This window comes from Drosophila santomea, chromosome 2R, assembly GCF_016746245.2.
Source record: "Drosophila santomea strain STO CAGO 1482 chromosome 2R, Prin_Dsan_1.1, whole genome shotgun sequence".
NCBI classification, from domain to species: Eukaryota; Metazoa; Arthropoda; class Insecta; order Diptera; family Drosophilidae; genus Drosophila; species Drosophila santomea.
This window is the reverse complement of record NC_053017.2, coordinates 9,537,931-9,668,977: the sequence shown is the minus strand read 5'-3', so window position 1 is coordinate 9,668,977 and position 131,047 is coordinate 9,537,931. Positions and strand designations below refer to the sequence as shown.

The following is a 131,047-nucleotide window of genomic DNA, read 5'->3' as shown; positions in this document are numbered from 1 at the left end:
TCCTGTGACTGCCTTGCAACTGTGTTGCAACCGTGACTTTGTCCGGGAACAGTGACTTCCCATTTCACTCTTTTCAACCGGATGGACGGGCTTTTTGTGCTTTTTGCGCTATTATACAATGCAACTGGGCAGAGCAGAGTGTGCAGGGGGGGGGAGGGGCGGCTCATACTATTGACTTTCAACGACTTAACGCACAGTTGGCCAACGCACCTCACCTTCGATCGCCGGAGCATGAACAGTTGGTCCAGAAACCCCCCTCCTCCTCCCCCTTCCTCCAGCCATGCTGCTCATGAATTAAAGAAATGAAACAAACGCGCGACATGCTCCCGCTCCATATTCTGTTTTTTTTTTTTATCGTATTTTCCTTTTTTTTTGTTTTGGTCTGTACCCCCGGTGTACGCAACAAATTTATTACTGATCGATGAACCACTAGCCTGGTGGCTTCACTTCCAGTCGCTTGTGGGTCCATTATTTTAGCATAAGAATTCCATAATTCGCGGTAACTGCGCCTTGCCTTCCCTTGAAAGGGGAGGGAAACGGAGGAAGGGGAAAGGGTAAGGGAGGCCATCCACAAGGTGTTCAACAATTCGCCAAATGCGTTTTGCTCTGGGTTTATCGCTTTTTAATAACTTCCCTTCGCAACTCATTGAATTCACCTCTTTTTGCTGGCCCTTCTCCGTTCTTTTTTTTTTGTTTTTGGCCAAACATTGCCGATCCTGCTGCCGTTGTCACTCAAGTTTCGCCATCGGGACAGATGGTTCCGTTTGGCGGCTCCACTTCCTTCCTTTGGCCAACTTTTCACTCTGGTCGGTTGCATTTTTTGTTGTTTATGGCCGCATTGTGTGTTAATGAGCTCAGCTTAATGTTTTCCATCTGAGCGACAAGTTGTACGTTGTAGTCTTGTATCTATTCGGCTGCGGATTGGAAGTACAGAAGTTTACAGATCGAAGCTTAAGTAAATTTATGTTTAAAGGTGCCAATAGAAGTCTACTGTAATGCTGTAATATACATTTGAACCATTTCATATCCCAATAAGTCCTTAAAAAATTACCCCACTAGAATATATGATCAGCTAAATGGTGTGGTAAATTAAGTTATAAATCTGAATAACGAAGAGATCTATATAATGTAGAAAATGGTAATTTTTAATGCAGAACTAGAAAGATGAAAAGTGCTGATGCCATCACTTCCATGATTTATATTTCGTTGAAAGATACAAAAGCATTTCATAGATACGTCCCTGGATATCTGTACTTACCCAGTCATATAACAAGACTTTCGACAATGAAATTGGTAGTAATGGTCTTTATTCAGTCAGCTCCATCAATCCCATTTAGTCGCCCTCAAAAGTGGCACCTCCAACAGAATGAAGGGCCCAATTTCCGCGTGGGTTATTGGACCAAGTGTCAACAAGAGCGTTTGCCACATTAAATGGAAATTAATTTTACCCCAGATAAACAAGAGGCTAGAAGAATTTCCAATTTGGTATTCGGTTAAGTTATGTTAACAAAAGGCGAGCGCAACCAAAGTTGGATAATAAATAAGATGGGAAAACAATAATAAAAGAGCGAAGTGTGGCACGTGGATATTTTTGGAGGCCCCATTTGAAGGAGCAACGATAGGGGAACTTTGACTCCACTCCACTCGGCGACACTTTATGACCAGCGAATGTGCGTGACTGGCCGCAAAATATAAATAAAAACATTTTCCCAGCGTCTTTGGGGAGAAGATATCGCACCGCCTCCGCTGGAGAAATCGCTGTGGAAATGGATGGATGGGTCGACGGATGGATGGATGGATGGAAGACCTCTGTGGCACGTACTCCGGCATCCCGGGTGCAGCTCGTAAATTTGGCCAAATCGTATTGGCTGCTAATTGCTGGATGGAGTGGGGGTAACGAGAAAAGGAGAGGTGGCTGAAGAAGCTGAAGAAGCTGAATAAATAGTGCGAAAGATAGTTAGGACCAAGTTGTATAGTCTTGCGAAAAAGAAATATTTTCGTAGATATCAGATAGTATGAATAACAATGAAGCACAAGGAATGTTTCAATGAAATTTTTATCAACCGTTTTATAAGACTTTTAGGACAAGTTCAAGTTATGCCATGGATTTAGCAGTAGCTGTGCTGTATCCTTGATAAGTAAAGCTGAAATGGACAACACCTGAGATTATTGCTGTAACTATCAATGTTGCCATCGAACCACTTGCATTGGATCAACCGCAATGATGGAACTAAATATGTTTGCCAAATCGAACGGTTTCGCTGCCATGCAGATAATGGTGGGCTTGCATGAGAGCAGAAATCAATTTATAATTAACGCTGTTGTGGATGCAACACATTTTGAGCACATGTTGGGGGTCCGTTGCTCCCCACATGCGGCGCTGCTGATTACGGCACTGGGAGCCAGGCAACGCATTCGGAATCCTTCGGAAGGCGAGTCATCCTCCCGAAAAGCGGGGCTACTGTTCGATGTGATGCGTTCACATAGAGCTCCATGTGGCTCCGGCGATTGCGCAGACAATCAGCGGCGTTAAAAAATCCATACATCATTTTCCTGCCCGCAATCCGGATTCCCCGATTACCCCGCCATCCCCGCCATCCCCGCTATCCCCGACACCCGATTTCCCGTATTTCCCCATGGTTTTCGGGTTCATTTCGGGCTGCCTGCGGTTGCATGTGCATCTGGTTGGTTTCCTTTCCATTTTCCTCCTTTCCATTTGACTGCCTGGTAGGTTGGTAGGTTGGTCCGGTCATGTCAGTTTGTGTGGCGTTTCCACTGTGATTTATTTGTCTGTGCCCAACCAGAGAAAAGAGTCCTGCGTCCCAAAAGTGGTCGGGAACAAGGTGACATTTCCTGTGTATCGGAGACAAAGACATGGAGCCAAATGCTCCATTGATATTCTAATTAATGTGTGTACGATATCTGCTTGCTCCTCCGCCTGGCCGCCTTCCTCACTCGGAGGTATTTTCTAATTTACACGTTTAAGCAAACAGAATGAAAATTATGAAACAACATTTTGCATACAAACGAAATGCTTCAAAGGGAATCGCTGGGAATGCCAAGTGATAGCCCCACTCCTCCTTCTCCTCCCCCACTCGTTTTGGCCTCGAGCGGTTCTACCTTGGCAAACTTTTGAAATTCAGACCGCGTTAAAATACTTTTCCTCCGCTTACCGACCGCCCTTTCGTCTTTCCCCCTTTTTTGTCCTTTCCATCTCAGCACAAGCTCCAGCTTCAGCTACCAAGGACCTCAAAACAAAGCAGGATGTCTGTAAGTGTGTGCGGGTGTGTGTGTGCTGAAGTGAATTTTCCAAAGCAGCTGCCAAGATGTCGGGTTGATTTTGCACACCGCCCACTTCCACGCAGCGCAGATCTAAAAACGGAAAATGCCCCGCGTTGCCAGGACTCTTTCAGGACTCGTTCAGGACTCTGCCAATGGCCGCACAATAAACTTAATCTGCTCATAATGGGAAAATAATTCACAAAAATGCTCGACTTGAAGTTGTCGGCTGCATTTGCACTTCCCCCCCTCGCCGCTCGTTCGCCCCACAGGCCCTTTAAACAGCAATTATATCTATAGGCGGGGCCCCAGGACTCCCAAGACAAAGGACTCCCCCCAGACGAGATGAGGTTTCTGCGGGCCCAAGGATAGCCGGGGAAAAAAGCAAGCAAAGTTTATTAGTTTGACCTGGCAAAGGATGCTCCGGTTCCGGATCCGGGTTAGGCCTCCTGTCTCCTGTCTCCTGTCTACGGAAATTGGATTGGGTGCTGGGGGGCGGTGGATGAACACAAACTGTATTAGGAATATTCCGCGCCATCTAATTTAATTTGCTCCAAGAAAGTCCAGTTAGTTAAGTGGGTGTAGACTTACTTACCCGTAAATACTACGTAATAAAGTTTTATCGCAAAGAAGAGTTAGCACAATGTTATTGGAATTGAAGTACTTGAGAAGTGGTTTTCATTAAAAAGATTTAAAATGAAATGCTAAAAAAATTAAAACAAGTTTATATAATCTTTTTACAATTCGATTTATATATAATAATTATTTGTTTATCATATGATTGATAACGTAGTGTTGTCTATTATTTCATGCAAATATCAAGCTTTTCTGTGGATTATAATAGTTGTAATGGGATCGTATAAGAAAATTGTTTAATAGATTGTAAAATTCGTTACTTTTTTATGCCATACATGCTCTTTGTAAGCTGGAGTTAATGCTTGGGATATTCTCACGGCAAGTTCTTGAAAATGAATTTTGTAGTTAATTTCTGCGGATATTTGTGAATTTCAATTATACTTATGCGAAATGCAAAATATGCATTTCAACACTCAATTGATAAAACCCCAACCAGGGTTCATTTTTATCGATAATGCGTGGTTTTATTTACATTTGCCGGGCAATTATTGCAAATACACAAAAAGAATGCAACTTATTACCACATCACGTCACATCGTTGGAAAGGATATGAAATATGTGCTGAAAAAAAGAAGCGTAGAGGAGAAAATGCCATGAAATTGAGTTAATTAAAAGGGAATCCACTGTGCACCGCCCACACACATTCTCACAGCCACACTCACAAACACATACACAGCCACATACACAAACAGGGGCAGGCAAACGGCATGAAAATGCGGTAAAAAAAAGAAGAAGAGTGCGCAGCAGAGAGATGAATATAAAATATTTGGTTAATAATGCACACACAGAAGCATGTCGTTGCAATTCGTGCACATGTATTGCTGGCGAGATGCACACACACATACAGGCACGCTCATACATACATATGCAGTTCATAACGGCAAATGGACGGGGCATTGTTGAAATTGTTGAAATTTGGTGGAAAAATATGCTATGCTCTCTGCTACGGGCGCTTTAAAATGCATTCAAGTGCAAGTGCCGCAAATGCAGTTCACTTCGCTGAATCGATAGAGAGCGAGGTGGGTGGCGGCGATCCAGCCCCCACATGTTCCGCGCCCTCACGCCCCCACGCCCACACTTTCGTGCTTCACCTAACTACTCCCATGAACAATTGCAACATTTTGGCTAAAGTCAAGGAAGTCGGCCCTCCCGCTCGCACCTTCACCTCGCGCGCCACACCGTCGCCTGCGTCGGAGCGAGACAACTGTAGTGTACTTCAGACCTGGCGTGATGTATAATTCGCACAAGGCACAAACAATTCATTTCAGGCATGAGAGAGAGCGTGCGAGAGAGGTGGAGAGGGGCCGCGGCGAGAGAGAGAGATAAGAGCTAGAGCAAGCTCAAGTCTCCGCCCAATAATGCAAAGAGGTTGAACCCCTTGCTCTCAGGAAACCGGTTTATTTCCACAGTGTACACTGTGCGTGTGTCCGTTTGTGCCTGTGTGCGCTCGTTTGTGTGAGAGTGAGCAGCACAGTGGCTGCGGCAGACATCTTTTGCCAAGGGTTGGACTTTTGCCGCAGGACTCGCTGCTGACCTTAAGCTTACCCCCCTCTGCTGCCCCCTCCCCTACAATTCTACCAACACACACACACACTAACGCACCCTGCCGAAAATATGTGCGTGTACTGCCGTAAAGGGGCGTAATTAAAACCGAAGGGGGAGTGGAGTGGGGGTGTAATGTCGGTGGGGCATGCAACCGCCAGGTCGCTCCTAAATACTTTCACCAACTATGCCATGTTGTCATAATTCTTCATCCACCTATAAGGCACACACCCGAAAAACCACACATAGAAATAAAATAAAAAATAGAAGGGGGGCGACAATGGGGGGCAACGGGGGGAGGGGTGTCAGCGCACTGGCAAAAAGCAAAAAGAGAGTAACGAAAAGTGCACGAAATATGCGCCCTGTTATTGCTAATACGCATTCCAGCTGCAGTTTTCGGCTCAGCCCAGTGGACTCACAATGGAGTGGAATGCCACTGTCGTCGCTGCCGGCATGTCAAAGTGAATAACTCAATAGCCATATTGGGTGTCCACCTGTGCGAGAGCGGGAGAGGAAGAGGGTGAGGGAGAGGCGGCGAGCGGGCGAGTGGCAGCTTCATCCATCAGCACGGCGGAGGAGGGGAGGGGGGCGTTGGGCAGAAGTGGGGTCGCAGGGGCGAGCACTTGCAATTCCACGTAAATCCACTCGATGAGAGCACTTACATGAGCTTGCGTTTGTCACACACTCACACACACGCGCACACGCACTCGATAACTCGCACACACTCACCGAAATGGCCGTTAAAATTCTTGACAACCCGATATGGTAATGATAATTTCGCACATTGAGCCGCAATTTACACTTCTGCGGAATAAAACAAAAGCAAAGTCCGAGGCAATCGCCAATCCACAGCCATTTACAGAGCCACTCGATTTATACGGGTATCCAGTGTCCAGCTATCCAGCTATCCAACTATCCAACTATCCAGCTAGCCAAGTATCCAAGTATCCAAGCTGTACAAGTATCGAAGCATTCAACTATCCAGCGAAGTTCTGCAGCGCGTATTACCACCCAACCAGGTAAACAGCTCGGCCATCAACTTTAGCCATCAGCCATCCGGGGAATCCCATTTGATCCAGGGAATGCATCGGGGACACGCGCAGCGCATAATCTTTAATTAGCAATGACCACAAACGCCCAGCTGAGCAATGCGAAAATGCCAGCTGTGTGGAAAAGAAAAGCAAGTGAAAAACCAGAAAGCACCAGTGGCAGCGACAGCGGCAGCGGCAGCGGCAGCAGTTAACTAACAAATATGCAAACCATTATGACACACGCGGTGCTCCACAGGGAACAATGGGCACTCGAAAGCCAACGTATAAACTTAATCAAAGTGATTAATACAAAACATAGTACCGCATAGATGAGTTAGGTGTGGAAAAGACATAAACTTTGATGATCCATGATTAGTGTATCATGTTCTAAAGAAAGGCCTTCTTAGACATTTTTGCAGAAAGTATTTATCTATTTGCATGCCTAGTGGGGCTCATTTTCCCTCAGTGCAGCACCGTGGGCGCTCTCAAGCAGACAAGCACTTGAAAAACGCATTTAAAATAACTCGCGGGACCTGAGAAACCTCCGCGTGGATGGAAGTGGAGCACCTTGGGAGCTGGGAACCTGGAACCGACTATTGGGAACTGGAAACTGGAAACTGGGAGATGGGATATGGGCACTCTGGACGTTGCGCAGGTCAGTAGCAATTAAGATAAGCCGCTACAAGTGTGCCGATTATGTCCTGTCAATGTGTCGTCGATAACTCTGGCCGGCGCCCCCGGTGGCCAGGTAAATCAGGTAAGCCGTTGGCGGACTGGAAGGTGGAACGTGGAAGGCTGACCGGGAAAGGTGCAGCATAGGGCACTCAAGCGACGGACAGCTAAGGACAGCGGTAGCCGTTTCGGCTGCGATAAGCTGTCCAAATGGAGGGACATCCTGCTCATTCCATATGCATAATGCATTCATTTGACAGCTACGAATGCGCGGACCACCGATCGGCGGATCAGCATCTGGTGATTCTAGACCGCTTCTAATGCCTTTTGTGTGTGCCGCACACATCCTTTTCTCCCCCTCTCTCCCTCTCTCTTGAGCATTCTGGTAACGCGGCTATTAATTAGAATGTATATATGAGTTCAAGTCCCCATTTCATTCCGTTAATTTTTGGCATTTCAAAAGTTAACAGCACGCGACATTTTAAATATGTATGATGCCCGATGTCCTCGTCCTCGTCCCCGTCCTGTTTCTTCCCCTCGAGCTGCGTGAGTAATTTGGGTGGCATTCCACAGATATTATTGTTCAAATATTTGAAACTTGATTTGCATTTTTCAGCACTCGCCTCGTTTGTCGAAGTGGCGAACTGCCGAAGTGGAGGATGTGGACGGACGAGGGAACGGGAACGGGAACGGGAACGGGCTTGGGAATGGGAATGGGAATGGGATTCCCCGGAGCAGCTGTTGAAATTGATGCCTGGTCGCGTTTGGCATTTGCCGTCGAATATGCCAGTAGTCCTTGCTGGGCATGTAAAGATAATGAACACGATAGCTGGCCAGCACGTACGTAGGATATCCTCTTATCCCGCAATTTGGTCGTGCACTTCAGTGGGTTTTTACTTAGCGAGTGACCCCTGTAACGGCGCCTTCGTGAAAGGCGTCTTATTAATGGGAGTTATTTGAAAACATGCCTTTATTATCCAGTAAATAATAACATTCAATTAATTCAAAACAAGCAACTTTGTAATAAGTAGTTTTAAGACGTATCTGGGAATTCACTTTATTTGTAGTCCATATTAATTGTTAATTAGTCTTGTAACAAAAATCCTGATAATGATTTCTTTGATTTAAAATATAGCTAAAAGCAGAATTCTGCTTAAGCCTATCAAAATATCTCTTTTACATTATTAAATCGCAAAATTGTTCTATTGAACTTTGAATAAGTGTTATATTGGTTTCATTAGATTTATTCACGCCACTAGTCAGAATAGACGCTTTGAATAAACTTTACGAATTCCAAGGGAAAATGACACTCAATAAATGGCAAGCGGCAGGTGGGAAACCACTTCCCCTCTCATTTTTCCAGCCGCATTGTTCAGGCTTTTCAGCCTGACCTTCTTGTGTGTGTGTGTGTGTGTGTGTGTGTGTGTGTGTGTGTGTGTGTGTGTGTGTGTGTGTGTGTGTGTATGTGGGGTTTTATGGGGGCTAACAACATCAATTTTTCACCAATAAACCCTATTTGTGGCATTCCGTGCGACACTATATTTTTTGCATGTGCCGCAAGGTCAAATGCCCGGCCAGCCGAAGAGCTTGACAAACTTTCGATTGCACATCCGTGCAAATTGAATGCACAAAAAGTGGTGAAAGGAGCCGGCGGCAAGCGGGCGTCGCTATGATGAACTGGCTGGAAAATCGCTTGCCATGGAAACTACGGGTAATTTGGGGCTCATTACCCGGATAAACACGGGTCTGACTGAACTTCCGCTTCACCTCCCCTCCCGCCGTTGGCCGCGTGCCGCCTGCGATTTTCCGCTCATCCACATCCCGCCGTGAAAGTTATGAACGGCGGACGGGACAATCAAATCAGCCAACGAGGCAGATAAGCAGTCGAGCAGCCAAGCAGCTGAGATGACGACGACAAATTGGAGTAATGAAAATGTTTTCGAAGTATTTGCTTTGAGGTAGACGCGAATGCGCACAGAAGTATGCTAGCTACTAGGCCATCCCACCCACGCCAGCGCCGAAAATCCGCAACCCGACGACTCCTGCCCAATCCTCGTGGCACTCCTGAGGTGAGAAGTGCCTACTTAAGACAGAGTGCTCCTGCACGGAGCGAAAATGTATCTATATATGTACTGCTTCGACATGGGAATAGAAGTGTATTATGCTCTTCTAGCTTAAACATTCAATGCTTATGCTGAGTTATGTTTAAAAGACATAGTTAACTTTCTTCAATGGAACTCTAAAAACTAAAAGTTCTGCTAAAGAAGACTACACAATGCATTCTTCATGTTTAGGGAACTTTTGCCACTTCAACATTATGTTGCATTGCTCAATCTGCTTTCTTCGTACTACAAGCTTTTATTCCAAATATCTTAGCAAAATTAATCTTTATAATGAGCATAAGCTACTATATCAAAACTGCTGGTAAATAAACATTTTAATTATTCATACACACCGATATACTGCTATCAACATTTAGGCCCTTTTTCTCCGTGTAACCAACCACTGGGCCACGCCCCCTTTTTCGCCTCTGCTTATCGCCAGCAATGCCAAATGTTTCAATATGTTTTTATGTTAGTTCAAACAGCGTGTTGAATGCTTCCAAATCGCTGATAAACAGCGAACAACTCGCGAGGTGAGCAGCGGTGGGTGGGGTTGGCTTGCCACGGGGAGGGGAAGGGAAAGGAAAAGGAGGTAGTTTGGGGGCTTGGGGAACCCAAACCGGAGCTACAAATACAATACAAAACGAGACAGACGACGGAAGAGACAAACCCACGAGAGGCAAAAGGGGCAAAAGGGGCAAACGGGGCAGCAAGAGCTGCAAAAGCTACAAAAGCTACAGAGCTACATGGAGCGAAGATGGAGACGATGAATTTCGGTGTCTTTGAACAGCGCCTTGTCCCAGGGAGATGGAGTCATGGGAACCAACTTTTCACATTCCGGGCGCGCTTCTGTTTTGCAGTCTCCGCTTTGGCCCTGATATTCGGTGCGTTTTTGCCGCTCTCCGCCGCCGCCGCCGCCGCCGCCAGCGGCAAAGCCCGTGCAGCGTCCAAGTTCCAAGTTTCTTCGGCGGCACAAAGACAAAGCCATCCGATGGCCAATCTTTGGGGATGTGGACGAGGACGAGGAAGAGGAGCTTCAGGACGAGAATCCTAAGACCCCGTATCGGACACGATCCGGCGGCGACAGCCCGGACTGCAGTGCACTGATAAGGCGCGCTTCCTAACCCGTGGGTTCCCGAGAAGAACCAGAACATGTGGACGAATCAGCCGCATCAAGTGCACTGAGAAAAATCACTCTTTTGACTGCAGTTGTATCTATTCAAGCAGCTATTTAAGTCTGCAAAATCACAGGTTTAGCAAGCTAAGTCAGGTAATGAGGTAGCCTTTCTGCTCCTATAAATGGCACTTTAAATATTTTAAATTTAAACATAAGATGATATTACAATAAGTGCAAAAAATATCCAAATACTTGGAATAATGAATAATCTAGTGTAGATTATTGCTTATCGGGGTTTAAGTTACTAAAAAAAAAGGCCAAGATAAGCCTTGATTATATTTTACCTAGAATTATGAAGCAGCCGTGTTTTTCTCGCAGCGTTGTTAATCAAATTGTTGCTTTTCTAGTTTTCCCCAATTGCCAAGCAAATCGCGAAATTTCTTATCTCCTTGCGTCGGCAAAATGGCAAAATGGCCAAACGAGCCGGGGAGCAAACAACCAACAGCGATCGTCAGCATTAAATTGTTGCCCCCCGGACTCGTTTAACCCACCTCGCATCCTCTTAACCCAACCCCACCCTTCCCCATTTTCCTGCCCCAAAGATGATGAAGTCTTGCGTCGGCTCAACTGCAAAATGCTTTTAAGTTGTTTTTGTGTCTCTCTCTCTCTCTGCTGCTCTTCCACTTGCATCGAATGCAGTTGTTAGCAGTTGTGTCTCTGCCTCTGCCTCTGCCTCGGCTGTTTCCCATCCAATCTCCTCCAGATCCTGCTCCCAAATCAAACGATCGAACGGACGACGAACGAGATCGAGATCGGGAACGGGAACGAGAACGAGTAGCCACCAAATTTGTTTCTTGACATCGGACGAGGAGCTGCAGGAACCAAGAGGCATTCATATGACGCACGATCGCTTCGATTCCCGATTCCAGGCCTGGGAATCGTTTACCCCCGACACATCCCTCCATATCTCAGGGGAAAGGGCTGCACTGAAAGAAATGCCACATCAACCAGACACTAAAAGAGCCAAAGGAAAACATCAAGTTAAACAATTAGTGACTAAACCCCTTTATAATATATTAATATAATACATATATATTTTACTATTATCTATATATTACTATTGGGTGCTTACTTATATAGAAAATATTTGTAGTGTATGTGTGTGTGGAGGGGGAAGATGAGGGGGGATGACTCCTGTGTACGCCGGGGTATGCAACTGCAAGATGCTGATGCCGTTGTTGTTGCCCCTGCTTCTGCTTCTGCGGCAAGTTGCAAAACGCTTTGGACGTCGCGCATTTTTGATGATCAGTTTCGTCTATTCGGAGAAAGAGACCGAAACGATGAAAGAAAGAGAGAGGAACGTAATAAGTAAGAGGTGGAGAATCAGAATTCTTATAACCATTAGAAAAATTGGTCATTCGGGAGTGCTCAAAAAGCATTAGCATTCCATTTCAATGTGACAGATTCCAAACCTAATGAGAACATTTATTTCTTTCGCAACTAATTTGCAAGGGAATATACAAGTTATTTCGAAACTAAGCTCATTTCATTCCGAAAAAGTAGGAGTCCAAAAACTTGTTCATATGTCTTTTAATTTTTGTTCAATTTCACTGCCAAATGACACATTTACTTTAAGCACTAAGCCCCTTGGTTTCCAATATCCCTGAACAAGTAATTTCCTCGCCCATAAACATAAAATCAGAAGATCTCGCGATCTATTCGCCGTACAACTCTATCAAGTCGTTCGGTAGCCGGTAGCTGCCCCTTTGAACCGCGATCCCTCGCAGAAAAACGAGATGCACTTGCGCAACCTTGGGCCCCATCATCCATTTTGTCAACGCCATTGCACTTTTTGCTCGCTCGCCACTTCGCTTATCGACTGCCGCCATCTGTGTCTTCTGGGCCCTTCCTTCTCCAGAAATCCAGAAATCCAGAAGAGCAGGAGGCCGCGGAGGACTCCGAGGAGCTGTGGCAGGATGGTGTGGACCAGGGCAGAGTGGAGCAGAGTGGTTGGGGCAGCAACGTCAATGAGTAGATCAATCAAAAACGCCGTCCGTCGAAGACGAGGCCAACATTAAATGCCAGACGATAATGACCAATCGGAAGAATCTTAAATGCATCATCACGTTTGCCTCAGTATCCGGTGTGGTTGTTGGTTTGCTGCGTTGTTTGGTTGTTTGCTTGTTGGGCCACCTCGATAAGAAAAACTGAATTTCATTTTGCCAAGCTTCATGTTTGGCATTTCATTTGGTCCCGCAGTCAAAATTGTTTAGGTAGCATTATGTAATGTGAAAAAAATCAAATTTCACAATTGTTTGTTCAAAATGGTTTGAAATGGTCATTTAAAACACTATGTATCTACTGCCCTAACAAGTTATTAGAACTATAACTAAAGCCTCAGTTATAGTTTAGCATTGTTGTTAGTTTCTATATCCTTCTAGCCCCATTAAGACAAATGCGACTGTGTTGGCCCGAATTGCCGCCCAACTTGGTCATGTGTTAAGTCCCCCCAGCGAAGGCCTCACTTAAGCGCTAAAAGCAAAGATTATTTGGCCATAAATAGAGGTAATTGGTCATTGCAGCCATATTTCATAAAGCGCCAGACGTTTGTGGTGCTCAATCAATATCGAACTGAGGCTGATCCGCCTCAGTGCGCCCCATTTCATCGGATTTCATGGGATGGATTTGTTTGGGTAAATTTAATTAAAATTTCATTGCCGCCCCCTGAACTGTGCGCCACTGCACCCACTGCCACCCCTTGCGATGCGAGGCCGGGTGTCCATGAGCTCCTGATGCCATGACGATTAGATTTTATTAAAAAGCCAAATATGCACAATTATTATGCTACGCCAACCACTTGACAGTCCGCAAGAACGGCATAGCTGCGAGGGGTGAAGGAGGGCGAGTACTCTCGCTCATCTAGGACATGCAGCCACCACCGCCATCCACATCCCCATCCCCAGCCTCATCCTCATCAGCATCATCCACATCATCCGACTATTAACAATGCCTCAGACGCAGTGCCCTCTGCTGTCTGCGGTGGTCCTTTTCCTTCCTTCCCCCACCACTCGAAATTCTCTTATTTGCTTTTTAATAAAACAGGTGCTCGACCTTCAGCCACTGGGTTGTTGTGTGTGTTGTGTATGTGTGTAGTGTGTTGTGCGTGTGTCACTGCTTGCTTTTATCATTTAATTTCGCATTCAAACGTTTCGCACCCTCGGCATCAAAAGGATATGCAGTGAAAGGATCACGGGGACGGCACACAGCGAGTCCTGATTCCGCTCCTGCTGCCAAAAGTGCGTGCGGTCTTCACTCCACTCGACATTTGAACGGCGGACGAAGGACGCAGGACGAAGGACAGACGACCCTGCGTTGTCATTTTTCATTTCGCTCACAGCCCCGTCCCTCAGTCGCATTGCCGAAATTTGTATATGTCGAAAAGTCCAACATTCCAGTCGGAAAACAGAGCGTGCGTGGCCACGGGGTGGGGGGCGGTGAGGTCCTGGAGGAGGGGTGGGGGTAAGGACAGGCAGCTTCATCCGGATCCGGCAATTAGGCCAAGCGTAAAGCGTGCTGAAACTATTGAAAAGGACAAGAGAGATATATAGAGTCAGCAGTCAGCTCTGCGAATATTGGAAGTTCCGTGGGAGTTACGGGGGCATTCGGGGTGTACGGGGAGATTCGGGGTGTACGGGGTGTACGGGCTCTGTGCGTGTACGCCAAATCGTTTTGTGATTGCCGAAAGCTGTCTTCGGACTTTATTGGTTTTTTGGAACGAGATTTCATCAGCACTGCCAGAAAAATTCTAGTGGTCCTACTTTCAATTAATATTTTCAGCTATGTGTAAGTCCACTATAGAGTTATCGAAATAATCGAAAATAAATCGATAATAAACCCTGTAAATCGATTCAATTGGCCTTAAGTGCATAAACGATGAATAACTTTAAACTATTTGAAACAGGGGAGTACCATGTAAACTACTCTCTCTACTTCTGATTGATTTTCAATCTTAAATTATACAATAATATGTTAAATACCGCACATTCAGTTCTCTCTGTTAATTTGACCAACTGTCTCTATAACTTCCCTATAAATTCCTTTTATAAATGCCTGCTGACAATATTCTCCCAAAAAGCATACACAATTTGCCTACAAGTTTTCCTTGCAGTGCATTCGCAACGAATATTATATTATCTGAGCATTTTTGGACAATCATTCCTATTATCAAAAGTCATTGACACCCTTTTATTTATTTTTACATTTATTGTTTTTCCCCGCATCTCACCCCAGCGATATCCTGTGATATCCTGCGATATCCTTGCGATAATCGCTTACATGCCACTTGTCCTTGTGCGAGGGGATGCTCAAGGATGCTGGACGTGCGCGGAGATGGCGAAGATGGCGGGGCGAAGGACGATACAATGCCGTGAAATAAGGATTAATGGTGTACACGATTATTTGTGCCGGGTGACTGAGAGACAGACAGACGGTCGTTCGGTCGGTCGGTCGGATGAGCAAACATATTAAAAAATACAATACGAAAACTGTCGCGAGGGCGAGGGCGCAAGGATATTCATGGGGTGGCGTAGGTCGAATTTAATAAAACTCAGCTCCTCAAGTGTTTATCCTGCGGATGCGAGGGGCTGCCGGGTGCCCGATGCTGGGTGCTGGTTGCGATTTCGCCACGCTTCTGGTTGGCTGGCCGAGTTCACTTGCCATCCTGTCGGCTTTTCCTTTGCCGAGGGGTGCTCACTGCTCAGTGCTCACTGTTCGCTGCTAACTGTTTAGTGCCTGGCAATTGTGTTCCCCCCTCCCCTCCCCTCCCCGGTCGTGCTTTTCCCTTTTTCTCGTATGATGAAGAATTTATTTGAAAATTAAGAAGACAAATTATTTAATTTCGACTTTATGAGCTTTTGCGACGCCCCCTTCCTTTCCCCTTCCCCTTCCCCATCCCCCTCCCCCTCCCCCTCCCCCTCCCCCTCCCCTTCATCGGGTGCTTTAATTTTCAATGCGAAACGGACGATAGGGATTGCGATTTCCGGGAAAAGGGTTTGCTGTCGGCCATTTTGAGCGCGGAAAAGGCTCTTTGCATTTTATGCCCGACGCGGTAATAAACACGCAGCCAGGGCTTAGAATACAAAGTGGAGTGGGCCAACGGACTTGGCACGAGCACGCCACAAACTTAATTTCATTTAGTTTTATGTACATTTCATTAAGCAAAAAATGTCCAGGCATCGCGACGGCGACCAACATTCAAGTGTCCGGACTTTGGACACGGGACTTTGGACTAGGTCCTGCACATAAACCCGACTATGGGACTATATAGCTATGGCGATAGCGATAGCGATGGCGATGGCGATGGCGACTTGGGGACAATCAAGATAAATAGCAAACGGAATTTTTATTGCCGAAAGGATACGACGAAGGGCGAAACAAAAGGCAGCCCAAAGAGTTGAAAGTGTTGACGTGACTACTGTGTCCTGTGGCCTTTGTCCTCGATGTGTGCAGCCAGCCAGGATAGTCTCACAAACTTACTACACACACACACACACACTTGGGCCACGGAAAATTGTCAGAATGTTTTGTATTTTCCAAATTTATTGCCGGTGGCCGCATTTTGTTGTCGCTGCGACCATAGATTATCTCATCGTTTAGGAGGCCCTAATATGCGCCGGAGTCAGTCGCAATATGATTTATAGCCAACCTACCGATATATGATCGTTGCTGCCTTGTTTACCTACGAATCCTTTACCTTTGCCTTTGCCATCGTGTCCTTATCCTTTTACCTTGACGCTTCCAGCAGCTCCAGCTGCGAGGCGAACATTTTTAATTACGCTTTTTACAAGAAAATTAAATGGCAACATGTCATCACTAATTAAATTGTTCTTCTGTTCGGTTTCCCAGTTCTTCATGGTTATCCTGCGAATGCGACTGTGTGTGTGTGTGCGTGCGTGTGTGTGTGAAAAACAAGCAACGAGTTGGGGGAAAAAGGGTTGTAGATGGCTGCGTTGATAATGCCAGGGAAATACATACATCAAACGGGCGATAGTGCGGCCTAGGGCACGGACTACAATGTTGATGTGTGCCGCAATATTTAAACTATATCTGTCACTGGTTGTTAACGATCGGTCATTTCAATTAAATAAAACTATACCCTCTGTAAACGCTGACGAAAACCATTTGAAATTCGGGGAAGCAAAATGATGTCTTTGTTTGTGGGCCTTGTAATTAGTTATAATTAACAAGTTTATACTCACAAGATCGAGTTCTAGATTAGTCCGAGCATTGTATTGTATGGGCGTAGATACTCGAATTTATATCTAACCGACTATAAAATTAATTCATTAAATCCTTAAAAACGAGACCAAGATTTTACAATACACTTTGCTCTGTATTCTATAGCACCATAATATATGGCCATGTTGCAACCTAATCGAAAAAATATTTGCATGATCAATAAACAATATATATAATATACATACATATATGTATATATATATATTTTATAATACAATTGATATCATTCTAATGTCTTTGGTTATACCGAGAAAGTAGCATTTTTACCAATAATGTGTTTTAAATAGTGGCCTTATAAGTTAAACAGTATAAAATAATTTGTTTTTTTATTTTTATTGGCTTTAATTTTACTTTGTTTCATTCGCATGTTTCTCTAAATATTTTTATAAAGACTGGGAAAATATCCTCAATTCTTTAAAGAATAATAAAAATGCTTAATGAAATATTTGTGTCGTTAGAATGTTTTCAGTAATGACAGTAACACCAAATAAAAACTAGATATGCAAATAAAGTTTAAATTAAACTCGTTTTATTTTGAATTCTAAAACCGTTTGTAACTGTTTAAATATCAATTTAAATTTGGCGGACTCTAAATTAAAAAATCCTTTTACAGCACTGTTTTGTTGTCGCGCTGGTTCGATAGCTTTTCAAGTCATCGATGTTTTCCTAAGTTTCCCACCTTGGATTGAGAACTAACTACTAAGCTAATTTCCTAGCTAAGTTACCTACCAAGCGCAATGAATATAATCGATTGCTGCAATCGGAAATCGATATTACCAACATCTAGCTACACCGATAGTACCACACAAACATCGATTTTTGTTCCATCTCTATTTCGTGGAACCTTTGCGTGATTTGCTATACGAAATTACTCAAGAAAAGGTTAGTAAAAATAATTTAAAAAGTACACTTAGCAAGGGCTATTTCGCTGTCCCAAGAAGGAAAACGGAAAGTCTACTGAGTTGCAAGTGGAATTTCCGCATTTTAGCCTATAAATTTTCCACGATGTGCCAGAGAAAACCGATTCAATTGTGTGTGTATAAGTGTGTGAACGTCCTATGTGAACGTCCTCGTTTCTTCACGGCGAAAAGTCAAGCAACGAAATCAATAAAAGTGCGAAAGCAACCTACATTCCATCGTCACTCAAACGGCGGTAATAATTTTCAAGAGCAAGCAGGGTCGAAATTCGTCAATCAAAACGTTAATTTGTATGAATCACCTCGAGAGAAAAAAACACAAAGAAAGTTTTGTTCGTACGACTGTGTGTGTAGGTACACATATTTGCGCCACAAAATGGCGGCGGCACGTCGGAAAATCTCAAATGCTGTGTTGACGTTGCCCGTTGCCGCTGCTTGAGTTATCTGCAGTGCCCCCTCCCTCCCCCTGGAAGACAGCCCTCTCTTGGCGTTGGAGTTTTTTCTTCCATTCCATTTCCACAGCTTCACTTTTGGCGTGTGCCTTCCAGCTGCTCTCTGATCTCCCGCACACACACTCTGCCGTACTCAGTGCATGTGTGAGTGCTTTTGTCACTATCGGGGGGATAAAGAACAATGCCTTTTCATGGGTTTTACTGAAGATATTTGCTCTTGAAGCCCCCGAAAAAGTGATAAAATAAATACAATTTGCAATGTGGGTGTGCCACTTGGCCAGTTAAATATGCAGACAGGGACAAACACTTGTGCACAAGAGCCGAGCCGAACGCTCGAATTGAGGTCAAAATCATCCACAACTGGGTCTGGGCGGAAAAAGGGGGTCTCATTCCTCAGGTCGGGGTCGACGCCTCATTGCAGCAGAGGGTGGGTTTTCGCATTGGGGGTGTTTAGTTTGGCTTATCCTTTCCCCGAACGGAACTTAACTTATTGCAGGCCCAAAGTTTGTATATATATATATGTATGTATGTGGTACTCGCACAAAGACAAATCGCAGGGTTGTTTGGGACGTCGTTGTTCTATGGCCAATCAATTAAACTAAACAAATTGAGCGGAATGGAGAAGTGACTCAGCTAATCAGCAATTGCAACCCCTGCTTGCTGTGCCACTGCTTATTTCCCGGGGTCAAGAGACTTTAATTCCGTGGCGCAGAAGACCAGCATCGTGTGCGAGCGGGATGGCCAGCTGACTGGAAAGCGGGAGAGAGGGAGAAAAAGAGGAGATCCCCAAAGCTGAGGCCATAAACCCCAACACAAAGAAAGGACACTGACACACGGACGCAGCTTCTAGTTCTTTTCAGTGCATTCGTGTTGGTGTTGTTTGAGTTTGTGGGGGAGAAGAGGGACAGAGAGGCCGCCAAACAAAGAAAGCGGGAACAAAGAACGGCAGGTCATAGCAAATGAGTCAATTAAGCGAAAGTAACTTGGCAAAAATAAAACTTAACAACGGCAAAAAGCTGGTTGGCATTGTATAAACCTGTGATTAATTAGAATCTTCCCAGCACTTGATGCTCAAATGGCAATGCCACCAACACTTACACACATGTAATTGAGGAGAATGCGGCAGTGCCGTTTCAATTGGCGGGAGAGAGTGGAAGTGGAATAGACTTGAAGGTGCTCACCCGAGGTTATTTCCATTAAATGCATGTTTTCCAGTTTGGCTGGCATGTGATGTTATTGTTATTGTGCTTGCTTGCAGTGAAATCGAGTGTAAACAAAAACAATCGTACGAGATTTGCAAGTAACGTCCATTTAAATAATCCCCACACGCACACCACTGGCATCAGTTTTCTTTTGTATTTTTGTCACAATTGTACGTAATATAGTTGATTCGTCTGATCGTATATTTATTTTTCGTGTACCCTGTATATTTTAGCCTTTCATATTCTTATCACTTTTTTATTAACTTGCCACGGTTCCGGCTTTTCCTGTTTCCCCATCCGATTTCTCCACAGGATTCCCTAAACGCAAGGCCATACCCAGTGTGACGTAACGAAACGGAGAGACCAATCCCAGGTGTTACCACGCAGGACTTGTTACTTCTAGCCTAAAGGAACCGACCAGGAAGAACCGAAATCGGAAGGAACCATAGCAGACCAACCTTAAACAGGATAACCAGTCACCCATTACCACTTGTCTCTGTGTGCGTACGCGTGTGTGTGTTTGATTTGTGTGCGTTTCGTCGAGTGTCCCCAAGGATCATCAGAAAGACAGAGCTGACAAGGATCTAAGGCCCTTAGCTAGGATCCAGATCCCCAGAAAACGGGGAAAGCAACCAAGACGCCAAGAGTAGCCCACTCCGTGCCACCCAAGCACGCACCCATTTCGCCCCCGAGTCGATCCAGAAAAGCATCCACCATTCCTCTATCAACGTACGACGCCGCTCCCCTTTTGCACTCTTACGACGACAGTCCGCAGCGTTGGTCCGGAGTCACCAACGGGCACCAGGCAGGCGTCATCATAGATCAGTTCCGGGGCGGTAAAGCGATCATCATTGAGGGAGGCACCAGCACCGGTGATACGACGAGCATCGGCGGCGGCAGCGATTTACGACTGGTAATAACGGCCAATCCCAGCGAGATCGAGCGCAATTACGAGCAGCCAACCAATCGCGGTGGTGGCGGAGGCGGCGGCGTTATCGGCGTCAGCTGCGGTGGCCAAACCCCACCGACACCCTCGGTCGGCAAAACCCTGCTCAACACCAGTCCCAATCTTCTGCCGATCACCACAGCGACCGATACGTTCAACAACCTCAAGAATCTGGTGAAGATCGACAAGGGCTCCTCGCCATCGTCGGGATCGAATTCGCAGGGCGGCAATTACCGCAAGGGCGGCTCTAACGGCTCAGGATACAAGAGCGCCGGCGGCAACGGAGGATCTCCGGCCATAAGCGGCAACAGCGAAGGCGGCAGGAACGGCAGCCGATCATCTGGTGGACCGACCGGACACTTTTCCACTGGCTATAGCAAGAATTCCGCCAAAATTCGCCAACACGACAGTGAGGTGAGCCCAAGACCTCGACGATCTTACCAGGGTGACTCGTCGTCGTCGCGTTACTATCCAAAGAATAGTGACATTTTGGGTCAAGGCTTAAGCGGCAACTCCGACAGCTACAACGGCAGTTCCTCCTCTGGGAGATACCAGCAGCAGGATCAGCAAGGCGGAGCGCATCGTGGTAGTCGCAACAACTATCACTCAAACTCCGATGGCAGCTACAATCGATCACTAAACTCAAACTCCGTGGGAGGAGGATCTGGGGCAGTCGGCTCTGGAAGCGGTGGCAGCAATTATCGCTCCGCCCGCAACTACGAGAACGGCAATGGGAGCAACGGCCCACAGCCACGTTACGGCAGCGGCAACGGGAACGGCAACAGCAGCAACTCCAACTCCTCATCCGGCTACAACGGATCTGCAGCGAGCTCAACCAACAGCAAGTCGTCGTATGGGGCTTCGCGCGGTGGCAACGATGGAGGCGTGAGTAGCGGATACAGCAGCAACTACCGCGACAGCTACGAGGATTCACCATCGCACCAGCGGTACAACAACACCAACAGCTTAGAGCGGAACGGAGGAGGCGGATCAGGGGCAGGAGCCAGCGGAGGACCTCGCAGCTACGGCAGGTCTGAGGCAGATCGTTACGGGGGAACCCCATCCAGTCGCACGCCGACTCTTCGTAACGGCAATGCGTCTGCTCAGATCTCTGGCTCTACTTCCAACTCTTCGTACATTTCTCTGAACTCCGGATCTGCGTCGGCAGGGGGAGGAGCCACTCCTCATTCTCAACAGCATCAGGAACGATCCCAGGCGGGCAAGGCAAGCACTCCGCCACCAATCACCGGACGCTGGATACCACCATCGCTGCGTCCACAGCATGGACTTACCCAAAGCGAAAAGAACGACGCCGTCTTTCGGCGTGTGAGGGGTATTTTGAACAAGCTAACGCCCGAGAAGTTCCAGGAACTGAGCGATGAACTTCTGAAGCTGGATCTTAACTCGATTGTCATTTTGAACGGCGTTATATTGCTGATATTCGACAAGGCATTGGACGAGCCGAAGTACTCGTCTATGTACGCGCAGCTGTGCAAGCGACTTTCCGAGGAAGCCCCGTCATTCGAGAAGGAACCGAACAATTCGTGCACTTTCTTACGCCTGCTGATCGCGGTCTGCCGCGACAAGTTCAACAACCGACTAAAGCGCGACGAGAACGACAACCGACCTCCGCCCGAAAATGAGGCCGACGAGGAGGAGCGCCGCCATCTGGCCAAACAGCGCATGCTCGGCAACGTCAAGTTCATTGGAGAGCTCAACAAGCTGGACATGCTGGCGAAGAACGTACTGCATCAGTGCATCATGGAGCTATTGGACAAGAAGAAGAAGCGTACGGCCGGTACGCAGGAAATGTGCGAGGACATGGAATGCCTGGCTCAACTGCTCAAGACTTGCGGCAAGAATCTGGATTCAGAACAGGGCAAAGAGCTGATGAACCAGTACTTCGAGACGCTTGAACGTCGGTCTAAATCTTCTGAATATCCACCGCGGATACGTTTCATGCTAAAGGACGTCATTGAGCTACGCCAGAACAATTGGGTGCCGCGCAAGCTGGGCACCACCGAAGGACCCGTCCCCATAAAGCAAATACGCTCGGACGATGACTCAATCATACGCACACCGTTCCCCAATCGCAATCGGGATATGCGCAACAATGATCGCGACTCGGACAGCTGGATGAATCGATTTCATCTGAATATCCAGCCCGGCGGCTACAATGACATGTTTAGTGGACTGAGTGTTACGGGAGCATCTCCGATTGTCTCGCCGTAAGTATTCTGAACGTCATCGGACTACAGTTTGTTTTGTCTATGCGGGTATCGATCTTCTCCGAAGCCTTTTCAACAACATACAACATACATATATTTAATTACAAAGTGAATACAGAATTTCATATGATTTATTTGTTGTATTTCAGGTTCGCTACCAGCAATCGTGACCGAGACCGCGACAATCGCCAGTACAACAATCGCGGCGATCGCAACAGGGATCGCGACCAAGGCGGTAGCGGCGGAGCTAACTATGGCAACCGCTACAACAAGCACAACCAGAATGGAGGAAGCAGTGGCGGAGGATCCTCCAACAACCGGGATCGCGATGACTCACGTAGGAATAACGATCGCGACAGGGATCGCAATGACGGACAGTATGGGGGCAATCAGCTGCTGGGTAGTAAGGAATTGGCACCGAGGTTCAAACGCAACTTGATCACCACGAACCAAGATGCGGTGGAGAACTTGCAAATGCGCCCGGCAGCCAACTCCTTGCTCTTCCGAGCGGCCTCCCAGAACCAGAAGTTGCCGGCCACGTTGCCCATGTCAACACCGCCCAATAGCAGCAGCAACAACAACCAAGGCAGCTCGCAGGGCAAAGATCAAGGCCAGCTCTCAAACTCCCACTATCCTATGCTGGGCACGCCCACATCCCATCTGATTAATCCAACGCGTCCCTCGTCAACACCTTCCGCTGAATATGCTGATAATCGAAACCTTCTCGGAGTGCAACAGGAGAGGGGCTTGAAGGCCACCTCTTCATCGCCGAACTTTGCATCAGGAGCGGAGAAGTTGGATACAGATGGTCAGACGGGCAGAAAGGGCTCGCACGACGGCAAAGATCAGGGCAAGAATGGCTCCGTGGAGAGGCCAAGTACTCCGGCCGGCGGTGCTGGCTCGGCCAAGCAGCAAAAGAAAGATAAGGGTCCCAACAAGGAGGAACTGTCCAAGAAGGCCAGCCAGTACTTCAAGGATAAGTTCTACTACGACGAGGAGGAAGAGGCCGGCCCCGATGCTGAGATCAAGGATATTGAAGAGACAAAGACAGAGGCCGATGCTGCTCCTGTTGAAGATTCGGAGGTGAAGGAAGATACCGCTTCACCTGTGGCCACTCCAGATCGCTTCGCTGAGCTTGTAGATGGATTCCTCGAGCTAAAGCTGCCAGAGAAGGCGCTGAAGGATGTGTGCATCAATCTGCTGATGGATGTCTTGGACCGTGTAAACGATGTCTTCCTGGAACGTGCTGTGCGACTTTTGCAAACATTGCGCAAGCAGTCCAATATCAAGCCAAACATCGTGGTTGAGGTTTTCAAACAGCTGGTCAACAAGATGAACGAGCGTGAGGCACTCAATCCCCGTATCGCTAGTCTTGTAGCCAGTGTGCTGGCAAAGACAATTTGCGAGCCTGCATTGCTGAAGCTAACCGATATTGCCAACTTCACGGACAACGGCCAGCACTATCCGCTGTTCCTGCTCGTGCTGCAGCAACTGGTCAAGGTCATCGGCAAGGATGCGTTGGAGGAGAAATTCCGGGCGAGCAAAGTGGATCTTATTAACAGCCTGCCGGAGTCGGACCGCAACAAGGAACGACTGGCCGAGATACTCGAGGATCGACAGCTGTCTTTCCTTTATCCGCTGCTTAAGGTGCAGGCCGAGATGCTGAAGCAGCTGCAAAGCGACCCGAACCCCAACAACTTCTATAAGTGGATTAAGGCCAACGTTGACAACAAGTACTACAAGGACCCGGGCTTCATCCAAGCCCTAATGACCGTGGTGGTCAAATACGTGACCAAGGAGACGACGCTGGCGGCTAACCTCGACCCTAAGGAGCACCCAGAGAAATCTGTGACCCAGAAGGAGCAACAGCTGCTGGAGAACTACAGCCAGATGCTACAGACCTTCCTGGGACAGAACGAGCTTCAGTTGATGGCTCTCTACGCTCTGCAGACGTTCTGCTACAATGAAAATTTCCCCAAGGGTAAGAGCTAATCTTTCTAAATCAATATGTTCAAGGTTACTCATATTTATTTTTTTTGTTTTGCGTTAGGCATGCTGTGTCGTTGGTTCAAGTATCTTTACGAATCTGAAATAATCGAGGAGGAGGCATTCGTCCTGTGGAAGGAGGAGATTTCCGACAAATATCCAGGCAAAGGATCCGCTTTGTTCCAAGTAAACGCCTGGTTGACTTGGCTACAGGAGGCCGAATCTGAGGACGATGAGGATTAGGAAGCACCAGTCCCCCATAATAACGCTATATGTTTATCACTTCCAATATTTATTCACAAATCGATAATGATTACATAAGGAAAAACAGCAAAACTAACAAAACACGCAAAATAAGAAAGAAAATACCATCAGGATGGAAGTTAGAAATCGCGGTTGCAAATCTTAGTCAAATTATAGTAAAAAGGAAAAACAAAAAAAAAATTAATCAAAATTATTTGATATCCAACAAATTCAAAGATCTTTAAAAATCAATTATCAATAAATAAAGCGCAATAGACGTCAAATATAACCGATATTTAATCCATACATCATCATAACTGCAAGCGAAATTAGTAAATTACCATTCACATTTCAAACATAACGACTAATTAGTGAATGTCATCTTTTTTTTTTTTTATAACAACCGGAACTGATCTTTAAATCGAATAACGTTGATTTCAATTGCCTTTTTTTGGTACTCTCGACGATTTCCCTTTTGTGTATTTAAATAAGTAGGTCAAATATAAGCGACAACATAAACATAAAAAAGGAAATACCAATCGACGCGCGCCGAAGAGAGCAAAACAAAATCTGAATGTAATTGTGAACAAAATATCGTATATATGTATTAAACTCAACAAACGTAAACATTAAAAACTCGCCCACATTAAATAGAGCCTTAATAAATGCAACCAACACTGCGAACGGCGAAATCGAACTGATTTTCATTGAGTATTAAGGGAGCGCAAATTTAAATTTCGCGCCTTGGCTCATTATAACTGCCTATCGATAATACTTTCGATTATTTTAAAAAGCAATGATCGTTTCATTGTCTGGCAACACTGCGCTGGTCAAATTTGCAATTTCATTGTTTTCTTTTTAAATATTGCTAGTTTGTATATAACATTCGCTATTAATGGAGAGGGCGACTGATGATGTTGTGCCTGCGAAGGAATCCGGTGGATTTACCTCACATTGCGTCCACTTGGAGGCGGGTCCCTCGCAATTTACCGTGCGCGCCCTGAAAATGCAGGGCAGCACCATGCTGATTATAAACCCCAAGGAATCGGAGGTTTTCGAGGAGCTAGCGGTGGGCATGCCCTCTCGTAACTCCGCCAGCAGCGAGTCCATATCCTCCACCATCCTGGGCGGACATGGTCAGACCGACTCATCCGTTCTGGCCGCCAAACTGAGTAAACGCTACTTCCGGCAGTTCTATGTGAGCCTCAATCTCAAACTGGATCGCTTGGTGTTCCCTCTGTTCGAGAAGGCGCTAGTCACCTACATGCAAGACCATCTGGAGCACTTCGCTTGAGTGAGTACCACAACTTAGTGTGGCATAAATTTAAACCTCTATCGCTGACTTATTTCTGGTTCACGTGCACACAGGGCTCGCCTGCGATACCGATGACACGGCGCCGCGTGGGGGTCAACGTCTATTTCGGGGACCGGCGGCTACCCCACGGACACAGCTCCAAGTACTCTACGCACTCCATCAGCTTACTATCTGGGATCTGTGATCTCCGATTCCCGATCTCCGCTCAGACGTCATGCGGCGGCCGAGTGAGCGCGAACTTTAAACGTGTATCGGTGAAACGAATTTTGTACAATAAATTTATTGCCCTAAGTAAGTTTACAGACGTACGTACGCTTTATCAATTGTGTCGCGATAGTGGTGCTCAATGTAAGAAGAGGTCACCCGCTGTGGGAGTGATCGCGTGCCACCCGCATGCTCTTCATGCTGCTTCACCACCACCCAATGATTTGAAGGTCAGTTTGGCTGCACTGATCGCTTGATAGGTGATTTCCCCGCCATCGTATCAAATTCGAATATACATACGTTTGCTCGTATTGCGTCGTTCCGGTTTCCCTTTCGTATAAATGTTTGGAGTTTAGAGTTTGATTGCAAAAGCCATCTGGAAGTTTTGTAACTGGGTGCCATTTTAGTTTGATCCCTGAATACCATCATCAATACCAATCAATTTTGTCTCAATGAACAATTTAACAATTAAGCTTTTAAAAAATGGATGTTAGAAAGACATTCGCATTTGGATTGGCAAGTATTTAAACTTAAATACCTAAACGACTGTGGTTGTGTGTGAATATATTTACTAAGTGGGATTACAATTCTCAATCTGATTTGCCAATTTAAATGGATGAAAAGAATATTTATGGATATTGTATTTATGATTTGCGTTATTAAAAATAGTTTCTTTGGTTAAAGTTTTAATAAAATGAAATATTTAAGGACTGCTTTTAAAGTGAAGCTATAGGAATTCCCAACTTTGCTATTTACTCACGAGCAAAAGGTTGAAGTCACTTCCTGCACGTGTGCCCAATTATAATGATTGCGATATCTAAAATATCCAAGTCATTTCAGTATTTTCGAATGTCACAGAGAGTGTGCAAATTGAAAAGTTTGAAGCCCAGGTAAAGATAGTTGAAGGACCAACATCATACCTTCATAATGCCCTTTATCTATCGGCATTCTCAGACCTAAAGGTGGCTACACTTCCTGCCCGCCAATCGTAAATATAAATCGGTTGATAAGACGCCTATATTACCCCCGCCAAGAATGCCAGTCATGTACAAGGGAGCAGCCCCCAGCAGCGTTGTGCAATGGTTGTTGGTTGGATCACACCGCCTGGAGGTGTCGTTGAAACTTTTCCGCTAAACTTCCCACTGGGGGAACAGCAACAAAAACGAAGAACACCAATTTACGAAACAACAACAAATTTCGCCTCTCATAATAAGGCCCAGTCTAGACGAGATATTGTCAGGCGTATCAGTGGTGGTAACAGCGACAATAGCATATCGCTCCCAAATAGCAGCACCCATTGAACGGGTATAAAAATAGAGCCCCAGCCGGAAGGTCTGCGCTCCGGGGTCTGTGGGCTCCCACGAATGTCTGGAATGCTTTTTCTTTTTTCTGCTTTTGGTTCCCCCTGTTGGCGTTCCCTAATAACTTTTCCTTTTTGGCCATATCAGAGCTGTCTGGCGATAAGCGCCCTATAAATAATAGATCCCAGTCGGCCATCTGTAATAAACGATTTGGGATTGGCCCGGGATGTGAGTACTAGTATGTAGGTTCCATGCCTCGGTTGCATGTCCCTGGTTTGGATGACTGGCTGGCGGGCTGGCGGTACATGGACTTTGGAAGTCTGTCGGTGGCGGCGGCAACAAAGTAATTAGCCTTCCGCGGGACTACCATAGTCATATCAGCGCCCCCAGTGGGTTCCCACTGCGGCGATAAGCCGGCTGGACTTCCAGTGGACCCTTCTCCGCGGCGGCTGCTGCTGCAAATGTGCATCTTGGCTGATAAACCCGTAGGTTCAGGCGCACGCCCACCGGTCAAGCTGGAGCGGCTCGGATTGCTACGGAACACAGCTCTGTTCGGAGAGGAGATCCCAATGCGAATCTGCTGCGAGGGCTTATCGGACCACCAGGCCACCTTTGCCAGCCATCCAGACCCCGCCGGTTATCGGTCGAGTGTTGTTAATTTGATAGAAATATTGAACATCATTGCGCCCGACGGACTGCACCCTGCCAATCCGGTTCGATCCGGATCGCCGGATCGAGTGTCTACCCGCCTAGTTGGGTGCGGATTTGTTTTTATTTACGCCAAGATTGGGACCACGGAAAATTAATAAGCGCACACGCTTAGCTCCCAGCTCCCCAACGGAAATTCGCAAATGTTCCTTTCAGCATGCTGACACTGATAAGCTGAGAAGCCGAGTAGCCGAGAAGCGAGAAGCCAAGAATGCGAGAAGCGTCTGGACTTTGGGAATGTCCAAGGGGGAAATGCGATTTGGGATCCAATCTCGGGGGGATTGGTGCGGTAGTTCTGGTGACAATGGGAGCTCGCTTATCGACAGCCGCTCGCGCCATACAAAGTTCACACTGTCAGCCAGAAAATCTGGATTTTTTTTTGTACTCATTTCTTGCGCGGACTTAATTGCCGGCAAGTGCCGTTGGCAAAACATAAAAATTAGGTTGCGCCTGGGGTCCTTCATCGCCTGTCTTCGATTTGGGCAGGCGATACGGCCGTGGCCAAGGCCGTGCTTTTGGAAGATTCCGCTGAACTGACCTCGCCATGCGCGACTGTACTGCGACTCGATTGGTTGGGCGAGCAGTCGTGCTCCGATTAGGCCCCCTATCTATTTATAAATCATGATTCGCCATCTGGTGGGGGGAACTGGGACTGGAATGGGGATGGGGATGGGGATGGGGATGGGAACTGCGAAGTGGAAATGGCAATGAGTCCGCTTACACGACCACGACCACAACCACGTTCGCCTCCACCTGTCGCACTGCTGATAGAGGGCAAGGGCTTATCAAAGTCCCTGATGTCAGGTTGTCTCCTTACGTAAGCCAGGGACCCCACTCGTTGGCCCGTGCACAGGGACGGATTACGTCGTGGGGATTGGTCGATTGGCCGCAGTTTGTGGGCTCTGCAGCGCTGGGGCTTGGAGCGAAGGTTGCTCCCCCAGTGATTCACGGGCCCAGACAGCGCCTCCGCCGCCTGATAACGCCGATAGCTTTAGCTGGCTGATAGCTGATAGCCATAGCCATAGCCATAGCCATAGCCACCACCCAGCAGAGCGCAACTCCGCAACTCTGCGTCCCGCCATTCCACGAGCCATTCGCGTCATGGCGCACCATGGCAAGTTTTGGGCCAAAAGATATGGAACCGTGGCGGCATGTGGCGGCGTCTGTTGACTTGGCGTGAGATAACCACCTTATCGCCGCCCCACACACTGAGGTGAAGACGGCGGCCAAACCCAAGAATGAATTTCTGCGTTCCGGATTGTACGCTTTCATATCATGCAAATGTGGGGGTTTACTATTTCTGATAGTGTGATAAAATTATAAACGAGAATGACGGGTTTCGCATAGCTTACGACATATAGAATATATCACTTTTATTTGCAGTGTACTGATGGACTCTCTAATGTGCTCTTTTTAATGCACAGTTGGAGTTTATATCCTTTATGGTGTTCAGAATTGAACTTTAACTTTTTATAGCTTATGCTTAATTTTAACTTTGTAATCATAAAATAATACAGAAATGAGTTACAATTTCCTAATTTTATGACTAGCTTTCAAAAAGCTTATCCACTTATTACTCTTATTACTTAAACTTTTGATCTATAACTATTTACTGTTTATTCATATGCGCCAGTGAGGAAAACACTTAATTGTTTCCAGGCTTTGTTTTAATAATAAATCTATTTGTGGAAATGATGCAAAGCGATCTTATAGTGGACTGCTTGATGATTCTAGAACCAGCCATCCTGAGGCACAAGACCTAGATGGGTTTGCAGACCCGTTTTCGCTGAGTGCACTAGTTCAACTCCAAGAGTTGACGTACCTGTTCAAGTGAAGGGGTGGCATGGGAGTGGGGCTCGGTTCGGTTCGCAGGGGGGTGGGGGGTACATGCAGGGAATTCGCTACGCGGTACGAAGTGCAAGTCAGGCAGGCGGGTAGGCAGACGGCACCGGGCGATAAGGCTTGCCCCCCAAAGAGCGATCATCGGGCGCACACATGTGCATGTGTACATATGTGGGCTGGCTGACTGGCTGACTGACTGGCTCTCCACTTGTGCGTTGTTGATAAGGGGGCGCAGACCGTACCCTGGTCGTCCCCCAGTCAACCATCCACGTCGCAGTCCATCCAGCACGGAGTTACACTCACGTAGTGTGTGCTTTTGCCCCAGATCCACTTGCCCCAGCGGACTTTTTTCCACCGCTCCGCTACGCACCTGCTCTTTGGCGCTCCAGTGTTTTGGTTCCGTCTGCCGCCCTCCCCTCTGCCGCCACTCCCCCGCCGGACCCGTCTGCAGCCTTCGGCGCTGATAAGCGTACCCTGTCCGTCTGGGCGACCTCTTATCGCCGGCCGAGTTTCGCATATTACCCGAACCTCTGCATTCGAGCGGCTCATTCGATCGGCAGGCGCGTTAGCGAAAGCAACCAATTTCTCGATCAGCACCCACCACAGACCACAAACATGGATATAGTACAAAAGTCAATCTTCAACAGCGGCCCAACCAGAGGAATCTACGAGCCGCCCGTCGGCTACTTTACGCCGTACAACACTCCGCCGTACATAGCTGCCTACTCGGATTCCGGCAGCTGGTTGGTGGATCACCATCACCACCAGCAGCAGATGCAGCACATCAGGTTTCCCACGCCGCCCATCACACCGCCGCGTCCCATCGCCGGATACGGATACCGCCAGCGCACCCAGTCCGTCATAATGAAGGCTCGCGGCCAGCAGGACGACCTCTGCCGCAGTCCAGTGGAGTTCCCCGACGACAGCAAATCCTGCAGCAGCAGCAGCGAGTGCGGCACCGCCAGCGATTTCATCTGCAACTGGACAGATTGCGATAGGTAAGAGTCAACATCATCAAAAACTCCTGGAAAAATGAAAGCAATTTGCTAAGGGGGCCAGCACTTTCGCAATGTTTTTAACTTAACCGTAAAAATTGGGGAAAATTAAAAAATTTAAAGGATACAGCACACAGTGTCCAATTCAACCAATGGATTTTTTTTACAACAAGTTCTGATGGAAGAAATTAATTTAAAACGATTATTATGGAGATTATTAGTTCTTATAACAAAAAGTAATATAGTGTTAGAATAATGGTTATAAAAGGTTAAAATTCACATTCCCCTGCTAAGTCAATTTTTGTTGTTTAAATTAGAACTTGAAATAGACCTGAACACAATCAACAACTTAGTTCTTTCGAATTTTGAGTCGCTGAAACAAAGCATTGAGAAATTCTAGAAAAATATAAAACACAGTTTTCTTACCATTAAAACTGATTACGCATTCGACAGAAAAAAAACCCAGCAGAATGGAATTGTTTGAACTGTTGGACTCGACTTTCTGATAAACCAGGCAATATTGATAATATGATTTTGGGTCAAATTGATAGAGATGAATTGTATTTATGGCCAGCAAATGCAATTATTTTGGATAAGCAATCGAACCACAATATATCAGTGTACTAACCAACGAAATCCCCTTGATCCTTGCAGAGTTTTCGACACCTTGGATGCCCTGGCACAGCACGTGACCCAGCGACATGCGATCGCCAGCCTCACAGACGGACTCTACTACTGCCGCTGGAGGGGATGCCAGCGCAGCGAGCGGGGATTCAATGCCCGCTACAAGATGCTCGTCCACACCCGCACCCACACCAAGGAGAAGCCGCACCGCTGCCACCTGTGCGAGAAGTCCTTCTCGCGGGCGGAGAACCTCAAGATCCACATCAGGTCGCACTCGGGCGAGAAGCCCTACAAGTGCAGCTTCGAGGGCTGCCAGAAGGCGTACTCGAACTCCTCGGATCGGTTCAAGCACACGCGCACCCACTCGATGGAGAAGCCGTACATGTGCAAGGTGGCCGGCTGCCAGAAGCGCTACACGGATCCCTCCTCGCTGCGAAAGCACGTGAAAACCTTCAAGCACAGCATCCACCTGATCGCCAGCCAGCCGCTCACCCTGCCCAGCGTACCCTGTCTGCTGGAGGCCAGCAGCGAATCAGCGTTCACGTGTCTTCCCGCTGCCGGCAGTGTGGAGTCCACCAGCTCCTCCTCCTCCGCCCGCTATTACGATGACTCCAACAATGAGCCCAGCGATTACTCGCTAAAACCCAAACAGGATGCGGAATTCTCGCCCAGCTATTGGCTAGGCGAACGACAGCATAGCTACCTCCATGGCGAGGACTTCTTCGTTAAGATGGACGTGGAGTCGCCGCTGGACCTGCGCATCCATCGAATCTGAACTGGCCAACCGGTTCGCCTCTCGTCTCTCTTCCCCTTCTAGTCATTGTGCTGTTTCCCAGCTCTTGTCACCACACCTAGATTACTATTTAACGTGATTAAAGACTGTTGTAATTGAACTGCTCTAGTTTGGCATTGGGGTTACCTTTGGGATTGTTCTATGTTCCTTCATAGTGATTCTGGGCAAAAAGATTACTGGTCATGGTAGTAAACCGAATTTATCAAAATAAACCTCAAGGTATTGGAAAATCCCCAGTTACAGACAGATCTGTCGCAAAAATAGTGAACCATCCTAATCGACTTTGATAAGACTTTATGATCCAGACGTACCTTCAACTTTGTTTGGGGGAAAATCCCCAATTCGAATGGCTAGGCCGACAGAACGCTGGATATTGGAAAATATTTATTGTTTAAATGCGCATCTAGACGAGTTTTTCACAACTGTTAATAACAGATTTAATCTTTTTTTGCGGTTTATAGGAATGTTAGTTGATCTAGATAACCTCTCGTTTTTATACAAACAACACGAACGAACAAAATAAATAGCAAAAGTATTTCACATTTGAAATAGATGAATACACTTTGAAAGCGATATCAGGGTGTACACTATATATAGGCATATATACTGGCAACATACTACATAGTAGAACCAAATAATCAAATTAATATTATTGTTGCACTCGCGTCAATTAAGGAAACATATACGTTGTAGTCCCATCATCAGGATCTGCTGTACACTTGTACACCTGGGCTGGATGCGGCTTGTGGTGGCCAGTTACCATTAGCCATATCATTACGCTCTAAAAAATCTTACAACTCGTACAATATATTGTCGGCAAATTGGGCACTCGTTCAACACTTTTCCACAGCTCGTGCATGTGGCCATGTGCCCGCACTCTAGAAAAACGCACTCAATCGGCGCGTCCATGCAGATCTTGCAGAGCTCATCAGTGGCGAGTTTTTCAACAGCTGCGTAAATGGTTCAATGATTACTAGGTCAAAATTACAGTGCAAAGTCCAAAGCTCACCTGGACACTCGCGCATGGTTTTCCACAGCCTGCTGACGCGATCGAGAAGCTCCTGCTTCTCGCAACAGCCTTTGTAGTCGACGCGGTGCAGCATGAGCACCTCCTTTAACTGCTTCACTGTCAAACCCTCCAAGTCTTTTCTATAAATCAATAAAGAGGCATTAATCATGCAACGATTTTTAAGAGAACAGAGCACTTACAAATCCTCAAAGTCTTCCAAATTGACGAATCGTGAGTCAATGCCGGCTGTCGGTTCGAAGTCCGACGGAGCGGCGTAAACATGAATGCCCTCGTCATCGTCCCAGCGAATATCTTCGTCTTGCGTTGGCGAGAACTCAATTGTCGGCGTGATTGGCATGTCTGGTGACCTTCCGCCAGCAGCCACACTGATGGCATCCACACTGAGAGGTGACACCGCGTGGCTATCGGCATCGGAGACGTCCACCGACTTGGTGCGCTGCTCCAGGTACGTGAGGAACTCCTGGAGCTCCCGTTTGATGTCCTCTTCGGACATTTGCGAGTTCTCCAGATGGCGTCGCATTTTCTCAACATGCCGACGAATGTTTGTCTTGTTTTTACCGCAGCGCTGGCAGCTCTGGCGATGGGAGTGCGGATGCAGGCCGTGCTCTGGGTGTTCACTCAGCGTAGAAAGCCCCAGGCTTAGACCAGGTCCACCTGGCGTCACAGGTGACTCGTCATCGCTTGAATGGTAGCGACGATTCAAGTAACCATCGGATCGTCTTCGGGTGACCTTCTTTGTGCGCTGCGGTACGGCGGGAATGAACGCCGGACTTGGGTTTGCCGGGCGCTGTTCTATGTTCAGTGTCTGAGTGCTTTCGCCCATCTGACTTTCGTCGCCCTCGACCGCCGGTCTGTTGCGCAATGTCACCTCCAAAATCTCCTCAGCGGCACTCGTGGTCGGCGTCTCTTCCACGGCGTCGATCCGATTTACCTCCAGCACCTGCCATTGATCGAGGTGACTGCTGTTGGTGTCTGTGGTGGCCTTGCTCTCGTCGGAGATGCCGCCAATGGCTCCCAGTTCCTCAAAACTTGATTGCGAGGAGGCATCCGCCTTGGAGCTGCTTGAGCCCGGCTTGGAGCAGCCCGGACTAGGTGCTGTGTTTCCTGTAGGTCCATTTTCTCCGGTCGCCAGACCAACAGGACTGGGCTCTGTGGCAGCATTAGCTCTCCGGCCACTGGTGTCAGTTTTGAGCGACAACGAAACGCGCTCACTGAACGTGGCCATAATCTCTTCGTCTGAGCACTCACAGTCGGACTTGCTTTCTGCGTCTTCCTGCTCCTCATGGTTTGCTTCCGGATGGGCCACCTGGGCCTGGCTGCTACTGCTGGCAACTCGATTATTCGAGGCCTGCGTGGAAGTTGAAGGACTGCTGCTGCTTTGACTGCCACCATTGGTGGTTGTGGCCGGCTGTTGGACATGCACGCGTTGTGGTCCGCCGTTAACGGCACTGGCATAAGTGGGAATCTCACGCGTAGATACTCGCGGCTGCTCGAAAATGTGGGTGGGCACACCCTCCGGCTGCCTGCTCTCCGGCGGCTTTGTGGTAACTTTGGAATCAAACGAGGCTAGCGAATCACTGATGTTATCGCTTAGGTTGGAGAAGAAGTTTTGGCACGACTGTTTAAGGCTGTCAATGGGATTGGCCTGGCCGCGACCCGGACTGTTGGAGGAGGCGTTTGAGCCTCGGCTCCTGTCAACCTGGGCCACATGGGTGAGGACCAGTCCCACAAGCTCCTCTTTCTCTGTGGAAAAAGTTGTGTTAAGTAGTTTGTGCTGGAAGTTTCCCTAACCAGGGGACCCCCGGATGTGTAACTTACCTAGACAGCCTTCAGTGGAGATGTGTTTGGACTGCAGATAGAAAATCAGGTCCTTGGGCTTGAGCTTTAATAGATCTGTCCTTGACAGAGGACGCTGGGCGAATACGGAGCATCGTTTGCAACGCCTGGATGCGATGCAGTTGGCACAGTAGTAGCGTCTAGTGGGGGATTAGCAAATGTCGGTGATTCCCCGAAATCTAAGACAACAATATGCACTGTGCATTACTCACTTGCAGTCGAAGCAAGCGCGCTTGCGACGGAACACCGTGAATTCCACGCCGCAACTTTCGCAGGGCATCGTGGACGTTGGACACTGGCCAGCTGCTCCTATCGACCGCGTCCTTGCGCTGAATCCTTGCCCTTCCTGGCGATTACACCCCTTCCGCCTGCTCACGCCCACTGTGCTGGCATTGCGTTTGTTTTTCAATGTCAACGCCGTGAATCACTGGATAGAGAATGCACTGCAGACGGCTATCATTTCCACCTGGCGGGGCTTCGGTCAAGTGGGGTGCGCGGAGGTGCGGTGCACTCAACACTTAATCATAGCCAGCTGCCTGCGTTCGCGATGATTTTTATAATTTTATCAGGCCAACCAAAATAGCAATTTAATGTACTTGTGTCACGGTTGCATTATCAACGTATTTCTATCGGTCCAACCTGCCGATATGGATATCGATAAACTTGGCAATTGGCGGTTGATTTGAACGCAACCCCATTAGTAACCAACTATTATGTTGGAATATCTATCTAATGCGCCTCGCTATAATAAACAAATCCAATAAGCCAATTTAATTACTCTTTTAGTTGGTTTTATTTAATTCACATCCACTACTTACAATTAAGTATGTAATTGTATGCATTTAAATAGTTAAGTGCCATAAAATGTTGCAATCTTGTTTAAAATAATACATCAATTAATTGCTAAATATTATACGGTCTGCCTTCTGCTCCGCCTACAAGTCAATTAGTTATATACACATGTGGTTTCCGATGATTGAGCTTTTCCAAAATTCTTGTCGATAAGTCTTTAATTACATAAACAAATGCGTCCGTTGTTGCTCTGGCCAGAATGTTGGCCAGCCATAATAAGAGCGGGCTATTGATGGCAGTTGGAGAGTCCGTCCTCAAGCAGCGCCAGCACCGCATCGTTCGTTTTCAGTGGCCACGGGTGTTTTAAGGTTGTTCGTTCACAGGGGATCTTAAGCAGCAGCAAGAGAGAGCGAGTCGTCAGTGAAGATGAAAATGTACATTCTTTAATTTCTATTGGCGAGTTGAACGTTGCTTGGCCCTGAAGAGACTGGAGACTGGCTACTATGACACGAGACCCGGATCCTCGGCTTTCACGTGGCTCTGCAGGGGATCGTCGTTGTTGTTGTCATCGTCGTGGATGCCCGAGGAAACCAGCGCCCGATTTTTCTCGTAGTCGACAAAGTCGTCGAAGAGACTGGGCCACGCTTCGGTATCATCGTAATTTTGTATATCACATTGTTCCGTAAAATTGAGGTACATGTTCCATGTATCCTTCGGTATGCGGCGAATATTCGGGTGCTTTTCGAGGAAGTGTATCCAGTTGGAGAAGAGATCAGGTGTTTGTACAGTGAACACGAGTTTCCACAGGTCGATAGCCATCTCGAGTGAGAGGACGCGCTGATCGGGCTCCAGACCAAAGCTGTAATAGATGTAATAGAGATGCAATTTAGATACTGAATGTTGTCGGCAGTGAGAACAGAGTACCGGAATGTGAAGCGGTACAACTGCTTGAACATCTCGGCGTCCGCCTTGAGCATCTCGATTGTCTGTTCCAGACGCACACGGATGCTGGCTATTGTGTCCGCCCTCATCTTGTGCAGACCCTCAATGAACTCCACCTTGGTGAAGCGGCACATCTGCGAGGCATCCAGGCACCAGGCCAGGACGAGAATTGCGAACTCATCGGGCTGATAGTTGAGGTCATTGCACAGTCGCTCGATGCCGTCCGTGAGTATCATGTCCTCGTCGTCCGGATCTTTGTACGCGTCGAATAGTTTGCACAGCGTCTGGTGCGACACCTCCATTGATTCCTTGACAGCTATTAGAATATACAACATCCAATGAGTATTCCGCCAAGGCACTCGGATGAACGCTGACTTACCAGTTGTTATGATATCGCTCATGGTGGGCGCACTGCCATTAAGCAAACCTAAAGACTTAAAACTATTACGCTTAGTATCACAATTGTTTGCTTTTGCTGGCTTGAGTGGAGTTCGGCTAGAGAGCAGTTCATCGGTTTCTAAAAAGCGTAGGGCGGAATAAAGGAGGGTTCTTAGATTTTGGATCACAATGCGGCTATGAACATTTAGAATACCCACCTAAGGCGCAGCGCTCGTTGGCATTGGGATTAATGCCCACCGATTCGTAGCAATTTGCAAGGCTGGTTGCCGTCTGGCAGGCGTTGGAATTGGAATTGTGTGAATTGGGGGACGAGGCGTTCGTTGGCATCGATTGTTCGGCGGCAGACTGGAAGCATTTCAGGCAATTGCCCATAGTGCGGGCGTGCTTGGTGCACCACCAGGTCTTTCTCCTCCCCCGTGCTCCGCCTGCAGTTGCTTGCTTGCTTAACAGGAGCACTTGATGGCTTCCAGTTTTGTTTTGGCTGAGACACTGTGATTTGTCGAGGGCGTGCAATTGCAAGTGAGGTCGCTGGTCGTATAGCTCCTTGGGAATTTATTAACTATGCATTGGCACTGCGATTCCCTCCTCTGGCATATGGTGGTGACTATTCCGAATCCAATTCCGATTCCAAGTACTTTTTTTACGAGTACAAACAAGTACGATTCCGATTCCGATTCTTTGTTGTCACTGCGATTGCTGTTGTTATTTTGGTGCCTCCTACGCAAACGCACACTCACGCGTATACACATACATGTGCAGGTTGCAACTGCAGCAGTTGGTGCCACCAAATCGCGCTCGTCTCTCTTAGCTGATGGTTCTCATTCACATTTTCAGTTCACCGTGTTCCAGCGCTTGTTTAACTACAATTTTGTACGATATTTTTAATTTGATTTATCTCGCTTTTTCACTTGTCTTGTTTTTTTCTGGCAATCGGACCAGGGCGGCACTAGTCAACCAGGGCTGCACTGCTCTACGTTGCTTGTATGCGATAGTCGTCACGAATTCGGTCTGGCAACGCCCTATCGTTAGAGAGAGTCACAGTGGGCACAGTAGTTCGCATTTAAAAAAATTCCAAAATAGATATATTAAAGGTGTTTAAGTACGACTAATGTTGATCTTTGCTTAACACTATTTTCTTAAGAAATTTAAATGTTTATTAGATGCAATTATATTTTTACAAAGTTATTGATAGTTAAGAATTTGATGTTTTTTAAACAAAAGAGGAGCATAAATAAATTTTCTCATTAAAATATTTACTTGCCATCTCAGCAGTGGATATGCACTTTTCTCGACCACTGTGCGTAATGTGAGCGCCGAAGTTTGAGCCAAGTTAACCATTTCATTCAACAGCATGCAGTCGGAGCGGTAGAAAGTGCTTCCGGGTAACGGCTTTCGGAACGTGCATATTCTACCGATCGCAGAGGAAAGCTTGCGGATCGGATTGCTAAAAAGAAAAGTGTCAGGCTGACCGAGTGGGAAAATCCAAATTGAAATCCTGCATTTGAAAAGTGGTCTTGAATCGGGACAACTAACTGGTAATAAGTGAGTGTGTGTACCGTGTACCCGTGGTATACCAGTGGTAAATAAGTAAATGGTTGACTGCCTCGATTTTCGGTTGTTTTGGGCAATTCGAAAACCAGCCAGCAAGGTTGAGTGAACTTGGTAGTTGCCCGTTGGTATGTAAGCCAAATTCAAACTCCGTCGTGTGCAGTAAATGGGTAATGTTTTCCTTGTGTGCGTGTGTGTGTGTGTGTGTGTGTGTGTGCTGGGCCTGTGATTCTTCGCGGCGGCTACACTTTTCTTTTTCTTTTTTGGATTATTAATTCGAAACGTGTGAACGTTAGTACAAGTGCTGGGAAAAAGGGCAGTTTGCTCAACGGGGAATTTGGATCATCTTCGGGCTCCTTTTAATTGGCCAACCACGCGATAAACACATTAAAAAGCTGAATGTAAAAATAAGTTGTGAGATATATGTATAAATTTAATACAAGCAACATTCGTTCTGATGTATATTTGTATTATGGATCCTCAACATCACCCGACATTGAAATGCATAAGCCTTACTTTGAGCATCTACCCTAATAACAAATTTCATGACTCTAAAATGTAGTACAAAATAGGCAAGCTTTTTATTCCTTCAAATCTAACAATTTACACTTCCTGTTACCAATATCAGGTGTACATCATTTCGGCACTGAGCGATAGACTCTTGGGTATGTTGGCCATATTTTCGAAGTAGCAGGCCAGCTCGTCGACATTAACTTCGTCGGGACTTTGGGTCTGAGCATCTGTGCCTCCATAAGGGAAGATATCATCTACTTTGCCACATTCCCAGGTCGTGGAGGCCGTTTCAGGAACCTTTGGGACCAGATTAAACTGTTCCTGTGGCATGTCCACCTCTGGGATTGCCAAGTCTATGGCTTTTCCGGAACCAACAATATTTTCGCACTCGCTCATCATGGCTTTAAGGTCGTAGGTACTGCCATAACCCTTCTTTCTAGCCGAGACCGTTGCCCAGTTAGATTCCGCCTCTTGCTCGATGTCTGGAATCCTGTGAGCCCAATCCAGTCCTTCGGCACGGCTTATTTTAAAGGGGTGTTGAATCCTTGGTGTTCGAAGCAGCACCTTTTGCTTCATTGTTTGCTTTACAGTTCCTGAATCTTTGCATTTGCTGTAGGAACCCAAAGTTGTGTCTATTGCTGATTTATGGGAAGTTGATCCTTCGATTCGAAAGTCTGAGATTATCATCTTATGCAGCTCGGAGGACAACTTTTCTAAAGACATCGTTTTTTTAGTTGAACCAAACAAGGATTGTGTGTGAATGTGTCTGGTGTTGTAGGTGTGGCTTATGTGACCCCTACTTTTCAGAATCTTAGATGTGTGATGTGAAGAAATAGAATGAAAAGCCTATTCATCTGGCCTTGGATTCCTTTCAGATCGATTCGAGAATTTTCAGCGCCAACCTGATTGAAAGATAACACAGACGAGTATGTCATCGGATCGCTTTCACAAGTAAGTACATGCAATTAATTTGGCTCTATCTTATCGCCAACGGAATGCACAAGACTCATTAACTTACTGGATCAATCTTTGGTGTTTAGAGCCGCCAAAGATGGGCTGTTGGATGTGCTGGCAGCAGCCACCCGGAAGGATACGAATGCCAAGGACAGTGATTCCATGACGCCGGTCATGTGGGCAGCCTTCGAGGGCCGTCTGGATGCACTGCGTCTGCTGTGCGGCAGGGGGTGCGTAATTGATAAATTTATGTTTCTTCATTTACCTAATCATCTTCTATTCTCACATCAGTGGCGACCCCGACAAATGCGATCAGTTCGGAAACACAGCCTTGCACTTGGCCTCCGCCAAGGGTCATTTGCACTGCGTGGACTTTTTGGTGAAATTTGGCGTAAACATCTATGCCTTGGATATCGATAAGCACAGCGCCAAGGATCTGGCGGCTATTAATGGCAGGGACGAGATCCTGCGCTACTTGGATGTGGCCTTCACAAACTTTGAGGCCACCGAAAAGTAAGCTTATGAAATGTCTTTCACTTGTTTGCAAGAATTTATAGACTAATATACTGCTTTAATTCACAGGAAAAAATGTAAGGCCCTGAAAGAATTGGCCGAGAAGAACTGCGAGAAACGTGTGCGGGAGTACATGAAACGGCAGAATCAGCAACAGCAGCGCCAGGATCCGGAGTATTCAGACCTAAGCCCACCCAGTGGCTCCAGCAAGACCGGCAACATGCTCTCCACTCTCAAGCAGAAGATCTGGTCCAGCCAGGGCAATCTAAACAAGACATCAAGGGATACACCGCCACCCACAAAGTTCAGCGATCTGGTTGGGAGCGGTAGCAGCAGCAGCGGCGGCTCCACGATAGCCAGTCGAGCGGGAACGGTGCAAAAGAGACCATCGCAGCTGCAAAAGCAGCACAGCAGCACATGTCCACACTCCAAGGTGTCCAGCGACACAGACGGTGGCTTCAAGGTGCGCGAGGTGGAGCCGGATGGCAAGCGGACCATTACTTCGCTGACGGGTCTGCAGCGAGACTCCGAAGTGCTGTACGTGGGCACATTCAGTTCCAACGAGGACAGTGTCGGCAAGCGCGGCAAGATCAGCGATGTGTTTGAGTGCATGGAGGCCGATGAGCTGGACCACAGCGATAGCCGCAGTGGCTACAGCTCGGCTTTGGCGCGTTCCTTCTCTCAGCCGGACATTCTGGGCGATGGAGAGTTAACGCAGGCACTCAGCGAGGAAGTGACACTCCAGAGGCCTGTTGGACTCTTTGACAGACCCACCATGCTGGGCAGCATTGCCTTCCGTCGATCCGTAACTGCGGCTTTGAGTCAGCTCCAACTACACACGGACACCAGTTCCACATCCACGATGCGGAATGCGGGCAGCAATCCACCAAAGTCACGAAATGGCGGGGGAAAGGGTCGCTTGTACCTGAACCTTTCGGATGATACGGACTCGGAGGGCGGCGGTCACGATGTCTATAGCGATGATGACGACGACGACCGAGAGGGCGGAGGAAGTGCCTTGCAGCGATTCCTGGCCGTCTGGGCTCTGGAGGAATACCTGCCAGTGTGAGTTTGCTGCTCACAAAATGTGACTGGAATGCAATGTATATTAAACTCGCGTGCATCTTCCATTACTGTTTCAGATTTCAGAAGCAAGAGATCGACTTGGAGACCCTGATGCTGCTCACAGAGTCGGACCTCAAGTCACTTGGCTTGCCGCTGGGTCCATTCCGTAAACTCACCTTCGCCATCCAGGAGAGACGCAACGCCCTGGCCAATCCCGGACCCCTGGTAGACAGTCGACTGTAGTCGACAGTAGTTGGCCTAATCATTCTATTTTTTCGTAATACTTCAACATGTTCAATTAGCCTAGTGTACATACTAAATTAAAGCCTAATTAATTATCATCACCCCCTCGCTGTGTTAGCCCGACACCTGTTGCATCAGGTAGAGATTGGCGTAGATTTTGTTCAGTGCCATCAACTCCTCGTGGGTGCCGTGTTCCACAACCACACCGCGTTTAAGCACACAGATGAGATCCGCATTCCGCACGGTGGTCAAACGATGCGCGATAGTCAGACATGTGCGGCCGGATCTGGCCTCATCCAGCGCCTGCTGCACAACCTTCTCGCTCTCCAGGTCCAGCGCAGAGGTGGCCTCGTCCAGGATGAGTATCTTTGGGTTTCTGACCAGCGCTCGAGCGATGGCGATGCGTTGCTTCTGACCACCAGAGAGCTGCGAGGTCTTGCCCAGCCGGGTCTCGTAGCCTTGGGGCAAAGCGGTAATAAAGTTGTGGATATTGGACTTCTTGGCCGCCTCAATGATCTCCTGCATGGACACATCGTCCCGGAAGTTGTTGCCATAGGCTATGTTCTCGGCTATGGTGCGATCGAAGAGCACTGGTTCCTGGGAGACCAGGCCCAGCTTGGAGCGCAGTGTGTCCAACGGGAAATCCGTGCTCGGCACTCCGCTCAAATTCACGGATCCCGATACGGGATCGTAGTAGCGGAGCAGCAGTTGCACGCAGGTGGACTTGCCGGAGCCAGATGGACCCACTAGAGCCACCGTCGTCGACTTCTTGATGGTGAGATTTAGGCCCTGCAGAATGGGAGTGCCCTTCCTCGTCGGATACTCGAAGCCCACGTTTTCATAGACAATGTCTCCCTCGGATTTCTGAAAAGACAATGAAAGTTGAGTTTCCATAACATAATGTCCGGTTTCGATGGGGGTCAAGGGTCTGGAATAGTCTGGAATGGTCTGGAATGTTGACTCACCTCAACGGTATTGTAGGGACTCTGTGGCGGATCGGGCTGCGTGGAGGTGCGCTTGAAGAGATCCATCAGGCGTCCAGCGGACAGAATGGCATCGTTTACATTCGGCGCGTAGGCCAGGGCCTGTCCCAACATCCAGGAGCCAAAGATCAGAGCCTCGGCCACCTTGATGATGTCCTCGTAGTTCATTCGCTCCTCGGCCACCAGCACACCACCATAGTACATGGAGATGCCGTAAGCCAGGAAGGGAGCCGCCTGTCCCAGAGCGAAGACCAGACCACGGAAGCGAACTTTGCGCCTGCAGGCGACATCCACACGATCGATCTGCTGAACGTACTGATCCAACACCTGACGCTCTAGGCAAAGACCATTGACCGTTCGGATATTGGTAATAGCTTCGACAGCCACTTGGGAAGCCTCCTCGATCGATGCCTTGGCCTTTTGGGCGCTCTTCATGATGAAGCGGCCCTCCAAGTAGACGGACAAACAGACCAGTGGCAGGGTGACCAGTGTGAGGAGCGTCTGTTGCCAGGAGAACACGAATCCGACGACCATTCCAACCACCAGAGTGGCCACAGCCTGCAGCATGGTGCCCACACGAGCTCCGGTGGCCTGGAATATGGAGAAACGTTAGTGGTTCCGTCTGTGGCACCAGACTTTTAATGTTGAAACTTACCCCCTGAACGTTGGAGCAATCGCTGGCCAGGCGGGAGCACAGTGCTCCCACCGAATTCCGCTCGTCATCGAAGTAGGCAATTTCCTGACCAATAATCGTTCCAAAGGCCCGTTTGCGCAATCGCGTTGTCATCTTCACGCCGGCCGCCGTGAACATGTAGGTCTGCAGCATGTTGCCCAATCCGGCCATCAAGCCGATGCCAACGAAGATCATGGAGATCTTCAGGACCTCGGCTCGCACAACGTCATCGTCGCCGTCGGAGAGGATGCCAAAGAAGTCGCCGAAGAAGAGACCCCAAAGCGGGAATGTGGCGCCGTGCATCACGGATGCAATGGCTCCGACCACTATGAAACGCCACTCCGGGGAATTAAGCTTCATCAGTTGCATGAAGGACACCTTGGACACCACTTCCTTGTCCTTCTTCTTCTTGCGGCGCTGCGAGCGACCTGTAAATTATATGAATATTGATTTATGAATATTAGTACGACTTTCTTTTAATATTTAATTTCTTCTATTTAAATAGGGAATTTATCATACTTAATGAGTTAAAAGAAATACTTCCTTAACAATTCAAGATAACTAAGCTTATAAGATAAGGACCAAGATATGTTTTAACTGATCACTTTATCCTAAAACTGGAAACATTGGCTAGTAAACCATTATTTACCCTGGCTTCTGGTACTTACGCTTGCGTCGCGTGCTGGCTCTAAATCCGCTGTTCCTGGAGCTGCCCGATGTCTGCAGCTCCGGCTCCTCGTCCTCCTCCTCCTCGTCCTCCTCGTCGTCGTCGGTTTCCTCGTCAGACAGGTTCTGCGACTTCTGCAGAGGCCGCCCGGCCACCGCTCCCTCGTCCGCCTCCGTGGCCTCCTTGCGCTGGGTGATGCTCACCAGCTCGCAGTAGAGTCCCCTTCGCTCCATGAGCTCCTCGTGCGTGCCCTGCTCCGCCACCACGCCGTCCTTGAGGAAGACAATCTTGTCGGCATTGGTGATGGTGGACAGTCGGTGGGCCACAACCAGAGTGGTTGGTCCCTGGCTGGCCAGTTCCAGGGCACTTTGCACCCGCTTCTCAGAGGTGGGATCCAGGGCTGAGGTGGCCTCGTCGAGGAGCAGCACTTGGGGCTGGCGAACCAAAGCCCGGGCAATGGCAATGCGCTGCTTCTGGCCACCAGAGATCTGGGCGCCCTTCTCGCCCACCTGGGTGTCGTAGCCCTTGGGTAGACGAGTGATGAAGTCGTGACAGTTGGCCGCTCGCGCCGCCTTCTCTATATCCGCCTGAGTGGCCGATGGTCTTCCGTATCGGATATTCTCGCCAATGGTGGTGGCGAAGAGAACCGGTTCCTGGCCCACCACACCGATCTGCGATCGCAACCAGCCCACATTCAGTGTGCGAAGATCCCGTCCATCCAGTTTGACGCTGCCCGCCTCGGGGTCGTAGAACCGCTGCATCAGCTGGATGAGGGTGCTCTTGCCACACCCAGATGCGCCCACGAAGGCCACCGTCTGACCCGGAAGCACATCGACGGTCAGACCCTTGAGGATCTCCACATCTGGCCGGGCGGGGTAACGGAAGCGGATGCCCTCGAAACGAATGTGTCCAGCGGTGTTTTCCGGCCTGTTCCCCTTCTCATCCATGGGATCCACCTGCGACGGACGATCGATGATGTTGAACAGCGTCTGGCCAGCGGCCGTGGCCACAGCAATGGCTTCCACGTGTGGCGAGGCGAAACCGAGATTCTGGGCACCCATGATCACGGCGAACAGGACAATGACCAGCACGGCAGGAGTATAAACGCGATCGGGAAGATCACGCTCGTCCAGGATGAGCGTCACTCCATACCAGATGGCAAGGGCCATGCACAGGTAGATGATCAACCAGGAAAGGGCATTTCCCATGCCCGAGTAGAGACCCTTCTTGCGACCCGTATTCTCTGCGGGAATGAGCAGCTTTGCAAAGCGTTCCTTCTCCTTCTCCTGGCCACTGAAGGCGAACACTGTGCGAATTCCACTGAACACCTCCTCGACCACGTTGGCCGCATCGGAGTAGGACTTCAGCTCCTTCTCGGCCAGCGATCCCTGGAGTCGCGCCACCACACTGGTGGCCGCAATGATGAAGGGCACACAACTGAGAATGACTAGGGTCAGCTTCCATCCGTAGACAAAAGCGGACACTATTCCAATCACAAAGGTCATGATCAGGAAAACCACAATCACCACTTTCTCGCCAATGCCCTCCTTCAGTTTGTCCAGGTCTCTGCAAATTCGGAAAAAATCGAGATGTTTCAGAAATCAAAATGACCAAAAAAACTCTTAAAGATGAGAATATGTATGATGAGCAACAGATTTAGTTTTTAGTTTAACATTCTACAAATGAAAGAAATTTGAATGAATGAATTGTATTATAAATTGTGCATTTCACATGATATATTCAATGAACTTAAAAATTGGCTGGGAATCGCGATAGTCATAAATTGGTTCAATCATTTTAAGCCATATTGATGATAAGAAGTCGGATTGCTACTTTGATTGCCTAACTTTCTAGTTCTGCTAATCAATATTCAATTGCTGACTTGTTTAATTTGTATATTGTAATAAGATCATTAGTTAGATGTTGAGCCGAAACTCAAACTCACTCTGTCATTTTGCTGGCGAAGTTGGAGCCCGAACTGGTGTCGTACCAGGCGATGTCCTGGCGCAGCATGGCCTCCAGGAAGAGCTTTCGGATGCGGTCGATCTGGTTGAGGGCTATCCGGTTGGCCAAGTCGATGGCCAGTGTGATGAGCAGGAACATGGCCACAGATCCCACCAGACTGCCAATTCCAAAGGCCTTCGCATCATCAATGATCGCCTGGTTGTTCTCCTCTTTGCTGGCATTTGTTCTGCAGGGCATATGGTGTTATAAGCCTATCCTGGATACCCATCTAATCATCAAGGACTTACAGTTGCTTGCCGCCACCAAACATGGGCAGTGCAAAGGCTGGTGAGGATGTGCCCACGAGCACTGTTCGGTCCACCAGCAGGGACGTGAACTCGCCATAGATGATCATGAAGTAGGGAATGAATGCGGACGCAGCGGTGGCCACCACCATGCTGAATACCATCAGGCAACGCTCGCATATGGTTGAGTATCTAAACTGTGGAATCGAGAACAAAAAGGATATAGAACGTGTATCGATCCTGACAAGGAGGCACCACTTACCAGATCAAAGTAGCTGTACTTCCGTGGCTCATCACTGCCTGATCTTTCCTTCAGCTGAAAGTCACCAGCTTGGGGCAACTGTGAGTCCTCCTTCTTCGCCATTGTGTCTATGAGGCGATACTGCAGTAAAGGCAGTAAAGTATCTCTCTACTCGCTATAGCAATCGAGCCTAAGAACAAAGTTAACAATCAGTAAAGAGCACTTTGCGCTGGCCTGATATGTAAGCTCTAAATTGGGGTCTATAATTTAGACTCCATCAATTAAAGAACTTAACCACGCGAACCTCAAACACGCCCAGTTGTCGAGGCTTTTTATCTGCAAACTGAGCTATAGACGTCTGATTACTATCTCAAATTCAAATTCGCAAATAAGAGTTCAATGCTCTTAAAATAAACTTGTTATCCCAGGAAAGTTACTGGGTAGATTTGCAACAGAAAGATTGCATTTGTAAAAATATTGCAACTATTTGCCCATTAAAACGAATACTGGCTCAGATTTTAAAGTATGTTATGATCTAAATCTATCCTTATTTCAAGCTATTTTTCATTAATTTCTTGTACTTGCACTTTTCTTGCACTTAATTAAATGGAAATCAATGTATCGCAACATCTTGGGAATACGTAATTATAATACCATTAACATAAGTAATGTTGATAAAAATGGGAGCAATTATCACGCTTAAGTGTGTGATAATTAATGTATCTTAACGTGTTACATAAAATATCGCAGAGATTATTAGATGCGGAGCAAAGGGCTGATTAATCAGCAAAAACAATTTTCCCAAGTCAATTTAAGGAAATTAGCTCTATTGCGCGAATGAAAAAGCGTCCATAAATTAATAAATTAAGCGCAATTGGAAAGCGAGATATTTTTGTGTCGATTGCGATTGTCAATTGCGAACGGCTTGCACTCAAGATCCCAAGGAACTGGGCATAGCCCACTCCTCAGCTCCACTCAGCTGCACTCGGCTGGCTACTCAGACTCGTTTCAATCTTATTCACTTTTATTCGGAAACGCACTAATCAAATGTATTGCGAAACTGATTGAAATTTCATGGAAATTCACTTGCTACTTGGCACTTACGGAGCACGTGCCGATCTTCCGTGGACACTTAACCAACTGATGAAACTCGCGTTCGCCCAAAGACTTTATATTTGTATTTCCTCTGGCTCTCTATGGGCAAAAAGACGTCTGGAGCCGACGAGTGCGCGATCTGAACTGGACTAACCCAAGATCGAATGGTTGCGACGACAGCTCGGTTCCAGAATCTCGGATCTTCGGTCTTCGGTCTTCGGTCTCGGTTCTCGGGTGGCAATAAAGACGATCGTATAACTAATCGGGATTCCCATTCCCCCGGCAACCACTTGCCACTCACTCGTCCACTCACTTGTTCCTGGCCGCTGTCCTGTAACCAAAACAGAGCCATTATGGCCGATAAAGCTGATGCAGATTAGATAGTTTGGCCAGGCACCATCAATACGGCGTTACGCCAGTCTGTTATCACTCGCGTAACCGGTATTTGTTTACTCTACAGCGCCGAGTAAAAGTCCATAAATCTATGGACAGTGCAGTCGGGTTTTGGCCAAAACAAAAGAGACTAAGCGTAATCCATTTGCGCGCATGGTTTTCCCCTTTCGAACGGTTTTAAGCTGAATTCGTAAGATCGGGGGACTAACCGAGAAGAAATCTGTATCTGTATCTACATTTGTATCTGTATCGCGTGCGAAAACCGTGATTCATACCGCCGCTCAGGTGTGCAGTGAAATACCTGGATGCTTAAGCGTGGTAGCGGCATTCTCACGCTGCCCAGCGACTTCCCCAATCCAAATATAAAACACTACTTAGTCTGATAAAATACAAATAATTTTGTTTTGTGATTCAGTACGGCGCATGGCGCATGGTCCAATTCTTTCGCGTCAATCTTGTTGTTTATGGTTCGTATTTCGCCATTTCAGTACGGAAACTGCCTCAATGGGTATCAAAGGGTATCTCCAAGCAATACGATTTGCAAAACAAAAATATTCCAAGAGGAACTCGCTTGCAATCTAATCGACAGTTGTAAGCACTCCTATTGTGCATAACAGCACTAAAATAAAGTATATATACAATGTGCTATTAAAACACTAACACATCTGGTACTGTGTTCTTTAGCAAGTCAGATAAGCCGAATTGTGGCCAATTTAGACAAGGTTCTTTAAATAGATAATTGAGGCCTGGTCTCTCGTTTTCGTCCATTTGGCATCAGATGGCGAAATTATTTGGCAGGCGATTGAAATCGCTTCCATTCACATGTTCAAATGTTCTCTTGGTTACGGACCTAGTCCAATGCGACTATATTACCTGTGTTATCTATGGCAAACCAGATTAGTATTCTTAAAACTCGTGCATATTTATAGACGTGGGAAAGAAATTGGACAAAGGTGTATATCAAGTATTGGCGAAAGTATTTGTCGCTGTACTCAGAAGCAAATTGCTTATATGCGCAATCTTCAATCTGACTTATGGCTTTATTTTTTTAACAATTTCGTATTGTTCGTATCAACAATGCATTTTCATTTGGCAATATTTGTTATCGTTAAAATTACATTATTTATGATAAGTTAAATTTTTTTGATTTCGAGCATTTAATGATTAACCTAAATGAATTTCAATAGTTTAAACTACAAGTATAATAAAACAAATGAGAAACTGTATGCTCAATCTCAACTTTCTAGCTTCTATAGTTCCTGAGATCTTGATGTTCATACGGACAGACAGGCAACCAAACGGACGGACAAACGGACGGACAAACGGACGGACAAACGGACGGACAGACGGACATGGCCATTTATTCGGCTATTGATACTGATCAAGAATATATATACTTTTTATGGTTGAAAACGACTCCTTTTGCCTGTTACATACTTTACAACGAATCTAGTCAACCCTTTTAATCTACGAGTAACGGGTATAATACGTAGACAATTAGATAAGAATATTTTTGAATATAAAAAGGATCATCAACTAAATGATTAAGTTTTAAGGTCGAGAAATGGTTTCATTTTTGACGGTGTATTTCTAGAGTACGATTATGACGCATTCGCTCATATTTACTCTTACCTGTTTCGCCTTTCTCTTTCTTCTCTTTAATCTCTTTCATCTTGTGCCGAGTTGACGTCGAAAAACCAGAACCGCTTAAGGAAATCTGGTGTTGGCCAATAACGGGTAGTTGTGGGAAATGCCAGTTTGGCTAATAGTAAGCCCCATGTGGGTTCAAGGAGGTTTCGAGCATATGGAGTTCTTTGCTGGGAATACAGCGTTTTTAATTCCGCACATTAAGTTTAGTTTTATATTCTACGTGATACAATTTTAGTTTGACCTTAAACTCTCGTGCCCTCAAATCGTTGAGCTATCATCTGCTAGTTGTGATTTCTGGGTTAAGGCGGAAGAAGTTCGGACTTTATGATTTTGCATATACGCTTTGGAAAAAAGTTAAAGAGTTTTTTATGACATAATTACTTGCCCAAGAAATATACTTTACGCGTGGTAGAACCCACATAATAACAAACCCAACCAAAACAAACAAGTCATTTAATAAATAAAACATTTATTTCAAAACGAACTTTAAAAGTGAGTCAATATAATTAGTGCATAAGTTCTCAGCTCGTAAATAAACAATAGATTTATTTACCAAAACAGTTTGCATATTGGGCAATCTTTATATGGTATTTTCAGAGGTAGTTTCACTTTATGGTGTTTGTGTATATGCAAATATAGTTGCATTTAACATTCAGTGCGTGTATAAATATGACTAATTAATAGTTGAAATGCATTAACTTTTAAGTGCACATTTATTCACGTTAAACAAGATGTGCATGAATTTATAGAAATAATCTAGTTTTTTATAATACACAAAGATTGCATGGATTTATAGGAATAAATAATTTTCACATTACTCAAAGATATGTATAAGATATTATCAGGAATAAGTAATCTTTATATAGCTGCTCTCGGACTTCTCAGATTGAACGTGACTTCAGTAAACCAGGCGAATGGCCTGCTGTCCGTGGTAGATATCGCTCCTGACCAGAACTTCGTAGCTGCTCAGCCGGATCTCCTGGCCACCGAACGGGATCTGGAGGCATCGGTTGTAGGTCTCAATGACGCCGGGGGTCAGGCTGCCGCAGTAGTGACCCCGTCCAATGTAGAGTGGTGCTCCGCCAGGTGTTGTGCCGGCCACAACAGCTCCGGGCGGAACGTTTCCGCCGTAGGATGGCACCCAGTGGTACTTGCCCCTGCCCACCAGCATTTGGTAGGAGGGCTCAATGATTTCGCGACCCCCGTGGGCTATGTAGCCACATCCCTGGCTGGGAATGGCCTTGCCCGGAACATGGACACCGCGGTAGTGGGCCCTGCACACCAGCAATTGCTCCATGTTGCTGTCATGACCTCCGATTACGGCATCGGGGGAGTAGTAATAGCCCGGTTCGGCGGTTACCCAAACGTCATAGTTGTTGCCATAGCCGTAGGCGTCATATGCCGATGGAGCAGCACATTCGGCCGGAGTGTAGGACGAGCATCCGGCCTCGTAGGGATTATAGGTGGCAGCGGGTGTAAACGATGGCCCCGCGGGAACGGACACTGCAGTGACCTCGGCAGGAACAAATGAAGGTGGTGGCGCCGCGGTGACCTCAGCAGGAGTGAACGATGGAGGAGGAGGCGGCATGACCAGCACTCCACCTGCTGGCGGTGGTGGTCGTGGCATGACCAGCACTCCCCCCGCTGGCGGCGGTGGAGTTGGACTCGGCAGCACCGCCACACCTCCAACGGGCGGCAGTGGATGCGGAGTGGGTGTGTAAGCCGGAGGCCTGTCGGGAAATGGCATGGCAGCCAAGTGCGGATAGGGATATGGTTTGGCTGGCAGTGGCGGCGCCATTGCCGGTGGAGATGGGGGTGGCGGCGGTGTGAGCGGGCACTTTTCCGGCTCCTCCAGTGGAGGAGGTGGTGGTGGCAGCTGCCAGCCGGGCACTACTCTGCGCTCCTCCACCAAAATCTCGTAGGAGTCCAGGCGACGTTCGGCGCCGCGAAATGCGATGAACAGCGCCCGATGGACGGAGGAGATTTTGCCGATAATCAGGTGACCCTCGTAGTGGCCACGACCAATGTACACCGGCTGGTCCAGCGACGTGCGTCCACAGAGCACAGCGTTCCCCGGAATCACGTGGTCGTAGCACTTGATCCACACCAGATTCTGGCCGCACAGCACCTCGAAGATGTCCTTGGGCAGGGCCTCTCCTCGCTGCGAAATGAATCCCAGTTGCTTGCTGGGCACCACCTTGCAGACCAACATGTCGCCCTCGTGCTCCGCCCTGCCCACGTAAATCATGGCGCCGTCCTCATCGTTGCCGCCCACCACTGCCTCCTCGGGAAGGGAGGAGTAGGCCGAGGACTGAACCCACTTGTAGGCTGGAAGAAAGAGGGGAAGGTTTAGTTATAAGCTTAAAAATGTGGTAGGTATGAATATAAAAATGAATAAAAGTGAATGAAAATATGAATTAAATACAGAGAAACCTAAAGGGTTTACAGTATAATTTGCTATTATTAAAAATGCAACTTAAATTTCTATTGGTTTATATTCAATCTCAATGAATGAAAAGTATTTCCTATAATATTTGTTATCATCTATATGATATGGACACAATTGTCATTCACACTTTTTAAAAGGAGTTAACCTTCTCTGAATAGATAATTTCAACTACTTCAATTCTTCTGGAATTCAAACAAGTAAGTTCCAAATGACCACTATGATAAGGAAATGACATTCATTGAAAGCCACTATCTTAGCTCATAAATTTTGTAATACCAGTCCAATGCCACAATCCATATGGAACCAGGTTTAATCTAATGCCATATCAGTATAATAAATTTGAACCGAAATGCAAACAGATTCTTGGGTATTAACAGTCGGTTTATTGGGTGCGATTACATTTTGATCGTGGCTAAATGCATGTGGTATCTGTAGGATTCCGTTCCCTTGGCTTATTGTCTGCAGAGAATCTCGTAGGAGTTGACGCGAATCTCCCGTCCGCCGTAGGGAATGTAGAGGCATCGCTGGCTGGCCGAGATCAGACCCGGAGTCAAGCTGCCCTGGTAGTGTCCGCGCCCAAAGTACAGCAGCTCGCCATTGCGAGCGCGACCCGTGGTCACGGCGTTGGGCGGAATGCGGTGGCCGCAATTGGTCCACACATAACCGTAGCCGGTGAGCACCTCGTAGCTGGGCTTCTGGAACTCGTATCCGCCGAAGCAGACGTAGGCGGTGCCCTTGCTCGGCACCACCTTGGCGGGCAGCATCTCGCCCTCGTGCAGCGCCCTTCCGGCGTAGATGGGAGTGCGGTCGGAGTCGTGTCCGGCGATCACTGCACCCGGAGGAGTGTAACTGGGCGAGGCCGGCACCCAGACGTCGTGCTGCTGCTTGATGAGCACCTCGTAGGTGTTGATGCGCACCTCCTGGTCGCCAAACGGAATGTACAGGCAGCCGTGCGAGGGATGCACTTTGCCCACAGTCAAGCTTCCGGCATGATGTCCGCGTCCCACGTACAGCGGCTCACCGGTGCGCGTGGTGCCACTCCTCACCGCGTTCGGTGGCACGCCACCACTGGCACTGGGCACCCAGGCGAATCCCTGACCCACCAGCACCTCGTAGTGCGTCTTCCTGTGCTCCGCACCACCGTAGGCCACGTAGGCGCATCCCTTGCTCGGAATCACCTTCGCCGGAAGATTCTCGCCCTCGTGAAAGGATCGACCCACATAGATGGGCGTGCGGTCCGAGTCATGGCCACCGATCACCGCGTAAGGGGGCAGGGGGCTGTGTGGAGACGAGTGCACCCAGGTGTTGTCTGCAAGGAGCCGGAAGAGAGAGAGAGAGAGAGCCAGAAAGGCGATAAGTTCGATACCTCGCGATAAGATAACCTATCCGTACACTGAGAGAAACCTGGGGAGCACTTTTTTATTTATTTACTAATCACGATATTATTTGATTACTTTTCATAACTTTTGTTTTGATAGAGGGTAACCATATCAGCACTACTCTAATGTAATTGAACAATTTAAGATTATTTTACTTTATACCTTTTCAAAGGGTAAACAATAATCACCTGCATTAAGTGCATTAACAAATTGAGTACCTATTGGATACGAATCAGTAACCAGATAATACCTTAGTGATTCATTCCTTACTCTCATAGCTTTCTCTCTGTGTACGTATTTCATTTGCTGTACGGTTTGTGGGTTTGGGTGGTCTAGGTGGTCTAGGTGGTCTGGGGGCGGGGATCAAGTGGGATTGGGGGTTTCACAGAGGCGTAGGGATGTCAGCCTGGGCTCACTGCACTCGTCCTACCAACGGTCACAACTCCTCCTGGCTGCACGGCGCCTGGAAAGAGCAAAGAAAGGCGGAGAACCGTAGAAGTCACTCAATGCTCTTTGCTGTTTTTCCGGCTAGTGTGCACAGAGAAAAAATCACAATGCCAAATCAGCGAATCACCGAATTGGCCCGTAAATGGGGATTTATCTGCCACACACCAGTGTGATATTATTATATCTAATTTGCAATGTATAGCACACAAATAATAAAATCAAAAGAATTTAATAAAAATATATTGAAGTCTTAAGCGTATCAACAATATATTTTTTGATTTGGTTGAATTAGTTTAGGTCCTTGAGGCGATATTGTTTTAAATCTTTCAGGTCAAATTACAATTTTGACCTTTAGACGGTGGCCTTGCAAAAATACTTTCTTTACACTTATCTGCGGTTACTCATTCTACTTACCCATTGTGTGTCAATTGATGATAAGAGTTATTCCTTTGGAAAGTTGTATCTTATGTTTACTTATTTTCCCGACTCCAAAAAGCGTCTGAACAGACTGATGTTTGCGTTTTCACTAAACCATTGGTTCGCAAAAGCCTGACGTTTAAAAACCGAACGAGACCGATTTGTCACTGCCCCTTATCAGCGAGCTTTTATCTATCAGTTCGCATGTGTATAGCAAAAAAGGGAATTTGATAAGGCGACCATTGATATCACTACACTTAACTTCCAGTCTCGAAAGCTCCATTTCCAGAAAAGCATTCCCTTAATCGATCGGGAATGAATCATTGCCCCAAACAGGCGGTACTTTTTGGAGTAAGAAAGCAAAGCATGTGGACATTGTTTTTAATCATGTTGTTGCGCCCTCTCAACAGGTGGAACCCCAATTTAATGAACCCATAAATATTATGACGCCTTCTTGAAGCGCCCATGCTCAAAAAAACCCCCCCGATGAAGAGGCGATAAGGCAAACTCAATTTTATCTTTTTGAAAAAGGATCATTCGCATTTTATTCTCCATTACCTACGGATTAAGAAATGTTTATATTAAACCCTTGTTGTTATTTACATATGTGTTGATATTATTTCTTTCAATTATTTCGCGGACAATAACCCTTTTATAAAAACAATCAAACTGATTTCGAAAAACATATGTTAGGCATAGAGCTGTTTGTAAAAAGTATAATTAAATGTGACTCAGCTAGGCGGTAACGATATCAATAAATACGTTTATATCGCCATTGACTCATATTTACACTTTACAACATATGCACAACATAACTTTAAAATCTGAATAATTCACACCAAGGCTAAGGTAACTGCTTATATGCAAGGCATTATTTTTGTTCTAGAAAAGCATTCCTGAGCTCATAGTTGATCCATGGACAGCCACATACATACATACATACGTGTACCTATACTCTTTTACGAACTTATTGATCAAGTTTATTTTTGACTACCGGCGATAAGATTCGTAGGCAACTGCTTGTAGATAAAACCCGTAAAAACTAAAACAAAAACAAAAACACACACTCATGCAAAAGATCGATGGAGTAATTGTCGCCGCCCTTCCTGTTTAACACAAAATTTAAATCGCTATTTCCAAACAAAATCATCCAAAAGGCCATTCTGACACACCTGACAGTTGGTCGCAATGACGAACACACTGCATGACATGAGGATACATTTGTGGAACACACACACAAACACACACACACACACACACAATCGAACAGTTCAAGCCGCTGTGACTAAGATATCTTATCACTGCCGGCTAACTTGGCCGACTGATAAGAGGGAACAACAGCTTTTAAGGCGCAACCGATGTGCGGGTAGAGAACAGTCGTTGAAGTCAGCCCCAACATAGCGGAGCCAGCGAGTATATAGCACCACGTTCCAGACCTAAATCAACAACACACAAAACTCACACACACACACACAACATGGGAGGTGAGAACTGAAGTGCAAAGTTTGTGACTAAGATAATTCCGGCGAAAAGGAAAGCATTGTGTCGCAATTAGTCGTGACAAGTGGCCAAGTGTCATCGATACTCCGCGCACCTGACAGCCGAAATCCCCCGGAGCTTTGGTAGCTTTCCATAGATCCGGCGATTTTGCACCCGGACAGATAAAAAAACACCGTGTGTGTCGTCGTGTCTACTGTGCCTGATTAATGGGGTACAGTTGGCCCACGTAGCAACGTTAACTTATCGCCTCTGACCTTACTCTATATATACACTTTATTTGCTTTCAGACTACACCTGGATTAGCACCAACGTTTACGGAGCCCTGCCCCCAGGTGCCATCATTGCCGGCCACGATTCCGACCAGGATCCCATCTATGTGGGCCGCGCCTACCACAATGGCGAGATGCTGCCGGCGAAGGTGGTGCCCGGCAAGCAGCAGGCCTATGTGCCATGGGGCGGACAGGAGATCAGCAAGCACGACTTCGAGGTGCTCGTCGGTGATCACTTCTCGTGGATCCCGGCCAGCGGCGGATCTGTACCGCCCTTCGCCATCCAAGTGGGCCAGACTGGCGAGGGTGAGCCCCTGTACGTGGGTCGTGGTTACTTCCAGGGCAGCCTCACCCCCGGCAAGATCCATCCCTCGCACCAGTGCCTGTACATCCCCTACGGCGGACAGGAGGTAGGTCTAACCCTCACTTTGCTCTTACGTTGATCGATTCCCTTCATCCCCTCAAGAATAACGCTCAAAGTCCACGTGGTGACGAATCGCACCGCATACCGAACACTTTAATCTGTGACCTAACGAATGCACATGTCTTTTCAGCACCGTCTGGAGGCCTATGAAGTGTTGGTCCAGCCGGAAACCTGGATAGCCTCTAGCGGACGCGGCATTGTTCCTGGAACAGTGGTGGGCGGACACGACTCCGATGGCGACCAGATCTTTGTGGGTCGCGCCTACCACGAGGGCGATTTGCTGCCGGCCAAGGTGAGGACCTCACATTGTATAGCTCCTGCTATATTCTTGGAGCTGTACACTTGGAGCTTACCAGCTTGCAGTCGTTGTGTGGCATCTTACTAAATTTCTGCACTTATCCACCAGGTGATCCCCAGCAAGGGCTGCGCCTATGTGCCCTACGGAGGCGGTGAGGTGGTCAAGCACGACTACGAACTGCTGGCCGGATACGGATACGGATGGGTGCACGACAGCCATGGCAACGTGCCCGGCAATGCCGTTCTCTGTGGCCGCACTGCCGACGGAGAGCCCCTGTTCATCGGCCGTGCCCACCACCACGGCAGCCTCACTCCCGGCAAGATCCATCAGTCGCACCACTGCCTCTACATCCCATTCGGCGGCGAGGAGGTCCGCATCGACCACTACGAGGTCCTGGTCAAGGGCTAAGCTCCTACTGCTACTAGACTACTTAATTTATAAATCATCTTGCATCATTAAAACTGTCTACCGCTAAACCAAATGTCCGCAATTTGAATGGGAAATGGGAAGACAACTTCGTGCTTTTGCTTGCTAAGCACAAGTAATTTGCGTAAACATATTTGAGAAAATAATATTTGCCTGCCATGTACGACACATTTATCCAACAATGATGTCTTTCGGAATGAAGTCTGGCATTGGCATTGTCACTTTGAAACATCTGCATATAGACATTAATACCGCAATCGTTGCCCCTAGAGTGCATCACGAGTCCTTGCCACAATGTTTGCTTGCAACTTTCCGATGTGTACACTCGTAATCAGAGCTGTGGCTTTGATCGATGACCACATATACGGGTCCAATGGAAGCAACTGTTTCGGCCAGTTTCCTCAGTCACAATTTGCACAGGATTTTCGCAAGCCCTGTTCTAGAGATTCCTCATAGGGATATGTGCCAGCATTGTCCTTTTTCAAAGAAAAGGAACATATAATGGGACCTACGCTACTTCCCTGATTTTCGTAGCTGCCAAAGTCTGTTAGCAGCTGCCCCACGTGAGTTGATGATGAACCGAGGTCACTACGTCTTTCGACTTCCAGTTGACCAATTTCGAAGGTCCAATTATCAAGAGGGAGGACAATTCCAGGTCCATTCTATATAACATGACAGCAATGAAGAATCTGCTTACCGAATCTTGTAGATCGATCATTGTATGATTAGGTTCAAAGTTAAGGAAGTCAGTGGACTGGTCCTCTGCTAGTTTAAAGGACTCCAGACCTTTGGAATATCACAAAAGCTTTTCGCACTCATGGCGATTGAGAAATGAGAAATTAGATTTGAGGGTTGAGCAGGACTTAGCTGTAAACATTGAAAGGGGTTGCAATAAAATATGCTTCTAATCAATGGGTTATTCCAGCAATAACTTGAGTTTCATGTAGTTTCACTTAGTGTTAAGCCAGTCGGTAAACTGGTTTGCAGACAACTTTAAGGTCTCTAGATCTAGATTGGTTGTGCTGGTTAACGTGCATCTTAGCCTTTCTTTAGCTCGATATATTTTACTTAGATTTTATATTCAGGCTCTTCTGATTTCCATTTCCTATAAGTACGACCTAAAGGATGTCGGCATTAAAGGCCACCGCTTTCGTACAAGCAGAAATTCGTTACACCTTAAGTTATGCTTTGTTTTGCAAGCTTTTCCAGAGCTTTCGATTGACTCTCTACATGGTGTGTAGACTTAATGTAAAGATACACCCCCAGGGTCGCATATCTTATTCTTTTTTCCTCCCAGGCGCACTCGCTTGCTCTCGCTCGCGCTCGCCGTCACTGCTTGCTTGCCATTGGTCGTTTGTTTCCGTCGTCGGCAGCGCTCTGTTCTCATTGGCTAACTGGAAATAAAGCCGCTCCCGACAGCGAACTCCATTGGTCTTCTGTGGCAAAATTCTCAGGCTGTGGACGTGGCCAACTGAAAGTGGCAGGTGGCCAAGACAAGGCGTTTCCTATCGCATTTCATTTACCAATTAACTTTCACCAGAGGCCTCAAGGACTTGATAATTTCGGCATTGTCCAAGGTGTATTTTAGATTTAAAAGTACTATTTTGCTGATATTCATGTGAAAGATTCTCGAAGAGGAATCTTGCCGCTCCAAACTGGTTTTGGTAGGCCGCTGACCAAAATGCCGTCGCTTCTTACACACTGGCGTCTAAACGAAAGACAAAACAGTATAGACAGAATATTTGTAAACAAATTTTGCTTTTGCACTCGGAAGTCTAATAATCACAATGATCTCAAGTAGTGACGAGATATTCCACTAGATATGAGGATTTTAGTATTAAATACACTTCATGTCTAGATGAGTTTAGTTTAGCTCAACCTACACTATATATGATTAAAGAACGAATTTGATTTGAAGCTGAGTAACATCAAGAGTTTCACGTTAAAGAATGTCCAGTCAAATACTAAGTTAAAAACATTATTTTTTCGCATTTTTTAATAGCAATTATTTTGAAGTTACACAAGTTAAACAAGTGATTAAGGGCTGTCCCCAGTGGAGCATAAGCCAAACGCCGTAAAATCCATTTATGTTATTTTGTTTAGTGGCAAACCTTTAGTGCATTAACTGCATTTAACAAACATAAGTAGCTTAAAGTTTGAAATTTTGTTTGGTTCTAATGCATTTCTGGTTTCTGTACCAGCAGATCCCACCTTTTACGAAACATCTCCATAGCAAATATCACGACAGCAACGAGAAATGCAATAACCCCAGAGATGACATCTTAAATAACTTTGCAGATTAGACAAAGCAATCCAATTTAATAATTTTACCTGACCATGTATGTATGTACATTACCCCTTTTATTAAACCCCTTTTTTCATTTGAATATCAGACACCCCAAAGTGTAAGCACCAGCCTTGCAGGCGACTGTCAATTTCAGACGACTCTGCAACGGCAGAGTCATAACTTTAAGGCCATACAAGGAGCATGGGTAGTGGGACATGGGAGGAGGACCCACCCCCTGGCACTGGCGATGGCGAATAACCCTCGGCCAATATAAATTCTTGTAATTTAATTTCGCTATTGCAAAGGAAGCGCACTCACATACTCGTAATCCGTACGAACATACAGCGGCAGCAGTGCCACGTGAAATCTCGCATTTATTTGAACGGAGAAGAGATATTAAAAGGCAACTCTGATGCTATCGGAGACCAGAGACCAGAGACCACATCCCATTGACGCAGCTTCCTCCTTTGCTTTTTTACCGCCAACCCTCGGAATAACTGTGAAAATGCTCGACATTCCGGGGCCCAAGCAACAATAACAAACGGCAACGGGACGGCATGGGGACGACTATCAGTTTCTACAGACGAGTGGAATGACAAAATTTCGCCTCTGGGCTGTCACAGTATCTGCGCCTCGTCTTCTATGCGTGTATCCGTATCCGTGCCCGTATATGTGTATCCGTATCTCGGTATCTGTATCTTTTCGCAGGGCACAGCGGTTAGCTGGCAACGAATGAAGCCGTTTTGGAGACGGGCACTGCCAACCTATGTACATTGGTTTTCATATGCCGTGTGGTACATACATAGGTGGAAACTCCTATATACAACAAAGGCGATACAATTAGTTGAAAAGCCCAAGTGCGATTCGATGTCGTTATATCTGTGTGTGGTGCGTGTTGTGTGGTGTGTGTGTGTTCGATGTGAAAGGGAGGGTTGCTCTGCCGACGTCGCTGCCGGGAAGGTATTACTTTTTGGACCAGCAGTGCGGGTCTTCATCCTGTTTCGTTAGCGGACAACGGGGCAAAACGAAAAACTGAAAAATGTACATAAAATGGAAATGAGAGGCTTTTGTTGAACGCACGGCGATGGGCGTTTCGGTATATAAATCGACACCGAAACCCAAACCGAAAACCTTTCTCGAATTTAAAACCCCGCCACTCGACGCCTACGTCGATCCGAGCGGCGACGCCAGCGCAGGCAGCGCAGGCAGCGCTTGAAACTGTACACTCAGACAAATTGCTAGACTTATTCCAAGGCATGTTATGCAAAAAATATAAATACTCCTCTGTATTTTTAGCTGGCGAGTGTATATCTTTTTTTAAAGTGAGTCCTATTACATTTGTTATGATACCATGTACATGTAATTTTTGGCAGTGCATCGCTGGCAATTATGAAAATTAATCTGGAATCCTTTCAGAAATTGTCTTCTTTGAGATGTGATCTACTCAAAATGAAAGCTGTATCTCGGCCATGCAAGATCCAAGTTTGAAATAGCTATCTAATTGCGGCAAGTGTAGGCGACTAGCGAAGACTTTGACTGCGCTTCTTCTAATTAGTTTTCGGAGTCTAAAAATAGGTTTTAGTGGAGCTGCGGGGCAGCGGGTGCGTATGAGGGAGGGTTAGAGTGATATGGTACATGTTTCTCATCTGCTGCGTGATAATTCAATTAGGAATGTGTGAATCGGCAACAACAACAAACAGATCTGCAGCAGCGTTGCAGCGGAAGTGCATGCGAAAGAGGGAGGAAAACAAGTGGGTGAGGGGAGGGAGGGGGTACGAAGAGAGGGGAAGAGGGAAGAAGTGTCTTTGCTCAATAGAAAGGCCAGCGCAAAGCGGAATATGCGTGAAAAGAGGGACAGAGAACGAGAGAGAGAGAGGGAAAGAGACAAGGAGAGAAAGAGTGGGAAGACGGAAAGAAAAAAACCATCCATGTCCATGTCCATTCCATGTTGCATGCAACCCTGCTTTGCTTTTTTTCCAACCTGGATGTGGCAGGAACAGAAAGTTGTTGTTGCCTGTGCTGTGCTGTGCTGCTGCTGCTGCTTTTGCTGCTGCTGCCTTCGCCACGGCAACAATTTATGTGCATGTATTTGTGCTGGTACATAAAAATAGCGGTCGAGGCAGCCACGACGCCAGCAGAGCAGCAGCAGCGCCACCGCCAGCAGCAGAAGCAGAGCAAAAGCAGAGGCGGAGAGGCAGACGCAAATACCCTGTGCCTGTGCTGTGGCAAGGGGCCAGGGGCAGGGGGTGGGGGTGCTGCAGAGTGGAACGCACAGAGGCTGTGGGCAAGAGGGAGCAGGGCGAGCGGGGGTCGGGGGCACTATGTGCGCAGCTTGTGCGCCTCGAAAATACATATTTCAGCATGAAGCATGGGCATGGGACAGTGAGTGCGGCACAGGGGCGCCGACCAGGGGGGATCACTTTGGAGGTGGTTCTTAATCCCTTGAAATGTGATTCACCATGCTCTACCTATTTTGAATACATTTGCCTAACCAAAAGCAAAATAATTACTGTTAAATTTGCTGTTAACATTTTTTTTTATTTTATTTCGTTAATGTAAAAGCGAATCCATGTGATTTGTTAGGTGTATATAATTAATTCACTTGAAATATATATTAAGAGGTATTTAAATTATTCTATTTTTTTGCCAAACCGCGAGTTCCAATTAAAACCCAATTTGAAGGTGATACTATCGTACATCGAATCTCCTTCCCGCACCCTGTTAACCTCGAAACCCCTTGCCACCGCGCCCCTGGCCGAGTATCTTGTATCTTGCAGTTTGCTGTGCATACACAGCCACATGCGACTTTGTATGTACAAAGTGCCATGTACAGCATTTGGTAGGTAGGTAGGTATGTTGTATGTGCATATGCGGCTGCATGTACGCTGTGTATGCTATGTACTCAAGTGTGCGGCGATAGTGTCGAGGACAACGTTAACGTTGGAAAATGCCAGCAACAACAACGACAATAGCAACAACAACAACAACAACAAGAGCCAAGAGCCAAGAGTTCGGCAACGGTCGCATTACCAATTTAAATTCCCATCCAATGTCCGCACGTAACGTAACGAAATCGGCGGCCGAAAGAGTATTTAATGAGCGCGTTGCCAGAACAACGTGATATATTCGTGGCCTTTGCTGTTGCCTTGTATATACACACACATGCAAGCACACACACACACACGTACTTAGGTACAGCTGGCTGTGTGCGCTATCAAATTAGGTTCATTTGCTGCCTTTGGCAGTACCGCTGCTGCCGCTGCTACACTTTCAATCGCTCCTGTGGCCAAAAGCACCCTTCGTGCAACTGCTCAGCGATTTCCTTTCCCCTTCCCCTCCCCAGTTGTTGTTCTTGGACGTCAAGTGGGCGGGCGAATGTGTGCGTGAGTGTGTGTGTGTGTGTATATGAGCGCACTTATCGCCTATGTAAACCGCACGGCTCACTGGCTCACTGGCGCGTTGCTTTCGTTACTGCCTTCGTCACTGCGGTTTCTGGCTTTTTTGTACATACGGAGTACATAGAACGGCATCGCCTGAGTGGTTCACATAGTCGTCAATGAAGAACCCCCCCGCACCTCTCCCCTGCAGCCCACAAAAACAGCCCTTCAAAACGCTGCGGCATGCTGATAATTCAATAAGCAGGGCCCACCAAAAAAAAAAAAAAAACTGAGGCCCAAGTTGATGAGTCGCTCCTGCGTAGCTACAGTCCTACTTCCAAAGTTGGCTACAAAATGAGGACCTTTTTCATTTTTTTCGTTACTCAATAAAAAAAAAAGAAAGACAAGAACAACTTTTTTAAAGACAAAAAAAAGGATTGGCATAGGGTGACCATTCCTGCTGTCGCTTTTATTATATGAAAAACAAGGTGAAAAAATTTAACAATAAGTAGCAAAACGTGTTCTGTTAAGCCTTCACTTATTAAGGACAATATATGTACAAAAAGACAAAAAAAATAAAATTTGCGTGCGGGAAAGCATTTTTAAGGATTAAGGATTGTTTATTTACGGCATTGTCCAGGGTTCAATTCGAATTTTACAAATACTTTTCATTTTTTAGACTGCATACCATTTTTTTAAACCTTTTTTTTAACCTCTGATATAAGGCTTGTAAGGCTTAAGCTTTTATTATTGGTAAGACTGTGGACTGAATAAATTAAGCCATGAAAAGCAAGTCCTGAACAAATGTTTAACAATGACCAAATTTCGTATTTCTTCTCTCATAATTTGAATTTGAAAACTTTCAAAATGGAACAACTTCAGAACCCAAATCTTTGAAGTGCAGCCTACCTTACCTTCGGATAAAGTTCGGGTTATATAGATTGTAAGGTAAAACATAACCACAAGAAAAAGCCCAAGTACTTTGAGTGTTCGTTTGGCGTATTCCTTGCGCTTGTGTGGACTCTCGACCCAACCGACACTCGACATCATTATGGTCAGGGAACGGGAAAAAGAAAAAAAACACTCACTCGTTCAGTCGGCTGAGCAGCCTGCAAATAGCAATGTCATGCAGCTGTCTCAGCATCAGCTTCTGCACCACTCCACACAGATCCACACAACAGCACACCGCACCATGCCACACCACAAGGCGCACCACAAGCCACCCATCCATCTGCCACCCAGAACCCCTCGACCCACAGAGAGCGCCACCCGGACGACGGACGACGGACTACGGAACGGTGGCAACTTCATTTGCAATGCAAACAGAAAAAGCCATCGGAGAGAGGAGCAGGAGCTGGAGCTGGAGCTTCGCTTCAGTTCAGTTGTGTAATCAACTAATTACAACAGCCACCGATGCTGGCGCCATTAGGCATCATCAGCAGTTCAGCAGCCAGCAGCCAACAGCCAACAACCCTGCCCCATGACAAAAACCCACTCATTTGTCTTGGCCAAGTGACTTTTAAGCATTGGCGAGCATTTTGGCAAACGAAAGCGAAAGCGAAAGCCAAATCTCCAACAGTTTGAGACAATTGAGTGGCCCTGCCACTCGAATCAATCAATTCTCGGCAGTGCTCAGATCCACTCAATGGTAAACCCCCTCCTAAGACTAATACTTATTGCGCGCGCCGTTCCCCGAACTGCAACACTGCGAGAAATTGGCACTGAAAAGCTGCCAAAATTAAGTCATAGGGTATCTGCTGTCAATGTAGCAAAAACATCATATTTTACCATTTATAATACATTTTTTTGGATTTATAGCATCAGACTAGGTGGTTTTATATTAAACAGCTTTCTTATATATTTTGTACAGTGGAGCTATCAATCAGCATTAAGAATGTAGCAAATGTGGGGGAGATATGACATCTTCTAGTCCAGCAAAGCACCTTATATCTAATGACTTCCAATGAGGCACCGCTGCAGTAAAACTCATAAAAGAAGTGAGCAAGTTCTTGAGATTGAGATTATTAAGATGCAAAGTGCGAGTTTGGAGAACAACCGTTTTGATTAAGGTTTCAAAAGAATGAATCCCTCAATCAAGAGCTTCATTTTCGGCAGCCTTCTTATTCCCACAGTGCACTCTCGAAGTTATTATTCCTGTTTCCGGTTCAGGATTCTCGATGATTGCGACTCGTCTTGGTCTTGAGTCCGTCGAAGAGCTGCGGCGTCTCCTTGACGCAACGCTCCTTCTGCCCTCCGCCGTTGGTAAATTGATACTTTTTTCGAGTCTTTGGGACTCGCATTTTTTGCCCAGGCACGCAAAAAAAAATAAGACCAAGGGGAAGCGGGATGAGGAAAGCGGACCAACTTGAGACTCGAGCTGCGCAGTGCGAATGCCATCCATATTCATAATGGCACACTAATTGGATCTTAATTCTCGCATTTTATTTGATTACACGACCGAATTATGTCTGATGAATTCAATTAGACCGCGAAAAGTGGGAAAAGTGTTACCGACATTGACACTTGCTAAACAAATTTGCGAATTTAGGGAAGGGAAATGCGAAACGGGGCAAGTTCGGGATTATCATCTGGTAATTGATATCTTTGTGTTCCTGACGCCTGAGCTCTCTCAACCGGAAGCGGCCAACTGTCGCGTAAATTAATACCAATCTAAACTAACAATTGACTCGTTCCGATAATTTTCCCATTCTCATAACCATTTGCCGCAGTTGCTTTGATCAGATGCATATGCTCTGTTCAACTGTTCAACTGTTGGTGATTAATGAATTCAGATTGAATTACGCGGAACAACCTGTGCCACACAGTTAGGCACACATGGAAATTGGAGGAGGGGAAAACTTGGCCATAACTGCCTTTGATTGGAGGCAAAAGTTTCCACTTGGCAGAAGTTTAGCCCGGCAGGTCGAAAAGCTGGGCACGTCCTTCGGGCAATTTGTTTCGGGTGCTCTTAAACAGCCATTTACGTGCTTACCATTTGTTACATAATAACAATAAATTAGCCCACCAACAACGACAAGTTTAAGTGCCCGCCAGATGAAATTTAATTAGCAATCACACGGCTGTCCGTCCATGGCGAATGCTACAAGTGACTGATGGATGAACGATGTGCCACTTAACAAGTTGATTGAGTTCCTAGGTTCCTAAGTCAAGTTCTATAGTGGAGCAGCTATAGTTATACAAACTCATTTGGATATTTGGAGACTTATTTGAATTCAGCTCAAGTTTCTAGTCATTTTTTCCAATTTTACAGACACAAGTTGATTGAGATCCTAGTTCCTAAGTCGAGTTCTATAGTGGAGCAGCTATAGTTATACAAACTCATTTGGATATTTGGAGACTTATTTGAATTTAGCTCAAGTTTCTAATCATATTTTCGAATTTTACAGACACAAGTTGATTGAGATCCTAGTTCCTAAGTCGAGTTTTATAGTAAAGTCTTTCTATTCGCAGAGCTGTAGTTATACAAACTCATTACCATGAATATTCTACAAATTCAGCTCAAGTTTCTAGTCATATTTTGAAATATTACGGACACAAATTAGGTGAATTTGAAAATTATGCAAACGATTTAAAGAGACTGCTTTTCAAGAGGCTGGAGAATGCATGTTAGCTTCTACCATTTGTAACTTAAACTAATTAACAGATAAAGACACACCATTAATAAGATACTTAGTTTTCATAAGCAGCACTTACAGTATTAGTTGGTTATTCATGCTTTTCTTACCAGTTAGAGAATAGTTCTTCAACTGAACTTATAATCAGTTTTACTCTTACTTACCTACATGTATTAAAAGTGAGACTCATTAGGCAAAAGTTCATACTAACCTATTTAGTGTTTGCAATAACCTCGGCGCAGTAGTTGGGAATATCCTTTGAGCATAAAATCAATATTCTGCCACCGCTTAAAGTACCCTATGCTATTAATCTATCCAAGTGTAAATTTAATTATGCCCCTGGGCCAGGAAAAACATTCAGGAACCACAAAGTGAAGTGAGGCAGGGCTGTCAATGAATTGCGCCACTTTTTCGATGTCAACGACAAATTGCCGGTGAGACACTTTAGATGCAGCCGACTGAACTGGATTAATTCATTCAAATACACCAGCAAAAGATTCAAGATTCAAGCTTCAACAAGTTGAAATGTTGAAGGGAGTGGAATTCGGTGGTGTGAGACCTTCCATGTGTCCGCTAGATTTATTGGCTTCGTTTAATTCTAAAGCTTTTATTTATCGCAAATGAATCGCATTTTTTCCAGCGCAAATTGGTTGGAAATCGACAGACTGTGGATGGCTTTTGAGACTCGAGAATTTGAATGCAAACACCAGGCGAGTCACGAGATATATTTTGATTCACTTTAAATATTTTGTTTTTATTCATATACTTTATACAGTTTTTAGGGGTTGTCAATGAACGAAAAGTGTAGACGAAGCTCATAATTTAATCGTTTTTAAACAGACCAAAGAGCATGTCAGTAAGATAAAGTTTCTTCAAGTTTTTTTGAGAAAGGATCTCGAAGATCCAATGCAGCACTGAATTAAGAACATTTCACTTTCCTAAGCATAATTTAGGCTAATCCAAGAAAGAAAGCATTATAAAATTGTAAATGGCATTTAAACCAACTTTATTAATAAGAGGCTACTTTAGTTTCCAAATAATTTCCTAATGATTGCTCCCAAATAAACACTTAAACCTAAACCAACAATTGCATTGTTATAATATTCCGACGAAACGGTAGATTGTTTTATATTCCCAATATCATCATTTTATTAGTTTCAAGTGAATAAAAAAAGGTTTTGTAGGACATCCCTGCCAACGTTTTTATGCCAAGCGAGTGCTGAATTATTTATAAGAAAATGATGTGCTAAGCTAGATATTGTCCTACTGCTGCATAATAATCATACATTGGGGAACCATCTCGTAAAATTGGTAAATATTGTGTTGTGTCTCTTTTATTTGTTCACCCGCTCGTTGAGGAAGTTGTAACTTGCGCAGCACTTGAAATGTAATATTCATTGTTATTGTTTCGAACAGCATATGGGAAGTATCCCACGTGGGGGGGGGACTTTCTACCTGAGGGACATGCTGCATGTCTAATTGCCACTGAGCTGCCCACTTTCGCAACTCCAATGATTTATAAATGCTCATTTAACGCGCTAAAAGCCAGGCGTATTAAGTTGGTGCTCGTATTCATATGGGCCCCGCCCACTTTGGGGCGGAAAAACGAGCATGGAGCTGGTGGAAATCGGAGGGGGAAATGGGGGGCACATGCGTGCGGTTTGCACCTTTTTTGCGAGGCAAGATAAGGTAAACGCTGCGCCAAGGGGCTTTAATTATTGTAATTGGAGTTTTTGGCTCAAACCGCACAATCGTATAAATTATGGAGCCCAGATGATGATCCCCCAGATAGCTTTTCTTTTCGGAATCATATGTTAATTGTTTTCGTAGCCAAGTGGAGCCCCCGCCTGCGAACGTTACCACATACCGCATGTGCAACATAAATCTCTGAAGGCGGCGAGCAATTTTCACCTAATCGCAACCCCTCTGGAAAGATCTTTGGTTCATCCCTTTCAACCCAATGCCTCTTATCATATCACATTCATTATACGAATTAGGTTCGAGACGTCGGATTGGTTTTCTTTTGGGACACATTCGTGAAAATTGCCCATTTCTGAAATCGGAAACTTTGCAAAAACCGGCAGAAAAGCAGGAAAAGAATAAGATAAAGGTAAAAAGGCGAAGGGCGAAGGGCGAAGCAACAACAAAGGCCACAGAATTTCCAATCGTTTTTATTGAATTTTTCGAAACGGCGACAAGAAAATCTGCCGTCCCTCTGCCCGGTTTCACGGTGTCCGCATCCGTGCTGTCGAGAAACCCAATATAATCTTTACTCCCAACTCCCTTTGTGTCCGTCCGATGGTCGAATGTTCAAAATGCTCGGACATTTTTCATTTTAAAGACATTTCGACATTTTTTTCCCCGTCGACCAGACGTTCACTGGGAATTGGCAGATTAGAAACGCTCGAAACGCTCGAAACGCAGCGGTCGGTCTGCGGGGAAGGTCGACCTCTGACCTTGGCCAGTTGATTAGCATTGGGATTGGACCAGTCCATTGTCCATCTCCATCTCTGCGTGTGTGTGTGTGTGTGTGTTTAAGTGTGCGAGAGCTAAAGTCATTGGGAATTAGGAAGTGGCAGTAAAAGACGTCAACGATTTTCGCATAAATTAGATTTCTATTTTTCCGCTTGATTTTACATAGAAAAGATTATACAAATGCTATCTTACGGCTGCTATGTACACTTAGGCTTAACTTCGCTTACGGCTATGAATAAATATAATTCGTATTCGTATATCTGCATACATATCGATTCTGAATCGCTGTCTTATCCTCCGTTTATTTTTAATACAACTCTCTTACATCTAGAAATATGTTTATATCTTTATATATTTACAGAGCGTTGGCTTACTACCAGGGGCAGCATACACTCGGCTGGACTGTGTAACATTTTTTTTGGGTGAGGAGAATCCACCCCCAGGTGCAGGGGTTGGATTCCGTGCCACCGTAATTAGGGCGAGGAATTGGTTCTGGTCGTGGACTCTGCCATAGCGCCAACGAACAAACGGGTAACGTAAATGAATAACTAAAACAAGGTCTTTAAAAATTAATTAGAGCTACAAGCTACGAGGGACTGGGACTGGGACTGAAACTGCGACGACTCCTTGCTTCACTTGCTTTTGGTGGCCGGTGGCAAGGAGGCGGCGGATACTGGTGCTCCGTTGTTGCCGGTGGCCGCCGTCTGCTGCCGTGCATTTGCTCCACTGCTGTTGTTTGCCTTGCTTTGGGGTGCCGTGGCCGCTGCCGTAAGCTTTCCGGCGGGCAGTGGTGATGTTTTGGGGCTGGCTGCCGGCGGAGTGGCTCCTGGACTGGGCAACGTGACGGTGGGCAGCATGGGTTTAAGCTCCCCTTCTGCCGGACCACCTCCACCTGCAGCAGTGGCGGTCTTTAACTTTTGCAGGTAATCGTTGAATACCTCGTTTCCGGCGCGCTGCATCCGCGACAACTGCTCCATGAAGTATGCCTGCTGGTAGTTGTACATCGCTGGTGTCATGTGACCCATTTGGGCCAGGTTGTACATCATATTCGACTGGTTGGCAGCGGCCGCCGCCTGGGCAGCCTGCGCCGCTTGCGCCGCATGCACCCGCCTCAGGTTCTCCTTGAGGAAGTTGCTCAGGTCCAATTGTCCCGAGGCGACTGCCGCAGCACTGGCGCTGGAGGCGATGCTTAGCGGAGCATTCTGGCTGTGCATGACGGGATGGGGCATCATTTTACCGACTGCCGGCAAGGATGGAGGCGGTGGCGTAGGATTCTTGGTCGCCTTCTTGACCTGCTGTTGATTCTTCTGTGGCGGACTGGTTTTCTGCTGCGCCTGCTGCTGTTGTCCACCATTGGCTAGCTTTTGCTGGCCGGTCTGATGGACAGTGGCTCCGGCATTAGGTGACTTCTTGCTGGGCGGCACCTTCTTGCCAGCGGCTGCATTTTGCAGTGGATTGAAACCGACGAAGGGAGCCAGAGTGGGCAGCTTCGGTGCCAACTCAGGCATGCCATTCTGGCGGGGCAGGATGGGTCGGAACTTCTTGGCCGCTGGATCTCCATTCTGGGCGCCCGCAGCCGAATTTGCCACTCCAGCTGCTCCTCCCTTGGGCGATTTGTTTTCACTGGCAGTTGGCGAATGACTGCCCATCTGGGCGGCGGTTCGCTTCTCCGGGCTGGGCGTCTTCTTATCCGCCTGCGTAGGCGTGAGCACTGGCTTCAAAGGCGTTACCTTTGCGGCATTGGCAGGAGGTGATGTTTTTGGTGGCGTAATCACACGAGGAGCACTTGGAGGCGGGGGAGTGGCCACTTTGGGTAACTGTGGCGGCGTCATGCGCGACACCAAATGTTGCGGCGAAGGAATAGCTTTGGATGGTGGCGGCGGCGGCAACTTTGCGGCCAGAGGTCCTGGACCGGCAGCAGGTGGTGACTGCCGTTTCTGAGCCTCCTTGGCAGCCTGGACCTGATCCTGTGGCTGATCGGGCAGCTTAACGATCTCAATGTAATTGTTGACCGGGCTTTTGTGTTTCGGATGCTGGCCATTACTGGGTGACGAGGAATCTCCGTTGTCCCGAGAGATGGTGATCGAAAGCGAGGAGGGGATATTGATGTTGCACGAGTTCAGCAGAGACTTGACCTTCACCTGCTGCTTTTCGGGTGCATCTTCATTGGGCATATAGATATTGTTATTCGCCATTCCATTGCTTCCAGATTGCGAAGCTGAAGAAGCGCCTCCATGAGCTGGATTGGTATTCTGATCCGACTTGGTGGGCGGTGATGGGAACAATCCACCAAGCGATCCACTTCCATTTCCGCCACCCAACATATTCTGCAGGTAGCTGCCAGTGCCTCCGTTTCCGCTTCCAGAATTGGCCGCTGGCTTTGGGGTGTACTTATAGGTGGGCATTGTGGGAATATTGTAGCTGGGCACATACTGCGGCGAACTGGGCGAGTAAATGGGCGAATTTGGCGTGTACATGGGCGTGCGGCAGCCAGGTGGCGCCTCCTTGCCCTTGCACTTGCTGGAGTTGAACAGCGCCAGATTGAGATAGTTGTTGGAACTGTTACCCTTGTTGGGCGCTGACATCGGCAAGTTGCCTCCCTGCTTTCCAAGGTTTTTGTTACCCTGAGTTGGGGTGGTTGCAGGCAACGGTGGTGGTCCCATCTTAGCGTCTCCCTTGAGTCCATACAGATGTGGCTTTTGGGCTGAGTTACTGCTGTTCTCCACCGATCCTCCACCAATGGACTTGATTTCGGTACCAGCGTCTTTGAGCAATCGATTGACATCGTTTGGAATATTGGCAAAGGGATTTGGACGCGAAGCTTTGGGTAAAATAGGCTGATAGCGTTTGGCGATGGGTGTCCGGTTACCAGGAGCTGACATCTGCACGCCGGCATGATGATGCATGGGCGATGGAGGCGGCGCAAGCTGGGTGGAGGGCTGCAGTTTCCGGGGAGCCAACATTGGCGGCTTTGCCGGCGGTGGCATCAGCGGTTTTTCTATCTTGGGAGACGCGGAGCCTGGAGAACTGCCATTGGTGGCGGGCAGGCGTATCTTAAAGTCCACCGTTGGAAGGGGCGGCGATAGTTTCGGCTTCTTGGACACAGCCTTAACTGGTTCTTTGCTCTTTCTCTTCGAAGATGCAATGGATTTGGGAGGCATGCAGCTGGGCGGCTTCATGAGAATGCTGTCGTCCAAGTTACCCTTCGTTTTGGGTGAGGGGGACTGTTGCACCGAAGGCGAAGGCGGGGTGATGGCTCTGTTGTTCAACGACCTCTCCGGTGATTCTACTTTCACCTTGATGGGTTTCAGAGCGAACGACTTAAGGAACTCCGACTTGGGATCCTCTGAGAACGCTCCGCTGGTCACTCTTGGACTCAGAGTGCTCACCCCACTTGGACTCATGATGCGTTCTGTGCGAATGGTCAATGGAGGAACCGTCAGCGGGCTGGGACTCTTACGCTTGCGCTCTCCACTGGAAGAGGAACTGGAGCTGCTTGACGACTTGGGACTTCCGTCCTTGTCCTTCTTCTTCGACCTGGACTCCTTCTCGGGCTTGAGGGGTTTCACTATCTCTCTGCGCTCAGGATCGGACATATTGATAATGGTGACGCTGTTCTGCTTGGAGAGATCGATCTTCAGCTTGATATTGGGCTCCGAGGGAGACGAAACGGGAGTGGAGGGCGAACTCTTCGAGGACGATTTCGAGTTCATCTGTGGAGAGTGACTCTTCTCACGCTTGTCCAGCATATTTCGATTGATCACCAGCTTCAGTGTCTCCGTCGTGGGTGCGGTTGCCGCATCCTTAACCACTTCTTTCACGACTTCCTTGTTGGTCTCCTGCTCCTCCACTTTAATGGAAGCTTTAACTGCTTGCTCCACTGGCAGGGGCAAAGGTTCCACCGTCGTAGAAGAGGCTTCCACTGGCAGCTGTTGCTCTGGATTCTCCTTCTCCTGCTTCTCCAGGGGCAGTGGCAGCAATCGACGAGGAGCCGGCTTCACCAGCGGCTGCGGCGACTCATAAACACGGTAGTAAAACCGCATGGGTGCATCCCGCTTCCACGTGTAGATGTAGGCGATGTCCATAAGCGTGTAGTAGTCGAGCAGCACGATGGTCTTGACTTTGTACATAATGTCGATACTAAAACGCTGGGCATCAATCTCAAATTTGTCGTAGACGAACTTCTTCAAGTGGCTCACACGGCACATGGCCGGACATTGAAGGTACCGCGGACGCAATGTGTCCACCAACTCAGACTCGGAATCGGTTTTCAGTTCCCTGGGGACGAAAGCAAAGGGTAGAAAGAAAAGAGTCTCAGATTAATATAGTGCAAAGGAATGATGACTAGCGCGTATGCAGGGTTCGTTTTCGGATATGTTTTATAAAGTATATTAGCTACATGATACATACCCCAATTCGGCGTACTCCAGCGACAACGACATGTCATCCGAGGGACTGAAGATCAGATGCTCCGTATCATCGCCTCGCTGCTCGGGCGTGGCCAAGGCTGCCTCCTCGGGACGATCCTTGTAGAAGGCCCTTTTGCGCATCAGCTCCCGCTCGTAAAGACCCGGCACGAGCTTGTACACTATCGCCTGGAGCGTGGTGTCCGATCTGCAAAAGAAGATGACGAGCGATGGATTAGGTTTTGCTATATATATAACTAAGGATTGGGGTTGGAGTTCGGGATGGGGTAGCTGCGTGCATGCTTAGTGAAATGGAACGCAGACAAAGGCGAGCGGGAAATGGGAAAAGTCACCGTGGATGAGGACACACAGAAGCCAAAGAGTCGGGACAGGACTTGCAACTTCCTTGGCGCGGAAATGAGGCACACAAAGCGCACGAGGAAAAGAGACAGGGACAGCGAGTGAACAGTCTGTACAAATTAGGCGGCAGATGCAATTTTCTATTGCTTCAATGGCACGCAACAAACACAAAAAGCGAACAAAAAATAAGGGAAGTGATGGGAAGGGAAGGGACGGGAAGGGAAGGGACGGTACTATGTATTCCTTGGCATGCGCTGGTGACGACGGTAGATGGTAGATGGTCGTTGTAGTGATAGTGGTGGTGCTGTGGTGGTGGTTTCCCCCCAGATACTCACACACCACTCTCTTACACACACACACACACAAACAGAGAGACACACAGAGACAAACTAAGACAGGAACCGAGCAACTCTGGCCCTAAGACGTCTTTAAAAACATCTACGGCCCCGGGCAGCCAGGCGCTCACTTCAATCATTTCAACCAAAATAACGCAAGACGCAGACCGAAAAAGGTCTTGAATAGAACCGAGAAAGATGAAAGGCTATGGGAACTGGCGGAGGGGGGGATGGGGTGAGGACCAAGGCATCGGAGACTCGGGATCTGGATCTGGGATCTGGATGTGGAAATGGCACGACGGCGACTGCTCCGGGTCCCATTTACATAACCCAGGGCCATAAATTTATCGATCAGTGCCGAGTGGCAAGGGGTTATCTCCTCCAATCGATCTATTCAGGCGTATGCTCTCACATACTATAATATTAATTTAACTATCAAATGAGGGATGAGCGATAAGGAGGAGATCCTAACTCCAGTAACTTTCAGTTTCGAAAACGTATTTATCTAGTTAATTAGTTAGTGCTTGTAAAATATGTGCGTTTACATAATATCGCAGTTTAGGTAAGATCATTAGAGATATTTTATCACAGTGATGATTATATTAACGTAAGGCATTGAATGAATTTAATAAGATACAAATAAAGATAGTTCTGCTAGCGCAATAAGGTTATAAAGAACTTCAGAACTATTATCTTGGAGCAATTATTGGGTAAACCACCTTGAACACGTTTCCGTTTATTGTTTAAGAACACTGTTTATAACAATCCGATTATTCTAAGTAGACATTCGTTCGCTTCTTTCTTTCTATCTTTTTTGGCTGCCAGTTGCAAGGATGGCAGGAAGAAAAGGAGTCCTGTGTAAGGAAAGGAATTCAACAGGAGCCAGACTGTTTGGCATTCGCTCTTTCTCCCTCGCTCGCGCGCCTGTCACTCAGCACAGTTGTTGTTGTTGCTGTTATATCTGCTATTATCATGGTAGTTCCTGGTTTTTTTTTTCTGTTTCTGTTTTTTTTTGTGTTTTTGTTGCCTTTTGTTGTTGTCAGCTGCTGCCAGTCGTCGTCGTCGTCTCTTTTGGCCGTCGGCAAATTCAAGCCATCGCCAGGCAAGACACGCCCGTTAATTATCTCGGCCGCACTTGGATTTGTTTTCGGTTTTCTTGGAACTGCGTGTCGCTGCAGTTTCGTGTTGTTCTTTTCTCTTGGCTTTTGCAGGGTATATATACGAACGAGTAGAGTATCAGTTGATTTGGGGGCCGTAGAAGCAATAAGAACATGGCCGGCCGGCCCCTGCCACACATACAAGAGAGCTGTTGAAACTTTCAGTTCAGCTTCGCTTCGTTCAGTTTAGCGGACTTCATTTCATTTTATTCCATTTCATTTTGTTTTTCTTTTACTTAGTTTTTTTCGCAGCGCTTTTATTTTGTGTTTACCTTTGTAAAGACAAACTGAGCCCAGTTTTCTTTTGTGATCCCGCTGCTGTGCCCTCATCTCCTTCTACATCTCCATCTCCTTTCATGTCCCCTCGACTCCCCCTCGTTCGGCGGGTTAAACAATAAACTTTTGCAATAAATTTAATTGGAGACTCGAGACTTCCACTACAATACTACTAAAAATTCATGGAAAACATGGCCAGCGGCGTACAAAGGGCACTTGTTTATAGAACCCACCGAAATCCCCGCTATATCTTCACAACTATATCTACACGGCGAGAAACAAAGACCGATTGCAAAGGGGCCAACAGGTAAACGCGATCCCCAAATCGAACTTTGTTGATTCTTATAATTCTCGGTATGCGTTTGTTTATCTAACTTCTATTTAAAGAGCTTCGAACAATGAAGAGCACTTTGGCAGAAGAAATAATCTTACAAATTGAATGAGACTTTTTTTTTAAGAAAAAATACAACATATTGATTTAATCAGGACACGAAAGGTAAAAAGAAAAATACGTTTTCATTCCAAATCTTTCGCTTTGGGAAAGTTGTTCCTCAACTTTAATTTGAGTTATTATGCAAGTTCGGTTTCGGGGCTATATTGTACATGGCTCATTATTTTATCTCCGTGTAACCAGCTCCAGTCCATAGGGCACCACTTCACACCATTTGGCCAGCAGTGGCAGCAATGCCACCAGTGGCAGTGGCAGAAGTGGCAGCAGCAGCCGAAAAAGGTTCGTTCATTCATTCATTCACCTGCTCTTCATTTACTCAGCCCTCTGCCCACGATATCGCCGCTCTTTGAATTTGTATTCATTATCTCTTTGTGTGTGCCAGCGATTACAACGTGCCACTTGAACTGTGGATGGGGTAAACCAGGAAGGGAGGGCAAAGGGGGTCTGCGGGGGTAGCGCCAGCGGGTGGTTTTCTATACAGATTCCCATTAAAGTTGTCCGGGGGCCACAAGGCTTAAATAGATATATTCGCTGGTTCAGCTCTCGGCTCGGAACATGAAACGTGTTTTTCATTACGCCCAGCGAAATGGAATGGAATGGAATGAATTGAAACGTGCCAGACGAGACAGTTGGAGATTCCCGAAAATGCTTGGACTGGCTGCCTCAAATAAAGTTAACCACAGGCGAAAAGTTTACTGCAAAAAGGTGGAATAGGAGCGCACAGGCCCAATCAGCCATCAGCCACCAGCACCCGGCACACTTAGGCCAAAGGTTTTTGATCAAGTTTTTCCCCCACTCGCAATTTTGGCAGAGGGAAAACCACTGATACCGTACGTCACCGCTCGCTCACCCACCGCAAAATGCCAAAAGTTGTGGCGTCCGAGAAGAAACATTTAAGAAGAAACTACTCCGGTCCAAAAGTTCCTTTCCCCCTGGGGAAAATCAATCTCACAGCGAACTAAAACCAAATTGCTATAAGCTACAGCGAGTCTCCACAGCCCGTGACACTGGCGGTGGGCGGGAAAATCGGCGGAAAAGCGAGAAAATGAAAGGAACTAATCTTGTACTGATTTTCTGATTATATTAGTCAGCACAGCAGACATCATCTCACACACAATGCTTTTCGCAGAGACGAGACACCTTCTCAATAAAGACGTCATTCACAATTGGCCCTTTGACACCGCACAAAAGTGGGATTAAGTGGACCTTAGGACCAGCAGCTTAAATCCTCTTCTATTTGCCATGGAAGTGAAATTACCTCGCGAAGTTTACCTGCACATAATGCGCAACTAACCGAGTACTTCCGGGTTTAATTTATTACCATTTTTGTCAACTGGTTATGAAAACAGGCAAATTGATTAATGAGAGTAGCAAAAACCCATTTCGTCCTTTGACATCATCATCCTTGCAACGCATAAAATATTGAGCAGACGACTTTCGCTAAGAACTTGAAAAATTTACTTAGCCCTCCTTTATCAGCCATCGCTGCTGTGCCCATTAAAGATCCATCTGGGCCTGTCAGAATGGTTGGAGCAGCTACCACTTACTTTTAGCCAGACAGCGACGAATCGCAATCTCAAGCACCTTGTGCCCCCCCGCAGCCCACGACCTTGCATTATGTATCTATCATCTAATCGCCTGTTGTCAAAGACAGACGATTGCGAGGAGCATTCATTCAGATTCAGATACATCGACAAAGCTACAGCTACAGGCACATAGCTGTAGCTACTACATATACAGATTCAGATTCAGATACATAAGAGCACTTGCATATACTCACTTGATGTTCGGCTTGGCGTTGTTGATGACCATCTCGCAGCGCGGGCAGAAGCGCTCCTTTCGCAGGTGATTAATGAGGCAACTGTGGCAGACTGAAAAGAGTGCGGAAAAGACGAGTATAAATTAGAGGGCTTTTGGTACGCGAAATAGGTAAATGGGCAAATAACGATGCACACGGCATTCGAAATAAGTAAACTCAACAGATTTCGATGATTCGATTGATGTAAAACCATTGCTGTTATCCATACACCCACCCAGCCAGCCAACCACCCAGCACCACCCCACAAAATGGAACGGAAACGCAATCAAAGCCAAAAGAAGGGGAAAAAAAAACACAAACAGCCGAAAGACTAAGGACGAAGGACGAAGGATGAAACAAGGGGCAGAGCATTAAGCATGGAAACACAACCTTCAAGGCAAAGTGAGTGCCGCGTGCAGCAAAAAAGTTGTTTTGACTTTAATGTCAATGGCAGGGCAGTGTCTCTCCCTCCGTGTCTGCGTAGCTGCTCCCCCGCCACGTCCCCCCGCCACATTGCTGGCCACTTTTCCCCAGTTTTCCCCTGAATATCCTGCCCGCTACAACTGTCACCCAGCAGCAGACCATGGCGATTCCCAGTGGGTGGGGTCTGCATAAAGCAGGCGGCGAAGGACAGTCCACTGGGGGTCGGCAGCACCGTCAGCCAGTCAGTCCAAGCTGGCCCGCCGCCTGTTACGCTTGTCCGTCAGTTTTGGTCCAATGCCGAAATAATAATAATGAAAAAAACACGCACACACCGAGCGAAATACAAGCAAAAATTCGCACTGAGCTGGCAAAAAAAAAAAAAACAAAGAGCAGGCGGTTTAGTGGGGCGGCAGTTGGGCGCTTTTGGGGCGGTGGCGTGTGCAAGCCAGCAAAAAGAAAAAATGGTTTTACTGCCCGCCAAATGGCCTCGAATGGGGAGAGCAACAGCAGCCAGCATTCTGCAAGAGTTGCAGCAGCATCGGGGCACTGAGAGAAATACCATAGGCTTATGGTAAGTGCGAACATACATACGTCGAACTTCGAACTACAAGTTTGTCTCGATCACAATTATTCTTATATAGTTTTAACGAGTTCATGAACTATTTAATAAGCATTTTTAATATTTAATATATAAAATATTTGACTAAATACATCATACTCATCTAGCAGTTACTGTTTAGGATAATGAGTAATATATGCTGAGTTTAAATTTCTGAGCCTAGTATCTTGTTTATAAACTAAATATTACATATTTATATTATTTATTCAACGTCTTTTCTTTCACATCTCAAGTAGTTCTACAATCATGTTGGAAACAGTTTCCCAATTTCTCGCAGTGCCCCCTGCGAAGGCAGCTGTTGCTACTACAGTCCGGTTTTCGGTTCGGTTTGGTTTGGTTTGCTCTGCGTCGCCTTTGCTTTGCTTTTGGTTTCGGCGTTGGTTTGCTTTTGCTTTTGCCTGGGTCCCAGTGCCAGGTCCGGTCAGCAGTAAACAGTCCACCGACAGTCCACTATGTCCAGTGTCCACTGTCCACCGTCCACCGTCCAGTGTCCGGCGTCCCCACTCCGCCCAGGTTTGTTTTGGTTCGGTTCGTTTGACAGTTAGATGGGACTCCCGGGTGCTCTACATACGTAAGCATGTATTTCTCTGCGTCCCTGCCGACCCAACAGATTTAAATGAGCCTGACCAAATGTATCCAGTGTCCATTATCAACACATTGGTTGCCAGATTTACGGACGGACGGACGTACGGACAACAGAGTTTGGAAAAATAAAAACAAGAATGAAGCGGCTGAATGGGAAATTAACCTTACGCTGCAAAAAGGGGAAAACTTTTAATATCTAAACGAACCGAGAACCGAATGAATGGCTGTTGATGCATGGCCGCATTCGCTAGTTTTATGGCGTTTAGTCCCCCGCCTGAATGCTAATGTTGTGTTAATATCTGTGTCGTTGATAACGCAACCGGGGTTTCTACCAACGGAGCTCTGGGATAGGATAGGATCATCTCTCGCCCAACCGCCTCAACAGTTTCTCAATCAATCGAGCTAAGTACTTTCGAGGCCGGGACCATTAATGTGCCCACAAACTTATCGCCCGGCAACATCTGCGTGTCGTCTGTGTTCCTGCCCCGAGCCGCCCAACCCTCGTGCTCCTGCTCCTCCTCCTCCTCCACCTCCTCCTCCTGCTTCTCCTTCTGCTTAACTTTCTGCTGCCACACCATGCAGCTCCTGCTCCGCGCCCTGGCGTAATCCTCCGCCCCCCGAAGCGAACATAACTCATCGCGTCTAGGCAATTTTGCAGAACATCTAGACATTTGAGTATGGGTATTGGAAATGGAATTTGGCGGGGATGGTGGCCTTAGTCGGCAGTCGGCAGTTGGCATTATAATTAAGGCGCAGCGATTACTAGCTGCTACTTTTCCCAATCCCTGGACATTGGGCGATGGTTTTATGGGATAAAATCTAAATACCCCTAAAATACCAATTCTAATTACTCTGAGCTGCAAATGTACCGACAAAACCGCTTTACATATTCTTGTAGCTCTCGCTTTTAATATCTTGATGAAAAAAGTTGTGTCTTAATTTATCTAAACTTGTTGGGGAACTTTGTAAAATTAGATTTCAACGAAAAGCAATTATTTTCGTATTAGTCGGTAAGCATTTAAAGTGAATCCAAACGTATTTAAGCAGTTATAAATTTTATTAAACTCATAGATTAACTTGTAATAGTTTAAATCAAGCTGAATTGGACAAGTTGTTAAAAGTTCGTCTGTACAAGTTCTTAAAGTTTCCATTTGAAACTGCTCAAGTGAAATGAATGCGAGGCTAAGAATAACGAACGCATTCATTCAATTCCATTAACAGGGTAGTTTGAATTAGAACCATTAGGAGTTCGAAATAAAGTGCAAAAAATCTATATATATATGTATGTATGTATATGTATCTGTATCTCGTGGCCACTCAAAGGTTATTGACTTGTGCAAGTCCACGTCACAGCTAGAATACAATTTGATGAACTTCATCGGCGGAAGGATACTTACAGGAGTGCAGACACTCGACGATGGTGGTGGCATTGATCAGATATCCCTGGCACAGGTGACAGATGATGTGCGGATTGACGGCCGTTAGAAGGACGGGGCGTGGCCTTGAAGTTGTGGCCAAATCGGAAGTCGTTGTCGCCGTTGAAGACGCTGTTGCCACCGCCCCCGTTTGGTCCTCCTCCATCTTCTCCTCCTCGGCGGAGGCGCCACCATTGCTGCTGGCGTCCTCCGAAGTGGCTCTCCTTGCCGTCGACCACGAGGACGATGATGAGGAGGACGAGGAGGATGACGATGAGGAGGAGGCCTCAACGGATTCGACAGCCGGAGGCGTGGATTCCTTCTTGATGCCGTTTTCTAATATTATTTTTGCCGCTTTGCCTGTGGCAAGTTGTGTTGCTGTTGCTGTTGTTGCTGCTGCTGCATTTGCAGTAGTTGCTAATGTGTTTTCACTTTTTACTTTAATGCTGCAGGCGGCAAAAAGTTGCTGCTTCAGTTGCTGTTGCTTTTGCATTTTATCAGCATTAGTTGTTGCCTCTGCTGTTTCTGCAGCTGCTGGTGTTGTTGTTGTCGTCGTCGCAGTTATTGTTGTTGTTTTCTGGGACTGATACAAAGCCAGCTTTTTGCTTGAATTGTTGCCACTGCTATTTGCATTGCTGACAACGCTTTTGGCCGCCTTATTCGTTGTCGTTGTCGATGTTGTTGTTGATGTTGTTGTTGCTTTCGCCAACGTTGACAACTGCGACTTTTGTTGTGTGTGAGCCATTGTTGTTGTTGCTGTTGCTTCTGGTGTTGCCTCCGCTGTTTGCTTTGTTGTTGCTGCTGCCGGCTGTATTGCTTTCGACTCTGGCGTCATCATAGTAATAATAATACACTCTCGCCGCTAAAAATTCGCTTTTGTTTTTCGCACAAGCGTCAATCTGCAAAATAGATAATGCCAGAAGTTGGAATTAAATGCGAATAAAGGAGCGAGAGCATAGAAAATGGAAAATGGAAAACGAAAATCGACTTGAGACGAGAGCGTGCTGAAGATTATAAATAAATCAGCGGCTGAGCCGCAGAAAGCAATAAGCTGAAGCTATATCTGTGTAGCTTCGTTGATGTGGAGAAGCTTAAAGCTCCAATCGCCCCTCGCTGTTTACGAAAGAATAATGGAGCAAGGGAAATATACATTTTCTGGGAAAACTCGCAGAGTTAATGAACTCGGTGGGATCGTATTTTTCCTCGCTGCAATCTTCTCTTGTCCATCATTCTTCGTGAATCAGCTTTAATATGCATGCATAGTTGGAATGGTGATAAAGTTTCTACAATGATCGTTATAACAAACAGATTTGCTTAGAAAATATTTTATTTTTGTTATTTAATACCGCTGACTGACTCAATATGAATAATGAAACTAAAGAACTTTCTATCTTTTAAATAAGCAACATATTAATTGAACTTAAAGATCATTTAACTTCTATAGTATGGTGAATGCTTTGACTGATTTTTATCATTTAATGAAGTATGTATAGAAAGTTTCATTCGCTAGAGGACCCAAAGAAATCAAAATGCATTTATACCCAGACATGATGTCCCAAATTAAAGCTTGTGGGACTTGAGCAGTAGACAGAAAGGAGTCGCAATCTGGCAGCTATTATTTGCAATCAGTCGATGGATGTGGGGCCCTCGATAATGGATGTTGTAGTTGCCATGGGAATGCCTACGTCGAATATATTGAAATGCACAGCACTCGGGGGAGCGAAAGGGGGGAACTGAGCTGCACAGGGGTGCTTTGTTTTATTACGGATGGATGGAGTGCAGGGGGGAGAGTGAAGAGTGCCGAGTGGAGTTTTAACCAGATGCCAAGTACATCGAAAGTGGAGGGAAGTGGGGCGGCGGTTGATGTGGGGGCGTCGAACAAAATGTATATTTCAAACAACTTCAAGTTGTTTTTGCATCAACGCGCCAGTAAAAAGTCAAGGTACGTACGGTAAACTTTTCGGAACAACTTTTTCAACTCCGGGGGCACACAAAATATGGAAAAGTATATTTTGTGCACAGAATATGGCAATGGAATATGAATGACTGTATATGCGAGAGGGCGCAAGGAAATTGCCAGCAGGCCTCTTTAAATCCTTTTTACATCACTTTTAAGTGCTATGCCAAAAGAGGGAACCCTTCTGTTGGCCCTTTCCCTTCTTATTTTCTTTTTTCGAACCCATTCCATTGCCGTGTTTAAAGTCTCAGGGATTCTCGCGCGCGCAAAAAATGTGAGTGAGTACCACATGAAAAGGATAATAAAAAAAAAACCAGCGGAATTTCTCATTTGTGTATGGTGTGCGTGTGTTTATGTGCTCGCGTATGTTTGTGTATGTGTGTGTGGGTAGGGATGCGAAGGGAAGTTGAAAGAAGGGAAACGCGAGACTGTGACAGTGAATAAAAGCAAAAACAACAAGCCAGCGAAAATTCGGAGAATGCAGAACCGAGACTGCGGCTTTATCTCCTCTTTCACAAGCACGCACACACACACACATTGGCATATTACTTTCATTCAAAGAAAGAAGTATATAAGCATAAAACAAAAACGTTGCTAAATGAAATAGCAGTAAAAAAAATATCAGTCACACACACTCGAATTCTCATGCTCCCCTTTTTCAATTACCGTGTGTCCAATCGAAATTCTCACAAAAACAGAGAAAGAGAGAGGGGGTCATAAGGGAGAAGGGAAAACAGAGAGCGGGGCTGCGTTGGGTGGGGGGCAGAGCGCAACAGCTGCCGGTCGAGACAAGTGTTGGTTAACGCCAATCATGTACCTTTGTATCCAATCTTTAATCCACTAATAATCCAGCCAGTTAATTGGCATCGTGGTGGTCGCCTTGTAAACATATATAATCCAATGGCAAGAGGAATAATCCAAGTAAATAATCCACAATTGAGTTTTGAGTCAGCGTTTCTGCTTCTCTTTCTTCACTATGCTCCACTCCACTCCACTTTTATTTTATTTTATTTTCTTTCTACTTTGCCTGCACAGGCAAACCACACCAACACGCGCTGGCACTTTCGGCTGCTCTGCTTTCGCGGGCACCTTTATTGTGTATTATGCTTTGCCCTATGTTTTCTGCCCACACACACACACACTCTTAAACGCGCGCGTCGTACATAAGCCAACAGACGTAGTTGTGCTTGTTGTTGTCGCTGCTACGGCATTTGTCACACAAAGGAAATTGGCTTCAGATTGCTTATTTATTATAAATATTATTTTGTAACTGAAGCTTTGAGCTCTGGTTGTCATATAAACACATGTTTCTTGTTTCGTTATTTATATTGGTCGCTTCACTCTGTTTGGATAGCGATAAAGCAAGAGTATCGGAACAACCGACCGCGTACGTCCGTTCACTTTGAGAAGTTTTGTTCGACTAACGACCACGCTGCTTTTCGTTTATGTACTGCTGCGTTGCCCGCTATTTACTCTCTCTCGCATACACACACTTATATACCAGGCCAAAGACAGGTAGCCAACTGCTCTGGGCGAGTATCTTTGTTTTCTTTTTCGTCGCTCGCACACTGATTGGCCGTCTCGCTCTAGCCGGCCTCTCACTGGACAACTCGTTAGCTATCTCTTTCGCACGCGCACTCGGCTCTTGTGTTGTTCTCGTTGCGGGGCGTCGTCGCTCTCGCTCGGACTCTCTCGTTCGCTCTGAAATCTTTCCGCAAAGCGTCGGCGAACCGCTCTCGATGAATGTTGGTGTTGCACTGAAGCAAACGCTCTTCGCTGACTCTGTTTTTCGGTCGCCACATCGTCGCTCGCTGCCGCTGCCTGCGTCGACGCCGACTGCGACGTTGTCATTTGGCTCTTTTTCTTTTGCTTTGCCAGCCGTTTCTTTGTTCGTTGCTCTATGTACAAACGGAAAATTGTAGTGGGAGGGGGACAGAGAACAAAGGGCTGCACATAAATGGCAGAGGTTTTATGACTCTTACGGGCTTCTTATCCATCTGCAAACACTTTGGAATATATAAGACCATGTGCAATCAAGGTAGAATGAGTGGCTATGTAATCGCAACTTGCAATTTCCGTCAGCAGAAATCGCATATTTGCACGTAGGCGTACATACGTCTATATCTGCACCCCTCTCGCTCTCACGCTCTTTATTGCCTCCAAATTGGAAATGCTTTTTGCTTCTTTTCCCTTTGCCTTTTCCTTTTTGCCCCCCACTGAAGCGGCAGCAACAGCAACAACCACAATGAGAGCGCGAAAGAGCTCTCCAATCAGTGGCAGCCAACAACAATAAAAGCAGCAACTTCGTTTCACTCTTGGCGAATTAACCGTTAGACTGCTCTACGAACGTAACAATACAGATCCAACGGATAATTTGCAAGCGAAGGAACCGTACCATGACGATACTTTCCATGCAAAGTAACACCATTAATATCATTGCCGTGGGAGTAAAGAGTTCGTTATGCATATTTTTATTTATAATGATCCTATCCTCTTCATAGTAGTTTTCTCACCAAATATTAATCTCAAATCTTCGAAGCTCGCAGATAAAGCGTCTAGTATAGGGATTTGCTCTTCGTCTTATTGCAGTAAAAATCACGTACGTAGATCTTGAATTGTTTTAAAACGGCAACTATTTTGTTTACTTATCATTCTGTTATAATACTTTTATTGATTGGTTATGGTCTAAGCCTCTTACACAAGCTATGTCATACCTTATAAAGGATCCAAATTTATAAATACATATACATATACACATATCGCGGCACCAAATCGGAGATGTACGGCAAGTTTAAACCTATTTTAAAGATATTTTGTTACAGACAAAGCCTATTTTTAAGTTTTTTTTATTTTAAACACTGCCTCTGCTTCAACCAGTCTTATAGTATTCAAAAATGGAGAATGTGGAGAAACTCTAGAGCCGTTTGGAAATTTAAAATGTAAAAGTTTGATGAAAACATATATGTACATAGTTACATTTGTAGAATTACTTTGCAGTAATATACGGCAAGCAAAAAACTATTTTTATGCATTAATATAAAAATTTGTTTGAATTTAACCACCAAGACAGTAAAAATTGTGCGAATTGAATTGAGATATCTGTATGTTCCGTAAAGGTTTAGGACAAGTTGGTTTTTCAATCAATAAATATTTTCTTCTAACTTCGTTTTCTTCCACCTTTTTTAAGGATTCGAAAGTATACATAAGTATACAATCTTAACCTGCCAACCGTGTAATGTCGACAACTTGTGAATTATGGAATAACATGATATTATTGTTATATTATCTTATATTATTATATAGTAATTTATAATATTATGTTATGGTATATTTAAAATTCTTTAGGGAAAAAAATTTAACTAAGTATGCACAAAAGAATTGGCGTGAATAAACCAACTTTAACATAATAGTATTGTGATTTGTATAGCATTTTTTACAGTAGTGATGGACTAAGTAAGTAGCGTTTTAAACGGGTATTAATTTGATTCTTTTTCGGTAGCCTCAGTTACTTCATATCTACACGTATTGTAACATATATGTAAATGTACGTATATATTGTTAAAATCCACTTGGTTTTACCACTTAATGCGCTATATGCTGGACCCAAGTAATGAAACAATCGCAATATGTACATATACATATGTACATATAGTAATCAGTCAATGTTACTTATCACCGCTGAAACAAAATATTTTAAAAAGATTTGAGTGCAAGTTTTTAAATACAATACTTAAATTCTACTTATATATTATATACATAATTTTATATAAATATATTTATTTTAAATAATTGCCGAAACCTTCTAATATTTGATTCAATATTACTCGTTTATATTGAAAATAGTATTTCTTACGTTTTATATTACTAAATATTCATTAGCGACTTAAATAAAGACCACTACACATATTTGTTTTACCAAAATAACGGTTTCAATTAAATGTGTCAACCATTTATCTTTTAGTAATTAATTTAAGGCGTACTTTTTTTTGGGGTTTTTTGGGCTTAATAAATATTATCTAAAAAAAAAATTTTTTTTTTCCAGGAGCTTTGATTATATTATATGAGTCATTCTAAATGATAAGTTAGTAAGCTTATGAATCAGAAACAGTGAAATATTTTTATTGGATGAGTAATACTTTTAGAGGACGAAATGCGCGTGCGAAGATCGAAAAGAGAATGACTATAACGAAATACGCGATTATAAAGATGTTATAAATATTTGTGACTTAATAAAATGTGTTTACAACAGCAATTAGTTAAAATTATGAGTTGTGAGGTAATGAGTTAAAATTACAGGACCTAAGCCAACTGATTCAGAAACAATTTAAACATGAATTAAACTGTGATTTTTCCCAAAATGTACTATAGTTTTTCGTTAAGAAGTATGTTTTGACCACATTGCAGTTAATTTAAAGTGTAATTAGGAAGTAAATTACAATTTGTGCTAGCTAAAACCATGGAATATCCATTTTAGGATCGATATTATGTAATTAAAAGGTACTTTTTCCTCCAACACTGGTCGTTAAATCCAATTAAGCGATCCTTTAGCATTGGGAGGGTGAAGCATTCGGACTCCCCGTTGAGTTTTATTACGTGTATTGAATATCACGCGTTTTTGCCCAATTTCTCCGCTTCCATCCGCATCAGGAGTATGGAGTATCAATTCCATTCGCCAGCGATTGCCCGTCTCTCTGGGCAATTAGAACCACTCGAACTGACGCTAATCCCTGGTTGCAATCTTCCAGCGTGTGCCGGACATCGGGCCACTGTGGGTATAAGCATATCCGAGCACTGGGGATACCCGGAGAAGATTGGCCTCCCATACGGACGCCATCTTAAGTCGGCCGTCATCAGCGGCTGATTGAGCTCATCCTGTCCGCTGGACACTGGTCTGTGCCACTAAAGCAGGCAGGGACGTAAATTATTGATTGGCTTTAATGCCCGGCAATAGATTGCCCCAACTGGTTTTAACAGCTTAATTGAGACCCCATGAAGCAATAAATGCGATAAAGCGACGGACTTGCACTCGGATTCCGACTTGGAGTCGAAGTCGTGGCAGCTAGGGAAAGAGAAACTACAGTCCAGCTCGCAAGTGGCAAACTGTTTGTTGTCCGCAAGAGAAAAGTTATGCAAATGAGATTTTCAAGTCTCTGTATTAAACCACTGGGGGATAACCAAGGGGTTTAACACAAAATATGGCTATAACCCATTTTAAAGAATTCGAAATCATAGGAATGAAAAAAACGATTAAACCAACGTTAATTCAATGTTTCATATTATATATGCTTTTAAAATTGGTGACAGTAACGTACATATGTTCCAGAGAAGAACATAACTAATTATGCACATCCCCGATTTGATACATACATACATATATTCACATGTCTTAAATTTCGAAAATTATGAAATTATGCAGAGAAATAATGTTACAGTCAATCCCCTACCCAATAAGGTTATAAAACATGTACATATGTACATACATATGATGTCCTTTAAGTGTTTGTGTTACTATACGACCAAATCAATATTTAATTCTTCTTCAGAAGAGTAATTACATCTCTGTCTGCCATTATCAGCATTTCTTATTACGTAATATGCGAAGTTCTATTGTCAAGAGACGGATTCCAGCTTAGAATCCAGGATAACAAATATATTTCCAGTAGTGTGGACCTATCGAGGCATCACTGTAGTTTTGAGCCGCTCAGTGAAAAGACGATGGAGCCAAGCCAAAGTCGTGTCCGCAGCGGCAATAACAACAACAACTTAAACGTAGTGAATGCAAGAGAGACTACAACAACAATAGGATTGGGGCAACAACAGTAACTCCGGTAGCAGCATCCCAAGTGAATGGGGGGCATTTAAGTTTAATTTGTGTGCCGCCGACGTCGCCACTCGTTCGTTTCCCTCTCTCTCACTCGCGCTCACTCCCTCTCTCTGCTTTAGGTCCTCCTTCCCTCCTCTTTCTTAAACGAACCGCACATAGCAGAAATCCCAATCCCCACAAGCATTTGAGATTCGTATTCGTTGTTGTTGTCGTGCATTCAGGGCGCATGCCGAAAGCAAAAGCAACAAAGTACATACATATGTACATCCAAATATACATGCGTTTGTATGTACCAGTTGAGTTTTCCCAATACGCACTGCTCTGACGTCACGAGCATCAACAGCAGGAGCAACAGCAACAGCATCGTCATAATCACCATGTTCATCATCGCATCGCAATCGCCACAAAAGCAAAAGCAACGCAACAGCAGATGTTTATGTGCCAACGGTAGAGTGCGCGTGTGTGTGTTTCGGAGAGTATGTGTGTGAAAAGGTGCAACTGTGTGTGCTAGCAAGCAGCAAATAGTGCGAGCAGGGTTGTCAGCTCGCTGGGGTCTTATGTAGAAAAGTAGGTTTCCTACTGAATTGGAACTTATTTATATATTTTATTCAAAATTATTAAATAAACTTAAATTGATTTTACAATTACATGTTAGCAATTATAGTAATATTTGATAATTTAATTGAACATTTTTATTTTGTAGTTAACAATTATTCGAGCCCTTCGACAGCCCTGGAATCTGTTATTGCCTCGCTCTGCTTTTATCTACGAGCACACAGGCCAACAGTCGAGTCAGAATTTCTGCTGCTTTCGTCGCAGCGAGCATAATAATGAGTTTTCTCGCCTCCGCTTTGCCACCACTTTCCACGCACACCGAGTTTTCCCGGTCGGAAAACGGGGGATGGGATAGGATGAGATGGGATGGCATGGTATGGCATGGTAATGCATGGGTGTAATAAGCAGAAGGGAAGAATGAATTGGGACAGCATAATGCGAAATAATGTTGAAAATTATAAAGCGAGCTTGCCAGCGATGCCAGATAGAAATACAAACGGAACAAGCCACATCCAGTACATACACACACCACGAACATACATACATATGTACATACTTACGTTCAATAGCAAACTGGTTGCCAGCGAGGGCACGAAGATGAGTGGAATGGAGAAGGGCGAAATAACGCCGGCAGAGCGAAGCCATATGCGAACGAGAGAGAGGCGAAGAGAGAGGGAGCAAAACCAAGCATAAGGCAAAAGGCGAAAAGCAAGCAAAGCAAAACTCCGAAATAAATGTATGTATGTCGCTGGCGCCTGCGAAGAGTGGATGAGGGAGAAAGCGCAAGAGCGGAGAGGGAGAGCAGCAACGAATGCGGGCAGCAAAGAGGAAACAAGCACAAAGCGGAGCGGCCGATACATAAGACATAAACATTCGAGAAAACTGGGAGGCCAAAAGGTTGGGTAACGCCAGCAGCGACGCCAACTGCGACGCCGCCAACGGCAGCGACGTTTCCATGCTGAGCGCAGCATGAAAACAAAAGGTAGCCGCCGCTTGTTTTGTTGTTGTCGGTCGTCCCGGCTCTCAATTAATCAAAAATATTTAGGTTCATATTTAATTATTTGATTAACTGCCACCAAATGCCATTCATTCCAGCTGTCCTCTTACCTTTACATTCTTCATTAAAGAAGTCAAAGTATACAGTTTTCACTCACACAGGTCGATCTTAGAGTCCAATGAGATGTAATGAATATCGTTCAGATAAAATGGATGAATTTCTATTGGAATATGTGTGTTATATTATATACTTTCCATATATGTTACATCATTTAATGGAAAATAGTTGTGTAGATTCAAGTTGGCGGTAAATATAACAATTATGTAATTTTTTAACGGTTATTTAAAGACATTTTACTACATTTTATGTTTTTTCATTTCATTTAATTTGATTTCGAAAAACTAAATATTCGGAACCTATTTTGAAAAACTTGGAGTCAATAACCGAATGGAAGTTCTGATAAAGTTAGAAACCTATCAAAATGCATGAATTTATCAAAGTTTTATAAAAACATTTTATTCAGCGTCAGCGACTGCATTTTTCTAATATTGGCGATTGCTCCTATAGAACACTGCTTATTTATGATTTCAACTACATATATGTTTTTTAGAAACTGTGTATTGCACCTCCTGCGTGTAAAATGTAATCCTCTTTATTATGGAATTATGCTTTAAATTATGTAGGGAACAAATCAAGTTAATTACTTTTCCAATCATGAAGAAGCTCTACTGTATTTACCCTGCCCCGACCATAAGCTCCCACTCCATGCCTCACCATTTATAAGTCGCAAAAGTTTAACAGAAAAAGTTGCCTAAAAACTTGAACAAGCAGAGCCAAAGTTCACTCCAAGTCGTGCAACTTTTTTATGTTCACGCCGATTTTATGCGATGTCTTTGCCCCAAAAGGAAACGGCTCGATGGGGCAAGTAGGGGGATGGGAGGTCGGGCCGTTTCGGGGATGCGACGCAACACGTAAGGGAAATCCGGCAGCGGATCAATGAGAACGGGTCCCGGTCTCAAAAGTTCGAAGATGGCAGGCTGGCTGGCTGGCAGGCGAAGTAGAATCAGCCCATTTCACAGTTGAAAGCGGATTTGAACGCACTTAAAGATGCAAAATCAATTTGCCGGATTTGACAGCGGCATGTTAACCTTCTCGGGAACTTAAATCGAAATCTCGACGAGAAATAAGAGGACGATGCTGGGCTCCCTGGCCAAAAGCTTATTGAATTACAGGTAATACTTCCTGCGATGGATTCACATGTTCATGCGGGCTGCAACATCAAAGCGAGTGTAAAGTGTATCGGAATAAACAAATCGAAGCGTTGCTACTTCAGTCGGATTTCGAAAAACTTGGGGGGTAGCATTTAAAAGATATCCGGTTTAAAACTAACATCGTTTGTCATTTGCTTGTTTGTATTTTCGATTTTTCCATATTCATGGTTTCTGTTTACCATCCATTAACTGTTTCTGTTTGTTATTTCTGGCAATTTTTGCTTACTGAAAAGTATTCAAGTTGCCTAAAGCATATTGCAATAATATTTGTAAGTGTGAACACATTGAAAGTAAAGTAGTTTTGCAATTTCAGTTTATTTAAAAAAAAACGTATCGCTTATGTTTGATTGTTAAAAAAACAACACCAAAACACCTTTTTATGTACGATTTTATAAATAGATAGATAGAAGACAACTTCATTCAGACAATGAAAACACACCCGAGTTGGATAATCAAACTCTCTGACAACTACAGATTTCCGTTCTAAACCAGAACCGTAAGACTTGGAAAATAAGAGGATTATTTCAATTACATGCTTTGAATATTTGCCTCGGGGTTACACATTGAATGTCAGGGAGTTTTGGGAAAGAGGGTGGTTAGAACCTTTCAAATACAAATGCCAATTCTTTAAACCATTCAAGACCGAGCGCAAACTTTTCAAAATGAACCCTTTGAGTCGATGATGAATGAATGTATTATTTTCTATGTCTAAATAATAATTTCTAGAGAAATGCACACGTACACTTTTTTCTAATTTCAGTGGTAAATAATCTTATATGGCATTTTGAGATATAATTTACTTGTATTATACTACTGCAACTAGGTTAAACTTATATTATCACTGTTGCTCGTAGATTAAAAGGTATAGGTTTTTTTTAAAAAGAGTAACATTTAGAACCGAGATAGCGTTTATTTTTAATAGGTCTCACTAGCCGAATCGATCTATTCAGGTCCGTCTATCTCTCCGATCGACTAGCTATCCGGCTCTGTGTCCGTTTATTAGTACGTCTATCTGTCCGTCTGCCTGTCCGTATACTTTCCGTCCGTCGGTAAGTCTTAAATGCTATAAGTTGAGATTAAGTTACGTTCAAACCGCGCAAGTTTGATTTAAAAGATTACAATGCCCATTAGCAGCGATTGTCAAGCTATGAATATGCCATATATGAATTTTCATTTATTAATTGGAATATAATAATCTCGCTATTACCAACTTATATACTAAAATCATATACTCAAATGTGTCACATTATATACGAGATTGTGTTCCTCTTATCAATAGTCATCTACATTTACCTTCATCTACCAAAAATTCGGAACGTTCATCAATAATCGGTGAGCAATTCAGTGGGAGTACTGTGCACTCTAAATATAACAACAAAAATGTGTATTAATTTTTGGTATTGCAGTAAAACAATGTTTTATTTCTGATTACCATTCCATTAATATGTACAATCAAATGATATCAATTCACCGATTAAAAAGGCTTCCATTCTTTTAAGCAAAAGTTGTATGGTCGCATCCGTCTTCTTATGCTACATAAAAAACAATAATTTTAATAATCAATTATAATTTTAATTTTAATTAAAGGACAAGGAATTACAAGTATAGTTCCACTCAAAACATTTAGAAGTTTGTGTGCACTGTCTTTCAGTTGCTTAAAAAACTGACAGCTAATATCAAGGGCAGAAAATTCACAAATGGAATAAAAAAAATGAAATCATTTTAAAAAATTGTGGGCGTTACCGCTTTGGCTTATTCTGAGCGGTAGGCAAAATGTTCTTCGCTTCTCGATAGAAGAAATTAAGGCAATTGATAGAATTCCTGAGATCACAGCGTTTATACGGACGGATAAACGGACATGGCCAGATCGAATCGCCTTGTGATATAGATCAAGAATATATGTATTTAATCGAAATAGTATCCGAGTAACGGGTATAAATATCCAGAAAACTTAACGTAAAAGTCAAAATAAACATAGAATGTTCAACCGTTGCGACTTAATGGTGTTCAGTTGTTTTTAAACTATCAGAGAACTCCACTTTATTGGTAAGGAATGGTTTTATGTGCGCCATTATATGAAAACAAGTCCGTGAGCCGCACCCACTTTGTAAACTTATCATTAGCTGGCGAAAAGCCACTTTGGACTGAAGCTGAATGCTGATCAAGGCAGAAAACCGAGTCGAGTCACCACTGGGCATTTTATATTGAAAGTTTGGGCCATAATTATGCAAATTTGCGACGACGGGTATTGGCAAAAAGCCCGACAGAAGGCCTGTTCCTCGAGCAATTTAAATCCACTTTAATTGGAATTTTAAAGTTAACAGCGTCAGAGATTAAGCTGCAGCAACAAACAACAATTTAAGCCCTTAAATTGCAAATTTCGCAATATCCCCGGGGAAAGCAAAGGGCCCAGTCAAAAGGTGGGTGGAGAAGTCGGCCTGACTCTCTTTCTCGTCCTGCCTCGTCCTTGGCGGCATATTTCAATTTCCACCCGCCAAACCCTCTTTAAAGTTCTTCCGAACATCGCTGGCATAAACTAATTAGTGACATAATTTCAAAAGTCGCGACTGGTTTTCGAGCGCGGTCCCCCAAGTTGAGGGGTGTGACAAATCCCGCAGGTTGTCAAAGGCGCACCGAGTTATATTACACAATGATTATGAAAAATTGCTTTGTCATTACACGGATCTACAAGTTCAGTCTGATAATGGCTGGAACAAGACCCATTGCCTTGGAAGATAATTTCTTAGTTAAATTATAACAAATAAGTACTTTAAGTAGGGTATTTGTACTTTTAAAAATTTGCAGGATTTCAGGGTGCTTCTATTCAATTTTAGGATGCTTCGAAAAAAGGTTTAAGCCTCACGATTAACGAGAGTGTTTTTCAAATTAAGATTGACAGATGTCGGACGACGGACGACGGAGAAAATAAATAAACGTTTATTTCTGATGGTTGGTTGGTCAACTGTTAAAGCTTTCCGTTTAAGTAGTTAGCCATCTGGCATTCGTCAAATTAAAAATATAGGCCTATACTCAAAAAGTTATTTTGAAAGGTCAAAAAACCTTTGATTATATGGTATCGAATTTGTAAACAAGATGAACAAAACAATGTTTAAAACGTTTTTATATTCAATTCATTAAAAAGAATAGCACTAATACGGAGAATTGGTAAAAATAGAAAGAACTGCATTGAAATATTTCGTTTTTACCAAAATAACATTAAACTAGGATCCTTTTAAAGGACTTTGACTTGCTATTCATGGTAACAAAACTCGCTGAAAGATTCAAGTTTTTTCGAATATTCTACGGATGTTTGAAAACAAGCTGTAAAACATCAAGATCCTTAAAAAAAAGTAGTAACGGTATATTGGTAAAGGATGCGTTTTCAAAACATGCAAATAATTTTAGGATAAACTTGAAAAGGAGTAAATGATAAAGCACTTATTAGAGAGTGAAACCTAAACATAGATACATATAAAAAGTGATTGCAAAGGCCATTAAAAAAGCATAGAAAAATGAGAAATGCCAACCCAACTTTGAATGGTTACGTAAGCTCCATTTGCCCCAAAGCGGCTTATCCACTTGGAAAATATTTGGAATAGCTCAATTCGATATAATAAATAGATGGCCGATTGTCATAAGATTATCGCATTTTTTGGCTCTCGCCGATTAATTAATCATTCGCCGGGCATCTCGTTGCTCTCTTTGTTGTTGCTGGCGTGTCTCAATAAAACATCGTGTGATAAATCGAAACAAATTATAATTGGACAAAAGCGGATAGCGCTCGCACATACACACATGCGGGCCACAGACACACGTGAACGAAACGAATCGAAACGGAAAAGGAGAACAAGAAAAAAACAACGACAACGACAAGAGCTGAATGCTAAACTACACCCACGCACACACAAGTGTAGCCGTAAAATGAGCCTCAGCAGTTTCCCAATCAAAATGTAAATATTTCCCGACAGTTGCTCGCTCGCCGTGTGGATGCAGGGGATGCGGGGGGCTGGGCGAGGGGGTTGGCCGGCCTGCAATCCGAAAGTAAATATTGTTCGTGTGCGCCTCTGTGTAAGTGATTGTGTGTTTATGTGTGTGTGTGGAAGCGCACTTTTGGCCAGGCAAATGCAAAAAACAGAATAAGCAACAGCAAAAGCAACGCCATGTTTGCGCACGACGCGACGCCTCTGCCGACGTCGGCAGAAAATATGCCAATACCAAAGCCATGCCCCTCGCCCCTCTAGCACACAACACCCTTCCCATCCCCCCGTCCCCCGCTCGAACCCAGCGCCGAGTCACGCAAGGCGAAATGAGGAAAACAAAGTGCCCGGTTGGAAATGGCAGAGGAAAGTTGACAATTTACTTTATACTATTTAGTGTTTACATTTGGTCTGCTAAGAAAACCACTTGTTCGGTTTTTCTTTCTTTTGCTTTCAACCAAGTGAGGTAAAAATAAATATTTGCACTGGATAAAAACCAAGCACGCTTATAAATTAGTTTTGTATGATTAAAAAATATTATTGGAACATAAAAATAGTATTAACGTTTGATAATAATAATAACTTAGGCTCCATAAATTAATGTTACGATTGATTGATATAAATTATTAAAGTAATATTCAGTTTGTACCTCGAGCAAGCACGCACATATATCCACCACCGAATTGGACACGGGGCACTTCGTGCTTGTGCTGTGCTTGTGCTATGCTGTGCTGTGCTGTGTGGATGGCATGCTGGCGTCGTAGTCGTAAATGGAACGATGAACGGGCGGCAAGAGCCAGGGCAAAGCAACAAAAACAGCAAACACAGCGAACAGTGTGACGTTTGCGTGTGTGTGTTGTGTATGTGTGAGCGAGAGGCGAGTTTCTGTGTGAGCGACGGCTGTTGTTGCTGCCTCTCGGTATCTTGCACTAGAGCGTCGAGACTCGGATTCGAAATCGGAATAGGCACAAGCACTATACTATACCCCGCATTATCGTGTACCGCAAGTGCTCATTACGAATGCACGGCGAGCGGAGAGAAGAGGAGAGGAGAGAAGAGAAGAAATGTGCGCGTTTTTTCGAGGGTTAATATGAAAAATATATATTTGAGTTCGCTTCACAGATTTGCTAGCAATTCAGATCTTTCATCTTTCATACCCTTAACGGAATCCCCTTTTTTCGGCTTCAGTTTCGCTTGCTCTCGTTCACTCTCCCGCTCGCACACATGAGCGGCCGCATAAATTATGCTCCCTTTTATTTTTTTTTTCATAAATGTCACTTCGAGCATACATTTGCCGACTAATTGCGGCAGGGTGGGTCGCCAAGTGGGCGGGCAAAAAGTAATTGCCATAGAGCTGCGTAATAAGTACACCTGTCAAAATTATTTCGTTCGCAACATGGGTTATGTGAGGTGATTCTGCACGCTGTGGCAAGGCAATAGGTCATAGAAAAGGCATTTTTCGGGATTTTTCGGGCACTCTCTTTACTCGGGTTGGCTCTGAAAAATTAGAAGCTTTGCGACCTTGGAAATTGACTAGTTCAAGTACGTCTATGGATCTCTATCCTAAAAACTTCTTTATCGGTCTGGAATTTTAAGTTTAATTATCAAAAATTCACCTCGACATCCAAAATTGAAAGCAACTTTAGAGCACCTTTTTATAAAGAAAGAGTATCACAACGAAAATGAATATGAGTATAATATATGTATGTATATTATTTCTGGCTAGTCGTTACTCATTCGCCAAACAAATATCCTATCTCACTAGCATATTTATGAACTGGTCGCTGTCCGACACTCCTCACTCAATTATCATAGTATCAGGACTCGATGAAAACCCATTCGGTGTTTATTTCCGATTGTAAATTACTTTCTAAGCTCGCGCAAGGTCAATGTATCACCCAAAACCCCCTTTTTAGGGCCCATGCAAGCGTAAATGTAATTAGGCTCTGGCCACCCAATGCCCACCCATCAAAGTGTATTTCAGTGTATTTGCTGCGTTCGTACTTGTGCTAACCGCACGTACAAAACCACAGAGCAGTTGCAACATTAATTATTCATTTTGCCAGAGGATTTCAAGGGATTCACCCGCAGCAACATCGTGTGCCAGCCTTTCCACGTGGCTAGGTGCAAGTGCAGTTCACATTTTTGGGACAGCATACATAATCACTTTCCACACACACATTGCAGTGGGGTGCTTAACTGAGTTTACCAAAATTATGATACCGTCTACAGTGGAGGGGTCAAACAGTGTCAAACGGACTTAAAAAGGTCGGAAACGCCTAATTTATTTCATACGCAGAACTCATAGCTGTTGACCTCTTTAAAATTATCCAAATGTGTGAGTAAGCTCATATAATAATGATGTTTGTTTACTGTATTTAATTTTTTAACTAATTCCCAATCAACAGGCTATGTTTTCCTTGCACAATTACGTAATTTGTAGCACAACTTATTTTGTTTAAATTTAATGCCAATAACGGTGGCTATTAGTTTACATTATAGAAGCTCTACTGTTATTTTATATATTAAGATATACATATATATATTTATATATTTGTCCTAAGTCGTAGAATGAAATTGTACCTCATATGTATATCAAGTAGATAAAGGCAATTACACCATCTTGTATCTGAACATATTAATCTACACCATTTAATCGGTAATCGGTTTTCAATGGTTAATTGCTCTTTTAGGTAATTGCCGAAAAATAGTGTAATTTGGTTTTGGATGTTTATAGCTTGATAGCATTCAGTTTAAACTTTAAAGCTAAGTTTTAAAGTTTCGATCAGTTGTCGATATACCTTCCCGCTTTAAAGTGCGTAGAAAAATGCATTTTTCCGTGGCGTTCCTAGTGATTATGTATCTGATCGAAGGGGTAAAGCTTCAATTAAACTGTTCGATAAATACGACTGCAGCTTCTTCATTGTAGGTGCATTCTCTAGTTGAATTCACGAATTTCCAGTGTGAGGCATTGGATAGAAACTTTTGCGGGATCGAGTACTGTCACATAAAATCCGTGAACCGGACGTACAAATACATTTCCCTTAAAGTTAATCTCTTAAAAACTCCTGTGCGCTCAGTCAAGGTAGGTTGTACAACACATACTTCCTAGCTTATTAACATTTCTACGTCCTATGTACACAGGTGAATACGGCCATTTACAAACGCTTGAGTGGCTATAAGCCATTTCTCTACAATGTAACTGTAGATGGCTGCAAATTTCTTGAAAATCAGAACTCGAATCCCATTTTTAAGTTCATTTTCAGTGTTTTCGAAGACGCCTCCAATATGAACCATACCTGCCCCTTCGACGTACGTAATGCGAAAAAAACTGTATATTTTGTTTGTGATATAGATGTATTTTCCTTTTCAGCATGACATATTGGTTGAAAAGCTATCAACAGAGAAATTTAACCATTACGTAACCAAAATTCTTCCTTTTCCTGAGGGAGTATATATGGTAAAAATGAACTGGATCGCTTATGGCATTAACCGAGCTATAATTCGACTACACTTTACAATCACATAAAACCCAAAATCCCAATGTAGGCATACACAGAGAGAAATAAACAGAAACAGAACCGCTCAAGCTCAAACTTAAATATGTTCCCCAAAAAGCAAAGATCTGATCGGCAAGCTACATAAATGGAAATAAATTGCTGTGCAATTATTGGATTCGTATAAACATTCAAAATTTACAGACCAGAACGCTTAAAATTCGGTAATATCTACACTGAGACGTATTTCAAATGATAATAATGTAATTATGACTACTAATTATCATAAAAATTGTATTCGTATAAAACATATTGGTATATTGTCTGAAAACTATAAAACTATGGGTATTTAAACGCGGCAATTCAACAAATGAATATATGTATTCAGTCGATTCGACAAGGTTGATAGGATCATTAAATATCTATATCAGTAGAGAGAGGTATAAACTCTATTAAATAACTGTTTCTTGTAACATTTGTATATATATAAGCGTTGTTTTAGAAAATAATGGGTATGAAGAACGAACTTTAAAATCTTTATTTGTAATTCTAAACAGTTATCGTTAAAGATGAATGGAAACTACACTTTCTCGCTGCCTTCCAAGTTTTTGATCAGAAGAGAAATTCTTTATATAAAAAAAGAAAACCTTTCCTCTTCAACAAAAATTGGAGTGTAAGTTCTGGTTAATTTCGTGGATCTCTGCAATCAATGGTAAATTCATTTGCATTTGCATGCAATGAATTCATAGACAAGTAAGGCTTGCATCGGATTAGAATGCCAGATCACTTTAATAATGCTATCAAAAGCACACGAGATACTCTAAATGGAATTACTCGACTAGCAGATACCCATTACCAATCAATACAAAACATTTCAATAGATAAGAGAAGCAAAAGAAATAATAAAAAAATTGACGATACTTTTGACTAAAAGATAGAAATTTGCAGGACCAATACGAGCAAAAATGAGCAAAAACTGCATAACGTAGGTCTAGTTCTATACGGACGGACAAACGGACGTGACCAGATCAGTTTTGCAAGTGATCCTGATCAAGAATATATTCATAAGCGCTTGGTTCTACTTATTACATACTTTTCACCGCATCTAGTGTACCTTTTTCTTAATTGGTATAGGTTTTAACACTTTGTATGTGTTTCATGTAATGTGTTTTCCACATTTTCTCATTAACGTATTAAAAAGTTAACTTCAAATGTGTGAAATTTATTTGAAAGATGAGCAATGTGCAGCTCGTGTATTTTTTTACTGCCATACTACTTGAGTAACGATTATCTAATGGTCGAGTGCGAGTGCCCATCGGTTTTTAAAATTGTTAAAATGGATACGACCAGCACTTTTCTGTAGCAAATGTGAGCTAGCTCATCTTTTCAAAGGATCTGTAATAATTGCTGAAACAAAATGCACAATATCTGATCCCTGCTCCCAGTACTGGGAGCGATTGAATTTAGGCGTATTAAAACAATTATCTTAAAATACAAGATATAGAAGGTGTTACCCTTAAAATATGTGTGTAAAACAGGCAGTTTTTTGCGGAATTGTCATCGTTTATTTTCATCACTCGATGAATCGCGATACTTTTTTCTATCCCCTCTATACTGTAAGCTAAGTCGTGCATAAAAGCACTCTGTGTGGAAAGTGTGAAAAATTATTCAAGGACAATGCCTAAATCCTTTGAAATGCAAATTTTGTTTTACCGTTTCCGCCTTTTCGGCATCGGAAATCAAGAGGCGGCAAATGATGCGAGAAAACGCACTTTGCATATGGCCAAAAACAGGTTCGTCGCGGATTTCAACAAAATGAAATGCGAACGACAGACCAACAAAAAAAAAGGAGAAAAAATCTGCGAAAACGGGCATTTTTGTGTTAATTATAAACGCCAAGGCCAATACACGGGCACACTGCACGCACATACATACGAATATGTGCGTTAATCTCTCTCATTTGACAGTTGGATTCAATTAGAAACGACGCCACCCACACAGTCACAGCGTAAGCTCAATTTGTGCGAGTGCGACGCAGATAGCCTGCTGTTGCCGAGCGCCCCTCACTTGTCATCTCGCTCGCGCAGCGATGCGGTAGGCCAGTGGTTGTTGTTCTTGCTCTCTCGTGTTTCACTCGTGCGGCTCTCTCGTGAATCTCTCGTTTCGCTTCTCTCTTGCTCTTTCGCGTAAACGTAAACGCAGAGCGATTTTGGGCAGCGACAGCGCCAGCAGGTCTAATCAGAATCAGTCTGTGGAAACTTTTCGTGCCGTGCACTTTGTGAAACGGAACGGAGAATATATTTTTGTCGTGGCGCGAGCTCAAACGAGTGCGAGAGGGAGAGAGCGCGAGAGTGTGCGACAAAGAGGCAGCGAAAATCTGTGCGTGTACGAGAAATCGATAACAGCAGCTGAAGTGACAGAAGAAGAAGACGTGAAGGCAGTGGAGTAATCGAAAGCGCGTGTGTGTCGGTGTCGGCGAATGGATTTAGTTTAATGGAAAATCCAAAGGAAAAATGCTACAGAGGAAAACTCTTGAAGTAACAACGCAATTGCTTTGAGTACGTATGCGGGAAATAAAAACCAAAAAAGGAAAGGGAGTATGAAATTTTCCCTCTCACATGTATGGGTGAAAATTTTGTAAACACAAATGCTCTAGTGTGCGTGCGTGTTATTCTCGCCGCGTATTGGAATTTTCGTCGTGCGGCGAAAACGTCGTCTGTCGGCGAAAATGCGCCCGCGCAAAAGTAGAAAGTTTGTTTGTCGTCTCTCTCGCCGCGGCGAATAGATACAATTTTGTGTGTGTCGTGCGCTCTCGCTTAACGGCGAATTGAGCGCGCAAGTGGCAGTCGGGATTTCTCGAATTGGATTTCAGTTGAACTCTGGACGCGGCCGCGGAAAAATCGTATTCCCAGTGTTGTTGCGATTTTACGTAGATTTTCGTCCATGTTTTCGACTTTTTTTGTGAGTTCATTTTTCGAACAGCCAGCTTGTTGCGTGTGTGTGTGTGTGTGCGAACGTTGTTGAGATAGAGAGTGGGAGAGAAATGGGCAAAGTGTATGTGTGTAGCCACCCTGCGGGCGCCCGTGCCGGTCTAACTGTTATTGTTGTTATTGCATTGCCGACACTTTCAAGCTGTGACCATGTGTGTGTGGGTGTGTGTGTGTTGGTGTGAGAGTGCGCGCCTTTTACGAAATTGCGGCGTATAAACAGAAAGCGGGCTAAGGAAAATCAAAAAATCAAGAAAAGCGCTCGCCAGCGACGTCATCAATTTAACAGCGTCATCAAACATTGGACTGTCATTTTCCAGCTGAGTGGGCGTAGGCACACGAACGCAAACCACCCACTTTTCTGCCCAACTTTAGTTCAAGCCGTTCGGCCTTTTGTTTTTGTTTTGTTTGCTTTTTTGTTTTGCTAGCACAGCCTCCGTTCTTCTGCCTCCCGCTCTCCCCACCATTGCACCCTCCTCTTTGCGTGCCATTTTCGCGTGAGCGGCAAACGAAAATAATCAAAAGGCAACGACGGAGACAAAAAATGGGCGAAGCGATGCGACTTTTGGTTGCGCTATGCGATTCGATGGGCGCCTTTGCTGGGGTGGCTGTGGATTAGGAAGTGCTTCCATTTGAAGAATACTTAGTTGAATAATGAATAATGCAGTGCCGAATTCAGTCACAATTCAACAATCTTCAACTTACATGCCGTACTATCAGTTAGCTGAGGCGAATAAAGATGGCCTATTTCAGAAACAAATTATCGTTTCTCGCAATTTCGTTTTTAATTATGCAAATGCTGGAATCTCTAATGCAAATTAAGAAAAAGCATTCGGCCAAAACAAATTGCTTGGCGCACAATTCTTTATCATACTGATAATAATTGTATTGTTTTGCTGTACTTTCTATAGATTAACCGTTTTATAAGTTTCATAATAAAATGTATTTAACAAATAACGTAGGACTTGAGAAAGTATTTATTTTTGTAAAGCAGGTTTTGTAGATCCATTTAAAGTTTATTTTTTATTAATTATGTTAGTAGTACCATTCATGGTAAAAAATATGGAATTATGTGCATTTAAACAAAAAATATGGTTTAGAGTTATACAAGTTAATCGAACTTTTCAGAAGCTGTTGGCGAAAATGGACTTACATATTCCATGTCCTTTGTTATATCTAACACAAGGCGTTCCTCAATAGACCCAAGAGTATCTTGAAGTGTTCCCAGTTGCCAGTTTCCTAGGAGGTAACCGAACAACCTGCTGATCCACTATGCCCTGAACTTTGCCCTGAACTCTCGGCTGCCTGCGCCATCAACTCGCAATCATCGTCAGGGCATCGCCATAATGATGAAAATTCAGTTTCCACTGGTGAGCAGGGCACAAAAGCGTAATTTTCGTAGTTTTACTGGCGATGGGTGGGGTGGGGGCAAGGGGGGGGGCAGAGAAGGAGGCAGGGGGGGGGGCGCCAAGCTAAAACTAGCTTCAAGTACACCGTCGAGTGCACATCGCTTTCGGTGCGCTTCTCTCGGCTCTTCTCGGCTTCTCTCGGTAGGTGCCCTCTGTGGCACGAAGGGCGTACGAAAGACCAAAGACCCCACCTCCCAGAGACCCCCCCCCCCCCTCCCCGCTTTACTTTTCACCCGCCCACAAAGTTGCTACTTTTGTGTTCTTTTGCTTTTTATTCTATTTGTTTTATTCATATTTTTGTGAGCTGCAAGCACATTGTTCCGATTCATGGATATGGATGGCTGCCTTACTAGTCTAAAGTTTTCTGTATTGTGCGAGTGTGCTGACGTTGCCGTATCTTTTGGGACAAGATACAGATACACGGCTGATATATCTGGCTCTGTGGCTTTTTTGTTGACGAGCGACGACCACAAATGTCGACAACAATGATGATTATGATTATGATGACGATGACGACGATGATGGTGATGGTGATGGTGATGGTGATGGTGATGTTGCTGTTGATGGGATTGTGTGCTGGCTGTTGGTTCTCACAGTTGTGGTGTCTTTTTGCTACTTTTCGCTTGGCCATTGTTACCCCGTTCCCTCCCCGTGCCTTCGTCATAATTATGAAAAAGACCCCAACAACAGTTGATTAGCCATCATCAGTTGTCACACTTGTGTCACTTGTTGAGCACATGCCAAACATGGATATGCCAAGTCCTAACGCCAATCCCCTTGTCCTCCCCCCTTCCAGGACCCCATTGAAAGAGGCTGCTACGAGTAAGGATTGAGGCAGACAGAATTGGCAGGAAGATGCACCTGCAAAACACGCACAACGCAGTGAAACCAGTGGAACCACACGTCGCTATGGAGTCCACAACCCCAGCATGCCCAGCATCCCCAGCATCCCGGGATGTTCGGCAGTTCCATGATCTGATAACGTGCCGACTTTGTCGCGGCTACATGATCGAACCAACCACAGTGGACTACTGCTATCACACCTGTAAGTTGTCTACTTTCATCTTAATTTGATGGAGAAGTAACCCATTTACTTACCACTCACTTACTTTATATTATTAGTTTACATTTATGTACATTCAAGTTAAGTATCTGAGCGGATCTTTAGCATTACTTGGGCATTAAGTATTGATGGTACTTAACACAAAATGCACTAATTTCTCAACAGATTGCCGGAGTTGCATACTAAAGCACCTGCTGCGAGCGGTTTACTGTCCGGATTGCAAAGCCAGCGGAGGCAAGGAAATCAATGAATTGAATCTGAAATCGGATGATACGTTGCGATCGCTGATCTATAAACTGGTGCCGGGACTCTATCAAAGGGAGTGCAAGGAGCTGGCTGATTTCAAGGAGCAGCACGAGGATTTGATGGATGAACCGACGACTGATGAGCAGGAGTTCTTCACCACCACGGAACTCATAAGGTATGTGTCAGCCGAAGGAATGTAGTGGTTACAATGGTAAAACTAATCAACTTCTTGCCTCATTTTGTTTGTCTATATTCAACAGCTTGTCCCTGGAATACCATCCCGCCATGCTGCATCAGTGTGGTCCTGGCGAGGTGCCTCCCACCATTTACCTGCAATGTGCCGCCGGACTGCCTGTGGAGCTACTGAAAAGGTTCCTCTGCTCCAAGTACAACATAGAGGCGGACAACAGTTTGGTGGAAGTGGAGGTCACCTACAAGGATGAGGTACTGCCCTCCAAGTTCACGCTGATGGACGTGGCCTACTGTTACAACTGGAGTCGGGTAAGTGATGTTTCACCCATAATTATGCCTCACAAAGAGAAAGATGCTCCTGGGATACTAATAGAACTATCTTGGGAATCTTCTTAAGTTGATAATGGGTTAAAAATTTAAGTTAAGTCCACCTAAAGGGATCCAGCCAAGGGACAATGCATTTGTAAAAACTTTAAGTTCATTTTTAGAAAGCAAAGTATTCTTCATTGCATATTCAATGCATTGAAACAAATTTTATTTTCATTCAGTAAATCACAAAAACTACGTAACAGTAAGGGGGAGAAAACAGGGTTGAAAATTCTGACACGATCTGCGGTCATCCCGCTGCCAAATTGGACCTTGAAAGTATAAAGCATATCCATCTTATCATTATCGGTCAGTTTTAAGTGTTAAATACGCCCTTTTTTCTTCTGTTTGGGGGGCGGTGGTGTATTGTCCCTTTTTGCGGTTCATCCCAATAATCCAATAGATTTGCGGAAGGGGAAACAACCCAATCCAATTGTGCCGGCAGTTTAGCGTTCAATGTCCACTTTCAATTTTCCACCCTTGTCAACCTGCCCTTTTCCCATCTATTTCTCCCCTCTCCGCGCATCCGTATTTAGGAATCGCCCATGGCCTTCTGCTACCGGATTCTGCTTTACGACAACGAGCAAGCAAAAAACGATGAGAACAACCTATCCAGGATTAACCAGGACATTGAACCAGAGCATTCGGTACGTCGCCCCAAGTCGGCCAAATCGGTGACCTTTGCCGAGGACCTGGAATCGGAAATGGACTCCGGCTCTCCGCGTTCCAAGGTACGGTGCAAGACTCCGCCAAAAGTTTCTCCCTCGTCGAAAAACAAACGATTGACGACGAGCAAACGGGAAACGGAACCTGAAAGTCCGGTGAGCAACTTCAAAAGTCTGCGTAGCAACGACATGCGGTACAGTGATTACGCCGTGTCCAAAGTTAAAAGCGAGCCGGAACAGGAGCAGTTCCTTCTGCCAAGGGAACGGGAACAACAGCCTCTGGAGGCCAACACCAATATCGTGGTTAGCATTCCACCCTCGCAACTCGGAAAATCCTACGTAGATGCCGAGAACTTCGAGCTGAAGACGGCAAATCGAAAGGGAGTGGGCCATTTGCCCAAATTGAAGATCGAGCTGAACAGCATGAAGAGCAAGCTGAGTATGCCATTGTCGGCGGGTCCGCGACTGGAGGATACCTCCTGCTCCTCACCTTCCTCAGCTCAGCAGCTCGACCTGGAGACCTATGCCAAGAACATTGGCCTGAAGCCCATTGAGCAGCCTTTACCGCACAGTGCATCCAATCCCGATAGCAAATACAGTCCCAATGCCTCGCCCATGTCCTCGTGCTCCAGCTCGACCAATGGATCCAGCGGCAGTCTGGGCACCGCCGATGCCTGTACATCGACCAGCACGTCCAGTTCCCATCGCAAGCGCAAGAAGAAGCACTCCAAGGAGCCGAAGGATGCGAATGGCAAGCGAAAGAAGTTGCACGCGGAGATCAGCTCGCAAACCGATGGCAAAATGAAGGTGAAGATTACGGCCAAACCCAATCATAAATTGGACTTTAAGCGCTCCCATTCGCTGGCCAGCGGAGAGTTGGACCTGCAGAAGCTGAAACTGGACAGTGGTAGCACTTCAGAGGCTCTGAATCGCACACTCGGCGAGGAGGCGAGGAGTATCAACAGCCTGGTGGTGGGTGGGGCACCCACACCACCGCCCACGCCCACCGCCGAACCAGAACAGCAGCAGCAGCAACAACAGCAGCAGCAACAACAGCAACAACAGCAGCAGCCACAGCAGCAGTTTGTGGTGCTGCCCAAAATGAAAGAGCTAACCTTGCCCACATCGCCACCGCTGCCGCCCAGTTTATTCAAAGCGTATACACCCAGCACAACGCCAACTGCGCCACTCACAGTGCCCGGAAAATCGAAGCAACAGCAAATGCCACATCAACCTCAGACTGTACTACAGCAGAGCCTGGCTAAAACCAATACCGCCAAACCGCCGCTGAGCAGCAACAACAATCGCAAGCCGAACAGCGGACACTTTGCGGTGCCACAAGCTCCAACCCACCGGAACATGTACCACATGCAGCGCTACCAGTCCACACCCAGCTCCATTGCCAGTGCGGCCAACAAGATGCCAAAGCGATCCTTGTCCCTGGACGAATCGCATCCGGCCAAGCAGGCGCGATTGAGCCAGGCCCAGGCGATGGCCAGCAGTTATGCGGCCAAGCTGCACATGCAGACGAGCAACCAGGCCAAAAGTCAGGCGGCCGCCTTTCTGCCCAATCCCCAGATGCGATCCTATGGCCTGCCCGAGCTGGGCGGCAAGCCAACGCTGCCACTGCTGTGTCCGGCCAACAGTTCGAGCCAAGTGACGATTACGCCGCGGCCCAGAGCCACACCGTCGTCGGTTTATGCCTTCTCGGAGCCAAATAGCCATGTGCCTGCGCTGGAAATAGTGCGATTGCCGGTGAGCAAGCAGAGCGCAGGAGGCAAGGGTCTAACGATGCCACCACTCAGCCCGCCGGCATCGTCCAGTGCCCGCCTGATGGGACCACCAGCGGCTCTGCCCAAACAGGCTGGCGGACATGGTGCGGCCAAGCGGAGCTGCCAAATGCCGACAATGCCAATGCCGTTGCCGTTGCCGTTGCCACTGCCGCTGCCGCTGCCCATGCCGATGACCACGATTCCGGCGATTGTCAAGTCGCCGCCGCTGTCAGTTGCGCTCAGTGGCCAGAGGAACAGCAAGGGCAGCTCCTCGAACTCGAATGCTTATCGCACATCACCGCCTGCATTAATAAATCTGCGCAACACGGCCGCTCCACAGCCGCACTCGTTTCCATCAAAGTCGAGCCCAAAGGTGGAAGCCAATTCAAAGAAATCCCCGCCAGCAGCTGGCTGCCAAGGCAAAACCAATGGCACTGCCGCATTGGACAAGTCCAAAACGAGTTTGCGCGAGTTTCGGCCAGCAGTGCAAGCGGCTCTAACAGCAACGGCCACAGCAACCACATCGGCCACCAGTGCAGCGGGAGGAGCAGGAGCAGGAGCAGGAGCGGGAGCTGGAACAGCGTTAGCCAAGGATGCCGATATACTTGATTTATCAGCTAACCCGGGCAGGAGCAACAATGACGCCAAATTGGCGCCCAACTCACCGCCCGCTGGCAACAACAATAACAACAATAATAATAATAATAATAATAACAACACGAATAATAATAATAACAATAACAACAGCACAAGCAACAGCTTGGAGGCAGCCTTAAACAAAATCAAACAGAATATATCGGCGAACAGCAATGGTGGACCATCGACCACCACTGCTGGCGGTGGCAACCCGAATGGCACTACCAACGGCGATGATCTGCAGAATCTGCATATGCTCTCGGAATCGGCAACGGCCAGGGAGAAGATCTCCATAAAGGCGGCCAGCGGTGGTAGCAGCAGTGCCAGCTCCAGTAGTACCGCCAAACCCAAGAATGCCAATGCGCTGGTGAGGCCACAGAATGCCTCGGTCAGGAGCATACCCAATCCATCGGCTTTGGCTTTCCGCAATCAGCCAGCAGCGGCCAGCGCGGCAGCGAGCATCAGCAAACCGTTGACGGTTCGTGCCGATGAAAAGCTAAAGGTCTCCACCAGCAATCCGGGATCTCTAAGTCCCAACACCACGGGCTGCAGTGCCAGCAGCAGTGGCAGCAGCAGTGGCAGCAGCTCAACCGGCAGCTCTGGATGCAGTGCAGCCACGTCGCCGCGGGCAATGACCAAGAAACCCACGACCATCGATCAAGTGGCCGCCAATTTGAATATTCGAGCCGAGGCCAAGGCCGCCGCTCTCGCCGAGGAGGCACCGCCCGTTCTCAGCTCCAATGCGGCCAAATCTCCGGAGTTGGCCAAAACGACCACAACGCTGGCGTCGCGGCCAGAGCCCAAGGAGACGCCCATCACTGTGTCGGCGGCCAGCACACTGCTGACCATCCCAGCCGCGGTCACCGGTGTGTCCGCAGTCCCGGAATCCATGGCCAAGCCACCCGTACAGATTGCCAATGCCCCGGTGGCGAGTTCCGCTTAGTCACAAGGTGAGTGTTGCACTGATTTCTATTGGGTAAGGGTATCTGGTAACCATACTATACTATGGAGTCATCCTCATTCCATGAATAACTAGCATGACCTGTTGGTGAATAACTTAAGTTTAAGTCACTTAACTCGAACTTCCCGTTTTGGGTATTTTCTTCAAAACTTCATTATCTAAACTTCATTACATCTTTCTAATTCTTGGCCACGTTATCGTTTATTATAATTCATAACTTATATCCATTACGTTTACAAATATTTCCACAATATTGTTTTGTATTCTACATAGTAAACATACATAGTATATTCTAAGTTTCTTAAGCTTTCCTAAGTTTTCCGGAATGTGATCTGTTTGATGGTCAGTAGAAGATTTGTTTAGAGCCTAATTCAGACTCCTTTGATTGCATTTCTGTTTAACGATGCATTGTGACCTGTTCAACTCTACGCTACATTAACAAAACAAACTCTTCAGTTAGAGCCAGTTGCCTCGAACCCGTGAACATGGGGCTAGTTCTGTTGTGCTTTCCACTTCCCTTATGAGTTGGCTGTATAGTTTTTCTTTTTGGCGCATTTCCCACACTCGATGGAATTGAGTCTCAAATTATACAAATTACATTTCGTGTTTTGCGTTTTCTTTGCCTCGATTTTCTGGCCGATGTTGTTGTTTGTGTTGTTCCTTTTCTGCTTTGGCTTTTCTCAAGTAGTCATTATACACAAATAATGTATCTTCTTCCACGTACTCTCTCGCCCTCTCTCTCTCTCTCTCTCTATCTGTCTCCCATCTCGCTCTGTTTGTCGTTCGTCACTCGACAGCGGTCTTGGTCGGTCATTCATACGACGCTTTGCTTTTATTTTAGACGTTACTGCACTGAGTTTTGACTTTTGCTCTGTGTTTTTTGTATACCCGTTTGTCGTAGAGCACTAAAGGTATTTTGAACTCGTGTAAACGTTTTCAGCTTGACAGAAATGAATGCCTGTCCGTAACTCTGTCCGTCCGTTTGAGCATCTGGACTTTATTTACTATTCAGCCCTAGGTTTTATAAAGCCGAAGCTAATGTCTATTACACAATATATTATGTCTAATGCTTTCACGAAACTCAAATGAAAAAAACATCTTTCTTGATAATAATATTCATATGATAGTCAATCAAATCAATTTACAAAAAATGGAGAAACCAGTAGACAACAAACACTGAGTATCTAGTAGTCCTATCATTAGACTTTGACAAACGTTCTTGTTTTAATTTTCGTTTTTTGTTTTTGTTTTGGTTGGGTTTTAGTTTTTTTTGTTCTGTTTTGGTTTGGCCTTTTAATGAACATCGGCCGAGTAGAGTCATTACATCATTTTGTATTTTCACCCATAGAAAGGCGAATAACATTTTCATTCGTTCTCTTTCTCTTTTCGTGTCGTTTGCAGCGTTTCTTTGGCTGTGCGGAACGCAAATGTATCTTGTGGCGCCGCTGGAGAATCTGCGAAATACCGACAACAACTGAGGTGATGAAAAACAACCGCCGTATAAACAACTGCTGTAGCACAAGTTTTCCACAACCTCGCTCCCGAAGAAGAAGTGCAATTTAATCAACCACTAGCATGGATCGTAAGCCTTAGAACTAACCCGAACAACACTAAGCAATATCTACACAGCGGAATGTATCTGTTGGATGCGAAAACCGCATCATTTGCATACATATGCAATCGAATTAGTACGCGACTAAATAAATAATCCAAGCAAATTTCAAAAATGCCAGCAACAAAATTCATTAATAAATAACCCAGCTGAGAGAAAGAGAGAGAAGCGAGGAGGAGAATTGGAGAATAATAATCAAAAGCGCTGGCGTTCGCTGGCATTTTCGAAAGCAGGCAAAACAGCAACAACAAAATTAATTATAAAATATCAACAGCAAATATGTGTTAAACCGCGATAAGGTCACACGAACAGAAACACAAACACAAACACATGCCTTTAATAGATAGATCTTCGTTTGGCCTTTTGCTTTTTGGGGAAAGTGCAAACGAAGGAAATAACGATGAAGTAAAACGTACTAATACTAATAAATAGCGAAATTATTTTCAAATGCGCGATAGTAAAACGGTTTTAGGGTAAAGCCAAGAAGAGGAAAAACCACAAACTGATACGAAAACGGAAATCGCATCAGGAATATTTGATTACACACACAGCACACTCAGTGCCGAAAGTGCTTGGCCCACACCCTTCGGAAAAACTGCCACGAAGTGTGAAAATTCGGTGGTGGTATTGGGCTAGCTGCTAGATTTTTTTCGAAAGGAACACACTCGCGTATAGCGAAAGATACAGCCCGATACCCGACCCGACCCGACCCGATATACTCGTACACACACTCACTCACGTTCCTCAGCGGGGCGATAAAATTTTAACGATTTTGCGCCGCTTCGAGCGAGCGTGTCAGGCATAAAGATACAAAACAATACTTGGGCATATACAATAAACAAAAGCAAACAAAGCGGAATAATGAAAACAACAAACTCGCACTGCCACAGTGCGTATATTTCTATACATATACCCAAATAATTATATATATGCATACATATATATATATATATATCTTGTAGATACTCTGTCGCATTAGTTGTTTAAGCGCGTTACGTTTAATTGCAGCACGAATTTTGTACATAAATTTAAAAATCGAAGCCAGGCAAAAACAAAAAAGCACACAACACACAGCACCCAGCACTTGGAAATGAATTTTAATTTTTTTAGAGCTTCGACCAAATGAAATATTTAGTAATATATACACAAACGCAAACACACACGCATTATGCAAATATTGATAAACTTCTTCTTATATTTACGATATTCGTACACTCGAAAAAGGCTTTAGATTTTCGTACATTAATTCTCCACTTGCTCTTAGCTGATATTTTTTGTTTTTTTGTTATCTTGTATATGCTCTGTACATATTTTAAGCAAAGAAAGAATTATAAAGTTTATAAGGGGAGCAAAGAAACCCTGAACTATATGAGTTAGAGGAATAGCTGGATTCCTAGACTAAGTACATTGGTGGCAGATCCACCCCATTGTTTGTCCGTATCTTTTTTGCAACCCCTGTCCGTCCGTTTGGCGGCATCCCTCATGATCGGCGAGAAATTAACATAATTTCCAGGCAATCAAGCAAATTGAAGGCCTCGGATCGACACAACCCGACCTCCAGCTATTCCCCAGTAACAACTTTGGCTCGACTCCTGATTGTTGTATATTTATTTATTCCTATTATTGAAATATATATGTACACTATATATGTATATCTAGTTGTATATGCGAGCACTTTGAACGAAAGGCTCGACTTATTTAAGCGAATATTATTGTACTGTTCGGACACCTTAACTAAATAAACCTATGAATACTTAAATATAACGCGTATATATGTTTAGACATCTGATTGTATGCACATCTGTATGTAATACTGTTAGAAAAACCCTCGAAATGTAATCCAAAAACCAAACAGACAAACACACACACACACACACACCCCTCACACACTAAGTTAAATTAGCTGATTTTCGAAAACAATAAAAACATGAAAAATGGAACACAGTGTATAACAAATGCGAGTGTGGCTTTATATTTTTATGGGCTGTGGATAAATCAGGGACAGAAGGTGTCGCCCTCGTTGCAAGGAAGTCGGCTCAAATTACAGAGCCATCGTTCTATCGTTCCGACGTGGCATCGTGGCATCGTGCCATCCTCCGCCATCCTCGGCCTTGGGGTCCACAAATCACCGATGCCTTGCCAACCCCGCTTGGCCCGCAGTTTACTTGTTGGCACTGCGGATTTCAACGCTTTTCATGGCCCATCAAAGAGTGGGTGGCAATGGGCGATGGGCGGTGGGCGATGGGCGGTGGGCGACCACTTGCCGGAAACATATGGCAGCACGCTAAACCAAAGCCCTTTGTCGCCGCTACTGTGGGCCGCACTGCAAACAATCGGGGCCAACCAGTTGAAGTTTCGAAGTAACAAACTTACGATTTTCACTGATAGTAGTTTTGCATCTGTACTAAACTGAAAAGTACTTACATAGGTTCTTTTATAGAAGATAGCTAATTGATTTGATTTTGTTTTAAGATTACCAATCGTTTGTGGTACTTGCCACGTCCAAAGGAAGTTAACCAAGAATTTTATTTGATTGCTAGACAATCAAATAGATTCGTTTTTCGCGAGTGTGCCCACTGACTCCCCCACAAAGCCGCAGAGTCCTGCCGCAGTTGCTGCCACACAACGGGACACGTGCCAGCGCACCACCCACACCACCCACACCACACACAACCACCCCCTCACCCGGCCGCTTCAGCCCGGCGGCGTAACCTTCTGCAAGGGCGACTGCCGCCGAAGCGAAGGACTCACGAGGACGTGCACAAGGACGAAGGCGAGCCGAAGGAGGAAGCCTCAGCAAGCGGCAGCTCGTGAGCTCCTTTTTTTCTCGCCGTGTATTCCGTGTGTGTGAATACCACACCAGCCAAAAGCAGCAGCGATGGCAGCGTGATAAGGATACGCTTGTTAAAAGTTTATAAGCCATCTCCAACCACTAAAGACACATAGCAAGTCCTTTAGAAAACCATGATGATATTTGGATGGCGCAGGTGAAGTTGGATTTTGGAGATTTTGGGGATTATAAAGGTTTCAAAATTAAAAGCAATATGTATGTAATTAACTTGAGTATTTACCAAGATTTTCATCTAAAGGCAATATAACTCAAAAACAAATGTTTAATATTTATTGCATTTTCCCCTAACAAAATGGAGTTTACAGACTTTCGAGTTACTTTCCCGCACTCACGATTCATGCGTTTTGCTAACACGCTGTCATCGCTGCTTCAGGCAACTTGTTGTTTTATTTGCTTGGCGGACTTTTATTAAAAACGAACGCCACTTAATCAGCAGCAAAATGTCGCACTTTACTGCGCACCCCCGGGAAAAGCTGTGGGAAAAAGGGGGAGGAGCGGGACTTTTGACTTTTCGCCGCCGTTTGCGAAAACAGACTTATCAGCTTTAGAGTGTATTTGTTGCTTTTGCTTTTGCTTTGCTTTTGCTTTTACTGTTGCCATTGCCACTGCCTGCGTCGGCTGAAAGCTTTCCGCATCGCCCCGTACCGCTCCATCCGACCACCCCCTTGGCTTGTGCCGCCCCCTCGGCCACCCACCACCCCCCCCGGGAAAGGCACTAGTGCGCGGCACAAGGCACGCTGATAAATGGCATTTAAGTATTACTCGTAGTTGCTGCGACTGTTTTGGCGGGAACGTGCCGGCTTTGCGATTCGCGATTGGTAAATTGGGTAATTGAAAACACTTAGCCGCTATGATTTATTATCTGTTTGATTTGCCCAGTCGCTGCTGATGTAACTGATTCGCTGACACACGATAATAACTAGTATTTAATGCCGCCTCACCTGGCTGGCCAACTCAATTAATGGCTAACTTGATTGTAAATGTTACTCTCTCTATTTAAAAAAGGGTTCTCTGCGGTTTTTTAAACATGCTGTTTCCGATGTTTTTGTGTAAAAGTTTAACAATAAAATAACAATACTGCCAATCTAAAATGTGAACAATATTTTCCATATTTTGGGTATTTCTTACGTTTGCTTTCGAGCAAGTTAGCATTGTTTCTATGGGTTTTACATACGTAAGCATGCTAATAACTTGGATAGAAACCAAAGAACATGTAATATACAATTTTCTTAAAACAACGAATTTGATTAGCTTACAAGAACTGATTATAATGTTTTAAGATTAAATGGTTTTGGATTTATCTTAGCAATAAACCAGCAGTTCATAGCTCTCAAGATCCATGTAGCACAATACAATATTTCTAAATAAAAGCTCATATCTACGCCATATTTTGCCCCAGTGCATTGGCATTAAAAACCAATTAATCAAATGTCTATCGCCAGTGAACAAACACACAATCTTCCTGATAAGTACCTGAAAATGTTAATGCCCAAAGTCGTTGACGAATGTCGCGGCAGACGGCTAATGCCCAAAACTATTTTTTTTGTTTCTAAATGCGCATTGTGGGCTTTTGAATGCTGGCACCTCTGGCTGTAAACGTGGCTTAAGTTGAGTTTGCTATCAAATTTCGCAAATATTTGCCGCGCTGTCGCGAATACAAACATGCTAATTAATCACGTGTTTTATACTCCACTTACTTGGCTTACGTAACTGATAGCAGCTTTCGCAGCCCGTGCCTTCAATTTGTCGCGCTCGGTTATTAATGCTAATGGATTGCACTCATTATACCCGTATGCATATGCAATTAGTGCCGTGTGGGTAGGGCCATATAATCGATCTATAACTTTCTGCTACATGACATATTTTGAATATTTCATTCAAGTTCTAAGCCCAAACTGAATTTCAAAGCTGCTCTTAACATAAACCTATTCTGTATACAATATACCGAGGCGTATTGACGATTTTAAGAAGTATGGAGTGTTGATACTTTTCTATATCATTAATTGTGTTTCTATTGCTTTCAACACTTTAGTACTGTAGTACTATTCACATATCACACATATCATACTGAAAAACTTATAAAATAGATATCTTCAGCTTTTGCTGATCGTTTCGTTTCAGTTTTTTGAGCAGCAACTATCTAGATCCTAACCTATTTCAGATGTTTTCATTATTATGTGTATTATCCATTACAATATGTAGCCAAGCTTATAAAAGGCACCCGAAGATATTAAGTTTACAGTGCTATATACCACTATATATACCAATCCCGTTAGCCGTAAATCACTCCCAATTAAGAACGTATTAGTTTTGGAGTGTCCATAAAAGCCGGATTGTCCGAATCTAATCTGGCAAAACGCTGGCAATTTTCGCGGCGACTTTCGAGCGAGATCGGTGGCGGCGATAAGTGCCGAAAATAAGAGGAGGAACGCCAGTGCTCAACTTTGATCCCCGATCCGCAGAAGGTATTATGCGTCGTGTATACCCATTAAAATTAATGAAGAGCCGCCAAGCAAGCGAGATGCAGGGCCCCCGAGCGAAAGGGACAGCGATATGTGCGTATAAGGCTGGGGAACAACAAAATGAGCGTTAACCAAGCGAATCCTCGGCACGTTTTGGAATTTACACGAGGCCAGGAGTTACGTGGCTGTGGAGACTTGGGGCGGTGGCCCCCAGGGGAAGGGGGCGGGGTGGTTTGGGGCTTCGATTTCCTTCCACCAAGGTGTGCATGGTGAGGGGGGGGGAGGGGGTTCTGGGGAGCTGAGACGTTATGCGAAACACGCAAAACGAATTTGATTTCGCTGCATCAGTTGTTCAGTTCAGTCCGTGAAGCTAACCAACCCCTCCCCTCCGATGCGATCCCCCCTCGCCTAGGTTGGCAATTTGCCATTTTGAACACATCGAAGCGCAGCGCCGAGGGTTGGGAACTAGGGGCTTACGGCGGGGGTTAAGAGGGGTTACCAGGCTTTACGAGGGGCAGTCACTGGGGTGTAGAGGGGTGACGAGGGGTGTAGAGGGTTGGCGTTGGAAAAACCGGGTACAATGCCGAGCGAGGAGGACGAACCGCAGTTTTGCGGCTTCATTGGATGCCAAAGGCGGCGACTTGGATGCGTGGGACGGGGGTCAACGGGGTTGGAACGTGGCATTTTCGGCTCTCAAAATTTTCCACAGTTTCGCCGAGTTTTGAACCATGAACCTTCCAAAAAGGGGAGTTTCGCTTTCGGTTTTCGGTGCGTCAATACATGAGGTGACTGTTTGCACTCAGCAAATGACTTCGTTTATTTGCATTTTCACATGGAATCTGCTAATCATGGCTTATAAAAAACAAACAATTTAAGTAATTATTAATGAAGTAATGATGAAAACGGTTTTATCAAAGGATTGCCTCTTTCACAGTTTATATACTATATTACACGCATACCAAAAAGCATGTTTTATAATGTTTAGTTTAACTCAGTAGCATTTGTAAGTATTGAATCGCTCATAACTTTGGACTTAACTTAATTTGATGTAGTTTTCCATGAATCCAACTTTGTTTGAATCCATTATGACTTTTATTCATCCTAATAAATAGCATTGTTAGCACTACTACACAACTGCAGCTTTTTAACATACTTTTAAGTTATTTAAGTTATATTATTCAGGAGCACAAATAAGGAAACTTAACTAGTGCCTTTAAAGCAGCATCTCTTGGAAAAGCACAAGTATATTTAAGGTGATGTTAGCACGTACAAATACATTGCTTTTAGTTTAATAGTTAGTTACTACTCCTAAGACAAACAGAGATAATATATTACCAAACAATGTACCATAGCTTCCGGTTCTCTGTATTCCGGGTTCGTTTTGCAGCTCCCAATCCTTCTGTCATCGCATCTCCTGTGGCGCTGATGACGGCGACGAGATGAGGTAAACGGAAGGTGTTTCAATCAGAGCTCGTTGTTTGATGTGGATGCCCATGAGTGTGTGTGTGTGTATTCGGTATCTGTGAGTTTGTGTGGGAGCCAGCACCTGTCTGCCGCCGCTTGCGCTCCTCTTTGGCCACATTCGCTGAACTTTTGCCTCCGTGCGGAACTTCGGCTTTTAGCCGACGGTTGCTGACGGTTCTGGTTTTGGATCGGGGGTCGGGATAGGATGCCCCGGTGCATGGTGCATGGTGCACGGAGCAGGGCGTAGCTCCGTAACTCGTACAGAGGTTATATTGCCGCTGCAGGGGTATTCGAGTTAATCGAATAATAGGCGCACACACACGCACTGCGAGCCACAGATACATGCATATCTATGTAGTACGTACACACATCTGTGGCCCCACGGAGGTCGGAGTCATGACCAATTGGCGTGTTTTTCAAAAAGCGGGAATGGAAGATGATACGAGTCGCTCGGTTGCCCTCCGGTTCCCCTGATTCCTCTGATTCCTATGGTTCCTCTGGTTTATTGCGGCTTTGGATCCACGGCATCGCTCGAAAATGATGTGCACTCATTTGTGAAGTGCGCGGCGTTTCTCGGATTCTCTGATTCTCCAATACTCGAACTCTCCGTTTCTCGGTAGCTTCGCGGTGCGTGAGAAAAGATACACTCGGCAGCAGTTCGAGATACTTATGTATCTGTAGCTGCATTTGTAACTGCAGCGATCAAGTGGCGGTGCTACTTGAAAGCAGCGCTCCAAGTTCCTCAAATTCACTTCTAATTGATTCAAAATTGCTCTCAATTGCAACAAGCTCCCCTCGATCGAACGTCAATTTCATTTCAATTTATGTCGGACAAAAGTCTGTGCATTAATTGCATTTAAATTCCCCAGTTGGATTGTTACAACTGCATATTTAATTCCCCCATAGCTATCAAGTCAATCTCTTGATTGAGACCTCATGTTGTCTTTGCAATGAAATATGCAATACCTACGATATTCTCGTTTGATTTCTGTTCCGAATATCTACATTTCCTACCAAGGGCACTTTGGAAAATGCTGTCTGATGCAAAGCTTCCACTTAGCCATTTGTTCAAATACCCAACAGACGAATAAAGGTTTTATCTCTTTTGGTTAGACATTAATTAAAACTTGGCATATCAGCAAAATGGAGATGGTTCTTAAACGTTGTATTCTTCTTCATTGGGTTTAGTCATTTGATCGAAAGTTGAAGTTATAAAGAGATTATTGTTTATGCCAAACATCATTTTAAATCAGCAAATAAATTTATATAGCATATATAATTTATATAATTTGGCAAGCCAATGTTGTTATCATAAGAACTTAAAAAATGTATTTAGATTTTAGTCATGCAGTAATCAAATGGTGACTTATACTGCAATCATTTTCAACGGCTCAGTGGCATTTTATGATTTTTCATTTTATTTTATTTCGAGACTTTTGCAAAATATAATGAATAACCAGGTGGACTAGATTGTGACATGATCGCTTTAAGACAATATTAAAAAATATTTTTGACTGATTTCGGCGGACATTTTAATGCGAAATTCCATTCCATAAATATTATTCACAATGTGGTTTTTGATTCAGTGTCGCGCCTCCATTTTGCATTTTCCCATCCCTTTTTTTTGCAGCGAGGTCGCAACCCTCCGTTGATGAGCGATAAATTAAGTTTTGAAATATTCAACGCAGCGATGCGGTTTTTTATGCTGTTTTTTTCAGAGTGTTAGCTTTGTTGGCACTATATAGATATACATACTATATATGTATGTATTTTTTTTATTTATTTCTCGAGCAACATTTATTTTGCACTTCGGCCACAAAGCAAAACACGAAAAAGTTTCGGTTTCGGTCGAAATTCCAGAGCGTCTCGGACAAGCGATAAATTCGTATGAACAAATTGAAAGCGATGTGCTGTTGTATTGTATTGCTTTTTTCTTTTTTCTTTTTGCTATGTTTTTGTTTTTGTGATTGTAGTTTTTTAGTGCCGGGCTTTTGTTGCTCGTTGCCGTTCGGCGTATTTCATTTCATGACTGACTGGCTGACAGCAATTTTAAATTGCAGTGCGCGCCAAAAATGGAGCAGCGTCTCGCCTTTCGTTGGTGATGTTGCTGTTGCTGCTGTTGCTACTGTTGCTACTGTCTCTTGTTTATGCTTCTGCTCTTTTTTTGTAGTATTTTTATTTGAGTTTTCACAGCTCAAGGTTTTTGGCTATGGCCAAAACAGTTGCTAACTCACTCACACCCGCACGCAGACATTTTATTTCACAGCTCTGCAGTCGACGTCGCTGTCTGCGCCATTTGTCATGTGTCGCTTTTGTTGTTGCTGTAGTTGTAGTTGCTGGTGCTGGTGCTGCTACTGCCCACCCACTCCGCCCCATGACGCCCCTTATCCACCCCCTTCCCAGCTAGATTCTCGGCTCCCATTCATCAACCGTTGCCTTGCCTATTCCTTTTGCTGTTCTCAGCAGTTGCTCAGTTCTTTGGTCGTAAAATGCGGTTTACACGATGGTTTTACGGTTCAAGAATCCGAAACGCATCGGCGGAAAGATTTTTTATTCTATGAAAATGTAGATCTAAAGTAGATTAATCCCGTTTTAGTTTTTTATACTTCGAATTTCTGTAATTTATAAAATTACTTTATTGACAAACATAGCGAGAGATCTAAACAGCTAGTAAAACTACCTTAAAAAACTTGCATTATCGCTTTGTCTTTTAAGTTGATCTTAATTCTATTAAATAATAAGGCATCCCAAATCTTATTTCCAAAATAGTGACATTTTAACGTAAAAGGATGTTAAAAGGTATGTACGTATGTATATATAGAAATAAAGCTAATATTTTTCTTCATCTCTAGCATTGTAGTGGTGGGCAACCACATTTACAATTACTTTTCTGTTTTCATCTCATTTCAGCTTCAAGCCAAATGTGTTTGTTTCACCTTTTTATTCATGGATGACATATGAGCTGTACACGTAATCAGTGTATATGTATATCGTGATTGCCTAACTCAAACGACGTGTAGTTTCATTTGGGGACGCATAAACGTGGCAATGCTAGCAGCAAAACTGTTTCTCTCTCCGCTGGTGCCATCACCCGCTCTCTTCCCCCTTGCCAACTTTCTTAACCTCATTGCTCTCTTTCTTTGGTTGCTGCTCCCCCTCTCACTCTCTCTCTCGCTCTGTACCCCAAGAGAGCCCGCTCTCCTTGGCAAATTTCTAGCGTTTCAACTCTCATCGCCAGCAGTTCGTTGGCTGTTTGAGTTGTTGTTGGATGGGTAGGTGGTGGGCGGTGGTGGGGTGAATGGAGAGTGGGAGAGCAACCCGAGTACTGTATAGGTGTGTATGTGTGGTGTGCGCGACTGAGTGTTCGTGTGCCCGTTTGCGCTGGTGTGTGTAATCAGCCAACGGCTTCGCTTTATTTGGCATTTCATTTATTTTTTCATTCGCCGCCTCTCCTCACCTTGCGCTTTTGTTATTGTTATTGTTGGCAACTTTTTGCGCAGCGAAATTTCATTTTAAATTTCATGGAAAATCGTTTTAATTATATTCGTAAAGTTTCCTTTTCCACGCCACCTTTTTTCTCTCCCAACTTGATGGGCTAACTTTGCCGCGAGCTTTTCATTATTCAGCATTTGAAGAGCATTTCATAAATTCAAATTAACCGCAAGTGTTAATGCAATTAGTGTCTGGGTTCGCTGTTTAATTACCAGCTCCTCCTCCTCGATGGCCCTTTGCAAAAATGTGGCTCAAACGACTTTCTCACTCAGTGAAGCGGAGAAAAACCTATTCCGCCACACATGTTCTTGTGTGTTCTTCAAACAATCATCTACAGACACTGTGAACATAATTTATACTTAAATAGGTTATTGCTTCTTACATAACTTATTTTTTACTAAGAGTTCAATAATAACATTTCAGTCGCTTTATATATACAATTTTTTAACTATATTTCTTATAGATTTGGTAAGAAATTCCACATTCATTTATGGAAATGTACTATAAAACTTCGTTTTCTTCTTCGATACCAACTATTTTTTAATTTTTAGCATAAACGTTTTTTTTTAGCACTCCGCAATGCGTACTGTATTTTAATTGTAAGCCATATTCCTGTTAAAATATTTGAATATAATATTTGGATATAAAACCTTTTTTTCAAAACTTTTTAATCTAAAATAACACTATTTATTGAAGAGATTTTTCGATTTATTTTGTGTTATAGACACCAAAATATTTGCAAAAAGCAATTTCAGAATTTGACATATATTTTCCTTTTTTTGCATTGTTTGTCTCAGATTTATTTATTAAATGTTATAAGTTGTGTAAAACCAACTTAAATTCGTATTACCAAATTGCCTTTTTATTAAAATGATTTTATGATTAGTTGTTTTCCCTGAACTTTGACTTTGAAAAGTGCGCCAGTCCCAGTTTTACCCATATTATTTAAACTGAAAATCATTGCATCTATTCTCTTCTCCGCGGATAAATGGAATTTTAATCCGAGAAGTTGGTCTGCATTATACGACATTGATGCGATAAAAACTGAAATTGATGTGATTACAATTGGCGGAAGGTGCGCAATAAGTTTGGTGCCGCTCTGCTGCAGCTGCAGACTGATGCGAAAATGGCGTCACAGCCCGCATCCGCATTCGCATCCGCATCCGCATTAGCCCGGCGTTCGTTCCCTTCCTGACAGCCATTTGATGGTGCCACGAGCACGTAGGATCCCCGACTCCCCCCGACTCCGATCCAGAACCCAAAGCGAGCCATAATGTTGCATAGCCCCCTGGAGCGACGTGCGCCAATTTGATTGGCATTCAAAGGAGCGTCGGACATCAGGTGCAGCAGTCAGGTGCCGCCGCCGTCGCTATCCAGCTGCATTTGTATTTCTATCTGCCACAATCCAGCATCCAGTATCTGAGTATCTGAGTATCTGAGCATCCAGGCATCCAGGAAGTTCAATTATGCATGCGATTTACTCACCCTGCGATGCGCTGAAATTGATTTTTGAAATCTGTAAAAGTATTTTATGAGCTTTGTTCTTGGCTTCTATATCCATATATATCGCATATTAAATGTACACACAGAACTGGCGTGAGTGTATACATGTGGCAAGTTTGCTAACTTTAAGCTTTGCGGCAACTTTTCTTATTTCAAATGTTAACTTGTGTTGCAGACAGCTTGTTAAGGTCCCTGAAAAGTGAAGAGGGGAAGCCGGAACTTCTTCGAGGCTTATTTATACGGGCTTTGGTCAAGACGGAAACTTCTGACGTGGCCATCAAGTTTGCACATTTTTGCACCCATATCATATCGCAAATCAAAAGGAATAGCAATATGCTGGGCAGTTGAATATGAATACCTTTTCAACTGAATGGCTTTAAAGGCTTTTGGTGGTGTAGTCAAGTATATTTTAATTTTGAGCAGCTGAAGCTTCAGTTCATATATACGTTGCTTTCTGTAAATCATGTAGCAGTAGTACGTTCTTTATATCTATAGTGTATCTTAGGTATAAGAATCTTTAAGCACAACTTAGAAAAGAAGGTTATTCATATTCATATTTCCCGTTGGCAATTGAAAAGCAGGTAAACGGAATGGCGCTGTTTACTCAAATTGCCAATCAAATATGCAATGTAACTCTTGAAAAGGGTATTGGGTGATCACATAGACTCATATTCCAGCACATCTTTCCATATTTAGTGCGGCTCGGCAATTTTCTTTAATGACGGCCCGTGAAATCGCGCCTTTTTAGTGAAGACGCACATGAAAACCAGCTGCGGCCATTTTGAGACGTTTTTTATTGGCCATAACGCTTGAGTTATGACAAATATAGAAACCGAAAGCATTCAATTTGGCGACAGCCAGAATATCCATAAAAAAGCCCCAAGTCCAACGAATTGATATTCAGCTCGACGAGATGAGCGGAAAGAGGCCTCGAAATTGGAATTGAAATTGCTGGGTTGCCTTATAAGCTCAGATGAATAAGCCAGGCAGCGCTTGTGATTGAGTGTGTGCTCTGCTCATTACATTCATTAAGTTTAATGAATTGATATTCAGGCAAACTCGAAGGCCATCCGAGGCCTACGACTTATATGAAAAGTGGATGTGTGTAATAATTACATAATTACAGTGTCAATTTCCTACGCGAGGCTATTAGCAAATGGATATCTCATTAACATTGAGTAGAAACATGTTTTCTCCTATTCAGTGTTGCTGATTTGGGGTACTAGCATATCTCAGCTTTTCATCGCTCTTGTTTTCAGTGGAAAACCTTGAATGTCTTGTATGAAAGCACAAGCTAATAATCAAGCTATCACATGGCAATTGTGCATAATTTATCGCAATTGTTATGGCTCATTTCACACACAAGTTTTTTTCACACCTTTCATTCGAATCCCTATATCAATTCCCCAGAAATGTCTCTCTTTTTCCAACAGAACCATAAAACCCATAAATGCTGACACTTTGCATAATAATTCCCGGGCTAATGTGAATTCAATACTCGTTCGTTCAAGAGGCACATTTCACAATTTGCTGTCCCCAAAGTGACGAGTGTAATTCCCCAACACCTTTTCTGCCGACAATTGCCATCATTTGCTTAGATATGCATGGTGCCCATTTTCACTCGTAAAGCTCTGGTAATCGGCACGTTTTATCACCAACCACCACACCTTCTTGCCGCCCCAACGCCCCACCGCCCAACCGCCCACTACACACATACATACACAGATACACACATGGCGAAACTTTGAATGTCCCCGGATAATATCGTCAAATTTCAATAGAGCAACATCTCCCCTCGACCTTTGCCACATAAAATGGCGTCAGCAAATGACGCTGGTCTGTGGCTCGTTTCTCTTACCAAAATCCACACTTTCCGAGGTCTTGCAACAAAGCTGATGTTGTTGTTGTAGCTGTTGCTGCTGTTGTTGCTGTTGCTGCTGTTGTTGCTGTTGCTGCTTGGCTGCTGTGTTAATGCTTTCGGGAGATAAAATGCCATAAAAACGCCACCGCCCGCCCTTTACTTGTTTCGAGTGGAGTGGAATGGAATGGAATAGAGTGCAGTAGAGTGGAGTGGTTTGCAGGTAGAACCCGCCGCACACACATCACATATACACATATATACAAACTATACATACCGTATTCATGAAAAGATTCCCCGAAACCCCGACAAAGTCATCAGACGTTAAGTAGAACGAATGAATGCAGGCGGCCAGAAGAGGCGAGTTGTACAGCTGTCGCTCTCCCTCGCCCATTCATTCATTCATTCATTCACTTATGTATTCATTTTAACGACGACGACAGGTAAACTCGAACGGACACACACTTGTGGGTGGGCTCAGTGTGCGAAGAAAACATAAAAAACAAGAAAAAAACTAAGACCCAGAGATAAAAAGAAGCAAATTAAAACCCCCACAAAAAAGCGTACGAAAAGATTTCAAGCAAGAGTTCAGATTGGATCTTTTGGACCTTGGGGACCATAGCTTGGAGTTACCGTGCAGTAATGCTAAGTTCACCAATATACATGTGTACAAAACTCTTTTTAAGACTACTTCTGATTATATTCTATTCAATTTTCCATTTTACTATGTTTAAGTTGTCCTCTAAACAGCTTTGGGATACCAAAGTTTAAGCTAAGTTTAAGTTTACTTACCTCAACAGTACCCAAACGACACCTCTACAGCTAAAATCTTTCTATTGTAAAAGTTTATTATAGTTTGAATGCACACACTAATATTATTGAGTGTCTAATATCTTCAAATTGTGAACAATGGACAACAACACGGAAGTTCAAACTTTAGGAACTTATATTAACAGTCGAGACTAACTATTTACTGACTGGTAGACAGCGTCCTTACGTAACCACTGCTTGCCCTAAAAATCTGGGAAGTGAATCAATGAAACGGACAAAGATACGGACAGACTAAGTGGAACTCTACGGACGAAGCCTTCTTTATTTAGCAATAACACTGTACCCGAAATGGTACAGTATTTCGGGCTAAAAAATAAAAAGGTGTTCGATTAAATAATAGAAACAGACAAACTGGATTCTAAGAGTATATCAACGTGACAATTAGTGCTCAGTAATAATAACTCTGCTCCTGGATGGAATACACCTCTTTTAGTTGTATTAAAACTCTTTGCAAAATAGTGTTCCCTTTCACAAGGGCGCCAATTGTGCTGAGGCTCCACCTCGGATTCAGATTCTTTGCGACATGTTGCTAGTTAGCGACTTAACGCTCGGCTCCCCTTTTTCCTTTAACGTTTTCCACCGTCTTCAGCTGCTTTAGCTTTTTGCGACTTTCGGCAGGGCACTAAAGATAAGAAAGTTTTACGTAGCTGCTGTTTTTCGTATAATTCGCACAGTTGTTGGCTGGTTTTTATTTAGACCTGAGGCAATGTCGTGCAATAAAAATAAAAATAAAGCCGTAGAAAAACTTATTTACTCCCGCAAAACACTGTGCGCGCGCGTCGACTGAATTTCGCACATATAGTACGATTGGGGTCAAGTTAATAGTACTATCAAATAAATATATATAAATAAATGCGGCTAGAAGTATGGTTGAAACGGGTTTTTATAATTGTAACCAAATCTATTTTGTTCTAGATAACTGTCTTTCTCGATTTTCCGTTAAAATTAGTATTACATTACAGGCATCTCATTTGTGGCTTTCAAGTGACTTCCAGCTGCTGGCTAGTTGGTGCTTGTCAAGCAAATTCATTAACTATTTAAGGTGTTTGTGACCACCATTCAAGCGTATTTCATTACCATAAACCTTTTCGCAATTCAGCTGACCGCAACTGTGGGCACTTATTTACATAGCCATATACTCAGCCAGATGCTCATTTGTATGCTTTTAGTTTTAGTGGCTGCCTTAGTTTCGTTTTGTGTTCGTTCGTTCGCTTTTTGTACTCTGGCGTTTTCATTGTTCGGCCACCTCCACTTGTGCCCTCCTTTTGGCCATCCCCCTGCTTTTGGCCCATCCGTGCCATGTTATTTAGCAGCTTTTTCTCTGGTGATGGTCTCGCATCTCGGATCTCGACTCTTTGGCTTGGGTTCTGGGTTCTGGGGTTCTGGGGTTCTGGGATCATGAGGTTTTTGCCGCCCGTCCGGTGGAGAAAATTTCAGCTTTGTTCCGAGCGCGTTAAATGCCATGAGATGGCACAAATTTTCCAAAGCAATTTCTGCGCGTCTGCAATCTAAAGAATCTGCCATAGAAACACACGTACTTTGACCATATTTCAAAGGCCGCTCTCTGAACAGGTTGAAGTGGAAAGTAGTCGGATAAGAACTTGCAGCTCTAAGCATTTCCATCATTTAGCTGCTTCGCTTTAAAATAGGCAAATATGTGCGCAAATGCTTGCCACATCACCACATCTCGCATCCACTTGCAAATGCCGATAAAAGCGCCACAAATAAAAATCACTTTGCACTCATTAAGCTCGTTTGGGTGCCGAAAAAGCAGACTGAAGTTGACTGTAGACTTTACCGAAAATAAACTATGTTTGCCCGATATTCGAGCGCAAAGCAAACTCTATTTTCGGGGCTTGGAGTGCTTTTGCTGTTCTCAGTAAATGGTTTCCAATTTCGGAATATGTAGCCCCAGGCTTGGCTCACAATATTGACCAAAAATAAAACGACCAAATTTCAGAGTGGACTCACCAAATTACTAGCAAACAGAAAATACTTTACTTCTAAAACCACTAGTTGCCAAATAGATGGAACTTCTGAAATAAAATGTTTGTGTATGCAAACAGCAAGGTTAAAAATGCCAAAGGACATTGTATTATTAGATTAAATGAAATCACATAAAGAAAAAAACCTATAAATCCTTTCCCCAATTGGTTCATTTGCATTGATCAAGTATCAGATTTCCTTCTCCGAATGAAAACAAGCGAATATCTGAATATCTGAAGTTGCACAACAATGGCGACTTTTGGAGACAGGACTTGAAAGCCTGAAGCTCGGCTATCTGGAATCGGTTTCTTCAAATTCAATTTGCTTTGTCCTCTTCCGGGAAAATGTCCTCGACTCGGTTGGTTTTTTGGTTTTGTGTGCGATTATTGCTGAGCGATTCGGGGGTTGTTCGATTGCGATTGCGATTGCTATTGCTATTGCGATGGCATGGTATTTTAGAGGGTTTGTTTTGGGGTTGCTAAACGGCGGCTAACGATGTGCCAATCTAATCCACTGAGCTATGACCGTAAGCGGGTATTTAGTGCGGCACATTTGCGTACTGCCCATTTGGCTATCCGCTTTTGGGCTCCGGGTTCTTAGGATGGTTCATTACCGGAATATAGTGCGATTTAAGCGATGGCATCTACCGAAAAGGCATAAAAACTGTTTTAAATCCTTGAATCCACTTATTTCTAGGTAGCTGAACCTTTTCTCGTTGTGTACACACTTAGAAATGCACTCAATACTTCTCCTCTTTCCGAGGCTTCCGTTCGAGAGCCGTGATTTTTAGTCAGCCGAAAAGCCAAGGAAATGAAATAAATGGCAAATAAATTCAATAAGCCTGTTGGCTGACGTTTTTTATGCATGCGACTCCCCGCCGACATGTGAGTGTGTCTCTGTGTGTGTGTGTGAGCGTGTGTGTGGGGAGTATCTGTGTGCGCATTAGAGATCCAGTAGCTGAGATACATAAATCAAGGCCATAAATGGCAACAGCGCCAGCAGCCGCTTGATTGGAGGCAGAGACATCGGTGGCTTCGGTGGCTTCGGTGCATTGTGCTGTCCGGCTGGAAGAAATCCCAGGGAGCGGGCTTCATTTGCAATAACTTTGGACTTAGCCAGGCTTTTTCGCACACTTTTTCCCTTTTCTTATTTTTTTTTTGTTTGCCAATTTTCCTTTTCGACTTTTTTGCTCACTTCGCGGACGGACGGGACGACTCCCCACCGTCAGCAGCAGACGGCAATGTGTGTAAATCAATCTTTATTAAGTGCAAGCTCGCCGGCAGTGAGAAGCTGAAAAGGAAAAACCTGTTTATAGTGCAACTTTGAGGCAAGTTTTTATATTGTGCGATGTTGTGTTGTGTTGTGTTGTGTCCGCAATTGTCGCTCATACGCCGCGTGTGCCGTGGCAATTGCCAACTGGCTTTCGGCACCGAATCTTGAATCTTGCGGCTTGCAACTTGCAGCTTGCTGCTTGCTGCTTGCAACTGGCTGCTTGCTGCTCTCGCCGCTCGCTGGTATCGCGATTGAAATCGCAATTAAGTTTTATTTTGTGGCGAGCATTTTTTAATTAGCAACGACGCGACGACTACCCCATTTGCAACGGCTGCCTACGCGAAAAGTGGCCCAAAGTCGCCAGAAGTGGTCAGAAGTGGCCAGAAGTCGGCAGACTTCCACATCGCCAATTGCTAATGACGCTGATTGCCGGCCCTCTCTTTCTGTTGCACTCGCCCCATCTCTTTCCGCCACTGTCGCCCTGGTCGCTCGATTTTAGCCCGGTCCAGACACATATCGCCGCATGTATCTGCGTATCTTGTGTATCTGTATCTGCGCTAAGTGGGCGCTACAACTGCAGGGAATGCACTGCACGAATGAACCCCCCTTTTTTTTTTCCTTTCTGCACACATAGTACATACATACACGGAAATTTATTCGCTTGCCGATTTTTAACACCCATGGGGCCGCGGCGGGCACAGAAAGCCAAAATAAATAAATAAATAAAACAGAGCTCATTGAAATTCCTGTGTCGCAGAAAACGGCGCCACTGCACCCAAATCGATCGTTTCGCCCAGGCTTCACTGCGGTTTCTCCTTCACTCGTTGCTCAGTTTCTCAGTTTCTCAGTCCTCGATTCTCGATTCTCGGCGCTGGGATGGCCCAAAAGCCAAGAGCCCAAAGCACCAGCACGTGAGGTTAAGGAGGTTTGCCCATGAGCCAACTAAATTGAATTGCGGCTCGAATGCCACCCGTAATGGGCACGTTTGATTGGAAGTTGCAACCCGGTGCTTCGGGAAAATGTCCTGTAATTTGCAATCAGTTAATGGTCGGTTCTCTTTGGGTTTTCTGCATTACGCTTTCCTGTCTCTGTTTATTAGTTTTCTTATTGGATTCCGTGATATTGAGAATTCTTTAATATCGCATTCTTACAGCAGTTAAAGAAATCAAGAACAAGATGTAATACAAATAAGTTAAAAGAACTGGCCAGACATCGCAAAATAAATGTAGTCTTTGAAAAGTTGTTCTTAAAATTCTGGACTTTATGTTCTGATAAATTCAAAATATTATGATTTCCTATGAGAGGAGAGTCAATTAAATGGCATTCTTGTAATACAGCTTGCTGATCGATACTTTTAATGTAAACCAAAATATTTTTAAAAATCTTTATTTTTTAAGCAAATTCAATTCCTGAACACAACCCACCTTAAAAATGCTGTTCTTTGTATTGTAAATCTAGTGAGTAAATGATCGATAATCAGAACTGATATCACACTACAACTAAAAACTAAGACACACGCCTACATTGAGTTAACTACAGTCTGATAAGAAAAGCTCTATAAATTTTGTAGAAGTATTTTGATATGAAAATCGGTTGGCCGATAGGAAATGGTCAAGGGAAACGAAAGTGCTATTTTTACGCTGCTTTTCAGATGACTCAACTACAAGTGATCATTATGATGCTCTCTATAATTTGGCAAGTGCCAAGTTCACTTGATGTCTGGTCTAATGTGTTGCAACTATGAATTTTCCAACATTACGTTTTAATCACTTTATATTTTCCCAGAATTTTCCGCCCCAGGGATTTGAGTTTCATCTCGTTTCGTTTCGGTTTCTTTGGCTGCATTCAAAACATGAAACAAATTAGCATTTGACTTTTATTGACATATTCGCGTTTTTATTGATCGTTTTAATTT

General features: G+C 44.9%; 14 protein-coding genes across 16 annotated transcripts; 7 read left to right on the top strand and 7 right to left on the bottom strand.

The window, feature by feature from the left end:
• Window positions 1-19,851: 19,851 nt before the first annotated feature.
• On the top strand, window positions 19,852-25,301 carry LOC120447073 (eukaryotic translation initiation factor 4 gamma 2; the record flags this gene model as incomplete). Its single annotated transcript, XM_039628464.2, has 3 exons — window positions 19,852-22,421; window positions 22,571-24,402; window positions 24,472-25,301. Coding segments are annotated over 3 exons (4,581 nt in total), but the record flags the coding sequence as incomplete, so codon positions are not given.
• A 147-nt stretch (window positions 25,302-25,448) lies between these two features.
• Window positions 25,449-26,260, top strand: LOC120447074. The gene is made up of 2 exons (XM_039628465.2): window positions 25,449-25,944; window positions 26,019-26,260. The coding sequence occupies exon 1, from the start codon at window positions 25,546-25,548 to the stop codon at window positions 25,942-25,944; it is 399 nt and encodes a 132-aa protein (XP_039484399.1). The 5' UTR covers window positions 25,449-25,545; the 3' UTR covers window positions 26,019-26,260.
• A 4,297-nt stretch (window positions 26,261-30,557) lies between these two features.
• Window positions 30,558-32,532, top strand: LOC120446459 (zinc finger protein GLIS2 homolog). Its single transcript, XM_039627456.2, has 2 exons — window positions 30,558-31,018; window positions 31,670-32,532. Exons 1-2 carry the CDS (start codon window positions 30,636-30,638, stop codon window positions 32,412-32,414), a joined length of 1,128 nt encoding a protein of 375 aa, XP_039483390.1. The 5' UTR covers window positions 30,558-30,635; the 3' UTR covers window positions 32,415-32,532.
• A 271-nt stretch (window positions 32,533-32,803) lies between these two features.
• On the bottom strand, window positions 32,804-35,925 carry LOC120445103. The gene is made up of 5 exons (XM_039625245.2): window positions 35,511-35,925; window positions 35,281-35,438; window positions 33,642-35,205; window positions 33,442-33,581; window positions 32,804-33,382 (listed from the first exon to the last, which is right to left on the bottom strand). The coding sequence occupies exons 1-5, from the start codon at window positions 35,576-35,578 to the stop codon at window positions 33,207-33,209; spliced, it is 2,106 nt and encodes a 701-aa protein (XP_039481179.1). The 5' UTR covers window positions 35,579-35,925; the 3' UTR covers window positions 32,804-33,206.
• Window positions 35,926-36,072: 147 nt separating this feature from the next.
• Window positions 36,073-38,392, bottom strand: LOC120445102 (DCN1-like protein 3). The gene is made up of 5 exons (XM_039625244.2): window positions 38,183-38,392; window positions 37,629-38,118; window positions 37,412-37,549; window positions 37,015-37,348; window positions 36,073-36,949 (listed from the first exon to the last, which is right to left on the bottom strand). Exons 2-5 carry the CDS (start codon window positions 37,801-37,803, stop codon window positions 36,592-36,594), a joined length of 1,005 nt encoding a protein of 334 aa, XP_039481178.1. The 5' UTR covers window positions 37,804-38,118; window positions 38,183-38,392; the 3' UTR covers window positions 36,073-36,591.
• Window positions 38,393-38,767: 375 nt separating this feature from the next.
• LOC120444877 (Usher syndrome type-1G protein homolog) lies at window positions 38,768-42,368 on the top strand. Of its 2 annotated transcripts, none has more exons than XM_039624856.1 (6): window positions 38,768-38,966; window positions 40,368-40,443; window positions 40,533-40,676; window positions 40,738-40,959; window positions 41,029-42,024; window positions 42,102-42,368. In XM_039624856.1, exons 2-6 carry the CDS (start codon window positions 40,421-40,423, stop codon window positions 42,265-42,267), a joined length of 1,551 nt encoding a protein of 516 aa, XP_039480790.1. In that variant the 5' UTR covers window positions 38,768-38,966; window positions 40,368-40,420; the 3' UTR covers window positions 42,268-42,368. The 2 variants fall into 2 exon arrangements, with proteins under 2 accessions (XP_039480790.1, XP_039480791.1); XM_039624857.1 differs by having other exon boundaries at window positions 38,768-38,973.
• LOC120444878 lies at window positions 39,537-40,333 on the bottom strand. Its single transcript, XM_039624858.2, has one exon. It carries the CDS (start codon window positions 40,213-40,215, stop codon window positions 39,604-39,606), a length of 612 nt encoding a protein of 203 aa, XP_039480792.1. The 5' UTR covers window positions 40,216-40,333; the 3' UTR covers window positions 39,537-39,603.
• LOC120444876 (multidrug resistance protein homolog 49) lies at window positions 42,285-48,330 on the bottom strand. Its single transcript, XM_039624855.2, has 8 exons — window positions 48,185-48,330; window positions 47,102-47,270; window positions 46,843-47,036; window positions 46,536-46,781; window positions 44,592-46,156; window positions 43,906-44,351; window positions 43,233-43,841; window positions 42,285-43,131 (listed from the first exon to the last, which is right to left on the bottom strand). Exons 2-8 carry the CDS (start codon window positions 47,201-47,203, stop codon window positions 42,382-42,384), a joined length of 3,912 nt encoding a protein of 1,303 aa, XP_039480789.1. The 5' UTR covers window positions 47,204-47,270; window positions 48,185-48,330; the 3' UTR covers window positions 42,285-42,381.
• A 2,389-nt stretch (window positions 48,331-50,719) lies between these two features.
• On the bottom strand, window positions 50,720-55,041 carry LOC120446149 (protein transport protein Sec24-like At4g32640). The gene is made up of 2 exons (XM_039626977.1): window positions 54,908-55,041; window positions 50,720-52,546 (listed from the first exon to the last, which is right to left on the bottom strand). The coding sequence occupies exons 1-2, from the start codon at window positions 54,909-54,911 to the stop codon at window positions 51,117-51,119; spliced, it is 1,434 nt and encodes a 477-aa protein (XP_039482911.1). The 5' UTR covers window positions 54,912-55,041; the 3' UTR covers window positions 50,720-51,116.
• On the bottom strand, window positions 53,028-55,034 carry LOC120446150. 2 transcript variants are annotated; one of them, XM_039626978.2, is made up of 3 exons: window positions 54,908-55,033; window positions 54,477-54,509; window positions 53,028-53,976 (listed from the first exon to the last, which is right to left on the bottom strand). In XM_039626978.2, exons 1-3 carry the CDS (start codon window positions 54,909-54,911, stop codon window positions 53,120-53,122), a joined length of 894 nt encoding a protein of 297 aa, XP_039482912.1. In that variant the 5' UTR covers window positions 54,912-55,033; the 3' UTR covers window positions 53,028-53,119. The 2 variants fall into 2 exon arrangements, with proteins under 2 accessions (XP_039482912.1, XP_039482913.1); XM_039626979.1 differs by lacking the exon at window positions 54,477-54,509 and having other exon boundaries at window positions 54,908-55,034.
• Window positions 55,042-56,248: 1,207 nt separating the features above from the next.
• Window positions 56,249-57,882, top strand: LOC120446573. The gene is made up of 4 exons (XM_039627595.1): window positions 56,249-56,394; window positions 56,698-57,089; window positions 57,234-57,395; window positions 57,510-57,882. The coding sequence occupies exons 1-4, from the start codon at window positions 56,388-56,390 to the stop codon at window positions 57,807-57,809; spliced, it is 861 nt and encodes a 286-aa protein (XP_039483529.1). The 5' UTR covers window positions 56,249-56,387; the 3' UTR covers window positions 57,810-57,882.
• Window positions 57,883-69,729: 11,847 nt separating this feature from the next.
• Window positions 69,730-85,127, bottom strand: LOC120445199 (polycomb group protein Psc). Its single transcript, XM_039625423.1, has 5 exons — window positions 84,201-85,127; window positions 81,409-82,325; window positions 78,367-78,457; window positions 74,012-74,215; window positions 69,730-73,879 (listed from the first exon to the last, which is right to left on the bottom strand). Exons 2-5 carry the CDS (start codon window positions 82,262-82,264, stop codon window positions 70,234-70,236), a joined length of 4,797 nt encoding a protein of 1,598 aa, XP_039481357.1. The 5' UTR covers window positions 82,265-82,325; window positions 84,201-85,127; the 3' UTR covers window positions 69,730-70,233.
• A 13,707-nt stretch (window positions 85,128-98,834) lies between these two features.
• Window positions 98,835-99,536, top strand: LOC120446300. The gene is made up of 4 exons (XM_039627207.1): window positions 98,835-98,882; window positions 98,937-99,092; window positions 99,152-99,319; window positions 99,381-99,536. The coding sequence occupies exons 1-4, from the start codon at window positions 98,835-98,837 to the stop codon at window positions 99,534-99,536; spliced, it is 528 nt and encodes a 175-aa protein (XP_039483141.1).
• A 2,228-nt stretch (window positions 99,537-101,764) lies between these two features.
• On the top strand, window positions 101,765-113,369 carry LOC120445160 (protein suppressor 2 of zeste). The gene is made up of 6 exons (XM_039625335.1): window positions 101,765-102,062; window positions 104,697-104,945; window positions 105,129-105,384; window positions 105,470-105,710; window positions 106,304-109,790; window positions 111,203-113,369. Exons 2-5 carry the CDS (start codon window positions 104,756-104,758, stop codon window positions 109,781-109,783), a joined length of 4,167 nt encoding a protein of 1,388 aa, XP_039481269.1. The 5' UTR covers window positions 101,765-102,062; window positions 104,697-104,755; the 3' UTR covers window positions 109,784-109,790; window positions 111,203-113,369.
• Window positions 113,370-131,047: the final 17,678 nt, after the last annotated feature.

Excerpts from the sequence above, each read along its gene's own strand:
- LOC120444877 (XM_039624856.1), top strand. The coding sequence starts at position 40,421 with ATGTCATCGGATCGCTTTCACAA. Across the intron at positions 40,677-40,737 it reads CGTCTGCTGTGCGGCAGGGG|TGGCGACCCCGACAAATGCG; the intron begins GTGCGTAATTGA and ends TTCTCACATCAG. Across the intron at positions 40,960-41,028 it reads AACTTTGAGGCCACCGAAAA|GAAAAAATGTAAGGCCCTGA; the intron begins GTAAGCTTATGA and ends TTTAATTCACAG.
- LOC120445103 (XM_039625245.2), bottom strand. The coding sequence starts at position 35,578 with ATGCCCTGCGAAAGTTGCGGCGTGGAATTCACGGTGTTCCGTCGCAAG. Across the intron at positions 33,582-33,641 it reads TTGGAAGACTTTGAGGATTT|AAAAGACTTGGAGGGTTTGA; the intron begins GTAAGTGCTCTG and ends ATTGATTTATAG. Across the intron at positions 33,383-33,441 it reads AACCATGCGCGAGTGTCCAG|CTGTTGAAAAACTCGCCACT; the intron begins GTGAGCTTTGGA and ends CCATTTACGCAG.
- LOC120446459 (XM_039627456.2), top strand. The coding sequence starts at position 30,636 with ATGGATATAGTACAAAAGTCAATCTTCAACAGCGGCCCAACCAGAGGA. Across the intron at positions 31,019-31,669 it reads AACTGGACAGATTGCGATAG|AGTTTTCGACACCTTGGATG; the intron begins GTAAGAGTCAAC and ends TGATCCTTGCAG.
- LOC120446573 (XM_039627595.1), top strand. Across the intron at positions 57,090-57,233 it reads TCCCCTACGGCGGACAGGAG|CACCGTCTGGAGGCCTATGA; the intron begins GTAGGTCTAACC and ends ATGTCTTTTCAG. Across the intron at positions 57,396-57,509 it reads GCGATTTGCTGCCGGCCAAG|GTGATCCCCAGCAAGGGCTG; the intron begins GTGAGGACCTCA and ends CTTATCCACCAG.
- LOC120447074 (XM_039628465.2), top strand. The coding sequence starts at position 25,546 with ATGGAGAGGGCGACTGATGATGTTGTGCCTGCGAAGGAATCCGGTGGA.
- LOC120445160 (XM_039625335.1), top strand. The coding sequence starts at position 104,756 with ATGCACCTGCAAAACACGCACAACGCAGTGAAACCAGTGGAACCACAC. Across the intron at positions 104,946-105,128 it reads GGACTACTGCTATCACACCT|ATTGCCGGAGTTGCATACTA; the intron begins GTAAGTTGTCTA and ends ATTTCTCAACAG. Across the intron at positions 105,385-105,469 it reads ACCACCACGGAACTCATAAG|CTTGTCCCTGGAATACCATC; the intron begins GTATGTGTCAGC and ends TATATTCAACAG.
- LOC120445102 (XM_039625244.2), bottom strand. The coding sequence starts at position 37,803 with ATGGGCAATTGCCTGAAATGCTTCCAGTCTGCCGCCGAACAATCGATG. Across the intron at positions 37,349-37,411 it reads GAGCGATATCATAACAACTG|CTGTCAAGGAATCAATGGAG; the intron begins GTAAGTCAGCGT and ends ATATTCTAATAG. Across the intron at positions 36,950-37,014 it reads TTGTACCGCTTCACATTCCG|CTTTGGTCTGGAGCCCGATC; the intron begins GTACTCTGTTCT and ends CATCTATTACAG.
- LOC120446300 (XM_039627207.1), top strand. The coding sequence starts at position 98,835 with ATGCATTTTTCCGTGGCGTTCCTAGTGATTATGTATCTGATCGAAGGG. Across the intron at positions 98,883-98,936 it reads TTATGTATCTGATCGAAGGG|GTGCATTCTCTAGTTGAATT; the intron begins GTAAAGCTTCAA and ends TCTTCATTGTAG. Across the intron at positions 99,093-99,151 it reads CTCCTGTGCGCTCAGTCAAG|GTGAATACGGCCATTTACAA; the intron begins GTAGGTTGTACA and ends CTATGTACACAG.
- LOC120446150 (XM_039626978.2), bottom strand. Across the intron at positions 53,977-54,476 it reads AGGAGGAGTTGTGACCGTTG|ACAACACCTGGGTGCACTCG; the intron begins GTAGGACGAGTG and ends GGCTCCTTGCAG.
- LOC120444876 (XM_039624855.2), bottom strand. The coding sequence starts at position 47,203 with ATGGCGAAGAAGGAGGACTCACAGTTGCCCCAAGCTGGTGACTTTCAG. Across the intron at positions 43,842-43,905 it reads ATTGCTCCAACGTTCAGGGG|GCCACCGGAGCTCGTGTGGG; the intron begins GTAAGTTTCAAC and ends TCCATATTCCAG. Across the intron at positions 43,132-43,232 it reads GTCCCTACAATACCGTTGAG|AAATCCGAGGGAGACATTGT; the intron begins GTGAGTCAACAT and ends TTGTCTTTTCAG.
- LOC120445199 (XM_039625423.1), bottom strand. The coding sequence starts at position 82,264 with ATGATGACGCCAGAGTCGAAAGCAATACAGCCGGCAGCAGCAACAACA. Across the intron at positions 74,216-78,366 it reads AACGCCAAGCCGAACATCAA|ATCGGACACCACGCTCCAGG; the intron begins GTGAGTATATGC and ends CTTCTTTTGCAG. Across the intron at positions 73,880-74,011 it reads CTGGAGTACGCCGAATTGGG|GGAACTGAAAACCGATTCCG; the intron begins GTATGTATCATG and ends TTTCGTCCCCAG.
- LOC120444878 (XM_039624858.2), bottom strand. The coding sequence starts at position 40,215 with ATGTCTTTAGAAAAGTTGTCCTCCGAGCTGCATAAGATGATAATCTCA.